The sequence below is a fragment of the Acomys russatus genome, chromosome 23 (genome assembly GCF_903995435.1).
Source record: "Acomys russatus chromosome 23, mAcoRus1.1, whole genome shotgun sequence".
Lineage (NCBI taxonomy): Eukaryota > Metazoa > Chordata > Mammalia > Rodentia > Muridae > Acomys > Acomys russatus.
The window spans coordinates 23,275,252-23,397,147 of NC_067159.1; the positions used below are offsets into that span (position 1 = coordinate 23,275,252).

The following is a 121,896-nucleotide window of genomic DNA, read 5'->3' on the forward strand; positions in this document are numbered from 1 at the left end:
CCTGGTCTACAAAGCGAGTCCAGGATGGCCAAGGCTACACAGAGAAACCCTGTCTGGAAAAACAAAGCAAAGCAAAACAAACAAACAAAAAATTGGCTAAACAAGCAAGCAAGCAAACAACCCCAAAACCAACTAACCAAACAGCCAACAACCGCCCCCCCCAACCAAACCAAATTATTTGAACAACAACAACAACAAAAAAATCAAAATCCATAGGGTCTTGCCATGTCACCTTGGCTGGTCTTGCTTGGAACCCTGAACTCAAATGATCTTTCTTTCCTCAGCCTCCCTAGTAACTGAAACCACGTATTGCCAGTAGCTACATTGCTTGGACTTCCCCTTGGTCTGACTCTGCATGGGGCTGCTGCGTGCCTTGATGTAGTGTCCTCGCATTGCACAAGACTGAGAGCAGAAGGGCCCAGTGGCCCTCTAGGTCTCTTTGATAAAATTCTTAATCTCATCCTAAGGGAGGGGCCCTCAAGACCTGGTGACTTCCTGCAGGTCTCTTGATGCTATCACATTGCTGAGTAAGTTAGGGTACACACTCAGACCACAGCACTCTTGGTGAGACAGCAAAACTGGGCAATTCAGAAATTCATTTCAACAGCCGAAAGGGAGATTTTGGTGGGGGGTGGAGGATGGAGAGGGTATTTGGAATAATGCCTCTAAATCACAGCCATATACTCTTCTAGCTAAGAGCTACAAGCAAAAATTATTGAAATCCCTTTACAAAGAAATTTCCTTGAAAACTAATTTTTTTTAGGGGGGAGGGGAGGTTTTAGGTGAGGCCAAAAACTAAAAAATAAAATCTGTGATCACAATCCAAACAATTTAAAATGCAAAGTTGGAGAAAGAAATGGAAACGAATGTGGAGGCCAATTCTGAGCGCACAAAAGGGAGTGGAAAAAATTCTTTCCTATTATGCTGACCACATTCCTCTCCTAAAACATAAGCTCGCAGCTGAACCAGTATTATAACATAATAGGCGCGTTTTTCAGCCAGGGTGGCTGGACAATGGACCCACCTACTTTTTTTTTTTTTTTTCCCAGCACTGGGCTTAAAAATGTAGGGCTTTCTGCCTGCTATGCTGTACCACTGAGCTGCAAATAAGGCCCTCTTCACTTTTTAATTAAAAGCCAGATATAATTAAGTTGCCTAGGCTGCCCTTGACCTAACCCTCTAGCCCAGGCAGGCTGTGAACTTGGGATACTGCTACCTCAGCCTCCCAAGCAGCTGGGATGACAGGTGTGAATCACCTACCTTGCCTATACTTTATTTCAATTTGGGACTGAGTTACCAGATAGACTATTCTAAACTCCATTAAAAAAAAAAAAAATCACCTTAATGCCTAACTAATTTGGGATTGTTTTCGTCCTTCTTTAATTCAGAAACACACAGAAAAGGGTTTTTGTTTGTTTGTTTGATGTCCTGTCTTGTTATTTGTTGTTGTCTGTTTCTTGATGTTAAAATACCTCTGATGCTGGAAATAAAAGCCTGGGCTGTGATGTAGCTCAGTCAATAGAGTGCTCTTCGAATAAGCACAAAGCCCTGGGTTCAAGGCCCAGCATTGCATACAATTAGACTTGGTCAGGCATGCCTGTAATCCTAGTGTTTGGCGGTTACAGGCTGGAAGATCAGAAATTAATGGCCATTCTCAACTAGTTAGCAAGTTCAAGACCAGCCTGGGCTATATACTCTTGTCTCCAAAGAAGAAAAAGGGAGGGGCAGTGTGCTCTTTAACTTGCAGTGTTGGAGGCTAAAAATGCAAAATCATGCAGTTCCCGGTAAGGGACCCCTGAGCTGTGTTTCAGCATGGCAGATGGCACCGTAGCAGGAACACATGCTCAAGAAGAGACCACCCATTGACACTGGAAGCCAGAAGCAGGGAGCAACCAGTCTATTTTTTTTTTTTTTTTTTTTTTTATAACAATGCTTTCTGGTTGGACCTGCGGTCACAACTGCACTATCTTTCCAAGGGCCCTGCACTAGAGACCTAACCACCTCCCACTACCACTCCACCCCTCACTCAATACTTTCAGCTGCTTCTCTTTCTTCAGTTTCCAGCTCATCCGCTACTGGGAATGTGCCCTCCTTTTATCTTCTCCCTTGAACAACCATTCTTCCTCAGGCTAGACTCCCTCAAGCACATGTCCGGCCATTAGCACAGTGTTGTTTTGCCATGATCCTAGTGGAACTGGCTTGACTATATCCTAAACCCTGCTGCCTCCTAAACCGGAAGCCCCGGAAGACCTTACCTGTCTCATTTCCCAAGTTTCCTCAGAGCCTAAGCATTTCTGGTACAATTCTGGCACTCAACAAACAATAGCAGAATTGAATGAAATAGATTCAGCAGATGATCGGGCTCTGTAAACTATTCTGTTAGCAGCTTGTTTTCTTATGTTCATTTATTAAATATTAAAAGGTATTGGGGGCCACAGATACAGCTAAGAGGTAGAGCGCCACCGTGCTTGCTTAGTAAGAGATTCGCTGGTGGTTTCTGATTGGTTAAGCTGAAGTTGCCCTGCTAAAGCTGGCCCCGCTTTGCGGAGAGGTAACGCAGGACCTAGCACGCACTACGCAGAGCTCCAACCACAGAGCTCAGCTCCGAGCTCCCAACTGATTATTCTAACAAGATAAATATTAGTGGTCAACCTTGTGCGAAGTTTTGGGAGGATGCACTGTTGGACAGAATAGCTCCTGTGCTCTTGAAATTTATAATCTCATGGCAAGGAAAACAAAAAATGGACTAGGCTTCCTCTAGGAAGGCTTTAAGTATCATTGAAGCAATCCAAGCATCTTCCTTATGAAAGGTAAATGTGTAATCTGTGTTCGTGTGTGTGTGTGTGTGTGTGTGTGTGTGTGTGTGTGTGTGAGTGAGCATGTTGGAGACACAACTTTGAACAGACTGGGAGCTTCCCCCTTGCCTTGCTGTTAAAGGGCTTGCGCTTCAGAAAGGAGAAAGGTGTTCTGGCTTTTCTATTTCAAAGTAAACAAGTCTACAAAGAGATTAAACTGCGTTAGTATTCTGATCCCTTCTTAAATCAAATTATCTAAGGTTTTTGGTAAGCAATAAAGAGGACTGGAATGTGCCACTGGAATGTGGACCATTGCTTTACTTTAGAAAGCTTGCTTGCCTTAGATTCTCTGTGTTCTCTCTACTCTTTATAGGCAGGAGCCTTTAGGCTACAGCCTTATGATACCCAATGACATAAACGAGCATAAAGAAGCTGAAGTGGAGCCCGGCACAGTGGCACACACCTTTAATCCCAGCGCAGAGGCAGCTGGATCTCTGTGAGTTTAAGGCCAGCCTGGCCTACAAAGCAAGTCTAAGACAGCCAGGGCTCTTACACAGAGAAATCCTCTGGAAACTACCCCACCCCCAAAAGGCTGATATGGGATAGGGGTTGGGGGTGGGAGGTGGAAGGCCTGGACACTGCGATCCTCATTGCCTGAAATCAGTAAACGCATCAATCAGAATTAAAAACAAAAACAAAAACAAACAAACAAACAAACAAAAAAAAAAACACTAGGCTGGGTGGTGGTGGCTCATGCCCTTAATTCCCTGGCTCCCAGGCAGAGGCAGGAGGATCTCTGAGTTCAAGGCCAGTCTGATCTACAGAGTTCTAGGACACCTAGGACTACCCAGAGAAATCCTGTCTAGAAAACCCCAAACCAAACCCAAAACCCAGAAAGGTTTAAACCCCAGACCCCATAGGCCTGCTCTCTTGCTCAACTGACTCTCGAGGCTGATAAATCGCAAGGCAGCTGCCCCTGACACTGGCTCGTATCTAACCTACACAGTCAGCCCCCTTTGATCTTGAATGACAATCATCAAAATTAGTGGAGTATTGCCTATGGTTTCAAGAAGGGATAAAGCAAGATAAAACATCAAAGGGGAGGAAGGGCTGGAGGGGAGGTGGGGGAAGGGGAGTCATCCAGATGAGAGGAAAATGAAGGAATACAGGAAGGAGACTAAGGGAGAGTAGGAGTGGGTAGGAGGAGTGGCATGTCTTCCCTTTAGGATTCCCAGAATGAACAAGTCCCCACCCTCACCACCCCTGCTTCCCCGGGCTCACCTCAGGCTTCCTGGCCCCTCTCTTTCCTCAGCCCAGCTGCCTTCCTCTTAGGACCTCCACCTTTCCTGCTGCCTTCCACTCCGATGGGCTTTCTAGAGCCTCTGCCTTCATGTCTTCACCAACTCTCTCCTTCCTACCATTTGATTCCAGTTGTAGTTTGTTTCGTGTTGGTTCTTTTGGGATGAGGTCTCCTGTTGCCCAGGATTGCCACGTAGCTGAGGATGATGTTGAACCGAACCTCTGGTTTCTACCTTCCAAGGGCTGGGTGCGTGCTCTGCTGTGTCCAGCTTGCTCTGCTGTAGCCAGAGTAGCCCTGAAGTCTGCAATCCAATTGTCCCTCCCCACTTCTCTAGTGCTGAGATTACAGGGGTGAGTCGACACGACACGCCGACCAAAAGTTTCATTTCCTGCAGCACTCATGGCCTTGTGGCCCCTCAGTGACAAGAGCTGTGCCCAAAACCTTCTGCTCTGTGTCATTGACCTCGTCTGTACTTAACTGCTTTATTCGTTCCCGAGTTTATTTATTTTTATTTTTTTTGTGTGATTTCACTTGTATTCAGTTTTAGTTGCTTTTGTTATCTCTTTCACCAAATCTGAGTAGTTCGAAACTTTAGCTTTCACTTTTTGTGCTTGAGCGAATTACTGATTATGATGCTGTAATACAGTGTGACAAAGAGTTACGCCGGGCACGGTGGCACACGCCTTGAAACCCAGCACTCCGCAGAGGCAGGGGGATAGCTGTGAGTTTGAGGCCAGCCTGGTCTACAAAGTGAGTCTAGGATAGCCAAGGATACTCAGAGAAACCCTGTCTCGAAAAACAAACAAACAAAAAACCACCACCACCAACAACAACAACAAAATTTAATCACCCACAGAGATAAAACATGAGTTTTAAGAAGTATGGGAAACACCCAAACCCTGACACAAGACCCTCATATTGATGAAGGCAAGAGGATCAGAGTTCAAACCCATCTTCTCTTATCTACTGAATTCTCCTATGTTCCCTGTCACTCACCAGCTTCAACACATTGTTGTGAACAACAGCGCTGGGACCAAAGGTGTACAAGTATCACTTGGAGATGTTTTCGACAACTTGGGGATCTATAACCCAAAGTGAAATGGCTACTAGGTAGCTTGGTAATTCTATTTTTAGTTTTCTTGAGCTACCCTGGCAATGTAAACCTTCTAGAGATGAATCTAGAAAGGGAAAGCCCTGGCAAGGAACACTTAGAACCTGGGTTTCCAGCTGTTGTGGTGGCATGCTATCTGTATGTCGAGCAGTTGCTGCTGGATTGGCTGTTAGAGAGGAGGGAAGCAGACATTCTGGGGGACCCCCTTAGAGGGTAGCTCCAGATTTTGGGGAGGCCTAAAGCTTACACAAGTTAGGAGTATTCTAGAGGAAAAGGATAACTAGAAGCATAGGACAGTGAGGGGTTTTGTTTGGTTGGTTCTGGCTTATTAAGACAGGATCTCAAGCTGGGCGTGGTGGCGCACACCTTTAATCCCAGCACTTGGGAGGCACAGGCTGGCAGATCACTGTAAATTTGAGGCCAGCCTAGTCTACAAAGTGAGTCCAGGACAGCCAAGTCTACACAGAGGAACCCTGTCTCAAAAAAAAAGAACAAAAACAAAACAGGATCTCACAGAGCCCAGGTTGGCTTTGAGCTCACTAAGTAGCTAAGGGTGACCTTGAACTTTGATCGTCTTGCCTCCAAGTTCTGGGATTATAGACATGTACCATCATGCCTAGAACTGGAGTGTAGGACTCTGAAGAGACAGTGGAGTCGGGGGGTGGGGGGGGGCTTCTTAAATAGAACCTAGGGATGGAGCTTGCACAGGGGGTATCATTTTGCTGGTCGTCTCCTCTTTCCTTTAGTTAGTATAGAGCTCTGGAGAGCTCTGTGAGGTTAACTGGTTAGAGGACAGGGCCATCACTTTTGTAAGTGCGCCATGGGCTTGTGGAGAATATAGTCATCCTCTGTGGTTTCGCTTTCCCTGGTGCCAGTACAGGCAGTGAACCATGATCCGAAAGAGTAAATGGAAAATTCCAATGACAAGCCATTCATAATTACAGTTTTGTTTTCATGTAGCCCTAAGCTGAATTCAGTCTCACTATGTAGCCAAGGCTGGCCTTAGACTCTTGGAATCCACTCAAGGGCAGTAAGGGATGGACATTCCCAAAGAGGGACAACAAAGAGAAGTGTCTTCCAGAGTGGTTTGAGCCCAGCCGTGTGTGTCCCACCTGTGTGCTTGTGATCCCAGCATTTGGAAGGTGGAGGCAGAACCAACTTCGTTTTGAGGCTAGTTTGGTCTACAGAGTGAGGACCTCTTTCAAAATAATAGCAACCACCAAATCAACAAAACACTCCCCCCATGCTACCCCCACAGACACGTTCCTGGGTTTCATACTTGAACCTGCAGAGGTTCCTACAGGATGGGGTGCCCGGAGCATGTCTGGAAACCCTGCACCCCGTTTCCATGTTTCGCCCTGTGCACACCTTTCACCTGGCTGTTCATCTTTCAGGAAAACCAACTGGACATGAAGTTGAGCCTTGGACAAACTGGATATCTTAAGTCTCTAACACTAGGGAGGTTGAGGCAGGAGGATGTCTGTGAGTCAGAGGCCAGTCTGGACAATATAGCAAGACCTCATGCCAAAAGTAAACAAACACAAAATGAAAAAATGAAAAAGAAAGTATTCCATAAAATAATCACTTGTAAAATAATTATTTAAACTCTCCAGGGATTTGAGTAGTTTTTAGAAAGTCATCCAGTACCAGGCCTGGCTCTAAGTAATGTGCTTGTGGAGATCAGGGGGCCAGGATCCCAGCTAGTCTCTCTCAGCTGCCGTCTGTCTTGGTCTCTCCTTGGCCTGCCTCTCAGGAATTTGGCTAGGCTGCCTGGCCGGTGAGGCCCAAAGTGCTGTCTCCTCCTCCTAGCATTGTGAGCACTACACCTCATCCACCTTTTACCTTTTTTAAAAGGTGAGATCCAGGATTCGAACTCAGATCCCTGTGCTTCCCGCACTTTACCCACTGAGCTACCTCCCCAGCCTGGAAGAATACTTTTTAAAAAACAAACAACAACAAAAATAACAACAAAACCTTGTTTACAGCTCTCCAAATGCCCATTTTCATTCAGTGGGGATTTGGAAATGTAGTTACACTGTTTAAGAGGGCTCACTTCAATTCAAAGTGTTCTTCACATTTTAAAAAAAATTAATGAAAATGTTTACGATTCTCAGGCTCTCCCTGGTGACACACTCTCTTGTTAGAACTTGGTCAGGGTTTTCTGAGTTTATCTTAACAATAAGTAAAAGACACACTGTAAAAAGAAAACAGATGGCTGGGCGGTGGTGGCGCATGCCTTTAATCCCAGAGGCAGACAGATTGCTCTGAGTTCGAGGCCAGCCTGATCTACAAAGCGAGTCTAGGTCAGTAAAGGCTACACAGAGAAACCTTGTCTGGAAAAACCAAAAGAAAAAGAAAAAAAAAGAAAACTTTTAAATTACATTATTTGTGAATGTGTGCGCACACATGCCATATGCGCATGTGGAGGTCAGAGGACAAGTTTTGGAAGTTGGTTCTCTCATCAGGCTTGGAAGCAAGTGTCTTTTCGTTCTGAATCATCTCACTAGATCAGCTGTATCTTAAGAAGTTAAACACATACCTTTCACCTGCCAGCCATTGCACTTAGAGGTACATACCTAAGAGAAATGAAAGCATGTCTATGTTAATGGCATGTTCAGGACTGCAGCAAATTTTAGGTGGTCCCTGATTGAGGGTAGTTTATGATTTCCCAATATACAGCACCGCGAAAGTGACATGCATCTAGTAGAAATTGTACTTCAAATTACAAATTATATGTGTGTGTGTGTGTGTGTGTGTACACATATTTAAAGACAGAGTGTATCTATATAGCTCTAACTGCCTGGAACTTGCTATGTGAAGTACCTGGCCTCCAATTTACAGAGATCTGTCTGCCTCTGCCTCCCCAGTGCTGGGATTAAATGGACACACCATCATGCCCAGCCAGATTACAAATTCTTGCCTTCCTCTCCAAGGTGGTCCAAGGTTTTCTCCTAGTGTTAAGCAGTCAACCAGGTGATCAAGAGCATAAACAATTACTCAGGTGTGGTATCTCACACCTGAAATCCTAACACCTGCGATGACACAGGAGGATTACTCCAAGTTGGAGGCCAGCCTCAGCTACAGTGAGTTCTACGCTAGCTTAGGCTACAGGGGAGGACGCTGTCAAAAATAAAACAAAAATGAGATAGAGAGCAATCCAGAGAACAACTGAAGACGCTCTATGATACACTGTGTGCTGCTAAATTGTGTAGTTCAGTAGGTGTGTTAGTTTTATTTCATATTAAGTTTTCAATTTACTATGGGTTTATTGGGATGGATCTTCATTAGAAGTCAATGTACAAATAAAGATTTGTATTAGCCCCAAACTGTAAACAACTAAAAGATTCATAAGCAAGAGAACTAGTCGAGACAGTTGTATATCCCTCTGATAAACTATTATTAAATAATAAAAAGGGTTGGGTGGCTGGACCTGTGGCACACACCAAAAACAAAACAGAACAAAACAAAATAAAACAGCAATAAACAAAATAAATAAAATTTGTTTTTTATTATCCTTAGCATGTATGGTGTATGTGTGTGGTCACGCTTGTGCCACAGCATGCATACGGAGGTCAGAGGACGGCTTTGTGGAGTTCTCTCCTTCCTCCTTTACTCGGTTCCAGGGATTGAATTCAGGCCGTAAGGCTTGGTCAGCAAGAGCTTTACTTTCTGAGCCATCTTGCCCGTCCTCAGGATAATTTTTCTAAGTTAAAGAAGTCCTGAGGGTGATGGCTATATGCATTCACTGGTTGTGATGGTGTTTTATGGAGAAGGGCTGTGTGTGTGTATGTGTGTGTGTGTGTATGTGTGTGTGTGTGTGTATATAACAGCGCTTTAGCTGTGGTTTGTGATGTATCAGTTCTGTCCCAATACACAATTAGCTATTACTCTCATTTCTCATTTTTTCAAATTTCACTTTATTTGCTTTTTTGTTTTGTTTTGTTTCTTGAGACAGGGTTTCTCTGTGTAGTCATGGCTGTCCTGGACTCACTTTGTAGACCAGGCTGGCCTTGAACTCACAGATATCTGCCTGCCTCTGCCTCCCAAGTGCTATGTAGCTCTGGCTGGTCTTGAACTCACGGAGATCCACCTGCCTCTATCTCCTGAGCACTGGGACTGATGGAGTGCCTCGCCATACCTGCCTCCACATTCCTTTCTTAAACACAGCATTACTTATCCCTGGCAGTGCGTTAAATGAGAAGAGTTTGTGTTCGGGGCAGAGAACATCATGTACTTTGCAGAGCGTAATTGTTGACTAAAGGAATGGAGGAAATGTTAATGTTCATTTTGAAGCCGCACAGGGGAACAGGAGCATTAAGTAAATTCCCATAGTTGCAACTTCGGCCACTAGCCCATTGACAGTGTCATTTCACATGACAGACTTGAAAGTCTGTAGTTTCCTGATTCACACATCCTCCTCCCCTGCCCCCAGGGTTTCTCTGTGTAATAGCCTTGGCTGTCCTGGAACTCTGTAGACCAGGCTGGCTTCGGACTCATAGCAATCCTCCTGCCTCTGCCTCCTGAGCACTGGGATTAAAGGCGTGCCCCTACCCCCACCCCGGCGAAACTCTGTAGTCCTTAACAACGACTTGTTAAACACTAGAAACCATGATTTTCTTACTTACCACCATCAAACAGAAGCCCCAAGGCTTGGGCTTCTGCAGGGAGCTGGGCCTGACAGCTGCTAATTTCTCTTTCACATCTGGCTCAAGTGTTGGTTCTAAAAAGTGCGTTCGGTCTTGTGGATGACACGGCCACTATCACCAGACTGGAAAAACTGCCCTAACTGCTTGTTCTTACTGGATCAGTTGCATCATCTTTCTGTGGAAAGAATGCCCTAAACATTCTAAGCACCTTCGGAATCAATCAGTAAATCAAAAGTCATTTCGGAGTTTCTGCCTATTCTACTTGTCCCTGTCCCATCCCACTGTGCCTTACAGAGTTGATGAAAAATTCTTTCAGCTAATAGAAATTGTGTGCCTTTTCTTTTTCTTTCCTCTATTGTTTTGTTTGGTTTTGGTTTTGGTTTTTTGAGACAGGGTTTCTCTGTGTAGCCTTGGCTGTCCTGGAGTCAGTTTGTAGATCAGGCTGGCCTCGAACTCACAGTGATCCACCAGCCTCTGCCTCCCCAAGTAGCTCAAGCTGGCCACTGATCCAAACACAGGGAGGGGGCTTGGGACACTGTGCCACGCCACACTTCCGCATTTCTATCCCAGAAAGGTTCAACCTGCGCTGTTTGGGCTCCTCTTTTCATGCAGGCTGCTGTCCTTTGTTCTGTGGTCTCTTATGGAATATCAGCTTGTATTTGGGAAATAAAACTCATATATTAGGACTCAAGAGGACTGAAACCTGTCCTAGGTGTCCCAGAACGCCAAGGCAAGAGGTGACACTATGGAGGTGGTGATAGTGGTCATATTAGGAATCTCCGAGTTGCAGCCTTTAAGCCACTAAAACGGATATGACATCTAACTAATGGTTTTGGGGTAAGTAAATGGGCTAACCTTTGGAAGACACACAGTCCAGTGTTGTCCCTGTTGTCCCATGAGCACAAACAGGAGACAGTGTTCTGTCGTCACCTTCCTCTATGACAGTTTGCCTTTGAGATCAGAAGAAAAGAAGGGTCTGTTAAGAACACAACAGTGCTGATTCAAAGAGATCCCTGATTATGAAACAAAAAGCAGGTAGACTCCTCATCCAAACGAACAAACAAAAACTAGGCAGAGCAACAACCACCTAGACTTTTGGGCTGGCTGAACTCCAACTGGTGCGAATCCAGAAAGGACCTGAAAAGCCCCAGGCATTTGCCACACCACTTTCCCAATTTCTTTTGCACTGCATTTAAAGTTTAGACAGAATGAGCAGGAATTTGGCAAAGAACCTTGACCGTGTCAGAGGTCAGACCCACAGGTGCGGCAGCTGCGTGGGGAGGGAGGACCTGGCAGGTGTCGATGCCGGCCTCCCTGTGCCTGGCACGTGGATTCGGAGGCTGTTCCCGGGGTTTCCAGTGAAGCATCTGGGCGCGCTGTGGCCCGGGAGGAGGCGGATGAAGTGGCTGGCCAGCAGCGGGCCAGCTCGCGGAGCTTCCTGTCCCCACCACCGTCGGAGCGCCACGGGTGCCTGGGAGTTGGTGAGAACCGCAGCGGCTGAGAAGCCCCCAAGGCGCCGGGGCGGGGCGGCCTCAGCCCGCGGACTAGCCTGGAGGAGGGGCACTGAGGTCTTCAGTGGCGTGAGGGCGGGACCGGGGGCTGGCACCCGAAGGAGGGAGCGCCGCGCCCGCCGTGCTGCCATTGGCCGGGAAGCCCCGGAGCGGGAGGGGGGGCAGGAGGAGGAGGAGGTGGCGTTCCATTGGTCCGGCTGGCGGGCCAATCCCCGGAGGCCTGGGGGCGGGGGGGTGGGTGGGGGACCCGGCTGGGGGCAGAGCGTGCGGAGAGGTAGAGCGGGCAGCGAGCAGGACAGCCGGCCGCGCTCCAGATCGCCTCTGAGCTTCCGCGGGACTCGAGTCCGACCGACCGTCGAGGCAGCATCCGCGTCTCTCTGCCGCGTTTCGGCTTCTTCCTCACAGTGCAGAGGAGCGAGCTCTTGCATCTCACGCGCGGCCGCCGCTGGGGCTAGGAGCAAGGGACACCGAGGGCGACTGACCTCCGAGTCCGAACGCAGCCCCTTTTCCCGTCGTCCGAACCGCCATGACCCACTTCAACAAGGGCCCTTCCTACGGGCTCTCCGCTGAGGTCAAGAACAAGGTACGCGCGCCGGAGGGCTGGGGAGGGGGGACTGGGGGAAGTCCTGCCGCGGGGGTAAGGGCTGCGAGCACCGCGGAGGGTCGTCGAGGCAGCCGGAGAGATGCGCGCTCCCCAACTCGCGGGAGCCGTCCCGCACGCGCTGGTCCTGGCTTTTGTTCCTGCACCGCGGCCCTGGCGGGCGGTGGGTTCCCGGACGCCTGGAGTCCCGCAGCGCCACGGGGGCTCGCTCCAAAGCTGTAGGGTGAGCCCCTCCGGGAAGGGGGCGCTCCTGAGTGGTCCGTGGCCCTTAGGCGGGGCCTTCCCTTGCGGCTGGGACTCCGGGAGTTGACGCCCCCGCCATCCGCCAGAGCCCGGGGCTGCAGTGGGACCCTGCGTCTCCTCCCATCCCGGCCCCCTCCTCCTCCCACAAGCAAGTTGGGCGGTTACGTGGCCAAACCGGGCCCCTCATTGTTCCTCTCCTCCTCCTTGAGAGGGGACGCAGAGTGTCCCGGCGACCCCTGGGACCCGCGGGCGGAAAGGGAGCCCGTCGGTGGTTCCTTGATGCAATTGCCGCGCTGGTGCGGGAACCCCCAGACAAAGCCTGAACGGGCAGACTGCGAGCCGGAGATCAGCTGTAGACGGGAGACTTAGATTGCAATCCTGAGAAGTTTGCAGCCCGTTGAGTTGTCACGATATCTCGGCAGGGTCGCTATTGTTCGGGGTTTATTTGCTGTAGCGGGTTGTATTTTGGGGGGTGAATGGAGTCTGGTGACGCAGCTTTGCGGAATACTCATCTCAAGAATGCATCGGGGTTTATCTTTCGGACTTTTGGTCTGGGAAAGAGATGAGAGGCGTCCCCCTCCCCAAATCCCTTTTCCTTCCTCCCTGCCTGCATTCCAAGTCCATGACATCAGGGGTTTCGGAGAGGGGGGGTGACCAGCCAATCGGCGTGGAACTGCGCACAGACCGCTCATTGTCTCCTTTTTGCTGTTCCGGCCAAAGCGCCACAAAGGAGGGCTGCTGTGGTTTAATTCCCATTAACCTCCCGGGAGCCGAAGCATGTTAGGATTGTCACCGCGCTATCTCACCTCTGGTAGACTACACTGGCATTGTCAGGGCTTGTTAACACCCTGGAGCTGCGGGTGTCCACGGTGTGAAGGGAATTACATTTTAGTAATAAAGCGCACCGTGGTCAGACACAAGCGATAGAGTGGTAATTCTCTCCCGCTGTTGTATCTAGCGCACCCCTTGTACTTCATCTAGAAGATTCTAAATAGTCTCTGAAGCAAGAGGTTAATTTTCTAAATTACAATGTTCTAAAACTGTAATCTTCAGGGTTTTAACCCTTTCAAATGTTTTCTCTGTATGAAAATTTTACTAAAGAGGCAGAAAGTTTGCTTGGACTACAGCACTCACCAACTGAAAACTTCGTTGGAAAATAGCGGTCCTTCCAAGTTTATAGCCCTGGCTTTAGGAAGCCTAGGGCGTTGGCGTGTGAGCTTGGCGCACGGAATTGTAATTCATTCTGGGATTCTGGCGCCCACTGAATCTCTTTACCTGTGCATCGTAAATGAGGTACTGGTGACTTTGGCGGCCCTACAAGTGACTTACTTGACTTTTCCTGGTTCTTGGTATCCAAAGCTGGCTTTCTTTTTGCTGACTAGCGTAATAGCGTCCCCTCGTACTTCTAATTGAGCCAGTAACCCCAGGAAACGCACAGAGACTCAGGCTGGATCACTATTGCTGTGTTAGAAACAGTAAATCCTCGGGTTTTGTTTTTTGTTTTTGTCTTTGTTGTTTTTAACCTTTGGAAAGGTATAAAGGCTATAGGGATTAAACACCAAGCCCCTTAAAAAAAAAACCCTTTCATTTATGTGTAGGGCTGTCATACAGGATCGGTTCATAAAAACCCTTTTGATCTCAGCAGAAGAGGTGCACTGTGAGGCGGGATGCACCACTAGGATTCCAGCACCCTTGTCTCGTTAGGATGCTGAACTCAGAAGGGTGTGATTGGCCCAAGGTCCCAGAAGAAACTTGGAGTATTCTAAGAATTTCAAGCAGTGTCTTAGTTAAGTACTTAGAAATGTTCAGCCACAGGACACTGCTGTCTGCCCCTGCCCTCCCCCTATTTTTGTCATCCACCTGTTACTACTGGACTTTGTACTTATTCCTGCCACGCCATTTATCATCTGTTCTGGGCTTAGAAACCAACTCTTCGTGCTTGAATGGGGTGTTACTTTTTGATGGAGGGTGTAGGACTGTGGGATAAAGAGCAGACACATGAGAACAGGAGCTTGACATTGCGACATTGTATCTTTATATTCCCTTCTGCTTTTGTTTCAGTTTATGAGTTGATTAAACATCAGAATCTTGTTTGTTTGTCTATTTATTGTGTGTGTGTGTATGTGCGTGTAAGGATGTTTTGTCTATATGTATAATCTGTATACCTTGTGCCTATAGTGCCTCTGGAGACTAGAAGAGGACTTTGAATCCCCTGGAACTGTAGTTACAGATGATTGTAAGTCATCCTCAGGTGGGTCCTGGGCGTGGAGCCCAGGTTCTCTCTGCAAGAGCAACCAGGACTCTTAAGCATTTAATTGTAGCTCTAGCCCCCTCCCCACCCCCGCCCCCCACCCCCATGCCGATTTTGTTTCTTAAAATATCATTTAATGTCTCAGGGGGTAGTGTGGAGTGAAGTTTTAGAGTTCAGCCATTGTAAATTCAGGCCCCTCCCCAGTTGCAGCTTTGGATGAGGTCAACGAGCCCTTTGACGGCTCTCTCTCTCTTTTGGAGCCCTGGTTTGTGAATTGGAAGAGAATAGTAACATTCTGATATGCTGAGATGCTGCCTTGTGGAGGAGCCTAGTGGTGAAAACAGTCCATCAATGAGTGGAAGGTGTCTTTGACCTTAACTACTTGGAATCAGTAAAATTCCAGGGCAACAACTTTGAAAATAACATTTATTTGGTGAAATGCCAATACATAGCAGAACATACAAACTTCTTAACGTGGAAACACAGATTTTACACCCACACACACAAAAAAAGACCCCTCAGTCTGCATTGGGGATAGAGTGAGTGCCTCAAAATTGCTGCTTTGAGACAGGGTCTCATGGATCTGAGGTGGACCTTGAATTCACTTGCCAAGAATGAGACGGAACTCCTCCTAGTCCTGCCTCAGCCTCCCAGTTGTGAGCTGGGATTACAGACCTGCAGGCCTGTTTTTAAATAACAGAAGAAAAAGAAGAAGCAATAAAAGGAACATCTGGGATCTTCCTAGAATCCACAGGGGCCCTGGAAGAAGTAGAAGTGATAAGGATAGACCCTTGAGGGAGGGTGGATGATTTCGTAAGTGACACTGCCCCCATGGGTCACACAGGCTGAACAGGCACTGTGGGGACTAAAAGGAAAAAAAGAAACTGAAAACACAATGAAGCCCACAGATCCGCTAAGGAAGGGCACCACTTCCTGACAGTTGGGTCTGAACAAAATGTTGGAGCCAGCAAAGCTGACTTAGAGCGGATGTTGCCAGGGACCTTACAGCTCTCAGGGTAGTGGAGGAAATAAGCTAGAGGGTGTGGCACCCTCATCCCCAGTGGTTTTACCTCTGTGTGTTTTCCTGGTGGGGGCTGAGTGTTACGAATGAGATTGAGACCTGTGATGATTGGAATGTGTGTTCTCACCACCTTCTAGAAAGTCTGGTTTCAGCATACAAGCTACTTGGAGAATCTTCTTGGTTACCCAGTACCCAGTGGTATTCCCAAACAGCTAAAAGCCATTTTGGAAGACTTACTACTAAAATTTTGAGTCACTTATAAATAAATTAAACAAGCACTGGAGAGATGGCTCAGTGGCTAAGAGCGCCATCTGCTCTTCCAAAGGTCTCAGGTTCAAATCCCCGTAATCACATACTGGCTCACAACCCTCTATACTGAAATCCTAAGTCCTCTCCTTGGGGCAAAATACTGTATCAATAATACAAAATAAGTAAATTAAAAAAAAAAAAAAAAAAAAAAAAAAAGAGGCACAGGCCTTTAATCCCAGCACTTGGGAGACAGAGGCAGGTGAACAGCTGTGAGATCGAGGCCAGCCTGGTCTACAAATTGAGTCCAAGACAGCCAAGGCTACACAGTGAAACCTTGTCTTGAAAAACAAAAACAAAAAACAGTCATATACTAAACTGAGGATCAGTACCAGTGACACCCTTGCTTGCAGCTGTCTGTCCCATGTCCTTTGAACAAACAGCTGCTTTTCAGGATGGCCTGGGTCAGAGTATTTCCCAGGTGACTCCAGGATAAATTATCACTGATCAAGCTTGATGGTGCAGTCTTTAATCCCAGCACCTGGAAGGAAGAGGCATGTGGATTTTTGTGAGTTTGTGGCCAGCCAGGGCTATGTAGTGAGACCCTGTCTCCAAGAAAAAAAAGAATTAAAAAAAAAAATCACTTAAGGTGGCACACCAAAGTCATTGTAATATATATATTTGGTACTGAAGTTAAAACAAATTTCTAGTTAAAAACTTGTTATCATATGTCTCTTACCACCAGGTAAAGATCTGGGTCTTCTTCAGGGATGGATCAAGGTCTATATTAGGTTGTGGTTTGGAGCATAATATAAGAGTTGCTGTGTAACTAAATAAAAATCCTCAATATAAGAAAAGGAAGAAGCCAGGCATGGTGGGACACGCCTTTAATCCCAGCACTCTGGGAGATAGAGACAGGAGAATCTGACCTTGAGGTCAGCCTGCTCTACAAAGTGAGTCTAGGACAGCCAGGGCTCTGTTACACAGAGAAATTGTCTGGGGGTGGGAGGGAGGATAGGAGAAAAGAAATGGAAGAAATTGGCCCACAGCTTTAATCCCAGTGCTTGGGAGGAAGAGACAGGCCGATCTCTTTTGAGTTCGAGGCCAGCCATGAACAAAGCTAGTTCTAGGACAGCCAGAGAAACTATGTCTTAAAAACAAACAAACAAAACAAAAAGTAAATGGGGTCATAGCTTGCAAGTTGTAGTAAATATTTATCGGTCTAATGAATTTGTCAGTCAGGAATAGATACTGCTATTCTGACAGCTGGTCCTCAATCCTGCTGTATAGTCTCCTTTTCGAGAATTCTGTTGTGTGGGTCTGATGTATTTGAAGGGGCCTTACATGGTTTTGTTTTTTTGTGTTTGTTGAGCCAGGGTCTGACTGTTGGCCCTGGCCATGTAGATTTAAGCTGGTCTGGAACTCACTGAGATCCACCTGCCTCTGCCTGGAGAGGGCTGGGGACTTCCTAAAGAAGTGTGTCCTCAGACCTGCCATCTTGTTTTGTAAATGTACTTGTTCTATGTGTTAATATTACCTTGAAAACTTAACCACTGAAATAATTCCATCTTTGTTGCTGATTTGGGGGAACTCTGCTAGGGAAAACTTCTTCTTGGACTCCCAGTTAACCGAGAAATGGTGGAAGTCCTTCTGAAAAGCCTTCTCCGGTGTTAACCTCCCATGTGGGACAGAGGGGCTGTTCCCCAGGTCAGTGTCTTTGCTGCTGGAAGGGACTAGTAACTGTGGTTTGTCTGCTAGCCTGCTTTTGTTTTTTTTTTTACCTCCATCCCCTCTTCTTGACCAAAACATAAAGAAGATGCACATGCAAGGATGAGGAAAGGCACCATACCCGCTCTGGAACACTCCTATCTTGTGCTGGGGCCTGTAGCCTTTCACGGTCTGAGAGCATTATATTGTCAGCTTCCACCTGCAGGTTTAGAGTTCAGAAATAGGCTGGACTGTGAAAACACTGTGACTACTTCCAGTAGCTAGAGGCGTGTGTGTGCCTGCATGTGTGTGTCCTTCCAGATTAGCATAGGAGAAGTAATGAGTTTCTTTTGTGTGTGGGTGTTTTGACTACGTGTAGGTTTAATGATTTCCCCCCCTATTCTTCACTCACTGGATTTGTGGGCTGAGATGGTTAATATTATTTGTGACTGTATTTTTCCTCTTTTAAAGCACAATTGGATGGTTTTGGTTTTCTGGTTTGTTTTCATAGTATCCATCTTAACTCTCTTTTCGGGATGTGTTGGTGACCATGGGAAGCTTGTCCTTAGCGTGGGGCAGGTCCCATGTTGCTCTTGAGCGTTGATTCTTTCTGGCTTTAAATTCAGCCATACATGGACTCTTAACTATTAATGCCTGTCTTCTTGAATCCTCAATTATTTTTGGTATTTCTGGAATGGGAGAGTGCATCCTGGTTGGTTGTGGGGACTCACATTTAGTCCTTATGGTAAGCAATATAAACATATTTTGCAAGCTTTATAAACACACATGGATTTCTGAGCACTGAAAGGCGTCCTGGTAGCACCATCTCTGGTTCCTGTCAGTGAGTGAGCGAAGCTTTTGTGAAGAGTAGGCGCCCTGGGTTGGAATCCCGTTTCTTTAGGTTTCGATGTGGACTTCGGGCAAGTGACTTCTTAGCCTGTCTATATCTCAGCTGCAGAGTGGAGATGGCTGTCACACTTACCTTTACAAGGTTGTTGAGGGAAAGCTCCGACCTAGACCATCTGTGTCAAGTGTTCAAAACAATGCCTGGAGCCCAGGGTGCCCACAGTATGCATGTTGGCCACTTTGCTGACCAGTCAAGTGTTTTACTGGCCGCTTAAGTTTAGTTCTGGCTTCTGAGCTGTATGTGTCCTGTGGATGCTGATACTGTCTGAGAAGCTGAGCTTTCATTTATATCCGAGGCTTCTGATAGAGGTCGGAAGCATCCCTACACTGTTCCCCTTTTCATCAAGAATATGGGGGTTCTTACCGCTGTGTGGTCTCCAGTGCCGAGTGCCCATCGCCATGCCTCAGAAAACTGAGGAAGTCAAGGACTTTCTGCTCATAGACCTGTCGGAAGGATCACAAATCTGTCAGGATCAAGAGGAACAAGGAGAGTGTGAAGTTTGAGGTTTGCTGCAGCAGGTAGGTACCTCTGCACCCTGCTCCTCAGGGACGAGGGGAAGGCGGCGAAGCTGAAGCAGTCCCTGCCCCCTGGTTTGGCAGTGAAGGAGTTGAAATGAACCAGTCCTCTGCATCGACTATTAAAAACCCTGGAAAGTTAAAAAAAAAAAAATGTGATGGGTCCCTGGATCTTTGTCCAGAAGTTCCTGTAGCATCCTGATGATGCCTTTCCTCCAGAAGGCCTGCGCCCTCTGCTCTTTTCTGGCTCAGTTTCCCCTATGAGGTCAGGCGACAGGGTCTCTGTGTATCTTCCTTCTGAGCAGGAGCTGGGAAGCTGTAGGCAGTGGGTGTGCCTCTTGGGCGGGGCGTCTTCAATGGGAAAGCCAGAGAGCTGTGAGCAAGAAGAAGCCCATCTTTTCTCTTCCCCTCAGATCTGTCTTTTTTAAATCACAGCTTCCCCAGCCCTCCTTGCTACTTACACACAGGGCTCAGCCAGTGGGCAGAGCATGAGCTTCATTGCTGCACTTTTCTCCCCCTCTTTTTGCTTCATGTGGGAGGAAATCTGAGAAAAAATAATTCATACCATGTGTAGCAAGTCTCTCTTACTGTTGGTTAGTTCTGACATATGCTTCTATTTAAAAAGCAACAGCAAGCCAGGGGCTGTAGCTCAGCTGGTAGGCTGCTTGCCTAGCATACACAAAGCCCGGGGTTCAATCATAGCACTGTATAAACCCAGCATGGTCACACGAGCCTGTAATCCTAGCACTTGGGAGGTGCGGGCAGGAGGATCAAGAGTTCAAAGCCATCCTTGGCTGGGTGGTGAGTTTGAAGACAGCTTGTGCAATCTTGTCTTAAAGGGGTGGGGGTGGGGAGATAATTCAGTGGTAGAGTGTTTGCCTTGAGGCCCTAATTTTGATCCCCCCCAGAAAAACCTTGCAGGAGAGGGGGAACACCAGCTGGGTAGCATATGCTTGTAATCCCAGCACTGAGGAAGCAGAGAGGGGCAAATAAATTGCTGGAGCTCAGTGGCCAGGTAGCCTAGTTACTAAGCAAGTCCCAGGGCAGTGAGAGACCCTGTCTTGGGGAGGGGGGGGTCCTTGAGGAATGTTGCCCCACATTATCCTCTGTCTTCCACACATACTCATTCCCCTAAAAGAAAAGCAACAGTAGTCATTTTATTACCTCCCATCATGCATAGAAAGTGTTTGTACACGAATTGCATTAGCTTGTGGAGATCCATAGCCATTAGCAGCAAAACTGCACTGCTCAGGCTGTTCTGAGCCTGGACATTTGCTGTGGGTTTCCCTCTGTTTCTGCAGAGAACCTGGATGCTGTATTAGGAACCCTCATGCTGCTCACCCGGACCAGACACACCTGGACCAGATACACCTGGACCAGACACACCTAGACACCTATCTGGCCAGCTAGGCGGTCATCTCTAGCTTTTTCCACCTCTCCTGGCTTGATCTTTTTACCCTTTCTTTTTCTTCTCGGTGGCCAATGACTCTGTTTTAGGTGTTTTCCTGTACTTGATTTCCTGGTACCTTCCAAAACACCTGTGGCAAGAGGCTACTTTCCAGAGAGACCAGTAGAAACGTTTTCAATCGGAGCTATTGTTACGAAATATGTTCTATGAACTTTTGAACCGTGCTGGCACTGCCCCCCTGAGACTGCGGATTCCCCTATTGGAAACAGTGCTCTTGGCTGGCAGCAGCTCTGGTGTATCAGTGTGATACAGTGACACAGAGGGACAGGGATAGTGGCTGCTGCTGCTGCTATTCCTTTTTTTTTTTTTTTTTCTTTTTCTTTTTCTTCTTTCTCTTCTTTTTCTGAGGTAGAAGGGTCTTACACCACAGCCCAGATTGATCTAACTCCTCCGCCTACGCAGTCCTCTTTCCTCCATCTCCTCTGCGGTTTTGGGGTCCAGGCGTACTCCACTCTCTTCTCTTGCTACTCTGAGATGAGTTGGCTATGAACTGGAGAGAGCAGAGGAATGGAAGTAAAAAAGGCTCAGACTCTGGGGCAGACGTGGGTCCAGAGTCCTGCTTGGCACTCAGCCTCTGGGTATGTCCTCTGTGCTTTCTTCCTTGCTCATGAGAACCTCTCCAACTCTTTAATTTTTGTTTCGTGAATGAAATAATTGTGAAGAATGGGCGTGGTGCCAAAATGTAAGAGCAAAGCAGTGAAAGAACCCTGTATCCCTCACCCTCATCTCCCTGGCTCGAATCACCTTGAATGTCACTCGGATATTCCAGAAACAACTCTAGGCTGTTGTACGTATTTCCGTGATTTGTTCCCTACATTCATACTGGCAAAGTTCCTTTAAAGATGCTTGTGTGGGAAAGAATATAGCTCTGGACCCAATGCGCAAGTGTATACTAAGTATTAAGCAGTTTTTATTTTGTTTTGTTTGTTTGCTTTTGTTTTTAGAGACAAGGTTTCTCTGTGTAGCCTTGGCTGTCCTGGACTCGCCTTGTAGACTAGGCTGGCCTCAAACTCACAGCGATCTGCCTGCCTCTGCCACCCAAGCGCTGAGATTAAAGGCCTGTGCAGTTTTCATTTTTTTAAGAAGCAGTTAATTCTCTTATCCAATGGTATAAAACTGGGAAAAGGTCACAGTTTTATTTTACTTTATTTTTTAATCAACTGAAAGCCAGTACTTGGAAGGTAGAGGAAGAAGGATAAGAAATTCAAGACTGGCTACAGCTACAGAGTAAGTCGCAAGGCTGAAAAAAACCAGACACCAGGGGCAGGAGAGAGGGCTCATCGGTAGAGTGCATGCTGTAAGTCAGGGAGTCTGGAGTTCAGATCTTAGTTCCCATGTGACAACCCTGTGACCTCAGCTGCAAGGCAGGTAGAGACAGGAGGATCTCTGTTTCCAGCCTCTATGAGAAAACTGAGCCCCACACTCGGGGAGAGACCCTATCTCAAAGGAGTAGGTGGGGAGTGATGGACGAGGACACCTGGTGGCCTTTTCTTAGGTCTCTGCATGTACACAGGTGCCCACACGTTCATATACACCCCCTCTCGGACCATCCATACCTAAATAAATCCCAGAAATAGAGCCAGACAAACAACATCCAAACAACAAAACTATGTGAGTGGCCTGGCTTTAGCTCTTTCTAATCATGCACTGAGTCACCAATGCCTGTTGTCTCTGTTTCACTGTTCACTCTTCTTGCTTGGGGACTCAACCGTGGGCAGGAGTGAGGACAATTCCATCAGAAACAATTTGATAAGTAATACTTTGGCGTCAGAATGGTCCCATGTTAAATGGCCGTCAAGTGGCATCGGGTAATTAATTGCAGTGATGTGCAGTCAGCCCTCTGTGCCTGTGAGCTTCACATCCGTGGTATCAACCAACCATGGGCTGAAAATATTCCCCAAAATGTTTGTGTCTGTACTGAGCATGTGCACAGAATTTACCACCAATGGTCAGAACAGTACAGCATAGTAATTGCAAAGCATTGCATTTCTTTTAGGAAACATAATTTAGGTGATATGTAAGGCAATATAATAAGTGATCTAGAGATGATTTTGAATTTATAGGAGGGGAGGCTGGAGGTGTAACTTGCTGGTAGAGTGCCTACATAGCAGGCAGGAGGCCCCGAGGGCCATCTCCAGTCCTACACCCATAAAAAGCCATGGAAGGGTGCGCATAGGTTACTTGCATGTACTACTTAAAAATACGACTTTATGCAAGGGGGTCAAGCATTGGATATTTTGGTATTTGTGGTTGGGAGGTGATGCCCTTGAATCAGTCCCCATGGACACCGAGGGAGAGCTGCTGAGTGTGAAGAGTCTTCAGTGTCTTGACGGGGAGAAGGGGACATTCAGGGGAACTCTGCAGTGTTCATGGTTCTCAGCAGCCCTGAGGTGTGAGAGCCACAAAGAGCTGCTGTTTGCAGCAGAGGAGCCCTGGCACGAGAGGTGATGCTCCACCAGTTTCCAGCCCTTCTCAGCGTTAGTTTCTAGGCTAAAGCTCAGTTTTCAAGGGGCAAAGAAGAAAGGTGCCGAGCCTGGAGAGGGCAGGCCAGAGTGAGGAGCCCCAGGCCAGGGTCATTGACAAGGAGGGAGGAGAATTGGAGAGGTCCAGGAGGGCTGGAAACGGGCCCTGGATCAAACTGCCAAGCTCTTACTGCTAACCTTCCGAGAGACTGTCCTCAGTGCAACGTTTTCTAGGAGGCAGGAGCACTCAGAGAGGAAGTGGAGAGGGCTGGACAGACATGAAAGAGAAACAGGTCAGTGCCTCGAAGCTGGCATCAGGTTCGCCCAATGGTTTGCTTGTTTCAGTCAAGATGGGAGCCTGTGCCCATTGAAGGGCTAGTGCGGGGAAAGGCTGGGAGCAGAGTGGAGGTGAGGGTTAGCAGGGGTGGGAACAAAGTGAAGGGCCCTAAACCAGAGGCAGTGCAGGCTGGGGCGTCATTGAGTGAAGGTGGTCTGGTCTGTGTGTGGAGTACATTGCCCTCTGCTGCTTGTGTCAGCCGAGTCCCTTTGCTGTCTGGGCACTTGTTCCTCCACTCGTTCCTCTGGCCCTTGACCTGGGGTGGGGTGGGGTGGATGGGAAGTCGGATTTCCGTTTTGGGTTCTGTGCCTATGTGTCTGTCAGATCACCTCTGGGAGACCTTTATCCTGGGGCAGAATACTGACTGACACTGTAGTTCCTGAAGACCGGCTTTGTTCCTCTTGGGTGTATTCAAACTGCATGACAGTCACAGACAATAATAAGGGTGTTCTAAGGCCTCGTAACCGGGTCCTAACTGGAAAGGGGAAGCTGTGTTCGAGGGCGCGCGCGCGCGTGTGTGTGTGTATGTGTGTGGAAAAACTGAGTTTTGTAAATAATTATTTTCTTCTTTGTTGTGAGAAGATTAAACGTCAGTGTGCACCTAACCTGTCTTCAGTGGCATTTATGGAGGTCACGGTGGCGTGCAAGTATGTGACTCTAACCCCTAAGTTTATTATTTTTCACATTATCATATTAAAAGAATGAAAAGAACACAAGTCTTTAACTTCGGGTCTCTCGCATGTCCTTGCAGAGCTTGGGGTGTGGGAACCCTGACTGGGGCAGATGCGAGAATGAGGAAAGGACAGACACATATACAGAAAAGCTGGGATGGGGTGGACTGGGCTCTCTGATGGAGAAACCACAGTAGCCTAGGAGCTCAGTGTGCTTATAAGGCTATTGTATACAACTGGATGGGCAAACGGCTATATGGAAATGAGGAGGAGGCATGCAGTTGAGCAAGGAAACAGATCCAGAGCAGTCTCTGCAGGGCAGCCATTCTCAGGCGGTGCGCGCAGGGCAGGGAGGCTCTGGTGGATATTTTCTGCACACACCCATTTGCACCCAGACCAGAAAAGGGCTTGGCCTCTTGAGGTTCACCTGGCCATGCCCGTGCCAACGTTCACTCAGGACTTCAGTGGCTCCCCGTGCCACTTCATGAGGCACAAGGGAGCTTTCTGTCAGGGGGAAGTTGGAAATTCCATCCTGTAATTTGATGGAAACTTCATGTCCTCTGATTTTCACGGAGGGAGAAGGAGGGCTTTCCTGCACGGCTAGTGTATTTGTGCGATTCCCCAGCTAGCCCGTAACCAGCCTCTAAAGTTTAGTCTTCCATGTCTGTAGCTGGTTGTTAGGCCATCACCGCCCAGTGGACCGGACACCACTGTAATAAAGGCACTCATAGTCTGAGACGACAGATCTGGGTCCCAGGGTGGACTTCCAAAGTTAGGGCTGATATTTGCCTCCTGCCTGTCCTGATCACCCAGCTCTGTAGTTAGTGGATAGGGAGCCTTGCGACTTCCTCAAATCACAGTTGATCTCGAGATGCATCCTGTAAGGCAAACTTGTTGAAGTCAACACACATCCCAGAGCTGCAGAAGGCACTGCAGCCAACACCGCCCACATAGACCTCAGCGCTGCCCAGGTGCCGATTCAAAGGTAGCTACGGTCCTGAATCTGGACAGCAGCAAAGAACCGACACCATCGGGTGCCGTGGAGATGGGTGTGTGCTCCAGCCGTGGCAACAGAGACAATGCAAACTTGAGAAGCAGCTTTGTCTCATCTGTTCCGCCTTCAGCAGAGTCTCTACAGACAAGGGGGCCCATTATCCGAGAGAGCATCTTCTCCAGCTGGCTTTCTTGCGAGTGGGCTTCCTGCTTGTGCTTCATTGAGGCATCTCTGTCTCAGGCTATTTGTCCATTTGGCTTTTAGTCCATTTCCCTGGGACTTTTATGTATTTATCCTGGGTCTAACCTCCATGTGTCTCAGAATAAATTGGCTCTCCTATAAGACTTTATTAATGCTCAGGTCATAACTATCCTTTCCCATAAATTTAAGGGCCCTTCTAGGGTACGTATAGTTACTTCTGGCTATCCAGTTTTCACAATAGGCTATGATTGATTGAGTATTCATTCATTCATTCATTGTTACTTTCAGTGAGATAGGTTAGCTTCCATCTTTTAATCCTCCTGCCTCTGTCTCCTAAGTGCTGGGATTATAAACATAGGACACTGTGCTTAGCTGTTTGTTTGTATGTTTGGTTTTGTTTTTTTTTTTTTTTTCAAGACAGGGCTTCTCTGTGTAGCCTTGGCTGTCCTAGACTCCGCTTTGTAGATCAAGTTGACCTCAAACTCACAGCAATCTGCCTGCTTTTGCCTCTCAAGTCCTGGGATTAAAGGCATGCACCACTACGCCTGGCAAAATGTGTAGCCCAGGCTAGCCTCGAATTCGTGATCCCCTTGCCTCCTCCTCCTTCAGCAAATCCTACCGGTGTGTGCCACTACAACCATCTGTGCTTGGCTGTGTCTGATTTCTTTACTCTTTCCCCCAGCAGTTGGATCTTTCTAGACTGACATCAGTTTTGTTGTCTTCTTTTAGAATACATCTGGATCACAGTATTGTCATGGGTGTGGTCTAGCCAGGCAGGGTACAGTGACTAATTATCACCCAACAGTCTGTATTCGATTCTTAACTCTATCTCCTGTTTCAGTCAGGATGATAACCTGGCCACGGATAAGGCATCTCTGTGCAGGCAAGAGTCTAGACCAGTGGTCCTCAGCCTTTGGGTCTGATTTATAACAGTAGCAAAATTATAGTTATGAAGTAACAGTGAAATGATTTTATGGTGGGGGTCACCAGAACACCAGATACTGTATTACAGGGTTTCAGTGTTAGGAAGACTGAAAACTATTGTTCTAGATGATTCTTTGGCAAACAGATTTGGCTTTCTGCGAAGTTGGGTGCTAATAGCTGCAGACGGTTTAATAGTTCACATCCTCCCTTTCACGCCTGTTTCTTGTAACTAATGCTTTCCTTGGTTATCTCCTGAGGCTGTTGTGATTCAGACACACAATAATTATATCGCTCTATAAAGAGAACATTAGTATAACTTGGCTCGCCGAGAAAGCACTGGTAGTTCTAGACCTTTGGGGCAGGGTTTTAGGTGTATCTCGAATAATTTATTTATTGTACAAAAATAAGATCTTTGTGACTCCTAGCTTAGGTTTTATAAGCACACTTCCAGATCACTCCTCAGCTCAGCAGAGTGGCTGCTCCTCGCTGACTGACCTTCTTCCAGACCTACGACAGACAGTGAGTGACTCTGTGCTTAGCCACCCATCTAGGATTACTAGATCGGCTCATCGAGGAGAGGTGACACCTGTGTTGAGCGCAGCAGCACTGAGGTGCAGGTGTCTTTCTGTCACAAGATAGACCTATAAATCTGAGGCATTAGGCTGACGCTAAGATCCATAGATGAAGGCCGCTGTTGGAGGACTGTTGTGTACCAAGCACCATGCAATAAAATTGTGAGCTGCAAAGATGAAGTGCCTCATTTACCTCAAAGAAGGAGGGCTGGGCAGATGGTCTCTTGTGTGGTTTCTGCCAGGTGCTTGCATACTGTCACCAGAAATCCCAAGTCCCCTCCACAACAGTCATATTCTATCAGTAATGGATACTCTTGTTTTGGGGGGATAGGTATAGGAATTGGGCAGATCTGCCTCCGTATTTTATTCATCATTGTTCACCAAGTGAGATGTTTCTATCTTAATTAACTAAAGTTTTTTAATCTTACCATGTTCTGGGAAGCCAGCCGCCATATTTGTGTGCTCTCTCACTCTCGCATTCTCTCTCTCTCTCTGTCCATCTCTCTCTGTCTCTCTGTCTCTCTCTCTCTCTCTTTCACACACACACACATGCACGCACGCTCGCATTCTCTCTCCCTCCTCCCTCCCTCTCTCTCTCTGTTTAGAGTTGCACTTTAAAAGTATACTTTTAAGTATGTATGTTCTACACCTGAGTATCTAAAGATTTTTTGTAGACAGAGGTGAAATGCCTTTCCTTCAATCTGTCCTGCTGGTTGGATTAGGCACCAGATTAGTGTCTCTTGGCCTTTTTAAAGCTTCAGCTTATTTATTTATTTTTTTTTTTCAAGACAGGGTTTCTTTGTGTAACAATCCTGGCTGTCCTGGACTCACTTTTGTAGACCAGGCTGGCCTCGAACTCACAACGATCCACCTGCCTCTGCCTCCTGAGTGCTGGAATTAAAGGCGTGTGCCACCACGCCCCGCTAAAGCTTCAGCTTCTTGCCAGTTTCTCAGTATTTGTACATCATCAAGTCGTAGTGTCTTCATGTTTGTCTGGCAAGTCTCTGCTAAAAGCTCGGTTGTCTCCCTATGGGTGGTTGTGTGTGGAGGAAACATTAGGTTGTGGGGCTCAGTGAAAGGAAGTGACCTCATTGGGGGGCTTCCCTTTAAAGGTGTGTTGGATCACAGCCCCTTCCTTTTGAGCAGTTTCCTCTGTCTCACCCTTCCCACTGTGGTATTCTGATCCATCACAGCCCAAGGCAGTAGGGCCAAGGAGCCATGGACTGAAACTGTGAGCCAAAATAAACCTGGCTTCAGATGTTTTTGTCTCAACAGCTGGAAGCTAACACAGTATACATGTGGGGATGCCTTGGTGTGAAGGCCTGGCTGTACCTCTGCCCATAGACTCCGCTGTGTTAACCTGCCATGGATGCGATCGTCCTTGACTTTCAAATTTCCATAGCAACTCCACATCCCAGAATGACTTTCAGGTTCTGTATCACTAAAATAAGATCTTTGGGGCAGGGGCAGGAGTGGCCTTCAAACTGTGCTTCCTAGCCATTTGAGCAGAGCATGGAAGAGAGGACTAAAGAAGAGCTGAGAGAAGAATCCAGAAAACACGTGACAGATGCCATTTAGTCACTGTTCTGTCTCTGTGCAGAGACACCATGACCAAGGCAGCTCTCGTAAAAGAAAGCAGTTAACTGGAGGCTTGCTTACAGTTGTCGAGGGGGGTAGTTCGTGATTATCATGGTGGAAAACAGACAGCATGGTGGTGCTGGAGCACCGGGTGAGCTTTACATTCTAATCCACAGCAGTAGGCAGAGAGAGAGACTGGACAGACAGAGACGTGGCCTAGCATGGGCTTGTGAGACCTCAAAGCCCACGCCCAGTGACACACTCGTCCAGCAAGGCCGTACCTCCAAATCCTTCTTAGGTCACTAGCTGGAGACTAAGCATTCAAACATGAGCCTTTGGGAACTTTCTCATTTAAACTGCCACAGATGCTGCCAGGAGTGAATTTTAGGTAGATAGTTGGGGTGATTCAGCATGCCATATGTCTGGCACTTACATAGTGTTGGGTATGGTAAGTCAAAAGATGATTTACAATATGCAGAATTCACATGGGCTGTGTGGAAACACTGTACTATTTTGTGTAAGGGGACTATAAGAGCTAGGGATTTTGGTGTTTGTAGAGTTCCTGAATCAGAGCCCTGTTGAGGATGCACAGTAATTAAAAAAAGAGTCAAGTGCTCTTTACGACCCTGTGGCGTGCCTGGAATGTGTGGCCATCAGGCAGTTCCTTTCCCATGAGAGTGAGCCCACCACCCTGAGGTGTGCTAGCAGCCTCCTGTGGAATGCTAGCTGTTCACATCAAACCCAGCACCACAGCAGCATCAGCTTGCTTCAAATCCAGTGCTGAGATGTCTGAAACCTTCTGTCTCCCTGGAGGCTTCCAGCGAAACGTTCTAAAACCAGTGCCAGGTTCTTGGCTGCCTCCTAGCAACTAGAAGGCTTCTTATCTGATGTAGTGTCTCTTTCTGCTCTTAGGAAGTGCAGGCCCTTGGGGCTTGTGGTTTTGAAGAGAGTCTTTTTCCTGTGTTGTCTTATGTTTTATTTGACAGAGGATAATTCTTACTTTGTGGAAGGGGGTGAGTTTGGGAGGGGCAATGAGGAGATATTTATATACTATGGTTCACCTGGTATTTCTCAGTTGTTGTCTGTCATTGTCACTTTAGCCTAATAACTTTTCCCTAGTGCCTCCCATCTCTGCCAAATTTAGTACAAAGGAATGGAACTGAGTTATGGACTGAGCTTTGAAGGCTCCTAAGTTTGCCCGGCACATAATTTAATTTCTGTGAACAAATACTATTGTAGAAATCTGAAGTGAGGACTAAAGATGAACTGTGCAGATTGGCCTGCACTTGAGGGAAGAGCAGCTCCAAACAGCTTCTCTGAACTTCCCAGACCAGAGAACCAAGGCTTAAGCAGGTGGCAGAGGCGCCAGAGAGAAGAGAGACACGGGCGGGGTGACTCAACTTACTGCTCTGAGTTGGGTTCTCAGCATTGAAGGAAGGACAGACGGACAGTTGATGTTCAAGAGGAGTGAGAACCGACTGACCATAGGCTGGTCTACCCATAAGGCCTTTCTCTTGGTCTTTATCCCTCATTGGTGTTTACAGGAAGATGCTGTTGCACCTCAGCCCCAGCTTACCAGCCACCATACTTCTCAGAGCTGTGGTCCTCACTTGCATTTCTTTCTTTCTCCTCCCCCGGCCCCCCCGAAAGACAGGGTTTCTCTCTGTAGCTGTGGCTGTCCTGGAACTCACTCTGTAGACCAGGCTGGCCTTGAACTCACAAAGGCTGCCTGCCTCTGCCTCCCTAGTGCTGGTATTAAAGGTGTGTGCCACCACGCCCAGCTATTGATGTGTATGTGTACCACCTTTTTGTCCATTCATCTGTTGATGGGCATCTCCTTAGTTCCATTTCCTGGAACTAGTGTAGCAGTAAACATATCTCCATGGCATGTTGACTTAGGGTCCTTTCCTTCAGGTGTGTAGCCAAGAGCATTGTGGCTGGGGCGTGTATTAGTTCTGTTTTCGGTTTTTAAGAGACCTCCATACTGATTTCCAAATTGCTCTACAAAGCCTACACTCCACCACTAGTGTGTATAAAGGTTCCTTCCCTAGGTTTTGTCATTTGTTGTCAGCTTTCTTGATGACAGCTATTCTAATTGGAATGGTTTGGACTTTCAAAGCAGTTTTTATTTGCATTTCCATGATGTCTAAGGTTGTTGTTGAGCCATTTTTTTTCCAAGAGTATTTATTGACCATTTGTATTTCTCTTGAGAACTGTTTCATAGCCTACTTACAGATGGGATGATTTTTGTCTTGATGTTTCATATCTGAAATTCTTTATGTATTCTATTTATATATTTTAGATATTAATACTCTTAAGTATAATTGTGTTTTGTTGTTGTTATTGTTTGTTTGGTTAGTATTTTTGTTTTGTTTTTTATTTTTGAGACAATATCTCACTAAATAGTCCTGGCTTAGAACTCACCATGCTGGCCTTGAACTCAAAGATCCACTTATTTCTGCTTCTCAAGTGCTGGGACTAAAAGCATGCAGCCCCACACTTGACCTAGCAAAGTATTTTTTCTCATTTTTATAGGCTGTATCTTTTTTCTAACATTAGGGTTATTGGTTTTTGTTTGTTTTATTTTTGCTTTGTTACAAGGAGGAAAATGTCATTTTAGCTTTGTGTTCAGAAATTAAAGTTTTTGAGATAAAAATAGTGAATAAACTGTATTGGCTAAAGGTCTTTTCCCCGTTGTTCTGAAATTTCAATAATGCATGTGATGTGTTTTGGTCAGATTCCTCACCATTCTGCCCACCGCGCTCCCTCCCAACTCCATGCGCTTTCTCCACTTAGTGCGGCCTGTGTGGGCATGGGCGTAGGGTCACCTACCAGAGCAAGCGTGGCCCTTCCAGGATCACATCCCTGAGGAGAACTCTCATTCTGCCAGTCTCCAACATTTGCCAATCAGCTCATCAGCTAGTAGTGGGGTGTCTCGAACCCTTCCATGCTAGGGTTTTTGCCTGGCTTGATCCTATGCAGGTCTTGAGCATGTGCTCACAGCTGTGTGGTGATGTGTGCAACAGCCCGTCGTGCCAGGCCTCACATTTTGCTGCAGATGCTTACTTCCTTTGCTTCTATAGATTTTCCACCCCTTCTGTCCAGTGATCCCTGAACCTTGTGGGCAGTGCCTGGGAGATAACCCGTTTAGAGTTGTGCGCTCCATGGTCTGTTATTCTGTGCATGTTGGCCAGTTGATGGTCTCTGAATGACTCACCATCTCCTGTAAAAAGAAGCATCTCTGATGAGGGGTGAAACATCCACTAGCCTATGGGTATTAGGTAAGAGCTTAGGGTGCAGTTTATTACTGCATCCATTTAGCAAAATAAAGAGTAGTAGGTCCTTATGCCTTAGGCAGCCATCGGTTTTGGCTCCATTCATAGTGCTGGTCATGAGTTCCTCGTGCAGAGTGAGACTTAAGTCCGGTCAGAAAGTGATTGGTTATTCTTACAGCCTTCACTCCTCTGTTCCCCCAGCGGCCATGTCTTGCCAGGCCAGTTTTTAAGAGCTCTAAGGCTCACAGCTGTGTAATCTTCCAGTAGAGAGACTGACTTCCAGGTCAGCCTGGATTTCTCCATGTCCTATGACTCAAGTACATGTGCTGTTTTTAGGGCCTCAGCGTCAAATTCTGGGGGTAACCAAGAAGACTGGCAATAGCCTATAATGTTTGGGGGGGGGTCTATAACCTCACAGGTATCCCATACCTGGTGTTGGCTTTTTTAGTAGTCTGTGGTGTCTAGGTGACACCCCTCTGCTCTAAGGCAGCTCCATTTGAACGCTACGCTATCTGTAGAGACTCTGCCTCAGAAACAAGGTAGAAGCAGAGACCAACTCATGGGTGTTGTTCCCCGACTCCCTCCCCTTGTATCATGCACACACACTAATAAAAGATTATTTTTACGCAGTCAAGGTGGCACACACCTGTAATCCCAGCACTTGGGAGGCAGAGGCAGGCGAATCGCTGTGAGTTCAAGGCCAGCCGAGGCTACACAGACAAACCCTGTCTGAGGGGGAAAAAAAAAGATTTAAAAAACCATCACCACCATTCTGCATAGGGAGAGAAAAGAAACCTGTACAATTTAATCTCTGTACTTGATAAAGCAAGATGATATTTTTCCACCTGACCCCCAAACGTGGTCTCACTATGTAACCCACACCGGCTTTACGCTCCACCTGCCTCTGCCGTCTTTTGTTGGGATTCTAAGTGTGAAACACTTCTTTACTTTTCTTTTTTTTAAGATTTATTTATGTGTGGTTGTTTTGCCCGCATGCATATCTTGCACCATGTGTCTATAGTTCTTGATGCAACCAAGTTGGGTAGATAAGTAGAAGTTTAGTGAACTCATTGAAGTCAGCTGGGCTGCTGCAGAGACAGGAACTGGATCCGAAGTGAAATGAGTGGTGAACTGAAGACTGGCAGAGCGAAGAAGTGTCACGCGCAAGGGACCTGCTTGCCGTGTGGAGGAGATAAATTATCCACTAATGTTAATTTGGAGCAGTTGCAGCTTCCTGCTTGTCCCTCACTGAATCTCTGCTGGCAGAATCTTCCACTATCCATACTTCCTCCTTTCTGCTCCCCCACCCAGCCTCCAGTGGCAACCAAACAGGCAGAGAATAAAAGTAGGCCTTTTAAAAAATATATTTATTTATTCATATGTATACAAGTGCTCTATCTGCATATACACCTGCATGCCTAAAGAGGGCATCAGATCAAATTACAGATGGCTTTGAGTCACCATGTCGTTGCTGGGAATTGAACCCAGGACCTCTGGAAGAACAGCCAATGCTCTTAACCGCTGAGCCATCTCTCCAGTCCCAAAAGTAGACCTTTTCAAGCCATGAGGGCACAAGGGCAGGAACCTTGCTGCACAAGAGGCACACTTTGTGCTGTAGAACTGTCGCCATGAGCTAACTACCTTCCAGGCTAGCTGTGATCGTCCGGGAAGCTGCAGTGCTCTCTTAACATGACAGTGGAAACTTGTTGGAGTTCCTTTTGTAATCCTGGCTAAGTAAACACACAGTTGAAGTAAATTATCCATTACCCATCCCCAGTTCTTTATTTATGAGTAATGGAGTGTGAGGAGGACACTGTAGTCCCCAAAATCATGTTCAGCATGGTGATTGGAGAAGGGGAGGCACCTGCCCCTGTCAGGAGCACTGGGACACTGTTCTGGAGCTATCTGAAAGCTCTCTTGAGCCTGCAAGAGCAGAGTGTGACTCTCATTTATTTGAGGTGAGAAATGGCATCTTTGCACACCTTGGGGGGAAAAATATATAAAGCCACCATCCTCACCTGAACAGGAAGCATACTCAAGGGTAGTCAGTTGAGCCTGCTGGTTTGTAAGACTCGATGCTGACTTTCACTGTTGGGTGTTGGATATAACCTAGCCCGCTCCTTACACGCCCCCCCTGGCCCTGCCGACCCATGGTCTCTCCCAGAATGGACACAAGTGCTTGGCTCCTGCGTGGCTAGTCAGAACTGAGCTCTAAGGACCTTCTCCTGAGCAACGTAGTGGTGCAGTTGCTCCATGATTAAGCATCATTATGTTTTATGGCCAGCAGATATCCCTGCTGTTCATTTCCCTTTCGGACAAGCACAGTAATTGATGCCCAAGCCCTTGTCTCTAGGCCCTGGGCTCAATGAAAAGACAAAGAGCAGATGATCCTGTCTTGCTCCCAGCTGCTGTCCCTTCCTCCTCCTCCTTTATTTTATCTTTTTTTTTTTTTTTTTTTTTTCGTTTTGGTTTTTCGAGACAAGCTTTTTCTGTGTAGCCTTGGCTGTCCTAGACTGCAGGTGTACAAAATGCAGGCACAGCACTGTATACAAAATAAACTACTACCTTTGAAAGATCCTTTCATAATAATACCATAAACCTTAAACCTTTATATTATTTTTGATGTATTTTTCTTTTATGTGTATGGGTGTTTTTGTTTGTTTGTATATCTGTGCACCATGCAGTACCCATGGAGACCAGAAGAAGGTATCAATTGTATGCCCTGAAACTGGAGTTACAGAAGGATGTTGGCCATCAGGTGGGGGCTATGAATCTAATCCAGGCCCTCTGGAAAAGTAACCATCACTCTTAACTGCTGAACCATCACTCTAGCACCTTAAACTTGTGTGTGTGTTATTTCGTCTGTTTTTTTCTCCTGAGACAGGGTATCTCTGTGTAGCCCTGGCTGTCCTAGAACTCACTCTGTAAACCAGGCTGTCCCCAAACTCACAGAAATCCACTTGCCTCTGCCTCCTAAGGGCTGGGATTAAAGGTACAGGCTACCGCTGCCTAGCCACCCTAAACTTTTAAAAAAGCAAAACAAATATTAAAAATGGCACGTGCCATACCTTTAACCCCCAGCTCTCAGGAGGCAGAAGGAGATGAACTCAGAGACCAAGGTCAGTCTGGTCTACAGAGTGAGTTCCAGGACAGCCAGGGCTATAAGGAGACTCTGTCTCAGAAAAACAAAAAACAAAATAAAAGAGCTGGGCATGGTGGTGCACACCTTTAATTCCAGCACTAGGGAGGCAGAGGCAGGTGGATCTCTCTGCGTTCGAGGCCAGCCATGGTCTACAATAAGTCCAGGACAGCCAAGGCTACACAGAGAAACGCTGCCTCAAAAAACCAAAACCAAACCAAACCAAAACCAAAACAACAACAACAACAACAAAAGATACTTGTGTGTGTGCATGTTTGTGTGCCCGTGCACAGATGCATATGTGTTTTGATGCAATAGAAGGCAGATCCCAGAACTTTGTAGACCAAACTCCTGGAATGGTATGTCCTAGATAGTTGAGATGCTATGCAAAAATAGTCCCATGTGTGGAAATCTCTCCTCATCCTTTGGAATGTAGTGATTAATGACTTAATCTCTAAAGTTTAAGGTCCTGCTGGTGCCGTATTGCAACACTCCGTCCCTCGTGTCATGACTGGGACTTTATTTTGTCTTGTATGAATTCTCCCCTTGGTCCCACTTCTCTCTCCATGTTCCTTAATGGACACTGTCAGTACTGAAGCGGAGACACCTGAGTGAGGTCACCAGCAAACTTCTGCGTAGGGAGGACTGCTGTCATAGCTGGGGAGGACTTTGTGAGCCAGTAGTTGGGGGTCACCCCGTTACTGAGGACCTCTAAAGTTAGGGGACTTGTGTTTCAGATCGCATCCAAGTATGATCAGCAGGCAGAGGAGGATCTGCGCAACTGGATAGAGGAGGTGACAGGCATGGGCATCGGCACCAACTTTCAGCTGGGCCTGAAGGACGGCATCATCCTCTGCGAACTCATCAACAAGTTGCAGCCAGGCTCTGTGAAGAAAGTCAATGAGTCCTCACTGAACTGGCCCCAGGTAACTGCCAGGCGAGCACCCTCCAGTCTTCCTCCCGCGGCCCCCCTTCCATCCTTTCTTTTCTACTTCCCTCCCTCCTTTCTTTTCTTCCTCCCCCTTGCTCCCTCTTCTCCCTCCCTTTCTTCCCTCCCTCCTTTCCGTCTCTTGTTTGAGTTTTACTTTGTAGCCCAGGCTGACCTCACAGTCATTATAAATGACCTCCACGATGGGCAGAGCTTGGACTATTCCTGCCTCTGCCTCCCTAGACCCAGCATTACAAGTGAGCTGCTCTCCCCACACTCTCTTTTTTATCTACTGAAAAATACCAAACACAAAAGTTGTCCACACGACTGTATTTGTTTTTGCCATTGAAATGTTATCATTGTTGAGCTGGTCCCGTAATCTTAAGTTTAGTTTTAGACATTTTCTACATTAGTCAGTCTACTTTGAAGGATTTGATACCTTTTTACACAAGTACCACCTGGACCATAAGAATAAAGTGGGGATCAGGATGTAATACATGAGAGAAGAATTCAAAAAGAGAGAGAAGGTGGGCGGAGCAAGCCGCCAGGAGGAGCCAGTAAGCGGCACCCTCCTGTGGCCTCACCATCAGCTTCTGCCTCCAGGTTCCTGGCCCATTTGAGTTTCTGTCCTGACTTTCTTCAATGATGAACAGTGACATGGAAGTATAAGCAAATAAACTTCCCCCTCCCCCCCAAAAAGAATAAAATGGGGAGAGTGAGGCATTTAATGCAGTGACTCTTAGTTCATGGTGGAACGCCGCACCGCAGCTTCATTTTAGCTTTACTTTGAAACTAAAATTAAAATGCATAGTGAGCTATTAATGTGTGTGCGTAACTTTTGACAAAGAAAAGTCCAGGCAGGCCTGGATAGCTCTGACATAGGACTCTTAAGCACGTGGTTAAGGGTGATGGCCCTGGGGAACAGTGTGCAAAGTGCTCGCCACCTGAGCCTGAGGGCTAGAGTTGCTGGGCGGACCTCTTGTCCCAGTTGTGTGGGAGGCAGAAACAGGGAAAGGCCAGAGCAAGTTGGCCAGCTCAATTAGCTATGTATTTGAGTCCTGGTATATCAGAGATGCTCCCTACCTCAGCCAATAAAGCGGAGGATGATGGGGGTGGGGCTAATACCAACCTTTAGCCTGCAAGTGTACATAGATACATACACAGAGGCACATATACCTAAATGCATGCAAACACATACTGCAAACACAATCACACATGGCCAATTTTGCCGTTAAAGAGCTTTAAAAAGCAGAGAATGTGGGCACATGAATGTGGCCCAGTTTGTGGAGTGTGTCCCTAGTATGCATGAAGTATTGGGTTTGATCACAGCATAAGTAGTGGTGGTAGTAATGATTACAGCACCAGGTCTGGAGAGTGGGGGTCCTTGTTGGCTCATAACCAGCAGTTTGATGCCAGTTTGAGCTTCATGAGATTCTGTCTCAAAACAAGAACAGTAAAAAGGTATTTTAAAAAATCAACTGTAAAAGACTAGTTCATAAGCCCTTTTCCAGAATAAGCTGTGTGCTTTCTGTGTGTCTGATAAAGAGTCCTCACCAAAAAGCCTCCGTCTGGTGTCTTGTAACCAGTCATCAAGATTGAAGAATCTTGTTTTTGTTTGTTTGAGAAAGGGTTTCTCTGTGTAGCCCTGGCTGTCCTGGACTTGCTCTGTAGACCAGGCTGGCCTCAAACTCACAGAGATCCTCCTGCCTCTGCCTCCCGAGTGCTGGGATTAGAGTTGTGTGCCACCACCACCATCTAGCTTAGACTGGAACATCTTGGTGTGTCCATATGTAGCTCCAACCCTTATGTGATGCTTTGTGTTAACAGCTGGAGAATATTGGCAACTTTATTAAAGCTATTCAGGCTTATGGCATGAAGCCCCACGACATATTTGAAGCAAATGATCTATTTGAGAATGGCAACATGACCCAAGTTCAGACTACGCTGGTGGCTCTAGCAGGTCTGGTACGTACATGTTTTTCACTTGGTTAAAAACAAGATCAAAACTGAAAAAAACTTCCCTGCACATAGGTAATGAATTACATCATTGTTCTCCCAGGGATGCACTGACCCGGTGGGGAGGGGCCTGTAATTGCTAGCTTTGTGAAAAGGCTGCTGACATCAGCCTGTGCTAGATGGGTTAATTAGAACCCTCACATTTCAAAGGGTATAGTATTATTGTTGAATAGCCCTAAGTAGGTTTTCTACCTCTGGCATGACATGATCTCACCCAAGAAGCCTATCTGTGGACATTGTTTGTTGTTTTCCTGTTCAAAACTCTGGTGGCAGAATATCTGTGTTCCAACTCAGTTGGTGAATCTGTTTCTGTCTAGGCGAAAACCAAAGGATTCCATACAACCATCGACATTGGAGTTAAGTATGCAGAAAAACAAACAAGACGTTTTGATGAAGGCAAGTTAAAGGCTGGACAAAGTGTAATTGGCTTGCAGGTAAGCAGCGTGACAGTATTTTCTCATTCACTCACACAGTGTCATTAATTACTGCCACACAAAATGTTAAAATGTCATCCTCTCATGAGTAAACTGTGCCTGGAAGTTCTGTCACGTAAATTGCTTGGATGTGTATATGACTTATACAGTTTCTGTTAAGTATGTTTAAGATTTATGTGGTGCATGGTGGCTTGTACCTGTAATCCCTGCACTCAGCAGACTGAGGCAGGAGGATTGCTCTGAGTTTGAAGTCATGATGCACTACATATGGGGTCAAGTCCAGTCTGGTCTATAGAGTGAGATCTTGTCTCAAAAAAGAAAATTAAATTAAGAAAACGATGATGTTTTAGGTTTCTTATAAAAAGAAACATTGGGTATGTTTCTCTAGGAAATTAGGTTCTTGTTGTTGTTGTTTTTTAACTCCCTAATTAAATTGTCTTTAAAAAAGAAAGAAAATGCACTTTATAGACCCTTAGATATTATTGACCAGGGGAGGCAATATATACAAAGCCTAGAATACCAAAGCCTTTATACACTAGGAACCGTATGCTATAGCAGTCAAGCCTTGCTGATTGGGTCACTTCATGCTTGGGAAGCATTTGGTTAAAAAGACTTTTACTCAGTCTCCCCAAAGAGAGTCACAAAACACAGCCAAGTGGTGTCAGTGCTGGGGACCTCCTTGATATACTGACTTCTTGATTGAGTGTATGTTCGGTGCTTTAACTTTAAAAAGTACAACATAGAGCTGGATGTGGTGACACACACCTTTAATCCCAGCACGGAGGCAGGTGAATCTCTTAAGTTCCAGGCCAGCTGGGTCTACAAAGCAAGGCCAAGACAGCCAGAGCTACACAGAGAAACCCTGTCTTGAAAAACCAAAGCAAACAAACAAAAAAAAGTACAACATGCTATAAATGGTGGGAAAGTGGAAAGGAGGAGTCCAAACACTGGTCAGCTAGGCAGTTATAACTCCATGCAGCCTAAAAATTGACATCAGTGTTTGAAAAGACAGGTTAAGGGAAAAAAATCAGATTATAAAATACTGTTAACTTCTAAAGGGATGTGAGTATTTTTGTAAAATGGGGGTTTCTGTATGTGTGTGTGGATTTAGGCACACATAGGGGCACAGGCACATGAGCAAATAAAACCCAAAAGGTATTCTCAGCTGTTTGTTGCAAATTCTACTTGCATTTATACAAACCTTAATATTGTAGTGATTTTTTTTCTCCCCCTCCCCCTTTTTGTTTTTTGTTTTCCTTATGTGTGTTGTGTGAATCTTTCTCTCAGAACAGGGGTTTTGCTTTTAATAATAGGCGTTTTCTTTTCTAAGTGTCCCCTGAGCATGGTGGTGTGCACTGTGAGCCTAGTCCTCGAAGTGGAGGAGTTTACCCTTTGACCTAGCAGCGCAAGGCCAGCCAGCTTCTATGTGAAGTGGTCTCACAGAAAGCAAAGCCAAAACCTGTTTTAAGGAAGAAAACAGGGATGGCTCTGAACCTGCTCTCCCTTTCCCTCCTCCTCTCTTTCTCTCTCCCCACCCCCCTCCCATCTCTCTCTCTCTCTCTCTCTTCCTCCCCTCCCCTCCCTCCTCCTTACCCCTCCCCTCTCACTTCCTCCTCCTCTCTATACCTTCCCCCTCCCTCCTTCCTACCCACCCCCCCACCCCCCCACCCCGCACCTTTCTTTGCTGTTGGTTTCTCTGACTGAAGTAAGCACACTTTAATCTGGTACCTGCGCTGCAGAGAAAGGAGCATCAGGGAAATTTAGTTGTTCATAGTTCCACCAACACAGTAACTTCTTACTTCATATTACATCTTTTTCTGCAAGTTCACTGTGCTATGAGGTTCTGAATATTTAAGAAGGTTTGGAACTTTTCTCTTAAAATTCATATCTAGTTGCCTAAGTCTTAGCCGCCTTAGTTCAGGAACCTGTAAGCCCCTGGCTTTTACTTTTCAATTTTTTTCCCCTGGTGCTTGGGAATTGAACTCGGATCATTACACATGGTAGGCAGGGACTCTAGCTCTGAGCTGCACCTCCAGCTCTACTTTATGTCTCCTTAGTAACACAGAACTTTTTTTTTTTTTTTTTTTTTTTTTTTTTTTTTTTTTTTTTTTGGTTTTTCGAGACAGGGTTTCTCTGTGTAGCCTTGGCTGTCCTGGACTCACTTTGTAGACCAGGCTGGCCTCGAACTCACAGCGATCCGCCTGCCTCTGCCTCCCGAGTGCTGGGATTAAAGGCGTGCGCCACCACCACCCAGCTAAGAACATTTTATTGTGTGTACGTTATTGACTTCTGATAATTAATGTTGATCTTTTAACTTAAAAGATGGGAACCAACAAATGTGCCAGCCAGGCGGGTATGACAGCCTATGGGACTAGGAGGCACCTTTATGATCCCAAAATGCAGACTGACAAGCCCTTTGACCAGACCACGATTAGTCTGCAGATGGGCACCAACAAAGGAGCCAGCCAGGTAAGTGGTGTCTTAGTCTGTACCTGAAGTGAAGGGCACAGGAGGGTATGCTAAGTTAGCGCCGACGCTACAGTGAGTAGCTGGAATCTCTCAGGCAGTATTTTTTCTGTGGTATTTTTAGTCTTCAGGAAAGTCGATTTTTGCTGAGAGAGCAAAAGAATCAAAGGACTCTTTCTCCAGCCTGAAAAGTGTAGTGTGACTTATGGTTTTGGTTGACTGACAGAACAGTGGCTTTTCTGCTAAACCAGAAGAAAAAAGTGATGTTTATGTGTAATCCCTGCTCCAAAATATAAGGAAAAGAGTTGGTTCTCCCCTATTCCTGTCGGTTTTGTTTTAAAGGGGCCCATTTAAGTAGGTACCTAAGATTATTTAGATTATAGGCATTTCTGATAAAGAGCCGTTTAGTCAGCATTCTTATGAATAGTGAGAGGTTTGAGGTTATATGAAACATCAGCTAAGTAATTCTTAAACTGTTAGTGTGCTAACTTTTTCTATTGCTCCGGTAAACCACTCTGACTAAAAGTAACTTGTAGAGCAAAGGGTTAATTTGGCTGGCTTTTTCAGGTCATAGTTCAGCCTTGAGGGAAGCTGAGGCAGGCACCTGGAGTCTGGAGCCGAAGCAGAGACCACAGAGGAATGTCTGTCACCCACTGGCTCTCCCTGCTTGCTCAGCTGTCTTTCTTAGACACCGGGGCCTCCTGCCCAGGGGCCTCCTGCCTTCAGTCACACTCAGGAAAAAGCCCTGCAGGCATGCACACAGGCCAAACTGGTACAGGCTGCTCTTTCACAGAGGTTCACTTCCTGGTGTGTCTACCTGAAAACCCAGATTCAGTCACTTAGTGTAAGAGGTTTTTTTAAATAGATGAGGGCGTGGACAAGATGGCCCAGAGGTAAAGGCACTAGTCTGCTGATCCCTGGAACCCACGTGAAGATGGAAGGAGAGCGGCGACTCTAAGAAGCTATCCTCTAGCTTGCTCGTGTGCACCGACTCCTTGTCTTCTCATTCCCCTGTCTCGGGTGTGCATACCCACACACGTAGTGAAAATGAGGAGGTACCAGTAGCAGCGTGAGAGCAGCAGGATTTTACATCTAAAAACAGTGGGAATAAGTTTTGGTAAACCGTTTCATTTTTATGGTGATATCTGTTATTTTCCTTTAATGGACTGTGCCCTGTCATGTGCAGTTGTTTCTCACAGTTTGAGAAGAACCAGTCCCTTAGACCTGCTCAGCATGGTTCTTACTGAATACATGTGTGGCCATTAATAGACTTTCATGTATGCAACCTTTAGGTATGCCTATGTGGGACCTTTTAAAAAATATATGTAGTTAGTTGATTTTTATGTGTATGGCTATTTTGCCTATATGTATGTATGTGACCCATGTACATGCCTGGCACCCTTGGAAGTCAGAAATGACATGGGCTTTCCTGAAACTGAGTTACACATAGTTGTGAGTCATCATGTGGGCGCTGGGACTGGCCCTGGGTCCTCAGCAAGACCACCGAGTGCTGTGCTTAACTACACAATATTTTCACCAGCCCTGGGCTTTGTTTGTGTCTGTTTTTTATTTAATAGTATGTTGTATTGCTTCTATATTACATATAGGAAGTAAAAAACTCAAAGCAAGTTACTATGTTCTTTGAGACCATATAGTGGTTTTAACAGTGTGCAGAGATTTGAAGGAAGGCCTGACTGAGCTCAAGAGTCAGTGAACACTGTCATAAAAATGAGCGGTAGAAAAACATTTTGGTAAGCCGGGTGCAGTGACATACACCTGTAATCCTAGCACTCTGAGAGGCAGAGGCAGGTGGATCTCTGGGAGTTCGAGGCCATCCTGGGCCAAGGCTACACAGAGAAACCCTGTCTCGGCGAAAAGAAAAAAAATTTTGTTGGTAACTTAGGGCCACACCAAACCAATTGAAAGTTATAGTGTTCAATATTCCAAATGGGTATGAATTTCATAATTTAGACAGTATTAAGAAGCATCAATCTTAGCTGTTGTCTTACCATGTATACTGTTATGCTCCAATACCAGGCTGGGATGTTAGCACCGGGTACCAGAAGAGACATCTACGACCAGAAGCTCACATTACAGCCGGTGGACAACTCGACCATTTCTCTACAGATGGGTACCAACAAAGTGGCTTCCCAGAAAGGAATGAGCGTGTATGGGCTTGGGCGGCAAGTGTATGACCCCAAGTACTGTGCCGCCCCCACAGAGCCTGTCATTCACAACGGAAGCCAGGGCACAGGAACGAATGGGTCGGAAATCAGCGATAGTGACTACCAGGCAGAGTACCCGGATGACTATCACGGCGAGTACCCCGATGACTATCCTCGAGAATACCAATATGGCGACGACCAGGGCATCGATTATTAGTCGCACACAGGAGCGCAGTATTTAGTCCATTGTTTGTATCCAGTGAGACCCAAGCTAGCCTTGAGTAATTCTTATCTCGTCTTCCTAAAACACTATTATGCTTATTGTACCTTTAAAAAAAAAAAAGCCTTACATACATTCCTTTTTCTTTTTCTGCCTCCTCCCTTAATAGTTGCCTTTTAGTGCTGTAACAATTAAATCCTACAGCATAACTAATAACCTGCGTGGGAAGTAAAAAGGAATGCTGTGAAAGGCAGCCAGTTCTCTTATTGAAGATCTATGCCTTTTTTTTTTTTTTTTTTTTTTTTACAGTCTTACACTTAAACTGGTATTTTCAAACACTAGAAAAACTATTTTTTCTTTTTACAGTTTAGTGTGTATCTGGCTTGTACATGGAAGACTAAAATGTTGATTTTTTTTTTTTCCTCCTATATGTGGTCTTTGCCAACTGAATCTAAGATGCAGCGTTTAGAACCTGACACATGGATGCTTTTCTGCAGTATTGTCTGCTAAGTTTTAAATAAAGTCACGATCAGTGTGCATTTGTGATTATGTGTGTACTCGTTCTCTTCCTTAAGCTGACAAGGTCTTTTCTGAGTGGCGCTTCTAAAGGCGTGTGTACAAAATGACCACAGACGTGCAGGTCTGGCCACGTGCCCGCAGACTTCATTTGTGCCAACGGACCACTGTAGAGTCGCTCTGTTTCCTTCAACTGTATTTATTGCTGCGTTTCTCAGCATAAACTTATCCCATAGTATTTTTTATAAATAAATATTTTTTTTGGAACATTTATATGAACCACAGGCTGGTTATTTTCTGGCTAGCTTCTACGTAGGCAGAGTCAGGTCGGAAACCAGAGGCCTTATTCCTTGGGCACTTGAGGTATTCTGACATTACTTAGTTCATACAACATGGCACTCTGGTGGAGCCTGGGTGAGGTGACTTCACACCCGTAATCTTAGCACTGGGCAGGCTGAAGCAGGAGGATTTCTGTGAACAGGGTTCTCTGTAGCCCAAGCTAGCTAGCTACAGCCTGTCTCAAAGCTACAAAACCAAAGCAATAACTAATTATCAAAAGAAGAAAATGTCCATTACATACAGTAAAGTGGTAAGCCAAGTATTAGTTGGTCCTTGTTTCATTATGACTTGGCTGCCCCGGGTTTATCTCAAATGCAACTTGGAATTCTCTTAAAAGCATTTCCACCTGCAAGGGAGATTTATTGCATGTGCGTGGAAGGTGTGATATGAATGGTCTCCTGAAGCTGACATGATGTGTGCCGTTGGATGATAAGGTGGGGACTTCCGAGCCTCCGGTCTCACCTTAGAGAAGACAATGCCATTGCTTGAGGGAAGCCGAGTTTGCGCCCTCTGACCTTGTCTTTGCCAAGTGGTTTCCTCTGATACGGCTGTTGGTAGGCCTGCGTGGCTTTGGCCGAGACACAGAGGTTTGAATCCACAGAGGTGACATGTACTTGCTCTTCAGTCTATAATGACTCATTTGATGCTTCTGGGAATGCCCCGGAAGTCTTGGTAGGAGATTTTGGAGCTAAATAAATTTCATGGTACTATTTAAGAAAAAAATTTGCATCTAAAGTGGAACGAAGCTGTCAGGCTGTGTATTGTCAAATTGCAGAGGCAGCTGGGAAGGGAAGGAGCCTCGTGTTACATCACATGCGCTGGCCTGCCAAGTCAGTCAGATGGAGCTTCCTCCTAGCATGGGAGCTCCACACAGCATCTTGGCCAATGTTCAGTGTCCCGATTTGCTTAGGGCTTTCAAAAGGAAAACCTCTTCTACGCTCCATCCATGGTGGGGCTGTAAAGGTGTATTTTAAAAGTAATTTAAAAAGAACCTTACAGGCAAGTCATTTTGGGTCCTTTGCGTCACCTTCCTATGATGGTTGCTGCTTTGTGAAAGTATGGCCTGCTAGCAAGCTGAGTCGCGTCTTGTTCAACTGCCTGTGTGTGTGTGTGTGTGTGTGTGTGTGTGTGTGTGTGTTCGCACACATGCCTGCTCCAGTCAGACCTCTCAGTTTGGGACCTGTGTGTGTGTGTGTGTTCGCACACATGCCTGCTCCAGTCAGACCTCTCAGTTTGGGACCTGTAACTTGAAATGCTAATATGCTCTCAGCATGTGTTGGAAGAATAAGAAAATCCTGCTCTGTATAAGAGAAGTGCTGTGGGTTTGTTAAATTTCTGTTAACAAAATCCTCCTTTAAAAGAAGAGACAAACCAAAATGAAAAGGAAGGGGGGAAAAAGACAAACCCAGGTAAGGTTTCACATAGTGTGTTATTTATTTACTTTCGTTTTTAATGTGCACATGTGCATCTGCATGCATGCATTTGTGCATGCGTGCATGGGCCACAACACCTGTGTGGGGGTCTGAGGATAACTTGTAGAAATAGGTTCTCTCTTTCTACCACGTAGATCTGGGGAAATCAATTCAGGTCCTAGGGTGCCTTTATTCAATGAGCCAATCTTTTTTTTTTTCTTTTTTTAAAGAGATTAGGTCTCTGTGTAGCATTCAGGCTGGCGTTTAACTCCTGTGTAGTTCAGGCTGCCTTACACTGGTGGTTTTCATGCTTCAGCCTCCTAAATCCTTGGGATTATAGATGTGTGTGTGTCATCCTGCCCAGTCTCTTAAATCGATGCACATGAACTTAGTTTTAACATTATCTTTCTTTCTTTCCTTCTTAATTTGTTTTTGTTTTTGTTTTGTTTTTCTAGACAAGGCTTCTCTGTGTAGCCTTGGCTGTCCTGGACTCACTTTGTAGACCAGGCTGGCCTCAAACTCACAACGATCCACCTGCCTCTGCCTCCCGAGTGCTGGGATTAAAGGCGTGCGCCACCACGCCCGGCCTAACATTATCTTTCTTGCTCTAGATCATGTGAAAATAGCTGTAGTCCTTTTTGGTGTCACAGTGTAGTCAGAGCACAGTTAGGTTCTTCAGGGGACAAATGTCTATTGGCCCCTATCTCACGATGGGCCGGAGTTCTGTCCCCTCTTCATCTGGTGATGAGTCCTTGTGTCCTTGAGACGTTGAATTGTTAAAGTTGTTGGTACGGTTTACAAAACTCTGAAAAACGAAAGAATAAAGAACACCAGTGACGTAACTGCTCTTGATCATGGCCCTAGAGTTTTAGGGAACCAAATTTTAGAAGTTTTTCGAGTGTATTCAAAGTAATTGTGTGCGTAGTAGGGTGATTTCAAAGCGGTTCTTTTGGATTGTTTTCTGGATTTTCAAGACAGGGTTTCCCTGTGTAGCCTTGGCTATCCTGGACTAACTTTGTAGACCAGGCTGGCCTCGAACTCACAGAGATCCACTTGCCTCTGCCTCCCAGAGTGCTGGGTTTACAGGTGTGTGCCACCAGGCCTGGCTTTCCTGCAACCACCGGAGTCCATCAGAGTACATACAGAGGTAAACATTGTATCATTATGTTTCTGTGATGGAGGACATTCATATTTTTACTCATTAATTCATAGAAGTGTTGAAATCCAGTACCAGTGGAAATGGCAGTGCTTTGAATGTTGTTTAGGGCCAAAGGAGCTTAATTTTTATGGCAACAAAATGAAAGAAAATTGATAAAATATCATTTGACACACCTCCACCCCCACAATAGCCAAAGACAACGTTGAAATGTCTCCTGTCTACAGAAGATAAGACATAGTGAGCAATTCATTGTTGCAAAAAGCTGTTGGAAACAACTGCCTGCTAGCTCCAGATACAAGCAGCATGGAGTTTTGCAGAGGGTGTGCCCTGGTTAGCACGGGGCCCCTGGGGTTGCAGATCTGTCAGCATTGGCACAAAAGATGAGCAGTCTGCAAAATAATATGCTCTACCCAAAGCTTCATGGGTAGGACATGGTGCTTGGAAAGGCCAAACGCTTTATATAAACATCAATTGTCCAAATTCCCAGAAAGTCCAAGAGGCAAGATCAAGCTATTAGTGCCAAAGATAAACCAACTACTACCGTGTCCACCAACATGCTGCTGTGGAAGAGCCCACATGCCCCATTCTCACTTCTCTGTGCTTTTAAAAAAAAAATTTTTTTTTTACATATACATTTATATCATTTTACATATATGCAATAAATTACCTACAGCAAAAAGAACCACAAAAACAATCAGGAATTATATAAATGTTACATTCATAGTGTTTTGGCTATTTGTATTTGGCAACCTTGAAGAAAACATCTTTGCTATCTTGGTGAGTCTAAAACCCTGAATGTAAATCAATGTCTTATCCTATTTCATCTATCAACTTAAAACATCTATCTAGACTTAAAAGCATCTTAACCCCTAAACAACTAAGCTTCATTGTAAAACTAAACTATCTGATCTTCAACCCCATCAGAGACTTGAGAAGGAATCAGATTAATTATTTGAGTAGATAGGAAGTGCAGGTTAGAAGCTTCCATAATGAGAAAATGGCAGAGATTATCTCACTTCTCTTTGGAGATGGGGGGCGGCGAGGGTCGGGGTGGGGGGTGGGGGGTGGTGTCTCTGTAAGAAAGTGGTTCAGCCTCTGAAAGACGAGCTCCCATCCCCCTCTGCAATTTTGGGGCAGGTGGAAGTAGACACTCAAGAAGCCCTCTGGACCAGGGGAGACCAGGGTGTGTCTCCTCCCTCATGTATGAGTCCTCAGCACTTCCGAAGGCCCGAGGATGGAGAGTACAACAGGAGATGAAATGTTTACTTACCAAAAACTCTGGGCCCATAAAGTATGGCTTCTCTGATGATCCATCATTTGTTTCCAGGTCCACAGCAAAGCACAGGAAAAGAATATCCAGCATGGTTTCAAACACAGATAGGAAACTGTGAGCCACTAAGTAGGCAAAAAAGGCAACTAGCAGCAGAGGGATGGCCCACACCTGGAGCGCGCGGCTGTAGTTAAACGCCATCAGTCCTCCAAAAACCGTGAAGCACACCACCAGCACCTGGGGGTGGGGTCAGGGGAGTGGTAGAAAACTTTATTATAGTTTCAGTAGGCTGTTATACTCAAGGCTTTGAGTTTTACCTCCAATTACAAGTGTGTGTGTTTGGTATATGTAATCCTGTGGATGTGTGCACTTGTGTAGAGGTCAGAGGTCAATGCCGGATACCTTCTTCTGCTCTCTCTACCTTGTTTTGAGAGGCAGGGTCTCACTGAACCTAGGCTGGCCAGCCAGTGAGCGCCAAAGATTCTCCCATTTGTACCCACCCCCACCTCCCAGCATAGACTTAGGAATGAATGTAACATCACACTCATCCTTTATGTGGATGTCGGTCCTCATGCCTAGGCACAGATACTATGAGCTGAACTGAGTCTTGGCTCCTTAGAAGTTTGGTGGTTTTGTTTGTTTCTTGTTGGGTTTATTTTTTTGTGTTTTGTTTTTTTGAGACAGGGATTCTCTGTGTAGCCCTGGCTGTCCTGGACTCACTTTGTAGACCAGGCAGGCCTTGAACTCACAGAGATCCGCCTGCCTCTGCCTCCCGAGTGCTGGGATTAAAGGTTTGGGCCACCACACCTTAGAAGCTTTTTCTTTCCTCTCTTGATTTTTCGAGATAGGGTTTCTCTGTAGCCATGGCTGTCATAGAACTCGGTAGAGCAGGCTGTAGTTGAACTCAGATTCGCCTTCCTCTCCTTCCTGAGTCCTGAGTTTAAAGGCATGTGCCACTATGGCTGGCTTCATCTTTTTTTAACCCCATTTTTATACTGCACTGCAAGCTATGGTGTAGGTGAATTATTAATTTTCTAAGTGATTGCTTTTAGCCTCTGGACACTAGCGTGGAAAGCTTTTCAGTGCTAGTGTGCAAGATAAATGGATTCTCCCAGGCTTTTGTGACATGTAATTATTATATTTCTGGGAACACATTTACAAGACATGATACACCCAATTTCTTTAAAAAAAAAAAAAAATGACAAAGAGAGTCCACGTGCGGTCTCTACTACCCTGGATGCCTCTAAAGATGAACAGGGAATTCTGAATGCTGTTTCCTTCAGAAGCCTAAGGCATGAGTTATCCCATACATGTCAGTAGGCACGATATGTTTCTTATGGGAAATCTAAGAAAATGAATTCATATTTAAAATGGAATAAAAAAAATAAGCGTATTAAGAGAATTATGAAACTGCATCCAAGACTATTTTTGGAATTAGAAAATGTATCACCCACGATCCTACTCAAATAATAGCCTTACCGAACTGCATACAACTATACCTTATTTGGCTGTTTTGAAAGACATAATTATGTTGTGCTTCTATTATTATTGCCACATGATGTCTCGCCGGGGCCCAGGTGAGCCTTAAATGTATGTGTGATGAGCACACACCTGTGAGATCCAAGCATGCCTTAACTTGCCAGAAGCCAGCTATCACAGTCATGTACCACCATATGTACCACAGAAGCACAGAACCCTAAGTGGGGCACAGTCACCATATTGACCTTGCCCAGGTCACAGCTGGTGACTAAGATCTTGTGCACTTGTGGGCATTGCTGGAAACTGGTGGTGTTTATGTCAGAGGAGGAAGAATGGTTGAAAGAACTGAAGAGACATGGTGACAAGGACCAGGGTCAGGAATCCAAACAACAGCTTCTAGTGTGGAAGTAGAAAAGCCACAGAGGCCTGAGCAGTTTACAGTGTTTGCTGCTCTTGCAGAGGTCGTAGGTTTCTGACTCCAGCCCCCAAGTCAAGCTGCTCCCAACTGCCTAGAACTCCAGTGCCAGCGGCTCTGATACCTTCTTCTGGCATCACCTGCATGCACATGGTGGACATAAACACAGACACAAACAGAGAACAGATGATTGATAGATGGGGACATAGATAGACAGACAGACAGACAGACAGATCCTTAAGTGGAAGTGAGATCAGACAAACTAAGCTGGGCAGAATTAGACCCAGAAGATGAAACATTACATGGAAGAAGACACAGTGTGTGGCACTGCACAGAGAACCTGCTATCGTGGGACACAGCCATCCAGGCTAGTGTATCACCCCTATCAACATTCCAAGAGAGGGACAGGTTACACTTGTTTTATTTTGATGGTGGTACTGGACTGTGAATCCAAGGGCCTCACACAGGCAACACCAGTGTTCTTCCACTGACACGTATCATGCCCAGCACTTTTTTCCCCTGCCCCAGGAGACAAGGCTTCACTAATTTGTCCAGGCTACCCTTGGCCTTGAGAGCATCGTGGCTCAGCCTCCAGAGTAGCTGGAGAATTATAGACCTGTGTCACAAGACCCTGAAGTTCAAAGTTTCCAAGTTATAAACTCTGTCCTTTACACCACAAGGCCCAACAGTGTTGAGGAACCTTTTTACCAAACCAGACAGTTTAAAAAGATAGTCAAGGGACATTAGAAATACAACTGGCTCCACTAAGATTGCTCAGTTTCTTTTTCCTCTTTTTTTTTTTTTTTTTTTTGAGACAGTGTCTCACTATGTGGCCCTAGCTATCCTGGAACTCATTATGTAGACCAGGCTAGCCTCAGAGATCTACCTGCCTCTGCCTCAAAAGTGCTGAGATTAAAAACATGGGCTTTCAGATTCTATTTTATAGACTTAATGCCCTTAAATAACATACAAATTAATCAAATCAATGCTACTCCTATGCTTTAGGACCAAAACCCAATCCACAAAGTTTACTTGTTTCTGAGGTTAAGTAGCCTTTTCATTTTAGACAAAACCAGGGATCAAAATGGTGGAACTGGTCAGAGGCAAGGAAGATAGACTAAGACTGAAACAGAAAACTGTACCTGCTGTGGGACCCAGGAAACATAAAACCTCTGGCTTCATCTGCAAAACAGGAAGCCGCTCAGGGCTCGGCCAGCGAATCCAGAGCAACAAACACAAAATCCCCTTTCAAGTCAGCCTCCATATTGTCTAGTTTGTTGAGTTCCACCCTCTGGTATCTAGTCAAAGACATCTCACCTTTCCCAGAAAAATGACAAAGTTTCCAAGGCAGTTAACAGATGTGAGATGACTGGAATTCTTGGCTATGATTCTGTGCGCATCTTTTGCTGATGTACAGAAATCCGTCCCATTAATGGCAGCTGCGGTGTATGCATTCTAGAACAAAAGGCAGCGGTTATGGTTTGCATCGTTTTAAGTATTGTTTTTAGACAACAGCATGACAACAGTACAGAATATGGGGCTGTAAACCTAGTATATTTTTGTACTGTTTGATAAATGAGAAAGTATCACTCACCAGTACGGAAGGTTAAATGTCCCACCACAGACATAGAAACAGTGAGTAAGCCTAAGTTAATTTTTAATATACAGCAGAGTCAGAGGGCAGGAAAGGGAGTTTGGGTACAGAAAGAGCAGACCCTAGCGACTTGTGAGCTGAGCCCAAGATAGTAGCTGGTAAGGAACTGGTAAAGGTTTCTGGGATGGATGGAGATCCCTTGGGCCTGAGAGATAGTGTTGGTTGTCATTAGAGAACTGTGTTTCCTGTAGAGGCAAGGATTCATGATTCAAAGTCAAGCAGCTACTGTGAAAAGTGCTTTTAAAAAATAGCCTATTGTGTACCCAAGATAGTGAAATATCTGGGGTCTGGGCAAAAGCAGAACAAAATCAGTCCCCCAGGGGATGGTGGAACCCCGCATCAACTACATTGACAGAGTGGCTCCCCGGAAACAAGACAGACCCAGGAAGACAAAACAGGACTCTTCCCTGAGGTCAGTGGGAAAAGTGGTGCAGGAAATAGGCATGCTGAAGGCTCCCACCGGAGATGGAGCTCAGCTCAGAGGGCATAGCAGGATGGAATGAGAAAGGAAGAAACAGTAGAAAAACTGACTAGAAATGAAACAACAGATTTTAAAGATTACATATTTGACTTTTGCCTTTAAGTAAGCATTTTATGTTATTACATGGCTTTTAAAGTTTTAATTTTTAGTAACTGTCAGTTCTCTGGGGGATGTGTTTATATATATGCAGGGAGGTACACTTGAACTTTGCCAAGAACTCAAGAAATGAGATTCATTTATGGGCCATTTAAACTGTTCTGCTGTTATGAATATGTGATAACCATTTTAATTTCCTGATTTTAGATATTTTCTCTCTCTCTCTCTCTCTCTCTCTCTCTCTCTCTCTCTCTCTCTCTCTCTCTTCTCTCTGTCTCTCTCTCTCTCTCCACCCTGAACGCACAGAGATATGCCTCCCTCTGCCTCCTGAGTGCTAGATTAAAGGTGTGAGCCAACACACTCAGCTTTAGATACTTTCTTTTTCTTCTTTCTTTCTTTCTGTTTTTGAGACAGGGCTTTTCTTTGTAGCCCTCACTGTCCTGGAACTCGCTCTGTAGACCAGGCTGACCTCAAACTCAGAAATCCACCTGCCTCTGCCTCCTGAGTGCTGGATTAAAGGTGTGTGCCACCATTCCCAGCTTCAGATATGTTCTTAAGACTAAATTTCCAAAAATAAGATGACTAAATAAAAAATGTGTGTGTGTGTGTGTGTGTGTGTGTGTGTTTAGAATGGCAAATTTGTTTTTTGTTTTAGTTGTTGGAGACAGGGGCTCACAGTGTGGACTGGCCTCCACCTTACTATAAAGTCAAAGATGGCCTGGACCTCCTTCTCTTCTTGCATCTTCCTCTCAAATGCTGAGCTTTTAGGCTTGGGGAATTACACTGGGTTTATATGGTGTTGGAACTGAATTCAGGCCTTCTTGTGTGCTGGGCCAGCACTCTACCAACTGAATTTTATCCCCAGCTCAGATTCATTCTTTCATAGACTGGAAACCAAAGTTAGGGCACTTTCCCAAAGCCCCCCACGAGTCCGTAAGACAAAGGATCTTTTCTTTAGATTCCAACTGTCTGCGTTTTACATTCATCGGTTTTCATTAGGCCAAAACTCAATTTAAAATCATGGTGGTTACGGGAAGCACAAGCCCTGTAGTCCAAATGTCTCTGGGCTCAAATCCCAGCTCTTCCAGTGGGCATGGGCCAGCGACCAGTCTCTCTGAGCTCCTTTTCCTTATCAATAAAGGGAGGATTAAAGACACATTCCTGGAGCCCTGCATCTGGCAATGACAAGTACCCAAGGCTGATCAATCTCAGCGAGCTAGAGCTCTCCAAACACGACATCATTTATTTACCACTGAGCACAGATCAGCTCCTCAGGCCTCTGGAAGACATAGGAAGAACCTGTGTAGGCTTCAGCAGGCTTCACATCGCGAGAATTCAGAAGTGGCAACGCATGCGTCTCGGACCATATCCCCGTGCCCAGTGGGGTTACCACGGCTCTCCCCATCTTTGCTTTCTCTCTGTTAGCAAACAGGCAGCCCGCTAGCCCGCCCCTAGGGGCTTTCAACCTCTGACGTCATCATCTGCCCCTGGCGCCAGGTGCTTGGGATATAAGCACCTAGCCCGAGCTACCCCATCCTCTCTCTCTCTCTCTCTCTCTCTCTCTCTCTCTCTCTCTCTCTCTCTCTCTCTCTCTCTCTCTCTCTCTCTCTCTCTCTCTCTCTCTCTCTCTCTCTCTCTCCCTCTCTCTCTCTCTCTCTCTCGTGGTTTCTCTCTATTTCTGTCATGGTGCACGTCCCATTTCCCCCCTTTCCCACAATAAATCTCCTTTGATAGCAGATTTGTTGCATGGCATCTTTATCATATATTCTAACACTCTCTTCATTCAGGTTCTAGCCCCAAGCCCACAGCCTCAAAGTGTTCCCTTTCTGAAGTGATTTCTAGCAGACATCCCGAGTCATATGGCAAAGGGTAGGTTGGAGTTTTGTTCTGTTCCTCTGAGGGAGGGTTATATCTCCCAGAAACCCACTGCCTCACATTCAATTTAGTGCCATCCATCGTTTCTAAGCAACAGAGATAGACTTTTGTTCCTCAGCTGAGATTTTTAAAGGTTAAACGGTACATTTTCATGCGTGTGTCAGTCCCACCAACTTCAATGAGGCCCATAACCACTTACCTTTTCTTTAACATCTCGTGGCCCACTGAAAGAGAACATTAAACCCACACTGACAGGGACATTATAATTATATATGCCTTCCTGAAGTGACAGCAGTACTGGCCTTTTAGCTTGAGATTCAGCCCTCAGTGCCACACGCAGACCTAGATTAATGACTGTCTGAGTGAGTGGGGGGAGGGCGACACCGCTCTAGACTCAGAGCATTCTGCTGTCTCAGCATTAGTGGCCCCACGCTTAGGTTGAGTAGAAGCTGCTGCTTTCTTGGCAGGCGTCGGGAGGATGGGCTGCACTAGACTTGTTGATCGTGTGTGTGTGTGTGTGTGTGTGTGTGTGTGTGTGTGTGCGTTTGTGTGTGTGTGTGTGTGTGCGCGCACGCATCTGAGCTGACAGCTTCGGCCATGTGCTAAGGCAGCTGCAGAGCTTGACCTTGTGTGGAAAGGGCGGCCTGTGATGAAGTCTGGGAAGCAAGCACATTGCGTTCCTCATGAAAATGACTAGAGGGGGAACTCCCTCCCCCCCCAAGTGGCTAACCTTTCAGCAAGGAAAAAGAGTGGGTAATGGTTAAACCATTTTATGTTGATGACCACGTAAAATTCACAGACTGAATTTGAAATCGGGGCTCATGCATCTGTCCCCAAACTTAACTCTGTACCTAGGATGGCTTTGACTTTATGATATCTTGTCTCTACCTCCCAAGTGCTAGAGTTACTAGCATTTGTGTGTGTGTGTCTACAGCATCCAATTTTATTATAAGTTTTCTAGTTGCTTGAGAAATAACAAAGGCTGTAATATAAGGCAGTGGTTCTCAACCTGTAGGCAAGGGTGTGCATATGTGCGTGTGTGTGTGCGCGCCTGTGTGTGTGTGTGTGCGTGTGTGTGTGTGTGTGTGTGCGTGTGTGTGTGTGTGTGTTAAACAATCCTTTCACAGGAGTCACATAACAGATATCCTGAATATCAGATATTTATATTACAATTCATAACAGTACTAAATTTACAGTTCTTAAAAAGTATGGCTGGAGGTCACCATAATATGAGGAACTGCATTGAAGGGTCACAGCATTAGGAAGGTTGAGAACCGCTGCTATAAGAGGAATGAGCCAGGAATTATGGCTGCAAGCCATCATGTCAGAATTCTGTAAGACATTCCCACACAAGCCATAATGCCCACAGGGCCATGCTGCACTTAGGGTCAATGTGGTGTGACCACATACCCATGAGTGCACTGGCCCAGTGGCAGTGACAAACCAGAATCTGGACCAAAGTCAAGAAGCACTCCCCAGGGCCCAGATGCTAGGACCAGGAACTGTAATTCTTCCCAGATACTGTGCCTCTGAACACTGCCACCCAAGCTGACGTCCTGTGGTGTGTCCCCAAACTGCTTGGCACAAACCCGAAGGGAGCTTCCCAGCTCATCTTTGTGGCCTTTAACTATTCCTCCCCCCCCCCCCTTGCAGGCAGGTATACAAATTCCATGTGGAAGTACATGCTGACCCAAATGACCATTCTGTGCACACTGTAGCACGTCCTAGGCACACTTCCTGAACATACTGACTCATTTACTCCTCCCAGCCCCAAGTCAGTAAGGCAGCTGAGAGCACCCAAAGCACAAAAGGGCTAGATGGCATGCCAAGTCACACACACCAAACTGATGTCACATGGAGAGGATCTCTGGCTCACCCAGGCCCATCTACAGGAAGACATTTACAGTGAGGTGTACTTTGTGCGTTTCCTTCAAAACAGCAGCACGGAGCCTATGTGAGATCTTTCTCTAAGACACGGCAGGCCAGTTCTGTAGAAGGAGGTTGGGTTCTAAATCTGGTTGTCTGCAGAGAGACCTCGGCCAAATCTTGTCTCTTCTTAGGAACCCCATCCTGCACTTTGTAAAAAGACATCTGCTGGCTTTAAGGTTTTGCATCAAAGACTAGCAAGTTTGTTAGGAGAGCTGGCTCAGTGGCTAAGAATGCTCGCTAAGTTAGGATGAGGACTTCCATTCAAATTCCCAGAACCCACAAAAAAAGGGCAGGGGGGCAGGGCTGGAGAGATGGCTCAGTGGTTAAGAGCACTTGCTGTTCTCACAGAGGACCTGAGTGTGGTTCCTAGCATATACATGAAAGCCCACAACCCTCCATAACTCCAGCTCCAAGGATCTGATGCTCTCTTCTGGCCTTTGCAGGCACCAGACATGCATGTGGTACACACACACACACACACACACACACACACACACACACACACACACACACACATATGCAGGCAAACATTCAGACGCATAAACAAAATAAATAAATCTTTAAATAAGAAAGGCTGAGGGTGGTCATACACTTCTTCAATCTCAGTGCAGGAGACAGGAGCAGAGACAAGGAAGTGTCACTGGGGCTTGCTGGCCACCAGTCAGCTCCAGATTCAGTCAGTACCCTGTCCTGTGGAAACATGGTGGAAAATGAAAAAAAAGAAAAACCAAACAAAAAACAAAAAAACAAAAAACAAAAAACAGGACACCTGATATCCTGCTCAGGCCTCCATGGAAATATGTGTGTGCATGCACCCATACATACATACATACATGTTCACACACAGACAGACACACAAACACACACACCTGATGCTTTTCCTTCATAGTGGACCAAGGACCCTCCTCTGATCACATTAATTAACTCGGTAAAATAATCACTGTGGGGGAAAAGAATCACTGTGACTCTATTATTTTCCTTTAATAAAAAGTCTAAACATTGTGCTCTTGCATAACAAAAAGGGCTAGATTAACTCTTTGTTGTTGTAGTGAGGTTTTTGTTCTGTTTGTTTGTTTGTTTTGGCTTTTCTTTCTTTTCTTTTGTTTTTTTCAAGACAGAGTTTCTCTGTGTAGTCTTGGCAGTCTTGGATTCACTTTGTAGGCCAGGCTGGCCTCAAATTTACAGCGATCTATCTGCCTGCCTCTGCCTTGCAGGGTGCTCGGATTACAGGTGAGTACCACCACACCCAGGCATTAGGTTAATTCTTTATTTTGTTTTTTGTTTTTTGTTTTTTTTTTTTAAAGATTTATTTATTGTACATGAGTGCTTTATCTGCAGAAGAGGGTATCCGATAACATTATAGATGGTTGTGAGCCACCATGTGGTTGCTGGGAATTGAACTCAGGACCTCTGGAAGAGCAGGCGGTGCTCTTAACCACTGAGCCATCTCTCCAGCCCTAATTCTTTATTTTGAAAAACTTCTCCAAGAATATTAACACATAGAAAGCCCCTTCCCACCTCCTTAAACCAAAACTGAAGCTTGCACAGCCTGGCCCTTAGTTCTCTGTCCCCTGAGGGCACCCATCTGTCCCCCCCCCACACAACCCCCCCCCCCCCACACACACACCAAATTGAGCCAGCTGTTTCTTTTGATGGCAGAGCTGTGAACTTGAGCTGTTGTTGACTCTTCCAAAAAAGTAAATACAGTTTTCCTCCACAGAAAAGGGAAGGGATTCACCCCAAAGCCCTGGCGTGAATAGCCTGCTTTATTTCTGGAATGGCTTTTTCTAACCGAATACTGTTTTTATTCACTCAAAATATAGCGAGAGCTCCTAAGACAAACTTGAATAAATTACGGCACGGCTTCCCTCAGAACTCAGAGAAGCACAGGGGTAGCTGAATTCACATCCATCCACAGGAAGGCCCCTAGGAAAACTTGCAGGAACTAGCCTAAGCCAGTTTCATCTCTGATTTTATCGCGAACACATGGGGAGGAAATCACGGCACCCCGACAAACACACCCGGGTCTTCCAAGGACCAGGGCCTGGCCTTAACCAGCCCCGGCAAGAATTCACTGTTTACCAGGCTGCTGCGAACCATCACCAAAGAGACTGTGAGTGGGGAAGCCTGCCAGCCCAGTTCCCTTGGGGGTCCTGCCAGGAGGGACCGCGCTCCTGGTTGGGGGTGGGGAGTGGTGGCTGAGAGTTTCTCCTGCCAAGAAAGCCAGAAGCAGAGCAAGGCAGTCTTATTTGCTTTTCTGAAATGTATTTGCTTGTAGGCTTAAGTTTTAGAATGGTCTTATTCATTCCAAGCTCATCATTTAAAAAAATAAAATAAGATAAAATAAAATAAAATAAGCGACACACACAGAGAAGAAAGGAAACCAGAGATCACTCTCAAGTCGCCCTGTGAAGGATCTCCTCCTTTTCCTCCAAACATTCCTTTGGCAAGTAAGCACAGTTGAAAGGACAGCCAGACAGACCAGCCCAAAGGCAACAGAACTGTATTGTACAAGGTTTTTCAATGAAAGTACAAATGTTAAGTTGATGTCATTAAAAAAAAGTGACTTTCAACCCACACTGAAGAATATTTGAATTTCTCACACATTTTCACACACAAGAATTAGCTTTCTAAAACTCCTTTTCTATCAATTTTAACTTATTGAATTTATTATTGTTGTTGTTGTTGTTGTTGTTGTTGTTATTATTATTATTATTATTATTATTATTATTATTATTATATGTGTGTGGTACACATGTGGATGACCAAGGACAAGAACACAAGGGAATCAATTCTCTCTTTCCATGTGGGTTCTGGGAATGTAACTCAGGTTACTAGGCTTGTGCAGCAAGCAAGCAGTTTTACCCAAAAACCTTTTTTAAAACAATCATAAAATTCAGGCTAGAAGGACAACTCAGCTGGTCAACTGGAGTTAAAAGCCAAAACAAACAAAATGGGCCAGACCTAGCAGCACACACCTTTCATCCCAGTGCTCTAGAGGCAGAGGTGGGCAGATCTCCGTGAGTTCAAGGCTGACTTGGTCTACACAGTGAGTTGGTGGGACCAACTTTGTAGTCACAGCATTGAGAAGGCAGAGATGTGTTAATGCCTGTGGTTCACGGCCCAGCCAGCCTAGCCTACCTGGTGAGTTCCAGATGAGTGTGAGACCCTGTCAGGAAGGTGGACATGATCCTTGAGCATAAGCAAGGAGCAGACAGCATGCACTCTGTGTAGAATACGCCTTTTCCTTCAGATCCAGGGCAAGCCCATCTTGCTGAACTTGACCCTTGGCTGATCTCAGAAAGCTCTGTGCCCTGCAATGCAACTGTGTGACCGGGCAGGTTCAGGAATCAGAACTGTGCAGACTGTTACCTTGACCCAGCATCGTCCTGTTCCCCCTCCCTCACTCCCCTCCCCCATGCTTCCAATGGTGGCATCCATCAATCACATTTGACCTGTGTGTAGTCAGTGGAAGAAATGAGTGAGTCAGAAAGGAAGCCTACTCTTTTGCAAGGACAAACTAAACCGTGGGTGTGTGGAATGGGAAAGCTAGTACGGCTGCCGACTTCAGGCTTTATTAGAAACACAGAACAGGTGGGCGTGCCCCAGCTAAATGAAACCGTCGTCCTCCTGTTCCTCCTGTTTATCCTTATTCCTGAGTTCCTGGGTTCCTGGGTTCCTGAGGAGACCTGATGGTCCTCGGGATCATACAGGTTAGACACCCCCCACTCCAACCCCCTGCCTGTGGGTCTACAACTGGCTCACAACCACCTGAGGATGAAGGAACTCCGGCAGTGCCACAAAGCCAATGATACCGTGACGTGTGTGTGTGTTGTGGGGGGGGGGGGGGCATACAGATGACCAAATGGTACTGCTGTCATTGTCATCCTGGCGAAGCTCCTCAGCTTCTGAGCCTCAGTTTCTTCATTTGTACAGTGTGACTGACAGCTGCCTGATACTCAGAGTCCTTAAGAAGGTAAACCTAGATTGTATGTGCCAAATGTTTAGCCCCGATGCAAGTACAATACTCATGCAAGAAACTCCCAAATATATACACACACACATTTGTACATACAAAGCGGCACCCAGCATGCATGGTTTCTGAGTAGCAGGTCTACGATGACTGTGGAGAAACTGGGCAGTGAAAGGCCGTGCTGTGTATTCCAAAATGCCAGCATTTGTGTTCCCAGGTGAGAGGAGAGCCCGTGGGTGCCGGGAACAAGTGATTCCGGGCAGCTTAAGTTCAGAGATCATAGACAGAGAAAGCAAGTGCTTTCCCTGGTGAGAGGAGGGCTCCTGAGTTTCTGAGGAGACTTGATGGTTCTCAGCATCATACAGGCTAGACACCCCCTCTCCAATCCCCTGCCTGTGGGTCTACAACTGGGACACAGCCACCTAAGGAGAATGGTGGGCTCTTCCCTAAGATCCAATAGGCAGTGTACAGCCATACCCACCATCCCAAGGAGGGTTGCTCCAGGAACATCCAGTCTCCTGCCCAGGGCTCTCCCTGCCCCCTCAAGAATTCCAGTGGACACCAGGAACAACCAGCCAATGCCAGAGACAAGTAGGTGGCTAATGGTAGGAACACATAGACACACACACACATACACACACATGACAGATAGATAGAAAGAAAGAAAGAAAGAAAGAAAGAAAGAAAGAAAGATAGATAGATAGTTTACCCTGGGGCCCATCTTACTATTATTTAGCCCCCACAAACACTATGGTATTCACAAGTGTTAGATGATTGGTCATTTACTTAACACAAACCACCTCCAATTTGGAACTGAGAATTGAAGAAGTGGTGCCGGTGAGATGAGGCTAAAAGTGGGAGCAGGTGTGTGTTCCCAGATGTCATATGTTTAAGGTAAAACTGTTTTTTAAATGTTTATTTACATATAGGAGTGCTCTATCTGCATGTACACCTGCAGGCCAGAAGAGGACATCAGAGCTCATTATAGATGGTTGTGAGCCACCATGTGATTGCTGGGAACTGAACCATGGACCTCTTTGAAAGAGCAGCTGGTGCTCTTCACTGCTAAGCCATCTCTTCAGCTCCAAGGAGAAACAGTTTTAAGTCAGATGCTTCCCATCCAGGGACACACTGTGGATTGACAAGGGGCTGGCAAGACGACAGCAGCCTGCTCGGGTGCAGGATGAAGGCGAACAGATAGAACCCTGGTTCTGCTTTGTACCGTGGCTTGGCTAGCCTTGCAGGAAAGACTCTTAGAAGAGACATAGGTGTACAGAGTCAACTAACCAGGGCCCTAGGGGATGACAGAGGCTGAAGTGACAGCCAGGAAGCCTGGATGGGTCTGAGCTAGGTCTCCTGCATCTCTGGTATGGTTGTCTAGCTTGGTGTTCTTGTGGGACTCATTTCCCTAATGAGTTGTAATGCCGAGAATATTTTCCCATGTTTATTGGCTACTTATGTAGATTCTTTGGATGTATGTCTTTTCAAATCCTTTGCCCCTTAAAAAAAAAAATAATTAAGTTTTTGGTCTGTCGTAGTTGATCTGAAGTTCTTTATACATTGGGGATACTAATCCCTTATCACATATGACATTAATCCCTTATCACATATGGCTTGTGGCAATTTTTTCCCAGGCAATGGGCCTTTTCCTCTGTGGATCACTGTGCATTGTTTTTCCCCCCGTTTTATTTTGTTTTTTTGAGACAGGGTTTCTGTTTGGCCTTGGCTGTCCTGGACTCGCTGTGTAGACCAGGCTGGCCTTGAAATCACAATGATTCACTTGCCTCTGCCTCCCGAGTGCTGGATTAAAGGCGTGCGCCTCCACCATGCCTGGGTGTGTAAGTCTTGAGTCTAAGATAGACCCTTCGATTTTATTGTTTTGGTCTGTGTTTTTGTGTTACATGTGAACAGTTGATGCCAAATCTGATGCCTTCCATGCCCTGTGTTTTCTACCAGGGGGTTTTGTCAGTTGTTAATTTTTTCTTTCTCTTTTTAAAGATTTATTTATTTATTATTATGCCTGCAGAGCTCTACCTGCATGCACACCTGCAGGCCAGAAGAGGTCATTAGCTTACATTCTTGATGGTTGTAAACCATCATGTGGTTGCTGGGACTTGAACTCAGGACCTCTGGAAGAACAGTCAGCGCTCTTACCCTCTGAGCCATCTCTCCAGCCCAGTTTTTACATTTTCATCTACTTTAATGTACTGTATGTGGGTGTTTGGCCTGCATGTAAGTGCTCTACATGTGTGTGCTGCTCAAAGAGGACAGAAAATCTAGATCTGGAGTTACAGGTGGTTATGAGCTGCCCGAAGGTTCTGGGAATCAAGGCCAGGTTCTCTGGAAGAGCAGCCTGTGCTCTTAACCACTGAGCTACCTCCCCCGCCCAGGGATTTATCCTTTGGGGCTTTACATTCAGGTTTAGTTGCCATGATTTGGTGTTTGAATGCCACACATTGAGAGTCTTCTGGGTGTAGATCCCCAGTTTTCTCAAGAACCTTTGTTAGGAAGACTGCCTTCTTTCTATGATATTATTTGGTCTCTCTAGCCATATATGAGAGAATTTACTTCTAGCCTCTCTATTCTGTTGCAAAATTCTATGTATCTAACATGTACCTTTGTTTATGCTAGTCCAGTGGCATCTTAATTATGGTGGCTTTTTGTATGACGTGTTTTCTTTCTGAGCCTCCAACGCTTGGCTTCCAGTCATCCCATTTTAACCTTTGTTTTCCACTGGTACACTTGCTCAGAAAGCCATTCTCCTGACATGCAGTTTCAGATGAGGACAGCTCTTGTGAGCTACTTCATTTTCTACCCCCTTCCTTTATAAATTCCCAGCCACTCTTTACAAATGAAAGAGCTGTATGAAGGCAGCATGGAGCCAGGGCTGGTGTTGAAACTGTATGTGCCAGAGTCATCATCCTTTAGGCCACGACATGTCTGGAAGGTCGACTTGGTCAAGCTCCCAGTTACAAACCAGAATAGGGCACTTAATGAGATCATCTGCCTCTTGTTCCTTGGACTGCCCCACCTTTCTTAGTTGTTCCTTTTATGGTGAGAAGCGTGGCTCGGCTCACACCTCAAGAGAACTCTTCCCCACTCTCACACTGGGATGCACCCTGATGAAGTCATTTGGTGCAGCTGTCTCATTCCTCAGATAACGCAATCCCCACTAATGCCCTCTGTACCCCACCCCTCTACCAACGGAAGCAGTCTGTAAAAGGCAAAGGGAGTGGGAAGATGAAACCACAACTGCTGTCAAAGACTGGATCCAACTGCCAAAGCTTTTAGAAATGTCTTGGCCCCACCTACTTAAGAAATCTAATGAAACCAAATTTTCCCACAGCATTCCGTCACCTGCTTTTCAGAGAACTTGTTTCCCAGTGTCTAGAGAAGAGGTTCTCAACCTGTGGGTCTCCAACTCATAAGGTGGGGAATTGGGTCAAATGACCTTTTTGCAGGGATCACCTCAGACCATCAGAAAACACAAGACACTTACATTACTGTTCATAACAGTAGCAAGATTACAGTTACGAAGTAGCAGTGAAAATAATTTTGTGGCTAGGGTTTACCACAATATGAACTGTATTACAGGGTCGCAGCGTTAGGAACGTTGGAGAACCACTGATGTAGAGAGATGTATCTGAGCGAAAGGGCTGGTCATGGTCTCTGCCAGGCGCATGCGTGTTACCTACTCCCTTTGCGGCGCATTTCCTCCATTCTCCCCTCCCTACAGGACTCAGGCTCTGCTCATTCTCCCGAGGTGCCAAGTGAGGAGCGAGGGCAAAAAGATAATCCATCTGCCACTTTTACTAGCTTCCCCCTTCTCACATCTTTTAACCTTTTGAACCTTTCCCTGCAGTGGGGAAAGGGAAGGGAAGAGCTACCAATGTGATCTGAATGTCTTAGAGCAGCGGGTATGTGGCCAGGTCTTTCTCCACCTGCAGAAGGAAATCCCCTGTGCTGGGGTGACAAGGGACCAGAAATGGGTGAGTTCTGACCAGTGGTTTATGTCTCTTTTATTTTAGCAGAACAAGTAAACATAAGAGCCTTCCATGACCACCTCTGGGGTCTTTGTCTGTCTAGGAAAGAGGAGGTTGCTGAGGTGAGTTCTTTTAGACAAACAGGACAGAAGGTAACCTACCAGTCACACATCTGGGCACATAAGACCATATGCCATGGCTTTGTAAAAAGAATCCCATTTCCTGGACAGTGTTCAAGGATCCACTAAGACAAGAGGATGTTTTTTCCAAGAGCAACCTGTGCCAACTGATGCCTGGGAACACCCAAAACCTCACATAAAGCGAAGATAGCGATCCACTTTTCTGCCCATCCAACGGAATGGGACCTCGAAGTCAGAAACCAGATTATGAGACAGTGTCCCTTGCACATCTGAGTTTTGGTCTTTGGTTTGTAATCATGTGGAAATTGTTCAAGGATGAGGCTCAGATGGTGGGAGGCTTGTGGATTAGTGACTGCCAAATCAAAACTTTTTAACTCCTTAATCGCTATGACCCACACCCCCTTTGTTTTTCTTCTGACCACTTTCTCCTCAGTGTCTATAACAGAGATAACTGAGGAAGGTCACCGGAGGAATGAACCCACAGCTGATGCCTTGCCTGGAAGGCAGGAAAGGGAAGGGTGGTAAGGACTTCAGAGAAGGAGTCTTAAAGAGCCTCTGGAAGTAGCTCCCCTCTCCCCATCCCCGAAAAAGACACAAAGGGAGATAGCCTGAAGAAGCCTGCTTACTATCACAAGGAAGATTAGACTTGTGGCAAAAGCTACTTAATTGTTAATCCCATTTCCCCGCACTAAGTGAAGTTTGGAAACATCAGCAATCATCTTTCATCTTTATTCTTTAGTATTTAGTAGTGTTGGGTTGTCAAACATCCTTCTTGCATTCCCAGAGCCCTCCTTCATCCCTGCCTATGAACACAGAGGATGATCTGTCTTTGAACGCAAACAATCAGGGTACCTACCCCAGTCACAGAGTTGCTGAGGGGAAGAACATAGAAGATCGACATATATGGCTGCCAGATCGTCCACCTTCAAACAGTCACAGCATGACTGTTTGAGGAAACTGGGTTTTGCTGACTTCAGTGGTAGTTTTCATAGATCAAAGTTAAATATCCAAGTGGTCCCATATGCTATTTCCACCATCTCTAAGACATGTTTTCATGGGAAGGTAAGAACATCAATTGTTGTGACTTTGTGTTTTACATAACACTCAGAATCATGAAGGGAATTTCACAATTAAGATATGACAGCTGGGGGCTGGAGAGATGGCTCGGAGGTTAAGAACACACTGGATGTTCTCCTAAAGGCCCTGAGTTCAAGTCCCAGCTAGCCACATGGTGGCTTGTAATGCCCTCTTCTGGCCTGCAGGTGTACATGCAGGCAGAGCACTGTATATATAATAAATAAATCTTAAAAGCCAAAAGCCAACCCCTTGGATAGGGTGATTTTTTTAGACTTGTTTCAGGAAACAACCTTAGTTACCCTTACTAGGCCATGCCACCAATATTCCCAATGTGAGTGGCAAGAAAGAGGATAGAGAGATGGCTCAGTGGTTAAGAGCTCTTCCAGAAGTCCTGAGTTCAATTCCCAGCAACCACATGGTGGCTCATAACCATCTAGAATGAGATCTTGTGTCCTTTTTTGGTGTGCAGGCATATATACAGGCAAAACACTATATACTTAATAAATAAATTAATGTTAAAAAAAAGCTGGGCATGGTGGTGCGTGCCTTTAATTCTAGAACTCAGGAGGCAGATGGAGGTAGATCTCTGAGTTTGAAGCCAGCCTGGTCTACAGAATGATTCCAGGACAGCCAAGGCTACACAGAGAAACCCTGTCTCAAACAAACAAACAAACAAACAAACAAACAAACAAATGAAATGAAGGCTTGATGCAGAAGAGACTGGGTCAGACAAGTCTGTCTCCTACAACTGATGGACTGGGTGAGCCTATTTTCTCAATCTCCAGCCAGAGTCACACTGTGTGTCCCAATCTCAGGTTTGGATGTAAGTGCTGGACAATTGGGGAAAACATCTGTCTGCTTTGGGTTGTGAGAAATAAAAAAAAGCAGGACTCTGAGCAACTCTGCTCTCTTAGTGAATGGTGGATACAGTAGTGGTTGCTGGAGTTGAGGGAGGCAAAAGTATTTGTAGACATAGTCCCTCATGGATAGCGATCTACCCAACTGAAAGGATTTGATAAATAACCTCATGAACTCAGCACTTTTCCAGGTGCCGTAGCACACAGCCAGGAGCACACGCACTTGGCATAGGTGGTGATGGTAGATAACGCTAATGTTTTCTGTTTCATCTCTACATGCCAGCCGCAGAACAAAGAGCTTCGCCAAACTGCTTCAGTTGTCTGGCATAGCCCCAGGAAACAGGCACTTTAACCATCAACTTCTCTGGCATACAAACGTCCAATGTTTGATGAATGGTAAGTGAAAGTAACTAACTCCCCCCTCCCCCACTGAACAACAAAAACAGAAGAATCTGGGTGACTCCAGGATTCAAATTTAGATTTTCTTTCTTTCTTTTCTTTTCTTTTTCTTTTTGCCACCATGTGTGCTTTATTGAGTCCACAGATGTGTGAGGATAAGATTTGCAAATATGTAGTGTCAAGGCCTCAGCCTAGGGATAGGGCCAGATGTCGACAGTGGAGCCCAGGGCAGGATTAGAATCCAGAATGCAATATTCTTTGTGAAAGGCTTGAAAGCCTGCCACAGAGGTGGTGGGGACAATAACGATGCAGATAATGACCATAACGATGCTGAAGATCAGGGAGCTGATGTTCAGGCACTTGGCAGTGGAAATCTAGGCCTGGGCCCCAGTCACATCACCCACCATCTTCCTGTCCCTGGACTTCACAGAGTAGACACAGGCAATGAAACCCAGGCAGCAGAAGTTCAAGAAGAATGCATTGAACAGGACCAGATCACATGATCGGGCACAGAGACCTCTCTGGACATGTTGGTCACTGTGGTACTCACAGCAGCTAAGTTATGGGGGTTCCCTCAGCTCAATCACCCCATGCTCTTCTTTGATTGCCTCATAGCTTGGAGGAAATCCAGCATTGGGTATCAAGAAGGCTTGGGAGTTGTAGCTCATGGTAAAAACTCTGGAATAATCGCCCTGTCTGAATGATGGCTGCTGCTACCCTGGCTCTGTAGCCAAATTTAGATTTGCACTAGTCCTCTAGGGGCACTCCTTCCACAGGCTCCTAGCCCTTTAGACTTCAGGAGACACCTTCCCTTCATCATAGCAAATAACCATTTATGGAACATGTATGGAGAGGCAGATGGCACACTTAAATATTAGTGTGTTGGCTTACTTAACCATTCCTGTCCATGAGGCTTTTATATTTGCAGAAACAAGCTATGGGAGGCAGAGGCAGGCAGATTGCTGTGAGTTCAAAGCCAGCCTGGTCTACAAAGTGAGTCCAAGATAGCCAAGACTACACAGAGAAACCCTGTCTTGAAAAGAAAAGAAAAGAAAAGAAAGAAACAGAAGCTAACAGGGGTGAAGAGAACCATCTCAGGCCCCACAGTATATGACTCAGATCCAGATCTATCTGTCTCAAACTGATTTCTTCTTAATCTAGACCATTGTTGGGGTAATGGAAATGTTGACTCAGGTGTCCAAGAGGGATAAAGCACAAGGAAGAGAGAACACTGGTAGACAGGCGGTGGTGGGTAGATATGTAGGTGGGTGGGTAGGTAACTGTCTTCTAGAAGAAGGGAGGAGGGGGATAGGAGAGGCTTGGAGGAGGAAGGTCACAGTTTGGTCCCATCATTGTGGGGAGATCCAGACCCTTCCAAGACCCAAACCTTCCTCACCCTTCTGCCTTAGGAGCACAGGTCTGTTTTCCATGTTGCCCCAGTGAAGGGGGCGGTGTGCATATAGTTCTGCTCAGGTCACACTGGATAATGGGGCACACTTGCCCATCCTCAGCCTCTTAGTCATGTATGGAAGGCAGAAAAAGACACAGCATAGAGATGGGGGAATGAAAGAACCCTTGGATGAGGCGCCAAGTCCTCTGGCCTACAGATTTTGCTATCATGAAGGGAAGTTGACTCCTGATGTCTGAGGGCCTAGCCTGTGGGAGGAGTGGCCCAGGCCTGGTGAAAATCCTAGTTGAAATCCTGGAGCCAATGTCACTGAGATGCTCTTGGTTTTTGTTGTTTAATGGCCCACAGTCTCTTTGGAAGGACATGACTCAGTTCTCCTTGGGGGAAGAGGCAGACATCAGGAGCCAGTGTGTGTGGACCGCGGAGCAGAGCACAGGCTTGTTCAATCCTCTCCTGACTCTCTTGGGGGATCCTACTGTCACAGGGACTGACTGCACGCTCTCCCCTCCAGGGTCCACTCTGTAGGTAAGGCCTGAGAGACGGTGGCTTGCCCTTCTGATTTCAGGTGAACAGCTGACAAGCTGTCTATGGGATCCAGCCAACTGATCTCGTTTGCAGTGATATCCCTAGGCTCAACCCTTTGCGTCTCTCAGCAGTGTTGAACTTGGACAAGGAAGAAGAAAGGCCTTTTGTGTCTTCTGAACCTCAGGAGACAGCTCTCACTTTCCTTCTAAGGTCTTAGAGTTTAAGTGTTATCATCTGTGAATGCCCCAAGGGCTGACAGGTGAGGTCGAGGTCGACTGTAGTTAATACAGGTGGGGGTAACCATGCTCAGGATGGCATATACACACATACACACACAGCAGGCATCCTTCTCTCTGTGGGCAGCACACGTGGGAGGAAGTCAGTGCCATTTATCCTAAATACAGTCACTTCCCAGTAGAGGTGCCCGCCTGCCCCAGTACCCCTGTATCACTCCACCTCCCTCCCTGATGGTGACACAATCCTCCATTTAATCAACCTCAATAGTTTTTCCCTCAAAGTAGAATGTCAAATCAGGAAGGACCTCAGAGTCTTCTCTAAGGTGGCGGCTGCTCACTGAGCCTTCCCCCAAGGACAGAGGGTGGGCCAAGGCCCCTGAGCCATCCCCTCAAGGATAGAGGGTGGGCCAAGGCCCACTTAGAGAGCCTCACCCACTTAAGCCCTGACACTTGCAGCATGCTCACAGCAGGTGTAAACTGGGCCTGGAACAGACACACTAAGCCCTGCTTGCCCAGCAGCAGCTCCTGAGCCTCACAGGGGGGAAGCACAGGGATTCAGCTGTGTGCTTTCTTCCAGACAGTCTGGGGCCTCTGACAAAGATGAGCCTTCATTTTTTTTTTTTTTCTCCTATCTAAAGTAGGGGTAATAGCATTTGCTATGCGTCAGCTGCCAGCCAAGGATTATCACTGACTATATATGAGCCTCCATGCAAACTGTCACTATAGTCACACATGTGCATTTCTCTCTAGAATGCACACACAGGAGGCACCGCCCTAGAACTCTCACAACAGCTGGCTGTCCAGGGATAGTTCCGAGCCAGCCAGCAGGGAAAACAAGGGGACAGAGCCACCTCTGCCATTGAAAGAAAGCCTGGATGCTCCCTGACCAGGGCTCCTGTTAGGGCCACATTGGTGACAAAAAGAACTTCTTCTTAGGCCCCTCTCCATCATTAGAATCTAGCTAGAAAAAATGTCCCGCTGTTCATTGCATCTGTCCCCTGAGATGCACCTGCTGCTCTGGGAAAGGAAAAGGAGTGTCAGGGGAGATCTGCCACCCCTGGCTTGTGATGAACCGAAACCTGACATGGAAAAGTCACGGCGTATTGACGGAGCACTGGATGGAGAGAAAGGGGGCCATTGAGGCAGAGCTAACGTCAAGGACCCAGGGACAGCAGGCTTGAGAGTTTACAAAGTCAAGTTGACTACAAAAGCTCGGAAGACAGGCCGACTTTAAGTTCACTAATAGAAATGACTGGCAGGCAGGCAGGCGGGGAGGGGGCAGTGGAAAGGAGGAGGGAGGGGGAGGTGAGCCTATTTCCCCAGGAAGCATCAAGCTCTTCTCTGCACTCAAATAAATAGGACTGTCTGAACCTTTCTGACAACCGTTTTTGTTGCTAAGGAAGAGAGAGGTGCCTGTGTTTTTATGCAAATGCCAGGAGGCAACAACCTCCATACTGGCTTAGCTTGCATCCAGACAGAGTCACAGGAAAGGAGGCTGCATGCATGACAGTCTGCTTCAAGGTACATTAGTGCAGCCTGTCCCCTCCTCAGGGAGCTACACCTGTCTTCCGGTGTGATCACTTACAAAGAAATGAAACAAGAACAGTGCTGAGCGCTGTAGTATTCACTCTCCCACTTCTAAGGCTGCCCACAATGACCAGTGTCTGTCCTGAGTCCCACTGTCATTCATACAGGCTATTTTCAACAGCCCAGCAGCACTCTGGCACAACCCCTCTGAGTGAACCCAGAGAGCTTGAGAGCCACTCCCCAAGATTCCAAATGGCCACCGCATCCCTGTGGAACACAGGAAAACAGCTAGTTCCTAATTCCAGTTCATAGGCACATGACAGAGTGGGGTGACATCTGCATACCTCTGCTGTGAGCTAGATGCCCTGACAAGTGTCAGAAGGCTCCATATGGATGCGGGGGGGGGGGGGGGGGGGGGACAGGGAGGGGGGTTTACTTAACCCAACTCTTTCAACCCACAAAAGTCCCAGAGGTCGAGTGGCCAGCTTGAGTTACACAAAGCAGGAAGGGGCAGAGGCAAACAGCTGAGGTCCAACTAAGGAGCTGGCATTTTTTCTGGAAGATCCTCCCAGGAGACTGGTGGTTTTCAAGTAGTTTTGGCATCACCTGATAGCTTACTTCCTATGCCCATTCCCACCTCTGCTGGAAAGTAAAAGAAAGGAAGGAAGGAAGAAAGAAAGGAAAAACAATGCTTAAAATGACAACAAATAAAAATAAAAAATAAGAACCAAAGGCTGAACAAAGAGTGTCTGTTTACATGAACAACTGCATCTCAACAATCCTGCTTATATCTTTCCAGATTTGCACCATCCCAACTCTCTGTAGAGTCCCAGGCTTAGATAGTTTCCAGGCACCACCCAGATACTTAGATGTCACAACAGACTACAGAATATGAAGGCTAAGGAAACAAAGCAGCACACTTATGATGGTTCATCAAACAACACTTTTTTTTTTTGCTTTTCAAGACAGGGTTTCTCTGTGTAGCCTTGGCTGTCCTGGACTCACTTTGTAGACCAGGCTAGCCTTGAACTCACAGAGATTCCCCTGCCTCTGCCTCCTGAGTGCTGGGATTAAAGGTGTGTGCCACCCAGCCTGCATCAACAACACATTTTAATGACAATAGCACCTACTTCACTAACTGGTTAAAAAGCCCTTCCTTGTATGCAAGAATACACACTGATGGAATTTTGTAGTTCTCTAAAGTTTCAAAAAAAAAAAAAAAATTCTATCATGTTTTCAAATCCATGTAGAAGCATCGATGAGAGTGCACCACCACGCCCAGTGACTATGAGCCTTTAAGCCTTAGTCTCCTGGAATGTAAGTTGGAGATACTACTAGACCCTGTAGGATCAATTGGCAGTTGGTGCCAACAGCCTACAGCTAGCATTGTCAGTGTTTTATTAGCTGGTGATAGCCATAGGTACTTGAATTCCAAGGTTGTCTTTTTCTGAGCGTCTGCATTTTTTTTGAATGCATTCATGTCTTATGCACTGCTTCTCACTGCTATATAACGGTCTCTAATTCCCATGGCTCCTTCCCCTATTATGCTTAGGCTCAAATGGTTGCACACAGCATAAGCGAATAAGTGATTTTTGTGCAAATGACTGTGTGGGGGTGACATAGTTATTTTACAGCTACACACACGTTTAGTCCTCACAAAGTAGAGAGAAGTAAATAAAAAAATGATGAGGTTTGGAGTTTTACTCCCCAATTCTGCAAATGAAGTACTGTGCAGCCTTAGGGTGGGCAGCTACAAGGCAGACTGCGACCTGCCCCTGTCCAGGGTCTTAGCGAAGATGGACGAGGCTTTTAGGAAGCAGTGATGAATCACGGCGCCCCACCCCCACCCCCACCCGCGAGCTGCAGGGAGATAATCTGGGTGCTGAGTGGGACGAATGAATGCATTTGATCCTCTTCCAGCCTCCCATCGACCAGAGTAAAGAAAACAGGCTTTGGCCTCTTTTTTTTTTTTATCTGATTTCCAGGCATAGAGATGCCCAAACTTCTCCCCACCCCCGCAATAACTTCGTCCAACAGGAGACTATTTCCCAGTCTAATCTAAAGTCTTCACTTTGAACTCACTTTCCTTTGTTTACTGCCAGATGAGACCGGACAGCTGTGGTGGCTACCATGTTACCGTCGTTAGCTTCCCCACTGCCCCTCCTCCTCACTCTCTCCTCACCCTTGTGTAACTCAGACTTGCCTTGAACTTTCTGTGTAGCTGAGTCTAGCCTTGCGTTCCCGATCCTCCGGCTTCCATCTCCGTAGCGCAGGGATTACAAACATACACCACGCCTGGTGTATGCATTGCTGGGAATGCGACATGCACGCTAGGTTAAGCCCTCTACCAGCTCGGCTGCATCCTTCTTCATAGTTTATGATTTTTGTGTCATATTTAAGAACTCAGAGTTCAAACTCATGAAGGGTTTCTCTTCTGGAAGTTTTACAGGATTTGGGGCTGTACCCCAAATTATCATTTTCATTTATGAATTATTTTTTCATTTATGGTGTAATTGCTTCTACCGCCTACCCCCACCCCTCCCATAGAGCTTCCCTTTTCTTTCGGCACCATTTATAAGAAAGACCAACCTTAGTTGGTCATGGTGGTGTATGTGTTTAATCCCAGCACTCGGGAGGCAGAGGTAGGTGGATCGCTGTGAGTTCGAGGCCAGCCTGGCTACAAAGCGAACCTAGGACAGCCAAGGCTACACAGAGAAACCCTGTCTTGAAACTTGTACCCCCCTCCCCCCAAAAAAAACCAACCTTTCCCATTAACTACAGCAGTATCTGTGTGGTCTGTTCTGCATGTCACTATTCTGTTTTTCTTCCTCCGTAGCCCTCTGCCTCCCCTGTCCCACGATGGCTAGTCTCCACTGTCTATCTTCCTGCCTAAACATCTACCTCACTTTCAGAGAGTCATTTAGACCAGACTGTTCCAGAGCCTTCTCTTCTTGTCAGCATTCCCATCAGCCTATTCTTTCTTTTCCATTCCTCCTCCCGCAGCCCTTCTTTCCCAGCATCCTCCTCCCAGCAGCTCTCATGCCAGATGGCATTGCCCAAACTTGTAGGCGTCACCCTAGTGCAGTGAGGCCACAACAGTCAGAGGAGGCCTTGGCTTACAGCACAGACCCCAAGGTCAGAATCCCAGAGAGCCGCTCTTGCCTGAGCCAGGGGCTCATTCTCAGAGCTGGAGCAAGACCAGCTTCCTCTAATTACCCAGAGCAATCACTCCCACCGCATATCTGTTACATGGACTCATCACCTGTGCTAAGGTAATTACAGCGTGGTTAACGTGAACAATGCATCCGACCTTGGCAAAACTCTCAATCCCCAAAGAGCAAAAGTCTTGGGTTAATATTAGGAGCTGAATTTTTAGAAGGCAGAGACTATGTCCCTGGGGATAACAGAGTAGAGAAAACAAATGTTTAAAAAAAAAAAAGGTAGACTCCAACGCCAAGTCACATATGGGTGGAGCAATCTGTGTGGAAGGCAGGGTGGAGTAGGTGAATTGACCTGCTAGAGCTCACCCTATGGGGTCCTAGGTTTCAATGAGGGTAGCTTGATACCAACAGTGAAATAGGGAGGGACCCAGAAAGAGCCTGAATCCTGTGAAACAGAGAGAAGCAGTGACTCCAGCTTGGATCCTCAGAGGACCATCTGGCTTACGTATTTGAATTCATAGTCTCATGTTTTTAGTGTGTCCGGTCTAACTAAATGTTTATTCTTTTAGCCTCAAGTTTTCACTTAACCTTATTTTATCAGATTTCAATGTAGCAATGCATTTCAAAAACCTTTATACCATTGGCTGATGTCTAGACCCCTGCACCCAACCCTGAGAAGAGAGAGAGACATGGCATTTTAGTCCATGAGTTTATCTGCAAGGCATGGCTTGGCCTGCTGTATGCCCCGCCTCTCTGAACAATGCCACATTGCTTTATTGAATTTTATATAACATGGCTTGTGGTATTTAAGTCCAAATACATTCTAAAATGTATACCCAGATTCAGACTTAAAAAAAAACCAGGGCTTTTAAAAAATGCTACACTTTCCCTGAATAATGCAAGTTATTCTAAATACCACTTATAAGACAGCAAAGGCGGCTGGCCTAATTAGCCCCTTTCTGTCTGGTAGAGCATCTGCTAGGAAGATGAGCCACCACAGGAACAACTTTTGTAAGTGAGATTTCTGTGCACACTCAAATTACAAAGCAGCCTGCGTGCTTACAGAGAACGCTGCTTTGTGTAAATGTGACTAAGAGCTATTGAGCTTTCATAAATGAGCTACAGGAAAAATAAAACAACTATTTAAGTCTCCATCAATTTGAAAGATTTTAAAAGAGAGTATAGGTCACTTGAAAGGGAGCGGCTGGTAAAATATAGAAAAAAAGTTGGGAGGCAACTCTCTTGGTTCAGGAGAGTTATGGCTCTTGTGGTATTGACATTTGCTCTCAGCTGACAGGTATTCATTACACTCAAATGTGAAAAGGCTCGTGCCCCCTTTTTCATTTTAGAAAAAAAAAAAAAAGAGTAATTTCTTCAGAATTTAAAGAACTGGTGTAATAGCTTACCGTTCCAAGGGAAAAGGTCCACAAACCACAACGCTAGGCTGGGCATAAGAGCAGCCTGACAAACAGACTCCTGCCTTCCTCAGACTGGAGTTAAGAGTGATATCTATGGTTCGGAGAGATGGCTCAGTGGTTAAGAGCAGTGTCTGTGCTTCCAAAGGTCCTGAGTTCAATTCCCAGCAATGACATGGTGGCTTACAACCATCCATAATGAGATCTGGTGCCCTTTCCTGACCTGAAGGTGTACATGTGGGCAGAATACTGTACAATAAATAAATAAATAAATCTTAAAAATAAAGAATGATGTCTACAACATTAAAATGAGTAGAAAAGGAAAAAAGAAAAATATTTCTTGGCATGTGGAAGCACACAATATTCAGATTTCAGAGTCTATCAGTAAAGTTTTATTGAAACACAGCATGTCTGTTTCTTCACATTTTGTCTGTGACTACTTTCCCTGATTTGGTGGCAGAGTTAAGAGGATTTGACACGATGTATGGCTGAAAAGCTGAAATCACTCCACAACCCACCCTGAAGAATTTGCTGATCTAAGCAATAGAAGCCACCCTCAGGGAAGGCACATACCTGGTTGAGATGGTATAGGTATCTGGTGAGACACCGCAGCCCACAGTAGCTGAGTCTGAATTCACCACCTCTTGACCACGCACTCTGCTGCTGGGATCAGGTAGGTCCAGGCCATAAAGACAGAGTGAGAGACAACAGAGAGAACGTAAGCAGCTTGTCTCTGATAGGAAGACCAGTTCCATTTGTGGGTCTGTGTACAGGTGGGTGGGGGTGGGTGATTTGGGAACCCCGGAGCACTTCTCACTCACATGCAAGCAACTCAATTGATTGCTATCAATGTGGGTGAGTTAGTTAGCTTTCATCCATGGCCTTAGCAGTCATGGGTCAGTTAACCTCAGCAGAAAGGGTTAAACAGTATTCAACAGCAAAGGAAAAGATGACCTTCTGCTTCTCTTTTCATCTGTCTTTAAGTGTGTGGAATGGTGTACACAGTTGTGTGTGTGTGTGTGTGTGTGTGTATGTTTGGTTTTTTGAGACAGGGTTTCTCTGTGTAGCCTTGGCTGTCCTGGACTCACTTTGTAGACCAGGCTGGCCTGGTACTCAAAGAGATCCACTGGCCTCTGCCTCCCAAGTGCTGGGGTTAAAGGTGAGCACCACCACGCCCGGCTAAGACAGGGTCTCTTAACAGCCCAAGTCTGGCTGTAACTTACTTCGCACCTAAAGTTAGCCTTGTACTCTTGATTCTCCTGCTCTGCCTCTCAAATGTAGGTTTTATATGTGTGACTATAATAATGCCTAGCTACATTGTTTTATTTTTACTTTGGAGACAAGGTATTGCTGTATATCCCAGACTAGTCCTGAGCGCTCAGTTCACTTGCTTCTGCTTCCAGAACACTGAGACAATCGGCATATGCCACACGCCTTCAACACTGATTTTTTAATTCAAAGTCTGTACATTTTTTCTGAACAACAAGAAATCAAAACCATATATTGTAGATACTAGTCATGTGTCCATATAAATAATCACATTTAATGTTGGAGAAAACAAATCCTATCATGAAGTTTTCAGACTAAGTTTCAAAGAGTCAATCTTCTGGAATCTAACTTGAGTGTGTACCTTGAAAATGATTCATCTGGGGAAGGGTGGCTCACCAAGTTCTACCTACCACTTAGTGTAAAAAAAAATCCCATGTTAGAGAGCTGCTCAGGAAGTAAAAATGCTCTATGCCAGGCATGATCTCTGAGTTGGCTTCCTAGGGCACACAGCTCCCCAGATACTAAATATATACATACACACATACACAAACATACATACACACACACATACATGTATACATATATATACACAAATACATACATATATAGACACACATGCATATATACATACACACATACATATATACATACATACATACAATATATATACACATACATATATACATATATACACACATACATGCATGAGTACATGTAATCATGCACACACGCACATGTACATGCATACATATATACATACACACATACATATACCACATGCATATATATACACACATACATACATATATAGATACACATGTATACATACACACACATATACATACATATATACATAATATATACATACATAAACACACATACATGCATGAATACATGCAATCATATACACATGCATACATATATACATACACACATACACCACATACATATGTATATACACACATGCATACATATATATGCAGAGGCAGTTGGATCACTGTGAGTTTGAGGCCATCCTGGTCTACAAAGTGAGTCCAGGAATGCTAGGCCTATTACACAGAGAAATGCTGTCTCAAAAAACCAACAAGCCAAAACAAACAAACAAAACTCAAAATAAATACATGTATTAATGGCCAATATATTAGTGTATATACATGTCATAATAAAACATATATTCAGATGTGTGCTACGTAAGTACAAAATACTTACCTGACACAAGTATATTTAAAATAAAAATAAAAAGTGATTCTGTGCTTCAAGAAACCCTTTGCTGGGGCTGGAGTGACAGCTCACTAGCTAAGAACACTGGCTGCTCTTGCAGAGGACCCAGGTTTGATTCCCAGCACCCACATGATGGCTAAGAACTCTGTAACTTCAGTTCTAGAAGACCTGATGTTCTTCTGGCGCATATACTCATGCAGGCTCACACACATACACACTAATAAAAAATAAATAAATGTTAGGGAAAAAAAGAAGGAAATAAGGGAAAGAAGAAAGGAACGTTTGTGAAACTCAGAGCAAAATCACTTAGACTGCGGTAGCTTAGAATTGCCCGGGGCCAGGTAGAACCCCCTCTTTAAGTCTCCACGAATGCAGCCAGGCAAGGCTTGAATAAAAACCACAGGAAGACAGTCCATAGTCAGATAAAGCAAGCCAGATAACTCCACGTGCTGTTCAACTCATTGCTCCTATTTGATATGCTAAGCTGAAATCTTGATTGTGGAGTTTAAAATATCGACAATTCAGACTTCTGTTTTTTAAAAACACACGCAGTCAACTGAGAAAAAGGTGAACCAGGCAGTATAAATTCCCCATTTATTAAGGTCATGGAACTATCCCCAAAGGCCTGGATTGTGAAACTCAGAGCAAGTCACAAAGCCCCAAGGTGGGAACAGAGGCGGGAAGGACTGGCTTTGTGTGAGAACAGGAAAGTTGGGCAAAGTGCGAGAGGCTCCCTTGTGTGGCCCCTTAGCGAGCAGCTGTTTTCCCGGTGTTTGGGTTTCCACTGGCTTTCCTCACTGAAAGCGCATGGAAATGAAACCCGAGGAAGAGAAACGGCTCAGCACAAAAGCCCTACAGTTTTCTGTCCTCTGAGCTGAGGTGTGGGTCAGCGTATCTATTTTTCACTCTCAAGTGTGTGTGAGCATATACACACACGCTCAAGTGTGCTCATGCTTGCACGCACGCGCGCGCGCATACACACACACACAGACATATACTCCTGGCCCTCACCAATCACTTCCCATGGCACCCATTACAAACACAGCAGGCAGGGAGTATGTTGGCATCAAAACAAAACAATTACTATTCCTACTTCATAATGTATCTTACTTACAAAACAAGCATGAGAAAGAGGCACAACTGTTAGCTGAGTCTGCGCCATCCATCCGAATTCAACCATTTGCTCAGCATTTTAATTAGAAGGACTCCCGCTAACACAGAACGACGCCTTCCTCAGGCCCGGGCACAAAGCAGAGCTTCCAAAGCAGGTCTGAGTCCCTCAATGGGGCCCGCGCGAACCGAACCGTTGGCTCGGGATGGGGATGTTGTCTTACCGGCTCTTTCAGGGTGTTATAAATGTACATGAGAACGACTCTTGGGATCCTTGTCACAGTGATTAAAAATGACCCTTTCACCGCAGTGCCTTGATGGTAGCAGAAGAGCGTGAAGAGAGACGAAAGGATTGGCCGGGCAGGAGGGTCATTTTTATTCCTGGGAACAGGGGAAAAGAACATTTAAAACCCACTATTTAAAAAGCAACAAGAAAGTTCTCTCTGGTTCAGTTCCTCATTGGCATTAACAACTTATAAAGTGGTGACGCCGTAAGCACTTGACAAGATTTCTTTCCTCCTTGGTAGCCAAGGTTACCTTATATCTTGGGCTAGCTCACTTTTTTTTTTTTTGGTGGCATTCATGTGTAAACAAATATAAAACAGAAAAAAAAATTAATGAGCTTTCTTCTAGTTCTTGGACATTCCACCCACCCTTCCAGTTGACTGTGAATATTATTTTCACTTGCAATAGATTAAGTCTGCTGGTGTTCACTGTTAAAATGACAGGGGGACATGCGTAGTCATTGCCAGTATTAACTTGGTAATTGGAGCCATCATCAAATCACACGGTCAGGACTGGAGCCAGGGAAGGTAACTAGGAGCTTTGGGCTGAAGGCAAGAGACAACAAAATTGGGCTGTTTAGCTTCTGCTCAGCTGATTTCTTCTCTGTTCCCTTAAAGGTCACTTCAGTGTGAATCATTTACTGGACGTGTAATGACACAGCTCCTAACAATCTGTGCGAATCAGCTTCAAGGAGCGAGAAAAGGGGAGAAAGAACAGGGTGGTAGCAGCCCCCCCCCAAACAAGAAAGCCAGAAGAAAAGAGAGCTGATGTCACCCTTCTGGTGACCCTGAGTTCTCAGGATTGCCAGTCTAGAAAAAGAAGCCGACTTTCCCAGAAGCAACTTCATGGGCTCCAAGCAAAGTGCACTTTCTTTAGAGCCTGGCTTGCTAAGTCACTGTGAATTAAGGTTTTGACAATGGCCTGGGATCCGAGGGAGGAGGAAGAGGCCCGCAGCCAGCAAACTCTCAAGAGTTGGCAACCGCTGCGTTTGGCAGCAAGACTGAGGCAGAACGGCAAGCTAGCTGCCTACCCAAAGATGCTATGTGTTTCAGTGTGGCTCACTCGGTAGAATACTTGCCTAGCGTGCGCAACGCTTTGAGTTCAGTCCCCACCTATGTATGAAGCCCGAGCGGCGGTGCTGTCTATAGTTCCAGCACTCAGGAACTGTAGGTAGTGGCAGGAGGACCTGCCATTCTCATTAGAAGCCAGCCTAAGCTACAGGAGATCCTGCACGGTGGGACTGTGGGGGTGGGGGTGGGGGAGAATGGGCCAGAGGTTACATTCACTGATGGAAATCCATTTTGCCATTTTGAGCTGATAATTGGAAGAGAGTAGAGCAGGCCAGGAAATTCTGACACATTTTCCCCCATCTCGCTTTTTTTTTTTTTTTCCCCTAAAGGGAGAATGTTTACTTTTCCTTTGAGATTTATAAGCTGTGGAACTCACTGTAATGCTTAAGAGAGCAGGAGGCAGAAGCAGGCACCTGCATCCCATCTGCTTGGGAAATAGATGATTCGCAGACCACTGCGAATGGGGCCTGGAGGGCTGGTCCTCCAGGTACTGAAGTCAGGGTTTAGGCATCAGATTGCTGAGCAGGTTTCACGGCAGCGGGATAAACCATTTGGGACAAGAGGAGTGTTGTGTCCCCGCCTTCCCTCCCGGGTCAGGTCACAATACTCAGCTCTGCAGGGCTTGGCTGGAGGAGGATTCAGAGGTTCCTAAGCTGGGTTATCACATGGCCCTTTTAACCCAAGCCAAGAGTCACTCAATACCTGCTTTCATACCACAGACAGCCCTCCAAAAAAGAGGCTGGGTAGAGCATTTTTGAAGTCACCACCCTGATCTGTAGTCACCAGGGACATCAGCCTGCCACTCCTCCCTGCTGCACCAAGTGGCTAGGACTATCAGCTCTGTCTCCCTCCCAGCCACACAACCTGCCTTTGGAAGGAGGACCTGATTATTTCCCTATGAAGCTGAAAATAATGCTAATCTCTGGACCTAAACATAGTTTGAGAACTGACATTGTGGTGCTAGGCATGCTGGGTAACCACTGAAAACTTTACTAGTGATCTGGGGAACATTGAGAATACCTTTAAGTCAAGATACATACATAGTGTCTTACTTCAGAGCTCTAAGAACAATAGTTTTAAATCCAGCCTTGCACTGGAAACTCCTCCAACCTTCTACAAAGCCAATTTGGTGCCATAGTCCCTGAATAAAATCTGGGATGAGTGGGGTAGCTGTCCTCCAACAAAGCTGGCAGTGTGTGAAACACAGTGTGGCCACAGCAAAGAACATGTCTCTCCCTTGTATTTAGCAAAACCTACATGATGGAATGAGGAGGCAGTGACGTGGTTGTTAATATCATCCTTCCCGTGCCACAAAAAAACCACAAACCGTCTTCATTACGGGCATGTGCGCATGCGCGCAGGGTCTACCACTGGCTGCCTCTCTGTACCTTCCTAACAGTGGCTTACACATCTACACCACAGGCCTGAAGAGACAGCACAGTGGGGAAAGGTGCTCACGGTCAATCCTGATGACCTGAGTCCCACCCTTGGAACCCACTCTGAAAGAGCAGACTCCAGCAAGTCGTCATCTGACCTTCACGCTCATATGTACACCTGTGTGCTGGCAAGTGTGGGAGCACACACACCCACACACATACACACATACACACACACTGTAAATAAAAACAAATGTGTGACAACATGTCTGGCTTTTAAAATGTGGGTTCTGGGGTTCAAACTCAGGGCCTCCTGCCTGCTTGGCAAGCACTTTATTGACTGAGCCTAGTTCCCCACTACCCCCTCCTCCAATTTTTTTGAGACAAGGTCTTATGTGCCCAGGCTATCCTCAAAAAATGTAGCCTCAAAGTTATCCTTAATTAAGGATGACCTTTGAACTCCCAATCTTCCCTAGTGATGAGACTACAGTCAAGGGATACTAGTCTTGGCTTCCCAAATAGGGTCTCTGTTGATGCTCTCTTCAAGCAAATGCTTATTTGTTTGTATTTTAAAGAGGTATTTACTTATATTTTATGTTTGCCTGTATGTTGGCCTATGTATCAAGTGTTCACCCAGAAGACCCAGAAGAGGGCATAGAATCCCCTGGAATTGCAACTACAGGCAGATGTAAGCCACTACGTGGGTGCTGGGAACCGAACTAAGGTCCTCTGCAAGAGCAAGAAGTGCCCTTAACTGCTAAGCCATTTCTACTACTCCACAAAATGGTCATTACAGGTAAATTTTACAGGCTGCCCATATCTTGGTACATAGTGGTCTTTTTATGAATTCTTCAGCACTTTTTAAAGCTCAGATAAATGACAACAAGCAATGCATTGGGTCTATATTAAAATTCTGCCCCATGTGCAATTCAAACTACAGCCTGAAAGAATTGTGAACTATAGATGAGGAAAAACCTGGCGGTTTCACAGTGAAGCAGACTGTCCAAAGGAAAGTTGACTTTTTGTCTGTTTTAAAACAGGGTTTCTCTATGTAGTCCAGGTTGCTGTGTAAACCAGGTGGGCCTCAAAGGTGGTGATCCTCTGGTCTCTGCCTTCCGAGTATGCCATCATGCCTGGTTAAGAAGATTCTTTAATAATTAAATCATTGTAATGCTAAAAATGAATTGTCATTCATTTTACTTTCTATTTTTATTTTTAATGTGTATGTCTGCCACATGTATGTAGGTGCCTATTGGCGGTCAAAAGAGGCCTGGGGCTGCAAGCTGTTGTGAGCTGCTTGTAACTACTGGGCCACATCTTCAACCCCCTCATGCATTTTATTTTAAATTAACTTTAAATCAAAATAATAGTTAAAACACTAACTAGTGCTGGCAGGCAGCAGTTTACATCACCTATCCTTAATTCTTCCTCCTTAGAGAAGCTAGAATTTACTTCTATACTTTAAAACTATAGGTTTTTAAAAAAAAATTATTTATTTATTTGTTTTTAAGGTTTTTCAAGACAGTGTTTCTCTGTGTAGCCTTGGCTGTCCTGGAACTCACTTTGTAGACCAGACTAGCCTGAACTCAGAGATCTATCTGCCTCTGCCTCCCTAATGCTGGGATTTAAGGTATGCACCACCACGCCCAGCTAACTAAAGAATCTTAAAAAAAAAAAAAAAAAGATTTATTTATTTATTACGCATACAGATCACATTATAGATGGTTGTGAGCAATGAACTCATGGAAGAGCAGTCAGTGCTCTTAACCTCTGAGCCATCTCTCCAGCCCTAACTATAGACTCGTAATGATGTGCTGTTTCCTATGGCATCTTGCCTGTTTTCTTTTCTAGTGTTGAGGATCCAAGCCAGGGCTCGGAAACTGCTCTACCACTGAGCCTTCCTTAAACTTTCAGCACCAGATATGGCCTCCTGATGTCCCACATGGAAGACTCAGGTTTTCATTTCCCATTCAGCCTTGCCCACATGCCCACATGCCCTCATCTTATCACTCCTCCTTAATTACACTAATTTTTAGTTAGTGTTCCTAATCCTTAGTGTGTAAATAAAATGTGCAGTGAGGAATAGTCCCAACTGATCCAAGTAGCAGTGTCCAACTATATTTTCTTTTCTGTACAGCTTTAGGGTTTACTGGAACTCATACTTTTATCACTTTTTTTTTCTTTGTTTCCCTTGGGCTTTACTCAATGTCGAGCCAACGTGTAAAACCTTAACATGTTTAAGCACATCTGTTCTTCACTCTGTGTTTTCTTGTCTTTGCCTGAGGACAGCCCTCTTGCAGGGCACCGTGCTCCCATTCTACATTGTGATTGACTTGTTTGTTTTTGAGACAGAGTTTCTCTGTGTGGCCTTGGCTGTCCTGGACTTGCTTTGCAGACCAGACTGGCTTTGAACTCACAAAGATCCACCTGCTTCTCCCTCCTGAGTGCTGGGTTTGCCCCGGCATGATTGACTTTTTGTTTTAACACTTGCAACACTGTTTCTTTGGGGGGAACTCCGATCTCTTCTTTCTACTTAGAACTCCTTTTCCTCCCTAGCTTACTCATGACTTTCAGTGGAAAACTTCCTTCCTAGAAAGGATGTGCCAGGGAAATCTTTGGGGATTTTGTGTGAGCGTGGCTGTGCTGACTTTTGATCGATGGTGGGAACCGGTACAGAAGTCTAGGTCAGGAGCCTGGGAGCACTCGTATTTGGTCAGTCCTGCTCTGCTGTTTTCTGGGGTCACAGTAGCTGCAGAAGACCAGAACGTCAGATTGGATTCTGATGCTCCCGCCTCTGTCTGACCTTTTTCTCTTTTCCTTTGAGAAGCTTCTAGAAACTTCTAACTTATGTTTCTTTGAAATTTTCTTTCTTTAATTTTTTTTTTAAAGCTCCATGTGGTAGTATAAGCCTGAAGCGGCAGCCCTTCAGTGGAGCACGCAAAAGGATCAGAGGTTCAAGGTGACCTTCAGCAACATAGCAAGTTTGATGGCTGGGCTAGATGAGACTCTGCCTCAAAAACAAACAAACAAACAAGCAAGCAAGCAAGCAACAATCAAGAAAATCTTTTTTTATTTGTCTGCTCTGTCTAAATCTAGTATTAGTCAGATGGCCTTAAATAAGTCTACCATTTTATCCTTTCTCCTATTTTCCTGTTTGGCTCTTTGGATCTTTCTAGAAGATCTTTTCAGCTTCATAGTTGAAGCATTCAACAGAAATTTCTTACTTTTGAAACTGTTAATTATTAAAGGGTCTTTCTCATTGTTCTCAGTACTCATTCCATGTGAGGGATTTCAGATATGAGCTCACTATTTCTTTGTCCTCTATGATAACATTACTGGGACTTCCCCTGCACGGTCATCAGCTTCCTTTGCAGCTTGCACTGTGTCTGTTTCCCCTAAATTGCTTTTGTTTAGTTTTCTAATCTCTTTCACTTTCTTCATTTGCATAATAACCAGTAGCAACCTGTTCATACACACTTGGAGAGAGACTGCTTGGTGCCTGGGGAGAGCCACTTCGAGGTAGAAGTTTGTTAGTCCAGGGCTCTGGGGCTTACTCATGTGGTACCTGAGAAGTTAGAAACAGTCTCAGACTGTTGTCCCCAACCCCTGCCATTTAGAGGACCAACCTGCCTACCAACAGCCTGGGCACTGAGCTGTGGGAAGTGGGGTGTGGTGGTTAGTAGGGTCTCATTAACCAATGCATACACTTCCACTTGCTCTCCCTGCCTCAGCTGTGCCAGATCCCCCACAATCAGACACTCTCTGGGGTATAGGCCTGGCACACAAAGGCCTCTTCTCTTTATATGGAGGAAGGATCTAGGTGTTGAAGAATTAGCATCTTTGGAAGCATATTTTATTTTGTACTTGTTTGTATTTTTTTAATTCGTATTTATTGTTGTCGTGTGTCTATGTGTATGGCGTGTGTGTGGAAACGTGGGGGCATGGGAATGCCCTGGTGGAGGTCAGAGGGCAACTTCTGGAAGTCAGTTCTGTCCATCTAGCATGTGATACGGGGACCAAACTCAGTTTGTCACGCTTCCATGGCAAGCACTTTAACCTGCAGAGCCATCTGGCTGACCTGAAAGCACGTTTTGTACTTGAGTTCCCGTCTCTCTGACTTCCGTGTCCAGTCAGCCTCTCATCCGCATGTCTGTACATAGCTAACACTCACAACTAGACCTTTCTAGCTTTTTCTCATAGGCCTGGTCCTTTCCTTAGTTGTCATCATTTAGATGAATTTTATTTTATTATTTTATTTTTTTTAAAGTAGCATCTAAAGCCACACGGATGACGGTTCTCATCTGCTGTCATTGCTTGTCCAGTTCTCACAGTCTGTGTAATTCTATAATGGCGGAGTGTGGAAAGGAGGGAGGGCTGAGATCAGTGCACATGACCCATTGGACTGCCACGTCGAGCCCTTACTGGAAATGCTTCGGTCTGGTTATACTAACAGGACACTGACTCTCACCATCAGACAGATGTTACCTGCTGGCCAGTTTGGCTGGACAGATCTTTGCTCCCTACTGGAGATTAAGCAGCTCCAATCTCCAGCTGCTAGGAGGCTCTCAATGGCAACCGAGGGCAGTAGCCCCTTTGTGAGTCCCCCAGAGTTCCTAATGATTTGGTTCCCAAAGTGTGCCACCATATTAAAAGCCCGCAGTGCTCTTTATCATCCAGAGGCAACTTGGCTTTTTTTTTTTTTTTTTTTTTTAACCATGTTTATTTACTCATTTGGTCCAAGACATCAGAGGAGGGTCAGCTCTGCCAGAAGTAAACTTCCTGTTCCAAGCCCAGCCCTTTCATTGTCCCAGGCCTGCTCTTCTGGCTATAGTCCATGGAGTTACACACGAGAGATGCAAAGTGCTCAGGTAGATGTGAGTGGGGGTGGGGTGGGAGTGGAGGGACAGTAGTCCTCAGTCATTTTCATGAGGTAGTAGGCTGTAGATACCGAATAAGTAATTAATTCACTAGTGCTTAATTTTAAGCACATGAATTATAGTTTACATTTCCTTTGAGGCGTTATAATATTTTCTTTTCTTTTTTCTTTTTTTTCCTTTGGAGACAGGGTTTCTCTGTGTATCTTTGACTGTCCTGGACTCGCTTTGTAGACCAGGCTGGCCTCAAACTCAGAGATCCACCTGCCTCTGCCTCCCAAGTGCTGAGATTAAAGGCATGCGCCACCACCGCCTGGCCTGTTACACTATTTTCCAAGTAAATAATCTTCTAAATTTTACAGAGATAAAATAATTGATGTAGCTACTGGAGTGTCTTTAAAATAGATCCATAATGTTTAAAGTCTGACCACAACCTTTTAGTTTAGGTATTATATAAATTCTAGGGAATATGACTACTTTGCTGTTTGATTTCTTTCTACACTTTCTAGTTTAAGCAAAAGAGTCAAGAAATGTGTAAAATTTAAGGTAGACTATTTCTTCTGACCAATAAGTGAGTTTATAGGCCAAATTTTAGCTTAGTCTTTTTTTTTTCTTTCCTAATTCTTGTTCCTCTCTTTTATAGAGTTGAATAAAAACTCCCAGATATCTTCAGAGATGCATATACAACCCAAACCACCCAGACAAACCCCAGGGATAAAAGAGTGGACTCACCTGTTGAAATAACAAGTAACCATTGCTCCTGCTATAGCCATCCGCTGGCATGCAAGGATGAACTCGCTAGTCCAGATGAGGCCAATTAAATGATACCACCACATAAACCGAATGCCTGAAAGAGGCTTATATTCTACTTGGCCATCTTCCATCACCTGGGCAGTGCCTAAAATTTAAAATACAAACATGCTTTACACCACCACTATTTTCCTTATCTTGGAAGATGGTTCAGCGAACCATGTTTCCTCATGCTTGGTCTTTGGCACTACGCAAAATGCAGATGACAAAATTTAAATCCACATGGCAAACACTAAAATTTGAGAATTTAAATCATACAAACAACGGTATCAATGGTGAGCGTAGGGACTTTGGAAGACGCTTGACATATACCCTAAAACTCATTCTACTTTGAAGGTATGAAAATGGGTTCTGAAAAGTCTAAGTTTAGTGACTGACATCTTGGGGCTCATAGGACACCTTGCCCTGTGTATTTTCTGTTCATCGCCTTGTGTGACGTGGGACACATATGTTACATTGACAAAAACACATGAACTACTAAGATTGCATTATAGAACTCTTCACCAAAAAAACTTAGATTCTAGAAAAGAGACTCTTAAGCACCTGCCTTTACTCAAAGAGATTCCATTTAGAGTTTGTTTCAGTGGCAAACTATTTTGGACCATAGAAAATGCCTACTTTCCTTGGTTGAGATCTCCGTGTTAGCCTTCTTGTTCCGGAAGCCTGGGACACATTATATGGCTTCTTAGAATCTTAGTCTTACCTGAGTACCAATTTCTTCTTGGCAGTTTGAACATAAAGAACTATATAATCTGCATAGTTTCTGAGATAAAGCCTGAACCCCAGAAATACCCCACTATGTGTGATAACAATTATTATTACTTCATTATTATTTTTATCATTATCCTGTATTCCAGGGGCATGATACTGCGTTAAGGTCAGTAAGGGTCTAATAATAATGCTCTACTGTCGGTGTGCTTTAATCTCCTTTATCCTCTGACCTAAAGACTCTTTTGCGTTAGCTCTGTAGACGTTGGTGAACCAGGCCCCAGCTCTGTGCTTCGTTTTTTTAAAAAAATTTATTTATTTTGTATACAGCACTCTGCTTGCATGTATACTTTCCCACCAGAAGAGGGCATCAGATCTCATTGTAGATGGCTATGAGCCACCATGTGGTTGCTGGGGATTGAACTCAGGACCTCTGGAAGAGCAGACAGTGCCCTAACCTCTGAGCCATCTCTCCAGCTCCCTGTGCTTCATTTCTATATGATTTCTTGTCAGCTTTTCAAATAAACTACTATGAGGAAGAGACCAGGAACCTTGATCTTCTGTGAGACCTACAACTTGCCTATTATTTGAATATATTTTCCTATTTATTGTCACAGCTACACATGGACTTTTAGCTCATTCATTTGGTCACCTTTAGACACTCACAATAGAGTTCACGCACCAAGGGAAAAGATCATATCTGTAATCCCAGCACACGGGAGGCAGAGGCAGGAGGATCGCTGTGAGTTTGAGGCCAGCCTAGTCTACAAATCGAGTCCAGGACAGCCAAGGCTACGCAATTAAACCCTGTCTCAAAATAAAATAAAATAAAATAAAATAAAATTGCCACTGTGAGAGGGAATGGGGCAGTAGCTTCACAGAGAGAAGGCAGCATTGGTCTATAGAATATTGAGCTCATTTCGGCTTGGAAGGAGATGTATTTCAGGCGAGGCTCAGAAATATGCCTATGTTTTCCAAAGCTTCTGTGTTTCAGAAAAGCATTCCCAACAGCAAGGAAGAGGCCCCTCGTGATGGTAATAGCCCTTAGCTACAACGGGCCAGCAGGCTTTGAGAACCACGCTGTGATCCATCTGAAGTACCCAGGGCCTGAGGACAAGAGCACAGGTCCATCCGCAAGACCACAAGTGCCAGCAGCAAGCTATAGTTTGCAGGTGGAGGATATTTACATTGAGTGGGGGTGGGGGCGGCATGGTGGGGCCATTGCTACACATCTTCTAGTTTGTCATGCTGGTGACAACAGTCAGCCAAGGAGAGCATCTGAAGTGATAAATCGGGATCCACTTGGACCTCAAAGAAGCAAAAACCCATTGGTTATTTTTGATGGATTTCTGTGGGTCGAAGTGTCAAATCTCCCCTACCCACCCCATGTGTGCAGGCTATTGGGTGTGCTCATGTGTGTGGGTGGGCACACATGCCATGGCTTTACATATCGGTCCTTGACTCTCCACCTTGTTGGAGACGGTCTCTTTACTGCTGTGCAGGCCAGGGTAGCTGGCACACAAGCTTCCAGAGCTTCACCTGCCTCCTCCTCCCTTTTCCTATGGCATGCTGGGATTATAGACACTTGCATTACCATGGCTGGCTTTTATGTGGTTCCTGGAGACCCAAGCTCAGGCTGTCAGGTCTGCACAGCACGTGCTTTCACCCCAAGAGCCATGCCTGCATCTATCTCCTGAAGCTGTCTTTCATTTGTTTGTGTGTATCAGGGCTGGGTGTGGTGGCACATGCCTGTAATCCCAGCACTCGGGAGGCAGAGGCAGGCAGATCTCTGTGAATTCGAGGCCAGCCTGGTCTATAAAGCGTCCAGGACTGTCAAAGCTACACAGAGAAACCCTGTCTCAAAAAACAAAAAACAAAACAATAAAAAGAATATGCTTTGCCTCTACTCCCCATTTGTGAGATTCAAAATACCTTCATATGATGCCAAATGCCACTGGGGAGGAAATCACTGCAAGAGATCTGCTGCTTTCAGCAAATCTCTTAAAGGACCTGGCATTGTGGCTTGAAGGGGAGAGCCTGGGAACAGGACCTTCCACAGCCAGTGTTCCAGAGCTAGAGGGTGGGGCAGGCATGCTTATGCATGCAAGACTGCCCTCTCCTGGATGAGCCATGTTGGTGCAGACAAGATCCTCGGGCAGCTGACCAACCACAAACAAATCATAGAGCCATCTAAAAATCTGTTTTTTCACTCACCACAGGATAGTAACAGCTACTTCTCACTCTCCCGTGACCCCATCACATCATGCCTCTGAATGCCATACATGCAGCCACCATTAGCAAATGCAGAAAACCGACAAGGTGCTAAAAACAGTAAGTGCGGTGCAGGGTTAACTCCAAATGACTGGTAGGCAATACGATACCAGTGCTGGAATTAAGCACTTATTGAATATCTACTGAACACCAGTATTCTGATGGGTATTAGGTATTAGGAGGAAAAATGGAAGAGGCAAAAGAAAACCAGAAGGTACTTCCTCTGAGAGTCTCACAAGTGACCATGTTTATTCCTTCATTTTATCTTCTAGACACTGCTTTATAATCTCTCCTCCAACCACAGAAGCCTCACTTCCCGTTGCTTTAAGGAAAACGAGGCAATTGAAGGCCTCCACTCATGCCTCCTCACGGCATATACATACCAATATGTCCAGAATTTAACCCTAGTCCTTAAAATGGTAAGCTGCCCTGAGCCCGAGGCCAACCCTGCCACTAGAGCTCTGTTCCCCACCAAAACACTCACTTTCCTGAGCTTTTGTTTTGTTTTGTTTTTTGTTTGTTTGAGGCAGTTTCTCCGTGTAGCCTTGGCTGTCTGGGAAATTGCTCTGGAAACCAGGCCTCACAGAGATCCACCTGTCTCTGGCTTCCGAGTTTTGGGATTAAAGGTATGTGCACTTCCTGAACCATTTTTAACTCTTCTCCATTAAAAAAAAAAAAAATCTAATCAGGCATGGTGACACATGCCTGTAATCCCACCCAGCACTCAGGGAGGCAGAGGCAGGAGGATCGCTGTGAGTTCGAGGCCAGCCTCATCTACAAAGTGAGTCCAGGACAGCCAAGACTACGCAGAGAAACCCTGTCTTGAGAAACAAAAACAAAAACAAACAAACAAACAAATCTACTCTGGTCACTTTCCTCCATTCTGTCTCTTTCACAGTAAACTCCTTCCAGATTCATCATCTATGCTGGCCCCTTCTCCTCTGCTCTCTCCCTCTGTTAAGACACTCTTTCACAACCTCCTCCTCCCTTCTCTACAATTATCACAATAGTCTGACTTCCAAGGTGCTGTAATAAACCAATGCTGTGATCTTCATTCTTACAGTAGAAATGGAGCCACTCACGTGACCTGGAAACTCTTTCCAGAAGACCACTTTTGTCACCTACCCCCTGGCCTTCACCTTCAAGCCCGTTGCTGTCCTTTCTTATCTCCAGAACCCATTTATTTACTTTTTTCAAGAGAACAATCTAAGCAGGTGCTCTACCACCGAGCTATACCTTGGCCTTCCAGGGCACCTTAGCACTGAAATGTCTCAAAGCATAATCCTTTCTCTATCTACTTTGAAATACTGTTTATACATTCATTCTGAACTTCAGACTGTAAATAATTTCTTTTTATTAGAAGTATCCATATAGTTGTTAAAAAAAATTCTCAGGAAATGCCCCACTCAACTTTCTGCTCCATCTCAGTTGACAGCCATCTATCTCATCTTCCAGCTGCTAAAGTTAGAGAAAACACAAGACAACCCAAAGCCATTGCCAACTCTCTGGCCTCCCTTGCTCATCTATTATGTCATCAAATACTACTCCCTCTAAAGTAGTTGCAGAACACAGTATGTCACACTGTATGACAAAGACCATTCACCATCATCTCCCTCCATCCTGCACTGCTGAGTTAAAAATGAACCTCAGGTCATATTTCTATTATCCAACCTTCCTATCTCACAGCCCCAGGGTTGGACCCCATTCCTTCTCTTGCCTCCTTTATGAGTCAAAATCTCTCTCTCTCTCTCTCTCTCTCTCTCTCTCTCTCTCTCTCTCTCTCTCTCTCTCTCTCTCTCTCATTCTACCTGAATGTGCTCCCTTCCTGTCCCCAGAATCCTGTCTTCTTTATGGTCCTCTACTTGGGACATTCTTCCTCCCCATTTGTTGAATGAAGAAAGAATATGAAAACAACACACAAGAAATACTTAAGTATTCATGCCCAAGACATTTGTACACAATCATCCAAGAAATAGAATACTAGAAACAAAATTTTAAGAATGCCTAGCTTTGCCAGGCGTGGTGGCACATGCATATAATCCCAGCACTTGGAGAGGCAGAGGCAGACCTCTGTGAATTCAAGGCCAGCCTGTCTACAAAGTGAGTCCAGGGCAGTCAGGGCTATTACACAGAGAAATCCTGTCTTGAAAAAACAAAAATAGAATGTCTGTCTTCTGGTTGGGCAGTGGTGGTGCACACTTTTAATCTCAGCATTCGGGAGGCAGACACAGGCAGATCTCTGTGAGTTTGAGGCTAGCCTGGTCTACAAATTGAGTCCAAGACAGCCAAGACTACACAGAAAAATCCTGTTTAAAAAAAAAAAAGGAAAAGAAAGAAAGAAAGAAAGAAAGAAAGAAAAAGAATGGACACTTAGTTTCTAAAACAGTTTGCGGTGGAGAGCTGCGGTGCGAGAGTTGGGGAGGGGTGTGCATTCTAAGTCAAATCACACTGGAGCAAGGCGCAGAGTGATCCACAGGGAGTACAGGGAGCGCTTTTCTCTGAAGCAGTGACATGACCTGCACATCTGCAAGGCAAGGGTTACTGCTGTCTCTCCTACCCTGGCAGGCTCAGTGAAGTCAATTATCTTCTAGATCATTGATCTTTTCTTTGATACTAATGTTCTTAAACGCACCAGGCACAGCAAAGGGGAAACTAATACTCTATGCTAATTCCTAACAGCAACCCCCAACATATGCGCCTTCATTTGCAAGGCAAAGCTCTCCTCCAGCTCAGCAGAATAATTTTCCCCACTGCATGGACGGCAAGAAGATGAATTCCCCAGGGACTCTGAAGCAGCCTGGATGCCTGTCTAAGCTTACTGCCTCCTCCCCAAGCCCAGCCGAATGCCTTCCTAGCACACTATGTACAGGCATGGGACTGCCCCTTTGTGCCAAGGTATGGACCCGGAGGTATCCGCCCCCTTCCAAATGGGCCTCTTCTATTCTACTCCACTCTGGGCTTCTAGACTACCTTAGTGCCTGTTCACTCTCGTCACTCAGACATCAGATCTCTTTTCTATTCACCAACAGCACCTGCTGGATAACGGCAATGTTCACTTTTTGTTTTCTTTTGATGGCTTTTAGAGACAGGGTCTGTCGAGCCGGGCGATGGTGGTGCACGCCTTTAATCTCAGCACTCGGGAGGCAGAGGCAGGTGGATCTCTGTGAGTTCGAGGCCAGCCTGGTCTACAGAGAGAGTCCAGGAAAGCCAAGTACACATAGAAACCCTGTCTCAAAAACAAAAACAAAAACAAACAAACAAAGAACAACAACAAAAAAAGACAGGGTCTCTCTTTGTAGCCCAGACCTTGAGTTCCTGATCCTGGAGCTTTCATCTCCTGAGTGCTGGAGCATGTGCCACCACAGGTATGCACCATCATATCAGCCAATTTCATTGGATTAGAGTTAGTAGACAAGTCCTAGCAGACTAACAGATGTTACCACCATTGGGGGTGTTCATAAGCTCTGTTGAGATACCCCTCAAAAAAGCCACAATTTGGGAACTAGCTAACAGATAAATGAAGTTACTGAGAAACAGCTCATGTGAGAGAACATGACCCACCAAAGTTCACTATATTTTTTTTCACATTAAATTATTAACTTATTCGCCTCCAAAGCTCACAAAAATTTACCTGCTGAGGATCTGCCCCCCCTCCCCCGCCCCAACACACACAACTTCCCTGTAGGTCATAGAGAGGTCCTGTCTTCTTATACCACTGCCTGAGAGAACATTAAATGACCCAAGGGGGCACCGTGCCACTGTCCACCTGCATCTCGTGGCAAGCATCCTTTCCCAAGATGTGGAAGCAGCTCACGCTTCTCACACAGGCATAGCGGGGACATCTTCCTAGAGTCAAGAATAGATGCAGTTGCTGTCCTGTTTGGCCTAGATCAAGGCACTGACTCTAGATACAGAGACCTTGGGAAACAATGAAGACTCTGTGTTGTTGGGCAGCCCAGGGGTGTGTAGTCAGGAGGGTCAGGTGCCTGGCTGGAGTCCATGATCCTGGTCTATTGCCCGGAGGGCAGGTGGTGGCTCTTGTGGTACCTGCTTTGCCCTGAAACCCATGATCAGCTTACTTGGAGACCTACATTCAGTTCTAGACACTGTTTTCTTTTCCTTCCCGTAGGCTCCTCTCATCCATGCCCACTGAGCTCTTGCACTAACAGAGAACCATCATATTCTGACACCATTAGGTGGTGGAGGATGGGGGCGGGGGGAGTTGCTGCTTTCAACCAAAGAATGGCCTCCTGCCTTCCTGCCTCTGCTCTGGTGACTGAGGCTGGTGGCTCTCTTGTTGGGCCTGCACAGGAGAATGCCACGGAGTGCCAAGCTGGGAGCTCAATTCCCAAGTCAGTGTTGGGACTGTAACTCATGATGTCACCTTCAACTCCCAGGATTGGGCCTTTTCCTTCTTCCCTATCTCCACCTGCACTGAATCTGTTTTCGCCCCTTCTGCATGTTCTGATATTCTGGCCATTCCTAGCCTATCCACGTGTGCAGTGGGGTTGGTGCTCCATTCAGGAAGCGAGGCAGGCAGAGGTAGGGGTGAAGGTGCCATTTGAGAGAGTTTTTACAGTTAGAGAGCCATGGCTTGTCCTCACTGCATGCTTACCAACTGATGACTTACTGGATCTTTAATTCTCTGCCTTGAAACCTGAGAACAGCAGACAAGTTGCAAGGGGGTTGTGGTGCTGGAAGACAAGACTGCAGCACATTCCCTGGTGTGGAGTTAGCTGAGGGCCTTTCAGCACAGAGTTTGTTTCACCCTTTTGTACACCACAGCCACTGCTCTGCCTTCTGACAGCATTGAAACTACCTTGAGCTAAAGGATGGCTCTGTGTGCTACTGGAGTAGAGAAGTTACTCCCTTCTGGTTAACAGACCCTGTACATTTTTAAAAAAACTATTCATGGCTGGCCAAAGAGAAACTGCATTTCCCAACCTCCTTAGCAAGTAGGTGTTACCATGCCCCTTGGATCTGGTCACAGGGGGCAGGTACTAGTGCAGCTTGTGACTTCAGAGGACAGATGCTCATCTTCCTCTGTGTCCCTTTCCTAAAGGTGAAGTGAGGCACCATGGTTGAAGCCCATGTGGCTCTTTCAACTATGAAGAGGCAAGAAAGCACAGAGGTTGTGGAACTGGAAGGCATTGGGATTTTGAGTACTTTACATCTTTTAGTTTTCTTTCCTTTCGAGACAAAGCTCATTCGGATTGTTATAGTCTGTCTGCTTGACCCAGGTTCCTCTCTGAGTAGTCACTGGATGTTCACTGGAGACCTTCAGAGACCTCCAGCAGAAGAGGTCACTCCTACCACATCCTGGAAGCTGGTCCAAGGCTCTAAGGAGCCTGTGAGCATCTTAACTCTGAAGGGTCACTGAACTCCAGAGGAGAGTGAAGTGAACCAAGTTCACTAAGACTCTATTACACTGACGTCATTCTGGGACATGAGCCTGTGTGTGTGTTATTTACACCACACAAGAACATGCATTTTGCCTCACAGAATGGAGTAAATAAGGGAAAAGATACGCTCAGTAACACATTAAGGAATCGTGCCAGCCTCGCTGATATGACGTCTGCTCTTCTCTTATCTATCTGGTAACAGTCACATGAAAGCAACTCATTGCCAGTATGTGAATCTAGGCCATCACCACATCAGAGAGCGGAGTTAAAGCATTTTCAAGATGGTCTCCCTAGAAGGGTGGCCCACAAACCAATCACTTGTCTTCACACTGATTGTCACCACTCTGTGAGGACACGACGAGGCTTCAGCTGAATGAAGGTCATCATTGAGCATGTTGCCTCTTCCAGTTGACATCTGTGTGTGTATGTGTGTGTGTATATGTGTGTGTATGTGTATATATGTGTGTGTGTATGTGTATGTATGTGTGTGTGTGGTGTGTGTGTGGGGGTGTGGGTGTACATGTTGATGAAGGTGCACATGTGTGGGAGCACATGCAGAGGCCAGAGGACAACCTCAGGTGTTACTGTTCAGGCACCATCTAATTCATTATTGAGACAGTGCCTCTCATTGGTCTGGAACTTGACCAGTAGAGCTTGACCAATAGTCCAGGCTATCCACTAGCCAGCAAGCCTCAGATCTGGCTGTCTCTAACTTCCCAGTTGGGTTCTGGTGACCAAACTCAGGCCCTTGTGTTTGCAAGACAACCACTTTATAGATCGCCCTGTGTCCCTAGCCCCTACATTTTCTTTTCATAGCAGGACTTTCTCAGTGAAGGTAATAGCAGAGTGATATGCCTGGATATAAGCTCTCTATAGAATGTGAATTCACCATTAGGGAGCAATTTGAATAAGAATGGCCCCCATAGACTCCTGTGTTTGAATGTTTGTCCCATTCAAATGGAGTTCCACTATTAGGAGGTGTGGCCTTGTTGGAGTAGGTATAGCCTTGTTGGGGAAAGTGTGTCACTGTGGAGGAGCATTTAGAAGGCTCATAAGCTCAAATATGGCCAATGTGACACAGTCTCCTTCTGCTGCTAGAGGACGAAGATGCAGAACTCTCAGCTCCTTTTTTTTTTTTTAGCACTGTATCTGCCTGCATGCTGCCGTGCTTCCCACCATGATGATAACGGACTAAACCTCTGACTGTAAGCCAGAGCCAATGAAATGTTTTCCTTTATAAGATTTGCCACAGTCATGGTGTCTCTTCACAGAAAAAAACAAAACCAAAAGCCAACTGAGGCGGGCATGGTGGTGGACACAAATCCCAGCCTTTGGGAGGCAGAGACAGGCAGATCTCTGTGAGTTAGAGACCAGCCTGGTCCACAAAGTGAGTCCGGGGCAGCCAAGGCTACACAGAGAAACCTTGTCTGGAAAAAACAAAAACAAAACAAACAAACAAAAACCAAGCAACCAACCAAACACACTCTAACTAGAACAGAAGTTGGTACCAGAAGTGTGATATTGCTGTGATAGGCCTGGCCATGCTTTTATTTGGAGGAATGTCAGATTTGGGATTTTGGATTAGAATAGCAGTTGAACACTTTAAGCAAGGTTTAATGGGTCATAGTAGTTAAGAACTAGTATGGAAGACAGTGGTTCTGTCTTCCGCTGAAGACAGTGATTTGAACTGTGGGGGCCTGATTCAAGAAGTTTCAGAGGAGAATACTTTTAGTATATGGCCTAGAGATTGTTCTTGTGATATATATAATGTTAAATATATAGTTAATATATATATTTGTTGTTGTTGTTGTTGGTTTTTTGAGTCAGGGTTTCTTTGTGCAGCTTTGGCTGTCCTAGACTCACTTCGTAGACCAGGCTGGCTTCCAACTCACAGCGATCTGCCTGCCTCTGCCTCCTGAGTCAGCCAAATTCCAGCCCCAGCAAGCAGCAGAACCTGGCAGTTTTAGCCATGTGGTTCTGGCTTTAGAGTCAAAGGTAGACGAAGAAAGGGGTTCTATGCAGCTAAGGAAAGTTGCTGTGGCCAGGTGTGTGGCAGGGTTGTCGCTGTGTGGAGGCCCAGAGAGGCCATTGTGTGAAGCTGTGAAGGTGAAGACTGGATGGCCTTGAAGACCCAAAAGTGTTGGAGATGCCTGAGCAGTAGGATACCTGCTGAGGAGAGCTGCTAACAGGGAGAGGAACCAGCCCAAGAGAAGTAAACATGGTGCAGTCAACACAGCAGAAAGGAGGTGGAGATCCGAAGAGCAATTTTGACATCAGATGTGGAGATGCAGAGTTTTAAGTTTGCCCGGCTGGGTTTTAGTCTTGCTTTGGTCCAGTATTTTTTCTTTTTCTTTTTCTTTCTTTCTTTCTTTCTTTCTTTCTTTCTTTCTTTCTTTCTTTCTTTCTTTCTTTCTTTTCTTTCTTTCTTTCTTTCTTTCTTTCTTTCTGTTTCTTGGTTTTTTGAGACAGGGTCTCTCTGTGTATCCTTGGCTATCCTGGACTCTTTGTAGACCAGGCTGGCCTCGAACTCACAGCAATCCGACTGCCTCTGTCTCCTGAGTGCTGGGATTAAGGGCGTGTGCTACCATGCCCGGCTCGGGCTCAGTGTTTTTTCCACTATGCTTCTTTCTCTACCTTTTGGTAAGGTAATGCATATCCTGTGCCCTTGTATGTTGGAAGTATGTGATATGCTTCTTAGATTTTGATTTTACATGGGGTTATGGTTAAGAGATTGCATGAGTCTCAGAAAGGATTTTGGACTTTGGACTTTTAAACAGGTGTGAGACTGTTATAGACTATGGGGACTTTTGAAGGTGGACTGACTGCATCTCTGAATTATGGTATGGCTACAAGCCTATGGGGGACAGGGAGTGGAATGTGGTGGTTTGTATAGACTGGCCCCATAGGCTCGTGTGTTTGAATGCTTGGCCCATAGCAAGTGTCACTATTAGAAGGACTGGCCTTGTTGGAGGAAGTGTGTCATGGGTACAGAGGTGGTGGGAGTGGTGGGCTTTGAGCTTTTTTTTTTTTTTTTTTTTCTAGACAGGGTTTCTCTGTGTTGCCTTGACTGTCCTGGACTCACTTTGTAGACCAGGCTGGCCTCGAACTCACAGAGATCCACCTGCCTCTGCCTCCCGAGTGCTGGGATTTCAGGCATGCGCCACCACCACCCGGCAGGCTTTGAACTCTTATGACCTCACGTCTGGCTAGTGTGACACGATCTCCTTCTGCTGCCTGTGGATCAAGTTGTAGAACTCTCAGCCTCTTCTCCAGCACCATGTCTGCCTGCGTGCAGCCTTGCTTCCCACTACAAGGACAATGGAGTAAGCCTCTGAAACCGTAAGCCAGCCCCAACTAAAGGTTTTCCTTTATAAGAGTTGCCGTGGTCACGGTGTCTCTTCTCAGCAGTAGAAACCTTGAGACAATGATAAACTATGTAATTTTTATAAGTATACCTAATCTGTCAATCTGTCCACCTGTCCATTCATCCATCCACCCACCTACCTTGTCTTACCCCAAATCAAGTCAAATCAGAGTCTCTGAGTGCCCAGTCCACGTACTGGTATAGTAAAGCAGTGAAGCTGATGAGAAAGACTCCTGGTGGAGAAGCGGCCTTGGGATAGGATAAGACAGGCGAATGGAGATTGCCCGAGTGGCCCTTTCAAAACCAAAGCAATTTGAACTTCTGTATGTACTTGTTTTAAACGGAAGCTGGCCTTGCTGGAACACACCCACTTAGCAGAGTCTTCCCTGGATTCTGTCACCTATGATGTTCTGATTTCCTAGGAGTCGGCAAATTACCTTGGGAAGGATTTAAATCCAGAGACTTTTTGTTGTTTGTTTGTTTGTTTTGAGCCAAAACAGCTTTATGCTGCCAAGGCTGGCTCAGACTTGCTAGGTAGCCAGGGATGACCTTGAACTTCTGATTTCCTGCTCCTATGTCTGGAATGCTAGGATTATAAGCATGTGGCATTTACTCAGTTTATAAGGCACTGGGATTGGCCCCTCGGTTTCATGCCTGCGAGGGCAGGTGTCTACTCACTGAGCCATTGTCTCCAGCCCTGAACCTGAAGATATTTAACAGTACTCTTCCTATCAACTTTGGCTCATATTATAGTTTTACCGAAATGTTCAAGCCAGACCAAACTTATTAACTCATGAAAACCCAGCCTCCCAAACGCCAATACAAAAGAGTTCACCTGGGACAGAGCCCCTGGCTCCATCACTGTTACCCCCAAACTATTCACAGGAATAGGCCAAGAATTCTCCAGGGAAGATGCTTACCGGCAGTCCCCAGGCTCAGTAGCACAGCTACCCAGAGGACCCAGAAGAAAATGAGGATGACAAATGTCCACAGTGGCTGGAACAGCAGGAAAGGACAGCGGCTGATGGCTTTGTTTGTGACTTGGAGAAGCTCCACTGTCAACTTCATCCTCTTTCTGAGGGTAAAAATCAAGATGAGGAGCACGACCTGGCGAGAAAACGATGTCTCTTCGTAAGTAGCTCTCCATGAAGATATTCAGTATGTCTGCTATAACAGAACAGCTAACTCCCCAAGCACTAACTGAGCCTCTACTGTGCACAGGTCCCTGTGTGAGTTCAGTCACAATAGTGCATGAGGCCTGACACCTCATCAGAGCTAATCAGAGCCAGAGATGGTGAGAATAAAGCCCTTTATGGGTCAAAGGTAAATCTTCTCTGCACCATACACTCAGATATGGGCTGCAAATAGGCAAGAGAGTATGACGTAAAGGGACAACGAGCTCATTGCAAAGGCTACTTGCTATGCCGTCTTGACTGGGTTTCCCCTTGTGAGTTTCCACGTTAAGGAAATCCCCACGCTTCACCCATGTGCATCCAGCTTTCGCTACCACTTGGCTCTGTCATCCCTCACCACCCCCCCCTTCTAGCCCCTAACTATCTCTTTATCCACTACAAATTCCTTGACCTCAGCCCCCTTCCAAAACAGTTCTCCCTAAGGTCGCATCTGGAGAGTTAAGTCTTCTGTAATATCCAAGTTGTTTTTGGCTGGAATTCAGTGGTTTGGATTCAGAGCGGAGGGTAGCGACTCAACCGGCTTTTGGAAGGGCTTATCTTACTGTCATGACTGTTGTGACGATGGCAAAGGCCAGCATGCACTTCATATTCTGCCTTTCTGTGTCCAATTCTGTGCTGAGGTCGTTGGTGTAGTCGTGATACAGCCACCATAAGACACCACAGACAACTAGAAACAAAGCAACAGCGGACTTGGAATATATCCTGAGATTACCCACCCGCCTTCTACACACACACACACACACACACGCCCCCCCCCCATGCCCACACAAAGTTCAGACACCACTTCTGCCTGACCCAGTTCAAACAGTGGATCCTAAGTCCCCAGAGGCTTTGTAGCTCCTCACTTATCTCCGGGTGATTTGGCCAAAGCCAGGTTAGTCTGCAGAAGACCTGTCAATCCCGGGGTAGCTTGTTGTCTTTGGCAGACACAGGGACCTAACCCACAGGATGAGTCTGAGCATGATCAGGAAGCAATGGCACCAAACAGAGTGGTCTAAAATGCTCACACAAAGGTCTGCTGGTGACAGTTCCTGAGGGTGGGGGGTGGGTCATGGAGGGCTGGATGTTGGCTTCTTTCCCACAGAAGTGGATGATTTACACAGCCCATGGAAATCATATCATCAGAGTCCCACTGTGGAGAGACACCGATACTGCAAATGCTCTGCATTTGGGTAAGAACATGACCTTAAACCCTCACTGTTGGAACTCTAGGGAGGCCATAGCTGCCTACTGATAAGTGGGAAGAGGTGTGATACAGCTTTCACTAGTCGCAATGTCATGTCTCCAATATGGAGCTTGTTATCATTCCGAACTGAAATGCCCGCCCCCCCCCCCACCTCAAGAAATTCATGTATTGAAGGCGAGATCGCCAGCTGGTTGGCAGTCCTGGGAGGCAGCAGAAACCTTAGGAGGTAGGTTTTACTTGAAGGAAGTGGGTTATTCAAGATGTACTCTTGGAAGGCATATATAAGGACCCCAACTCTGCTTCTTAGCAGCCATGACATAATCAGCTTTAGGCTATCACATGCTTCCACCATGAGAATAGTACTACAGGCCCAGAAACAAATGAACCCAGTGACCATGAATGGAAATCTCTGAAACTGTGAGCCCAAGCATCTTTAAGTTGATTTGTTCAGGTATTTTGTCAGAGATGGAAAAGTAATTAATATAGGAACACAGAACTCTGTGTGGCTGCCTGAGAGCAGAACTAAATATTCAAAGGGATTTTTTTTTTTTTAAAAAAATTGCAGTCACAGAGGCTGGAGAGATGGCTCAGCGGTTAAGAGCACTGTCTACTCCTCCAGAGGACCTGAGTTCAATTACTGGCAACCACATGGTGGCTCACAACCATCTATAATGTGTTCTGGTGCCCCTTTTCTGGCTTGCTGGTACATATGCAGGTATAATACTGTATACATAATAAATAAATAAATAAACATTAAAAAACACTGCAGTCATATTGGTCATTCAAAATTAAAATGCCCTATACCAGTTGGATGATAGAACTTCTACCTCTTAGATGCCCTTTCTCCAAAACTCTTGGAGATATTCACAATCCATTGACTGGTAAGGAAAGAGAGGTACACATAGGGTCCCCTGGTCTCTGTTCCTTCTCTGGCTTGCTCTTCAGACTGACCACCATGGGTTCCCATAGGCTCGGGCGGTGGTGGCGCATGCCTTTAATCCCAGCACTTGGGAGGCAGAGGCAGGTGGATCACTGTGAGTTGGAGGCCAGCCTGGTCTACAAAGTGAATCCAGGACAGTCAAGCCTACACAGAGAAACCTTGTCTCAAAAAACAAAAACAAAAACAAAAACAAAAAAAAAAAGATAGGGTTCCCATAGGCTCAAGGGGTAAGTGTAGCACAGACTAGATCTTTCAAAATGAAAAATAAATAATAAAAAAGAAAGATTGATGCCCCCCCCTCCATTCCACTCCTCCCTGCCCCCCAAGACAGGATTTCTCTGTGTAGCCTTGGCTGTCCTGGACTCACTTTGTAGATCAGGCAGGCCTTGAACTCACATCGATCTACCTGCCTCTGCCCCCTCCATTTTTCATTTGTTTCATTTTTCCTTTGTTTGTTTTGAGACAAGGATTGAGAATAGGGCCATGCGCATGCTTGGCAAGACTCTCGAATTGAGCTCTATACCGAGCCCAGTGTTATGGGCCCCAGGATCACTCAGTTGGCTTTTCTCAGGAGCTACACAATGGGATAGAATCAAGGATAGATTGTGTATTAACTTTCTTTGGGAAGCAAAACCAACTCCCATTGTCCTCCCTGGGCTTGGTTTCCCTCCTATGTGAACAGATGGAGCTAGGCTGCAGCCCCTTCTAAGACTCTAGTTAACTAAAAAAACAAAACAAACAAACGAAACCCTCAACCTTTAACTCTATCCTCAATGGAAGGATGCTCTGTTTACTCAGACAGAGTGGAAATACTTACACAGCAGTCCCAAAATGACCAATGAGATGATGATGTGGACCAGAAGCGTCGAGATGTATCGGAAGGTGAACAGCATGGCCAGGGACAAGGCTGGAAAGGTAAGCACAGCACATGAAGCCCGGGGGCAGCAAGGAAGGGAGGGGAGGGGAGGGGAAGGGAGGGGGTAGGAAGAGGGGAGGGGAGGGGAGGGGAGAGGAGGGGGGAGAGGGAGGGGAGGAGGTGAACATAGAGCTGGATGATCAAGCCCAGAAAAGCGAGGGCTGACGGGTTTACTCACTAGCCAAGTATCTTGGGAAACGTACCAAACACTAAATACAAACGGCAAGCTGTACCAGGGTACCCTTCTAGGCCTGTGACACAAGCTTACTTAGCTATGGTAAGTAGGTTCTGAAAAGGCTAGCATTCTTCAAAAGTTTAAATAGTTAAAGATAAATAAGTAAATGAATAAATAAATGTATTATTCCATAATAACCAAAAATCATATATTTTCTTACAAGTCCAAATGAACTATTTTAAAATTTTTACCATATTTATGTCTTTTATGCTGGGCTGTATAAAGTTCTAGCTCTTAATGTTCTTAGACACTCTTATGAAATCTCAAAGAATAATGCCTTGATAATGAAAAACAGTCAAACACACTACACACACACACACACACACACACACACACACGTATATATGGAGAGAGAGAGAGAGAGAGAGAGAGAGAGAGAGAGAGAGAGAGAGAGAGAGAGAGAGAGAGTTTCTCTGTGAATCCCTGGCTGTCTTGCCTGGTAGACCAGGCAGGTCATGAACTTAGAGATCTGTCTCCTTCTGCCTCCCAAGTGCTGATCAAAGGCATGCAGTATCATTACCCAACACAACCAATCTTATATTTATTAAACTGTATATGTGATATTGCATTTTATTTTTTAATAGTTGGGCCCTTAGCACTATGATTTTCTGAGCAGTTCTATGACTATGAACACTGGTTCTCCTGGATAAAGCAATTGGGATCGCTTATCGATGTTTCTGTGTGGTGGGCACTAACACAGGGTTTGGAATGTCAGCTCTGCCACTTATTCTGCAAGCTGTGCAGCCACGGCCCAGACAGTTAACCTCCCCCAGCCTCAGTTTCCTTTACAAGTGGAGCAAAGTTCTGATGAGATGTCAGTGAGTTATAAATAAGCCTGGGGCACGGCACACGGTAAGTGTGCGGTGAGTGCATGGCACACAGTAAGTGTGCAGTGAGTGCATGGCACACGGTAAGCTATGTAATGGTGATTAGTCAAATTTCCCCAAGCATTTGAGAATAAGCAACATTTTTAAATAGGCAGAAATTTCCTCACCAAAACGCCTCTTTCAGCTTGGAGGTGGGAGGCCTGCTACTGGAAAGAGTAGATGTAAGGACCCACATCATTTGTCCACAGCAGCGTGGCTTAACCTCTTCAGATAGGAAATTGGCTCATAACAGCCTGAGCAAGGTGAAACACAGGAGCATGAGGTCACAGGGTCATGAGCGGGCAGCTGCTTCCGCAAACCTACAAGGAAGTAGGCCTTTGCTCAAAGCAGGTGGGTCTCCATCAGTGGCTTGGCACTGCCCCTGCACTATCAGGGACACACAACATGGACGTACATTCCTTCGTTTCCTCACCCTGTAGCCTTCTGGTCTGATGGACTGAAGCATGGGAGGAACACTGGCCAGCAGAACCAGTATCTCGTGCCCCTAATGCTCACACTTTAATGGTCAATGCATAAACTGATGGCGTTTTACTTTCCTCTCTCTTATTCAGAGTTAACAAAAGACAGAAACCAGGCCAACATTATTAACAGTTCTACACAGTGCAGCTCCCTGTCTGAGAGTCAGCTGGTCTTCCATTCTTCTGGCTCCATCCTATCTACCCTTGAACCTTAGAACAGATCCGGAAAGGAAATAAGTAAGCTCTATATTTAAGTCAAAGAGGTTGATTTTCATTACACAGCGTACTTGAGTGCTAGGAAATTCAGTCTTCTATACATAATTACTAAATAAAATTAACCAAGCGTTACCAAATGTGAAGACACACAAGCCGAGGATGGTGTCCCTTCCCGCCATGATTCCACTTAGGATCCGATGGAGAGCATCCGCGTCATTTAGCAAGACCGATGCAAATAAGGAATAGCACTCAGGTGTCTGAGGGATGCACCGGTTAAATAAGGGAAAGGATTTGCTGAAAAGAAAAGGCAGAATCAATGGCAAAGTGGCGAATTGCTTCTCTTTAAAATTAATTCCAACTGCTCCAGACCACCAGCCCAATATTTATAAAAAGGACTGTGTGATGGCTCAGCAGGTAAAGGCGCTTGCCTCACAAGCCCGAATACTAGAGTTCAATCGGATGTTGTTCCCTGACCACAGGTGTGTGACAGCATCTGCCCCTGTCCACTTACACAAGCTCAAATATACACACACAGACACACACGGACACACACACACACACACACACACACACACAGACACACCTACCCACCCCCACTAAATAGTAAAAAAAAAAAACAGTTTAGCAGTCGGCTTGCAAGGCGCACCTTAGAGACAGAGGCAGCCCTGCTTTGCTGCAGTGATTACTTGATGTTCACAAGGAGAAATTGATTACATTGGCCTCGGTGAAACCTGGTTGCCTTTTGGGTTTTTTTTAAAAGCCTGAATGGCATCACATAGAGTATTTATATGCCACTTTTTAAAAAGTAGGAATGTTTTGAATTCTCATGTTTTAGTCCCTAGTCTATCAACTCCAGCACAAGAACAAAATCTCTCTCTCTGTCTCTCTCTCTCTGTCTCTCTCTCTCATGTACATCATTGTGTTAATGTTTACATGTGTATGTGCATGTGCTTCTGTGTGCTTGTTTGTGTAGGTCAGAGGTCAATCTTAGTTTCTCTCCCTCTTTCACTCCACCCTGTTTTTGAGGCAAGGTCTCTCCAGTGAACCTGGAGCTCACCAGTTCTCTTGACTGGCTGGCCAGTGAGTGTTGAATCTTTGTCTCCCAGCTTAGGGTCATACCTGCACATCCCTGTGACTAGCCTTTATGTGGGTGCTGGGGATTTGAACTCAGGGCCTCATGCTGGAGCAGCAAGTATGTTATTGCTTGAACTCTCTTCCTATACTAGGAATCACATTTCCTTAAGAACAATTATGGGCATGAACTGGGTCTACTAGAAGCTGCACTAATGACAGTAATGACTGTCCGGTCCTCTTCAGAAAGTGAAGCAAAGCTTGTGTAACTGACACCTTCGGTCTGTGTGGAAGCTAATCTTCTCTGGCTCCTTTCTAAAATGTAACTTCACTAAAGAATATCCATTATAAAGAATCTTCATTAACCACAGCCACCTAGAGAGAGAGAGAGAGAGAGAGAGAGAGAGAGAGAGAGAGAGAGAACATCCTAACAAAATTAAGTTAACGGTGTGAGTAGTGTGCGCACTGTGTTTATCCGTGTACACAGGTTCTTTCATTTCTCTCAGCAAGATCTTACAATTTTTGGCTAAGGTCATGGATTTGACTGTTAAATTTATTTCTAAGTTTCCTTCTTTTAAAAAATTCTGGGAAAGATGGACTTTTAAAACTGTTTAACTGTTTGCTAATAGAATGCAAAAAGACATTTTTCCCCCCTTTTTGAGATAGGTTCTCTGTGTGTAGTCCTAACTGTTCTGGAACTTATTCTGTAGACCAGGCTGGCCTCAAACACACAGACATCCGCCAGCCTCTGCTTCCTGAGTGCTGGGGTTAAAGACATGGACCACCATGCCTGGCTCATAAAGACATTTGACCTGTGTCTTGCCTCTTCCCTCATTTTGCTTAATACTTTATAGGTCCTTTGCATATTTCTAGACCACAGTTACTCATTTTTAAATAAACAGGGATTTTCTTCTTCTCCTCTTCTGTTTCTTTTCCTTGCCTGTTAACCTTTCTTAGGCCATCCACTTTAGAGCTGAATAGCCATGTTTGGAATAGACAACCTTTCTTGATTCTAATCTTAGTTAGAAAACACCCGTTGCTCATCATCACATATAATACTAACCAGATTTCTTAGAGTTTTCACATTCCATTTTTACTGATTTTTGTGCTGGTCTCAGACTCATGGCAATCTTCCTGGCTCAGCTTTCTGATGGCTAAGATTAAAGGCATGGGTCACCACACATAGTTTTCAGTAGAAGTTAGGATTTTCAGCCTGTGAGAGAATCCTTGTAAGGGCTGGAGAGATGGCTCCGAGGTTAAGAGCACTGGCTGTTCTTCCAATGGTCCTGAGTTCAATTCCCAGCAATCAAATGGTGGCTCACAACCATCTATAGTGAGACCTGGTGCCCTCTTCTGGTGTGCACGTGTACATGCAGGCAGAGCACTGTATACATAATTTTTAAAAGAAAGAATCCTTGTAAGCTTCTAATAAATCCTAGTTTCATTTTCTTTCTTTGTTTTGTTTGTTTGTTTTTTGTTTTCAAGATAGGGTTTCTCTGTGTAGCCTTGGCTGTCTTGGACTTGCTTTGTAGACCAGGCTGGCCTCGAATTCATAGCAATATATCTGCCTCTGCCTCCCAAGTGCTGGGATTAAAGGTGTGCACCACCATGCCCAGCCCTGGTTTCATTTTCAACATGAAAACCATCTATTAGATATTTCCCTGGTTGGTCTAATACCATTTATTGAATTGTTCACATTTCCCCATTGGTTCACAATGCCAGTTTTATCATGCAATAAACTCTCGTATTTGAATCTAATCCTGTTGCTATAATCATAAGTTAATAGACCAATAGACAGGAGTAATTCTTTTCATGTTGAATTGTGGATTAAGATGGAGCCCATTTCCATTTGTTTTCCTTTTCATTGTACCTAAGACAGCACCAATGTTTCCCTCCTATGGTTTGCATATATTTTTTGTTAAATTGATTTCCAGGCACTTTTGTGTCTTTCTATGTGATTTTTGTTCCTGCAGTACTAAGTAAGAATTTTTGAAAAGACTACAAATGTGCAGATTTCAGTATACTAGCTAATCCCACACTACCTAAACAAGTTCGTTTATTGCCCACAGGGGCTTTCCAGTTGGTTCCCAGGTCTCTAATCATACCCTCTACACACCATCAATTATATCCTGATTTCTGATTTCTAAACCTCTAATTTCTTTTGCTTTTCTGCCACTAAACGATTTCACAACATCAATAAATTGGAAGAGCATTAAAAGCAAATGTATTCTGAAGTTTCATTAGGGTTCCTAAAGACTAAGAACAAACACAGACTTAATGCTATCTTATTCCTTTGATTCAAATATTATTCTTCATCAGACTTTAATTTTATGCATGTGACTTTGCTAGTGTGCGTGTGTGTGTGTGTGTGTGTGTGTGTGTGTGTGTGTGTGTGTGTGTGTTTCACTAATCCTGGGATGATAAAGAATAACAAGAATGACTCATCTTATCCTGAAATGGACACAGAAACAGAGTTTCTCTCTGTAGCCTTGGCTGTCCTAGACTCACTTTGTAGACCAGGCTGGCCTTGAACTCACAGCCATCTGCCTGCCTCTGCCTCCTGAGTGCTGGGATTAAAGGCATATGCCACCATGCCTGGATTAAACGTTGGGTCTTCTATGTTGGCTACCTAACTGTCCACTGACCTGGCCAGAGATGCATTAGCCCACAGTCTGAGTTTTCTTCTCAATTCCTAGCAAAACCACTCCAATTTGCAGGAAGTAGTCTGGAGGAGGGCCCAGATAGATGTAAGGACAGTTGTAATGGATTTTCCTCAAGCATGAGGCTAAAACTAGAACTGAGTTGGGGGCAGGACTGTGGGGAGAGTCCCAGACCTTTGGATTTTAAGTGCCTGGTGGACTCATGCTGCACTAAGCACCAAGGGGGAAAAGGCATTTTCCCTTGTTATCTTCTGTAGTACTTTTCCATTGCCTGTCAGAGCTCAATCACAGGTGCACACGCCTTCTGGAAATTCAACCACTGCCCTAACAGGGCATGTTATACCTTACTGATCGACACCAGCAGAAGAAACAATGGGTGTACTCACAAGAAGTATTTAGAAAATGTTCTTTGGCCTTATAGCCACGCTTCTCATGTTTTGTAGCTTTTAAGGCTTGGCACAGCTCTTCCACGATAAATATGATAATTTCCATCTTAAACAAACGCTTACTTGTGTAGGAAAAGCAAACACTGCCCTCAAGCCTATTTTTGTCTCCCTCGCTTTGTCCAAAAAAAGGCTAGTCAATCAATTCTGCCTCCTCTTGGAAAGTTAGTGTTGGCAAGGTCTGCACTTGGGGGTGAAAAGGTTAGGGCTGGCTTCAGAGGTAGAGGAGGTGGTGACTCCAAGACATGTGATATATTTTCCCTTCCTAGTTCAGTATGAGTTTAAGGAGGCCACTCACCAGGTTGTCAAATCTAGTCTTGATTGCTTGTACTGGATTACAGAATCCAATAAGGGCACTGCTTGGTTGTGTTTGTTTGGTTTGGTTTCATTTCATTTTGTTTCATTTCATTTCGTTTGTTTTTTCCAGACAAGGTTTCTCTGTGTAGCCTTGGCTGTCCCGGACTTGCTTTGTAACACTGCTTGTTTTTGAATGCCAGCTTTTCTACTTGCTTCCTGAACAAGCTCAGCCTTTCTCTGACTAGTCTTCTCATCTATCTATCAAACAATTCTTATGGCACAGACACTCTGTGAGGCCCCAGGGTACTAGTATGTATCCCGAGGAACCAACAGGCAGGGAGAGCTCCACAAATAAGCACTGTGTTCAGCATCAGAGCACTCCAGAAGCTTCCCCTAGAATCATGGCTGTCACCCCAGTAATAGAGAGAGGACCGTTGATCTGACTGTTTACTTGGAAACCTTAAAACAATTCTATTCTCACAGCGGAGGTGTGGCTTAGTCCAGAACAGAGTGCTTGCTTTGTAAGTAAGAGTATCAATTGCAAAGGACTTGTACAAAAATTCTGGGTGTGTTGGTACACACTTGGAATCCCAGCACTGGAGAGGCAGCGACAGTCAGTGTCTATTGGTGAGCTCCAGGCCAAAGACCCTGTTTCTAAGAAGTGGGTGGTATTTCTAAATAGGATGCAAAGGTTGTTCTCTGGCCTCTGTATGCTTACATGCACCCATGCACACATACAAACAACACACACACACACACACACACACACACACAGACGCACACACACACACAGACAGTCCCTTCAATTCTATCTGCAGGCACACTTACAGCATTCCCCAAAACCAACATCCTTGTATCCAAGTATTAGATAATTTCCTCTAACACACTAAAACATTCCAGTTTTGCTTTTGTTTTCTGGTTCAGCTTTGTTTCATTAAGAGAAGCAATGATAGCCATATTTTAAAAATAAGATACTATGGGAAAATGGATTGAATACTATTCTCTGCAGATAATTCCTTCCTGTTTCAACTACCTTTGACTAGCATTCACTTTTAGGAAAGAATACTACAAGATGGCTAATTAAATCCGGACTCCTATGGAGTCCTGCTTGTTGTCTTTAGGACTTGCAAGATTGGAATTTTTCAAACAGTATTTACAACCAGAAAAAGGATTGTGATTTAAAAAAAAAAAGATCTATCTATCTATGCATCTATTTTTAGTCTTTCATCTGTATGTATTCCTGCAGGCCAGAAGAGGGCACCAGATCTTGTTATAGATGGTTGTAAGCCACTATGTGGTTGCTGGGAATTGAACTCAAGACCATTGGAAGAGCAAGCAGTGCTCCTAACTGCTGAGCCATCTCTCCAGTCCAGATAGTCATGCTTTTTAATAGAACATTTGTATTAATTCTTTGAGGGTTTCATACAATGTATTTTGGTCATATTCACCCTGCCCCTCCCCCTAGCTTCTCCCAGATCCACTCCCCACCTAGACACTTAGCTTTGTGCCCTTCTGTTTTTAAGTCCACTGAGTGCAAGTTGTACTGACCATATATTTCTAGATGTGGGACCACCCACTGAAGTACAGTTCATCCACCAGGAGCCATGCCCTTAAAGAAAGCCTATTTACATGCACACACACACACACACACACACACACACACACACACACACACACACACACACGCGCGCGCGCCTTTTGAGGCCCTCCCCCTCCATGATAGAATGTTGACTGGTTCTCCATACAAAGATATTAAAGAAAAAAAAAAACTTCACTGGAATAGGAACTATCACATGCATTGTATGTAATAAGGGGGAGTCTTTTGTGACCTTTCCATTTGTTTTATACAACTACATATGCAGATATATATGTACTGTGTTGTGACAGAATTTGCTTTGTTGTGTGGGTCCGAAGCCAAAGTTTCATTCATACTGTACAAGATGGTCAAGGAAATATCTTGTTTTACTTAAAATATTGTTTCTTGGGGATTTTTTAAAAAATGGAGTATTTATTCATTGTAAGCATGTTTATATTTTCCAAAAGAATGACCATGCAAACTCAACAAACTTTTTTTTTTTTTTTTTTTCTGAGACAGGGTTTCTCTATGTAGCCTTGGCTGTCTTAGAACTTGCTCTGTGCACCAGGCTGGTCTCAAACTCACAGAGATCCATTGCCTCTGCTAGGATTAAAGGTGTGTCTCATCACTGCCCGACTACACCCAGAGCATCCTGCCTGTGGCCTTCATCTCTTCCATGGGCAAATGTGAAACACTCGTGCTAGCACTGCCTACAACAAGCACTTACAAGCAGCCTGCAGCATACCAAGGTGAGGAAGACCATGGGGTTCACCTGGGATGCTCGGAAGGACCTGTGCTTATTATGTGTTCACTGCAAGAAAAGTGATGGAGCCTGCTTGTGTTGCTCTTCCAGGCTTTTAATGTACAGACTTATGTAAAATCAATTTAACTTGAATAAAATAAAATGTTTTAAAAAATTACTTTTTGAGTTTTTGTCTGCATGTATGTATGTGCACCACATGTGTGCCTGGTGGCAGTCCCGGTCAGAAGGGGGTGCTGGACCCCCTGGGACTGGAGTTACAAATGGTTGTGCAATGCCATGTGAATCCTGGATATAGACCCCAGGTCCTCTGCAGGAGGAACTAGTGCTCTTAACCTCTGAGCCATCTTCAGACCCCCGAGCCTATTTCTTACAGCAAAGTCTTGAACAACAAAAACTAACAATGTTGGTTGCAGTGAAAATGTGAGCATTGATGATTTCTCTCTAATGGCAACAAAGAACTGGGAGAGAAAAAACGCACACTAGGCTCCTCCTAAAACCAGTCATTTGGTAATAATGTACATAGTTGTTTTCACTCTCTTTAAAAAATTATTACATTTCAGTGTGTCTGTGTTTGTGTGTGTGTGTGTGTGTGTGTGTGTGTGTGTGTGTACACATATAGAGACATACAGAGGTTAAGAGATGATTTTCAGAAGTGGGTTCTCTCCTCACAGCATGTGTGGCCCAGGAATGAATTCAAGTCACCAGGCTTTGCGTCAAGTGCCTTCATGCGTGGGGCCATCTTACTAGCCGGGCACTAGTGTTTGAAGACCACACTTACATTTACTGTTTGCTGATTTTTCCCTTATTTAGGAGGAATAAATATTGTCTATTATGTTTATAAAACAGTCTCTCTGTTTACCCCTGATTGCGAGCTGCACCCCAAAGCTCCCTTTTATTTTTCACAATACAGAGAAGAGGACCAGATGGCATCACGCAGAAGAGGGACAGGCAGCATCGAATACTGAATGCCTTTGGTACAGAAGCGCTTTCTTACCTTGGAGGGACAGGGAGCCTGGGACACAGTGTATCTGCATTTGGACTCTGAGTATAGTTGAAGGAATTCAAACTGTAGACACACAGGAAAGACCCTGGAATCAGAAGACACACACACTGGGCTATTTTCACGTATTGCATCCATCTTCCTCAGGAAACCAGTAAAGAAACCACAACCATTTTCTCCAAACCAGGCAGGAATTAAAATGTATTACTCAGACTTAAAAAAAAAAAAAAAAAAAAAAAAAAAAGCATCCCATCTGAGGTAGACTTGGGTTCTACTCACAAAAACCCCAAATTGAACATTATAAATTGTAGAATCAGCATTAAAATAATTTGAAGGTTATTTGAAGATGATTTATTGTAGGGGTTTGAGATTTTTAACCCAGCTTTGAAAGTATTTTTTAAGGTTTCACACTCTATTGTTTAGATAAGTAAAATTCACAAGTTGCCTTTTTCTTTCTTTCTTTCTTTCTTTCTTTCTTTCTTTCTTTCTTTCTTTCTTTCTTTTTGGTTTTACGAGACAGGGTTTCTCTGTATAGCCTTGGCTGTCTTGTCCTCACTTTGTAGATCAGGTTGGCCTTGAACTCACAGCAACTCGCTTGCCTCTGCCTCCTAAGTGCTGGGATTAAAGGTGTGTGCCAACACACCTGCCTCACCAGTTGCCTTTTTTGTTGTTGTTGTGAATTTTACTTTCACTTTTTGATCGATGTAAGTCTGGTCCAAGTGGTTTTAGTACAACTTCTGACTCTCTTTCTGGCCAATGAAAGAACCCACTGGCCCTGACAACTTGACCAAAAACCTCCACATGTGTGATTTGACTTGGGTCCTTCCTTGTGTCTGTTGTCCCCTTCTTAGTCTCTAAGGTAGACCTTTTCCTGCAGGGAGCAAGGAGCAGGCTCCGAGCCAGCAGGGGTTCAGATTGGTCCAGAAAGACTCAAAGGTCTTTGAGCAAGCTCACGAGAAAATACTCTTCTTTCCTTTTCACAAAAACGGCTGCCTGCGAAGGTGTGTACTTTGTATCTTTTCAGAGAAAGCTGCTCAGGGTGAGTTATAGTAGCTAGGACCCTATAGGTTGCTAGGTCATGCAGGGGAAGAGTGGGCTCTCAGTGCCTACCGTTGATGTTGGCGAAGAGCTGGATTGCCTCCAGGGTATCCAGCTGCTCCCCGGGACAGCTGGATACACAGAGGGCTGTGGGGCCGGGCCCCCTATCTTTGACTTCCAAACTGCAGGCATTCATGAAGAACACATGTCTAAAGGTGGAGGAAATAAAAACACGTCTCAGAGCATGCACTCTCTTCTTTCTTTTCTTTTCTTTTCTTTTTTTTTTTAAGATTTATTTATTATGTATACAATGTTCTGCCTGCACTGCACATACACCTGCCTGCCAGAAGAGGGCACCAGATCACATTATAGATGGTTGTGAGCCACCATGTGGTTGCTGGGAATTAAACTCGAGACCTCTGCAAGAATAGACAGTGCTCTTAACCTTTGAGCCATCTCTCCAGGCCCAGAGCATGTACTCTCATTAGCTTAACTGTGGGCTTTGAAAATGTATCCCATACCACACCGTGAGGGATTAACCAAGGCAAACCCTGCTTTCGAATAACTGAACATTTATTACACCAACCGGGGGTGTCTGGTGAGCCATATTCGAATGTGAACAAGCATTTTCTTTTCTAGGCTCTACATCCTTGAAGTGGGGGCATATAACAGCAGTTACCTCAGAAGTCACCGAGGGAGAGAAGGGTTGATTAAACTGCCCATGGTGTGCTAGAAACTGACTGATAAACGGTTTAATGCTCCGCTCCAAAGGGTTCAATATGTTTCAGCGAACAGCAGAACTCAGGGAAGTGACGAATGGGAAGGAAGGGACCTGAGGGTGATGACCTAAGGTTAGTATAAGAGCCAGGAGAGCCAGGAGACCCCACACTACTGGCAGGTGCCATCAGGGTCCTGTGCCATCAGGGTCCTGTGCCATCAGGGTCCTGTGCTGTCAGCGGGCAGCTTGGCTCCTCAACCCAACGCTGATACAAACTGCTAATGTCACTGGGAAAGAGCCCTGGGGGCTGACTGCGAGGGGCGGCGCATGGAGCGAAGGGGTCTAAGAAGCCGTTCTCCCTCCACTGGGGATGGGAGGAAGGACGTTTGTGCAAGAGAAATGCTGGAGCAGATTTCCTGCGTGAGTGACACACGCAGACTTTGCTTTGTTTAAAAATGTAAAGTGGCGTTGGCATGTACATCCACTTTGCCTCCTAGGTCATTTCCAGCACATGGTTCAGGGCCCTAAGTACACAGATGGTTCTGTGCAACCATCCCAGTTGCCAGTCTCCAGAAACTTTTCCATAGGCAAGAGCTCCTCATCGCCTCCCACCGCAGCCCTCCTCTCCCCAACCCGGGAAACCACCAGTTTACACCGCCTCCCCCAAAGTGGAATGTGCACTACCTGTCTGAGTCTGATACACTGTCATGGGACCCATGCAGCTCTGCTAAGCCTTAGTTCATGCACAGCCCGGAAGATAGGCGTAATTACCAGTTTTAAAAGATGAAAGCTGGTCTCAGAGAGGCTAAGGACTCTGCCCCAGGTCACAACGCTGAGAAATAGCAGAGGCTGGATGTGAACTTGGGACTGGCTAGTTCTATAGCTGTTTTCTCCTTCCATTTTAAGATGAGCTGACTTGAGTCTCCAACAGGAAACGTGGCCAAGCTCTTAAACGAATTCAAAGGATTGGAAATACCACCCCTCTATAGGTTGGAGACCTAACTGCAAAGACTTACTTTTTTAGAGTCATGTCCTGCCCTGAGAGGGGGGCCCCTTCCACGGGGGAGTTCCTCTTTCCACACACATTGCCGTAGCTGTCATAGCCAAAGAGGAGTCTTCCTGCTGCCCCGGCCACCACCGAATAGCCTATGATGAAGACCTGGCAAAAACCAAAGGGCATGTGATTGTCTGGCCACAGGGGGAAAACCACAGCCCCTCACATTCCTGAAGATGCTGGCGTGAACCACAAGCAGTTAAGTGAGTGAGTGAGGAGCCTCTATAGCTCCACAGCCCCTCCACCACTTCCCCTCAGTAGCAATTCCACCCACTCAGGTAGGGTCCAGTTTTATGAATGCTGCTGTGGCAGGTGAGTGGGGACAACAGGCTGACACACTCAAATGTTCCTCCTTTTTGTCTTCCTCAAGAGGCTGTCACTTTGTGATTTTTTTTTCCTTCCCCCCAAACTTGACTGGTATAATTTCATTTTTATCCCTTCAGCATGTCTGGGTTATCCTAAGTGCGTCAAGGCCGCGGTAATATTTTCCTGTGTGTGTGATGTCAGCGTGTGTAGGTGCACATGGGTGCATGCATGAGCATGTGTGGAGGGCAGAGGATGGCTTTGCCTGTTGATCTGCAGACAAGGTCCACTTCGGGTTTTCTGAGACATGGTCTCCCTCTGGCTTCAAACTCACCAAGAAGGCTAGGCTGGCTGGCCAGTGAACCCCAAGGCTCCATCTGTTGTCACCTGTCTCCACCTCCCACCAAATTCATGTCCTCTTACCTGCAATGCCAACACTTGCTGCCTCAGCTATATAGCATCCCATCTTTCTTTCTAAAATGTTCTTTTCAGCTGGGCGTGGTGGCACACACCTATAATCCCTCGAACTCAGGAGGCAGAGACAAGAGCATCTCTGTGAGTTCGAGGCCATCCTGGTCTACAAAGTGAGTCTAGGACAGCCAGGGCTATACAGAGAGACCCTGTCTCCAAACACCAAACCCTCAAACCCAATAAAATAAAATAAAATGTTCTTTTCATCTTAGTTTTAGGGAACCTTATCAAGCCTACACAATTGATACAGATCAAAACACTGCTCAGAGTCTGAAGGAATGTTTAGGTAGCTTGCTTAAAATTCACAAATTAGAGAATTTATGAGAAAAAAAAAAAAAAAAAACCCCAAAGTTCAGGATTCTGCTTGGCAAGGGTGTCTTGCAATCCACAGATGGTTTTTATTTTTCTGTTATTGTTATTTTCTAAATCCTTTTTTATAGGGAATGTGGAATACTTGAAATTTTGGTCCAAACACCTGCAACATTTGTACACACCTGTACACACCAAGATGGTTTCTCATAACACAAACTTAGTGTGATGGTAAGTTTTCCATTCTATTATTACACACAGAATGTCACCTAAAAATATGATACTGGAAAGCTCATTCAGGCACAGAGGCTATGGCATGCTGTCCACTAACATAAGGTGTGACCATATGTTCCGAAGTTATACTGCCTTAAAGTCAGTATTTCAGAGGCCTTGCCATTCATTGTTAATTCTGAAATAAAAGTAATAAGCTGAGCAGGTGATGCTCTGAAATCCCAGTTCTCGGGAAGCTGAGGAAGGAGATCAGGAGGAGTTAAAGACAAGCCTTGGTGACAATGACTTCAAGGCCAACCTGGCCCACATATCATCTTGTCTCAAGAAAACAAGAGTAGAGCTGGAGAGATGGCTCAGAGGTTAAGAGCACTGGCTGCTCTTCCAGAGGTCCAGCAACTGCACGGTGGTGGCTCACAACCATCTACAATGTGATCTAATGTCCTCTTCTGGTGTGCAGGCATACGTGTAGACGGAGCACTGTATAGTAAATAAATAAGTCTTAAAAAAGAAAGAAAGCAAGAGCATTAAATACACTTCAAGTGCTAGAGACAGTCAGCAGGGACACAAAGATAAACAAAACCTAGTGCCCATCTTCAAATTCAGCCCCCAGGTTTATTCTTATTGTTGGCTCTGTCCTTGCCCATGGTTGGCCATAGAGGCTCAGGGGAAGACACCAGACTTTGCAGCCCCCAGAAGAACAGAACTTATTAACTGGAGTCCATATTGGGGAGGAGACCCTTGTTCCTTCCCACTTTTCAAGTTCCTCCTCAATTGCATTAGTGAAATACAGGCCATTAAGAGACAGCGCCACTTTCGTCACTTCAAGGCCAGTGTGATTCTGTGTGCTTATCAACTTATCATGCCCTGCAGGAGAAGTTGACCCAACATTGGCATGTCTTCTGTCTTTGTAGCCTCAGAATGTGAGTCCTTGTGTCATCTGGACTCTCTCTCTCTCTCTCTCTCTCTCTCTCTCTCTCTCTCTCTCTCTCTCTGTTGCATTGTGGGTGCTGGGAATTGAACCTGGGTCCTCTGGAAGAGCAGCTAATGGTCTTTATCACTGAACCATCTCTCCAGACTGGAAATACTGTTTTATGAAAATGCTCTCTCTCTCTCTCTCTCTCTCTCTCTCTCTCTCTCTCTCTCTCTCTCTCTCTCTCTCTCTCGTGCTTTTGCCGACCTCACCAGAGATTTACTTAATAACATAATATTTTCTGTGTACCATGACTTCACCTGTGATATCCCCTTTGGAAAGCTTGGTGGGGAGGGTAAGGCTTTGGGTTACCTGAGTTCGCTCCACACTGCTAGTACTGTGGGCCATCACTGCAATTTTAATTCAACAAGAGAGGAGGTGAGGACCCTGCAGAGATGGACCTCAAGGAGCTAAAGCTTTCCCAGAGGATGCCAGGCATACCCTCCCACTACAGGAGGAGGCCGCATCTCCCAGCAAGAGCCTTCACATAGCACTGATGTCTACCACAGAGCTCAATCTGCATAGGAATGTTTCCTGGTTTTGCTTTCCTGACTTTTGTAAGACTCCAACAGAAAAGGTGGAGAAAAAACTGACAACGTTTCATCTTCCAGTTTGGCCCAAAGCTATAAATGAACTCACTTCTCTTTATCAATTCCTGTGGCTTGGTTTTTTTTTCACTAAGCTAAGGCTGGCGTCAGAGTCCAGACTCCAGTATGAGCAGTAAAGGAGGAGTGCGTGTTCGTGTGCTTGTGGCTTAAATACAGTTACTCTAAGCTGGGTCTGAGAAATGGGAGCATTGCAAGACAGCTAGGAAGGGGTGGGAGAGGACACTGCAGGGTAAGTCGAGGCAGGGATCATGTTTTCCATTTGCGTATTTCATACAAGCATAAGCACAGGGTGGTGCTCTTTGTATTTGCAGGGGAGCAGCCCTGTTTGCAAGTCTGGCATCCTCCCTTAAGCCTCTTTGTCCAGCCTTAGCTAAGGGCAGCACCATCAATAATAATCCTGTCCTACACTTGGTCAAATGGTATACCCATCACACACCCAGTGTTCTGCTTTAGATAGGTATTTGCAGCTAAAATATTTAGAGAGGAAAGAAGCCGGTCAGCTAAGAAAGACCTCTTATGGCTAAACACAGTAAAGAGAACCTGTGCACATGGAAACCCTTAGATTTATCCTATGAACAAAGTGTACTTTCTCTACAGTTTCCAGCTCAGGACACGCAATGTCTCAGCCAGCTCATAATTCTGCAGGCCGCGAAGGGCCATCTAAGAGCCTCTCCCCAAGCAGCTGCTGGTCCGAGAGTGGTGGAGGCACACAGGAGGGTCATTAAATAACGTTAACAGCCCAAGGTCAACACTGCAGACCCAGGAGGGACAGCTGCTCCCAATATTTGCATAACAGCAGAATTGGAGGAAAACAGCAACTGTTGATATGGACAAGTAATAAGGTTCAGTGGGTACACAGCCTTCTTTGGGCTCCTTAAGGAGAGTTCCGAGAGCCTCAGTATGAGCAGCAGCAGCAGCAGCAACACATTCAGGCCCAGCTCTTCACTGTGTCTCTAAATGCAAAACCATTTGGAAAGCTACAAAATGGAATAAATGCCTTCTTTACTTGGGAAGAACAAATGTGGTATTTTAGGGTCAATTCAAACTAAGGTCTTTTCAACGAAGGCAATTACTATTAGGTAGGTATTATAGGACACTGTGAGTTAATCATTGACTGTGCAGCACATAACAGCCCCAACCTGGCATAGCGTAGCTGTTGAAAAAAGGCGAATGAAGCTCTAAAAACGAAAGCATCAAGATTCGGCTCAGGGTCCCATGGGGTCTACCAGCAGTCACATATACAAGAAAGTGTGTAAGGAGAGAGTTTGCACTAAGTTGCTAAACACAGTAAATCAAAGATGTGCACACATGTACGTGTATCTTTGTGTGCACACAGTTTAAAAAAAAAAACAAACCTCTTTCTAGGCCTTTCTTGGTTTTTCTTTTGTTAGAACACAGCAATGTTGGGGACTATTGGAGTGAGGGGTCGAGAGATGCAAAACGATTTCAACTCTGAGAGCTTCGATAGCAAAAGATTCCACAGCCCCCTTACTAAGGAAAGACACCTAAGCAAACTCCATTGCCTAATGAAATTACCCAATAAATCTTGGTCTACGGCAAGAAGTCTCCTCAGAAAGTTTAGGAGATTGTGAGATGCCAGAATAAGAATTTCCTAACTCAAGATCATTCCGGGCCAATTGCAGAAGTCTGTCCTTGAAGTATAAACTTTAAACGACTAACATTTAAGACACACTTGTGTCAGGACACACACACACACACACAGGAGTTATGCCTGCCAAGCAGCCATACTTACCAAACCAGTCCAAAAGAGAAAGAACAGGATTAGCCACACCGTATCTGTGCATTTTCTATAAATCTGGGGTCGCCACTCTCTCTGCCTTGGTGTTTTCTCTGCAGATACCTTCCAGAGAAATGGAGAGTGGAGAACAGCAAGGGAAACTGTCAGGTGAAATTTACCCCCAAACCTACCCAAAGGCTGCTTAAAGCAGCTCAGCTTTGTCACCTGAAGCTCTCTCCAGGGTGGATGTGAAGTCCTAGTTCTTACTGAAGGTAAGAGAACACTCCCACCCCATCTCTTGTGTCTTCCTTGCCTTGGTCCAACACTTTTGTTGGGTACTGGGTCTTCCAGACCAGGTGTCCTTAAAGGGAAAGTATGGCTAACCCACAAGGGACAGAGAAGGCAGAAGCGTCCTGCCTGTGCAAGTGCCCCCGGAGGCCACTTCCCTTAGAGCCCAGACTGTCGCCCTTACCAGATACTCGGTGCCCAGGCACTGCATGGTACACTCGGCAGTTGGAACAGGGATTGGCAGCCGTGGTGGCCGCGGTGCATACAGGACAGAGGTGCAGCGGCCTGGCCAGGCGGCCCAGGCCGGGCGGGCAGGGAGGGCAGGATGCAGCGCCGCCTAGCTAGGAGCTGGGGTGGCACCTGCACAGCCTGGGCTCCCAGGAAGTGCACCTGACCACTATGCGCCGCCGCCTGGGCGGGCTGCCAGCGTCTGGAGTAGGAAATAAGGCCTCAGGGATCATTCCTGAGGGCGGGGAGCTTGCAGGGGTGTGCCACACACAGGGTAGTGAGTGGGGCTTCAGTGAGAGCTTCGCCAGCTTTCTGCGACAAGTGTCAAGTTGCAAGCTGTTGCTATCCTTGAGCTACAGAGCAAGCGAGGCTGAGGACAGCGGTGGTGCTCAGGGAAACACGCTGTCAAGGGTCTCAGTGTCTACTGTTTCAGCCGCTATCTCTGCAAGGCTGCACCTTCTCCCCCACAGTGTACCCTGCAGAGGCTTGAGTCCCAGGAACACAGCAAAGAAAAAAGCCTCTGGAGGACTGATTTAATCTGGGTGGGGACGGGGAAGACGCTCACTTCTCTCTTACTTTGTATAATCACCTGACTTTACAGTGGACAGCCTCTGAAGCACACCGGGTGTGTTATCTCCCCACCCCCGCCCCCCGCCCCGTGACAACAGTTTTCTCTTCAACAATCAGGTGGGTATAAAAGTGCTGCTGAGGGTGAGCAATTAAAAACAACTGCAGAGGACCTTTCTTCTCAGTCTCTCTTCCAATGCATATACCCGCGCCCCCCTCAGGCTGCTTAGTTCACTGCTTCTCCCCAGGGATAGAAACCGGATCGCAGCAACCATCAGTAAAGTGTTAGAAAGGCTGGGATGCGTCCAGTTTGTGCGGCTCTTGTGCTTAAAGGATGTGAGGTCAACTGCTGGGGCAGGATCCTCCTCCCAGGGGCCACCCACACTCTTAAAGAAAATCGGCTCTCCCTCCTTCCCAGAAGCCGTCGATTGTCAATAGCTCCTCCTTTAGGGGTGAGGGCTAGCAAGTTCTCCTCCACTCCACATGGCAACGTTGACTGGTTTGACCCTGTGCAGGTGGTTGTACTACACCGACCCTGTCCCGAAGCGCAGTGGTCCCTCTGTCCCGAAGCGCAGTGGTCCCTCCTGTCTCATCAGAAGGTAGGCTTTTTGCCCTGGTCCCTCCTAGCCTCTGGCTCTCACAATCTTTCTGCTTCCGATTCTGGGATGTTCTCTGAGACTTGTGGGAGTAGTTAGGAGGACAAGTTGGGGGTGTGTGTGTGAATATCATCAAAGCATATTGCATGTATGCAGGAAAAGTAAACCAATATCACAAATTACAAATATTATATTACAAGTAGTCAGGGGTGGGTGGAGGGGAGGATTGTTAATGGCTCTCTAGTGTGTGTGTGTGTGTGTGTGTGGGAGGGGTGAGTGGGAATCCTTCTAGGCTAATTATCTTCCTCCCACCCTGAATTCTCAGGACCTTCCTGAACGCACACTTCTCAGTGAGTAGCTGGAATCCTAGGGGACCCTGAATTCACCCCCCAACATCCCTCCGAGTAGACACCACCGTACAACTACAGAAAGACCACAGCTGAGTTACAGCATCGAAAACAAACTAGTTCGTCAGGCTGGTCCCGAATTCAAACTCTCAAGCATCAGCCGGGTGTGGTGGCGCACGCCTGTAATCCCAGCACTCGGGAGGCAGAGGCAGGCGGATCACTGAGTTCGAGGCCAGCCTGGTCTACAAAGCGAGTCTAGGACAGCCAAGGCTACACAGAGAAACCCTGTCTCGAAAAACCAAAAAAACAAAACAAAAACAAACAAACAAACAAACAAAAACAACAAATTAGTACTAGAACAGATGGGCGGAGAGGCTAAATATGCACAATACATATACTTATATTTACAGAGATGAATATGATAGTAGGTAATGAAGCAAGAAAAAAAAAAAAATGATGAAACCAGAACAAAAAGCTCTATTAAGCGCGGAGAATGTGATGATTGGAAATCAGTGCTTGCTGCCTCTATGTAGTAAGCAGTAGGGGAGATGTGGCTGAAGGTGAGTCGTGGGAGGAGCTGCAGTATTTGCATCGTCACTTGTCTCACGTGTTTGAATGACCCACAGAATTATGAATGACCCAAAGAAATGTCCGACTCTCATTTACCTCGGTCGCTTAGATGTCTGTTACGGTCCTGCGAAACCATTTTCTTCTTTCTAAGTGTGAGAACAGTTCTTTGGGGTCCCCAGGCGTGGTTAACCTTGAGATGCTCGTGAGAGAAAGCGTCCTGTGGACGGTG

At 45.7% G+C, this 121,896-nt stretch overlaps 2 protein-coding genes and 2 pseudogenes across 2 annotated transcripts; 2 read left to right on the forward strand and 2 right to left on the reverse strand.

Moving 5' to 3' along the window:
* Nucleotides 1-11,681: 11,681 nt before the first annotated feature.
* Nucleotides 11,682-43,251, forward strand: Cnn3 (calponin 3). The gene is made up of 6 exons (XM_051165496.1): nt 11,682-11,946; nt 35,213-35,401; nt 37,231-37,368; nt 37,737-37,853; nt 40,176-40,322; nt 42,357-43,251. Exons 1-6 carry the CDS (start codon nt 11,890-11,892, stop codon nt 42,699-42,701), a joined length of 993 nt encoding a protein of 330 aa, XP_051021453.1. The 5' UTR covers nt 11,682-11,889; the 3' UTR covers nt 42,702-43,251.
* On the forward strand, nt 18,438-19,002 carry LOC127206231 (60S ribosomal protein L38-like; annotated as a pseudogene).
* Nucleotides 43,252-45,514: 2,263 nt separating the features above from the next.
* On the reverse strand, nt 45,515-119,699 carry Slc44a3 (solute carrier family 44 member 3). The gene is made up of 15 exons (XM_051165629.1): nt 119,544-119,699; nt 119,087-119,194; nt 114,404-114,546; nt 112,742-112,878; nt 111,626-111,719; nt 103,955-104,115; nt 101,927-102,016; nt 99,526-99,650; nt 98,711-98,897; nt 85,968-86,133; nt 77,855-78,011; nt 74,604-74,693; nt 50,612-50,749; nt 47,401-47,637; nt 45,515-45,776 (listed from the first exon to the last, which is right to left on the reverse strand). The coding sequence occupies exons 1-15, from the start codon at nt 119,568-119,570 to the stop codon at nt 45,672-45,674; spliced, it is 1,965 nt and encodes a 654-aa protein (XP_051021586.1). The 5' UTR covers nt 119,571-119,699; the 3' UTR covers nt 45,515-45,671.
* On the reverse strand, nt 65,993-66,426 carry LOC127206343 (interferon-induced transmembrane protein 2-like; annotated as a pseudogene).
* Nucleotides 119,700-121,896: the final 2,197 nt, after the last annotated feature.

What these genes read in the sequence shown, in the direction of transcription:
- Cnn3 (XM_051165496.1), top strand. Translation starts at nt 11,890, where the DNA reads ATGACCCACTTCAACAAGGGCCCTTCCTACGGGCTCTCCGCTGAGGTC. An exon ending in CCTCACTGAACTGGCCCCAG is followed by an intron (nt 35,402 to 37,230) that starts GTAACTGCCAGG and finishes TTGTGTTAACAG; the next exon opens with CTGGAGAATATTGGCAACTT. An exon ending in CCAACAAAGGAGCCAGCCAG is followed by an intron (nt 40,323 to 42,356) that starts GTAAGTGGTGTC and finishes CTCCAATACCAG; the next exon opens with GCTGGGATGTTAGCACCGGG.
- Slc44a3 (XM_051165629.1), bottom strand. Translation starts at nt 119,570, where the DNA reads ATGCAGTGCCTGGGCACCGAGTATCTG. An exon ending in ATAACACCCTGAAAGAGCCG is followed by an intron (nt 74,694 to 77,854) that starts GTAAGACAACAT and finishes ACCTGATCCCAG; the next exon opens with CAGCAGAGTGCGTGGTCAAG. An exon ending in ACCTATACCATCTCAACCAG is followed by an intron (nt 50,750 to 74,603) that starts GTATGTGCCTTC and finishes CTTTTGTTCTAG; the next exon opens with AATGCATACACCGCAGCTGC.